The sequence below is a fragment of the Xyrauchen texanus genome, chromosome 36, assembly GCF_025860055.1.
Source record: "Xyrauchen texanus isolate HMW12.3.18 chromosome 36, RBS_HiC_50CHRs, whole genome shotgun sequence".
NCBI classification, from domain to species: domain Eukaryota; kingdom Metazoa; phylum Chordata; class Actinopteri; order Cypriniformes; family Catostomidae; genus Xyrauchen; species Xyrauchen texanus.
In genome coordinates, this window is record NC_068311.1 from 36421620 (window position 1) to 36565798 (window position 144179).

The 144179-nt window shown below is 42.8% G+C and overlaps 2 protein-coding genes and 1 pseudogene across 4 annotated transcripts in view; 1 reads left to right on the forward strand and 2 right to left on the reverse strand.

Annotated features, from left to right (window-relative positions):
• Window positions 1-2352, forward strand: part of LOC127629874 (homeobox protein meis3-A-like) — a 20876-nt gene extending 18524 nt beyond the window's left edge. For both annotated transcript variants that reach the window (XM_052107160.1, XM_052107159.1), the window contains one exon: window positions 1-2352. This exon is cut by the window's left edge and continues 1492 nt beyond it. The gene's annotated coding sequence lies outside the window, so the exon portion shown is untranslated.
• Window positions 2353-22856: 20504 nt separating this feature from the next.
• LOC127629871 (ras and Rab interactor 2-like) lies at window positions 22857-81056 on the reverse strand. 2 transcript variants are annotated; one of them, XM_052107152.1, is made up of 12 exons: window positions 80826-81056; window positions 77063-77214; window positions 76442-76601; window positions 56528-56636; window positions 49161-49233; window positions 40445-40533; window positions 40258-40358; window positions 34926-35154; window positions 33704-34315; window positions 31042-31359; window positions 24399-24530; window positions 22857-23966 (listed from the first exon to the last, which is right to left on the reverse strand). In XM_052107152.1, exons 2-12 carry the CDS (start codon window positions 77104-77106, stop codon window positions 23527-23529), a joined length of 2307 nt encoding a protein of 768 aa, XP_051963112.1. In that variant the 5' UTR covers window positions 77107-77214; window positions 80826-81056; the 3' UTR covers window positions 22857-23526. The 2 variants fall into 2 exon arrangements, with proteins under 2 accessions (XP_051963112.1, XP_051963113.1); XM_052107153.1 differs by lacking the exons at window positions 56528-56636; window positions 77063-77214; window positions 80826-81056 and having other exon boundaries at window positions 76442-76595.
• Window positions 81057-103347: 22291 nt separating this feature from the next.
• LOC127629725 (NAD-dependent protein deacetylase sirtuin-2-like) lies at window positions 103348-124765 on the reverse strand (annotated as a pseudogene).
• Between the last annotated feature and the right edge of the window lie 19414 nt (window positions 124766-144179).

Below are 144179 nucleotides of genomic sequence, written 5' to 3' on the forward strand. Positions count from 1 at the left end.
GAAAAATAATCATCGGGAAAATCTTCAGATTATCGATGCATAAAAAAGGCATTGATCCCAACCCTACTGTAATGAAAACAAAGTTTTATTTTGTACTTTTAAAATGTACTTCACATTTTAAATACATTCATTTGCATTGCAGTAATGAGAATGAGATCTTTTTGCATTAGAGGGGTTTTTAAATGCTTAATTTTCATGAAAATAATGCGACAGTGGTCTTAGCTTAATTTTCTTAATGCAATTTATTTTTTTATTTTTTTTTGTTCATTATTTCTTGGCAATTTGAGTGAGATTCACCCAGATGCACTGTACTGAATACATTGATCTACTAGTTTTAGCAGCAACATTGCTGCACTCAACTGTATATACACAAGTCTTCCTATGGCCTTAAGGGGCATGCTGACATCTCCCTGAATATAAAGTTAAGGCCTTCATCATAGCCTTTCTTGCCTTGACTCAGAAAACCCTCTTGAGAAGCATATACTGTACCTCCTTGGCCAGGACTCTCTCAAGAAGACCTGAAATAGTCTTCTGAGATGATTGATTGCACCAAATCATCATAACTTAACTTGGTGAAACCTCGTCATATTTCTCCCCAAAATCAAAAGCAATAAATCCATCTTAAAGAAAATTAATCCCGTTTCAGGACAATTAAGATTTCTTGCACTGTGACTTTTTCACAACAATTAAGAAAATTTTCCATCCTTATTCTCTTAAAATTCTCCATCCATCCATCCATCCATCGTCAACCGCTTATCCTGTGTACAGGGTCGCGGGGGGCTGGAGCCTATCCCAGCTAACATTGGGCGAAAGGCGGGGGACACCCTGGACAGGTCGCCAGTCCATCGCAGGGCTCTTAAAATTCTCATTTTACTCTAATGTGAAAACAATATACATTATTTAAATGATTATTATACATTATTTAAATGATTGATTAAAAAAATATAATGTATTATTATCATCTAATGAGAATAATAAAATGAGAAATTACAAAAAAACTAAAAATAAAAAATAACACATTCAGAAGCATTACAGTAATGAGAATTTAGGGGTGCGTGGTTGTCATTCAAATAATGTCATGATGTTGACATTTTTAAAGGTTCATTTTTTCCTCATTAAAAAAGTTTAACTCCTAAAGACACGAATTGTAATTTCATAATATATGTAGGACATCATGAGCACTCACATTAAAATGAAGACTGGAGTCAGTAAGCTGTTTTATTCTACATGGAGAGGCTCCACACATAGGGACAGCCATGTTAGAATCACATGACCAGCAGAATACTACTCGCTTAATCTCAGTAACCGTCCTGTTATTGGACACTTTCACTCATTGATTAAATTAATCATGGCTGACTGTGAATGTAACATTTCTACAATGACATCTGAAACTAAAACTTGATTTTAAATGAGGTTACTGAATGCACAAAAGTTACTGAGTGCACCTTTAATGGTCTGAAAGATAGGCTCAATTTTCTTTATACAAATGTAACTTTATTTCTTTTGATTTTGCATAATGATTTTGAGGTGAAATGTGACCCAGACATGTTTTCATAAGATTCACTGCTGAACTTTTGAACATGGTCAATAAAATGTAGAGATCTGATTTGTGGCATACTGCAGAGCGTCTTTACCAGATGTCTTTGTCTTCCTAGCTGAGGGTAATGCAAGTTTGAATTCAGTTCTTCTGTTCATAAGTCAGTCTCACTGTTAGCATTATGCATTATTTAATTTAAATGTTATGTTAAATATATTTTTGTATTTATCTGTGTCAGAGACTCGACTACTTCAAAACATTTAAGATACAATAATCTGAGTGCCGCATTTTGTGAATCTCTCAATTTGATAAAGAAGTGAATATGTTCTTCAGTTCTTTGAAGTTTATGAGAATGTTTATCTGCTGTGGTCCCGACAGGCACGTTTTTGCTTTGTTCTAAAGGACATGACTCACGATACCTTCAAGACTTACACAGTACCAGTGTATAAAAGAATGTCTGCTTGAATATCCTATGACATTTTTTTTCTATGCTATTTAGAGATTTGTTAGAAAGCAATGGACTTGATACCTTCAGCTCTTTTCTCTCATTCTCCTTTCTGCGTTTACAATGTACTACATGTTTGTTGATGATGTGTGTATGATAATGATATGATGATGTTACAGTTACGGTAATAATACGAAATCACTTTTTTGCACATGTGTTGATATTTTGTCTCTTGGGTGCTTTTACTGAAGGTGCCACATATAGCAACTATTAATTTAGATTGAAGCTGAAGGGTAATTTTTGAGCTACCGGCACTTCCAAATAGAATTGCAAATATAATGTCTGTTTTCAAACAAGTTTCCCTAAACACACCCCGTCTTCCATTAACCAACATGTACATATTTCTATCGCCAAACTCATGCCATTAGTTGAGCTAATGTTGCCATGTCGTGCTGGTTGGGATGCTCAAACATACTGATGAATGTTTTGAATGTGCCACAGAGTTATGCTTTTTTTTTATGGGTTTCAAACTACGAATGTTTGATTTATAGTAGACTGCATGTAAAGCTGGGACAGAAGAAAATATTTTAAGATGACAAACATTTTTTCTGGACATTTAAATATTTAACAATGAACCTAAACAAACAACAGACAGAATGCATATTAAAATTGTATTTTTTTTAAAGCCAAGGATGTTCTGTATTAAGCCCATAAAAAAGTCAAGACATATAAAATTCACTTTAACAAAATGACATGCAGAAGGCATGGACCAATCAGCTGTGAGCTCGATCAGACTTCAGCAACGGTTCTTTAATTGTATTAAAGGAATGAAAAAGAGGCTGTGAGGGACTATTTGAATGTGAATTTCAAATTTGCACTTAAGAAAACCTGAATGGAAAAGCTTGATATGTGCATAAACTCAGCATAAATTATCTTAACCACCTGAGAACCCGCGTCCACATATGTGGACAATCCGTTTTGGCTTCACTTTAGGCTATGCATAATTTAATTTAATTTAAACTGACTGATCTCAGGTCAGGAGACTCTAGGAAGTCATTGAAGTGTTAAACTTTCAACGCAAGGGTCATGTGGCAAAACAACATGGCACTGATCTCAGCTGAGTTTGTCTTTTTGGGAGTAACGTCAACAAAACTACATCTGGTAAGAAACCTCATTAAGTTTTTATAATTAAACCTGTTTGAGTCAAAAGAGTAGAGTCTCTAGTTTCATCTGATGTGCCATTTTAAAAATGTAATCGATTAATTGCAAAACAGCACACTCTTAAACACACTGACCACATATGTGGACTTTTCCACAGGCACATTTTCCTTAAAATATTGTATATTCACTGTGCATTATCACATTGAGAATCAATGGATGCATCCAAACGCTGGAAGATGTTGCTTTCAGAGGTTGTATACAGAGGTTGGAGGAAAATAATGTGAATTTCTGAGACCAGTCCAGTCAGACAGCACACTGGAGGTTAAGTAATTCCCTAATTAGGGTGCAAGGGAGTATCTTATCGCTTTGCAGCCAAGGGCATTCACATCTAACATCTAGTTAAAAGTTCAGTTTCAGGCTGCAGATGATGTTTGGACCACTCAACATGTTTGGCAGACATGGGACAACGATAATCAATACATAGATTCACAATTTATAATGTAAAATTTTATTTTAACATGGTTGGCAGTGATAGGATGATTCTGGCTATTACTTTGAATCAAAAGTATTTACGCTAATTTCTCATGTAACATCTCAAAACATATAACAATCTACACACCTGGAAATATATTCAACAATTTGATAAAAATACAAAAAATCAGTGATCACAGCAGGATCAGTGTCCTGCTGTGATTCTGCAGAGGATGGCACCTTACAGGGACAACAATCATTCCAACGTGAACATTGGCCAACTTGAAAGACCCCGGTCCCAACTGCTGAGTAACCCGGAAAGGAGCGGACCAAAAGAAACTAAGCTTGTTACCTCGATGTGGGTGGCGAGTCCAGTTTATCATGACCTGTTGGTGTCTCTGCACAGATGCCCTAATTAGGGAAGTGCAACGATGTGTGGGACGGGGTCGGAATTTGGTAAGGAGTACGTCAAGCTTCTGTCCAAGCATGAGCAAAGCTGTTGACATGCCTGTAGTGGCATGTTGGGTGGCACGATAATGCAGAAGTGTCTGGGAGAGGGCAGAAATGAAAGGAAAGCCATGTGCCAGGTGTACACGTAGTTTAAGGGTTTGGTTGTATCGCTCAATGTCCCCATTGACCTGAGGATGATAGAATGCATATGTGTTGAACCCCTTTGGCAGTTAAGAAGGTCTCAAATTCTGCTGACAAAAACTGTGGCCCATTGTTAGTGGTCACTTCCTGGGGCACACCCCAACGGGCAAAGAGCAGCTCCAGAAAGTTCACTAAGGCACCAGCTGTCACCATGCCAATGGGGGCAACTTAAGGCCATTTGCAATGCAAGTCATACACAACTACCAAAAGCGCTGGTGGTGAGGCACATTGTGGAGTTCACAAAAGATATCCAGCTGAATGTGATCCCATGGTTTTGAAGGCCACTGAATTGGCTGCAATGGAGGAGCCGAAGGCCCGGTTTTCCCACTGACCAGGCATAATGCGCATTCCCACACCAAGGTCTCGATCTCCTTTTCAATTCTTGGCTACCACACCGTGTCATGACACCACTGTTTTCAGTTTGACAACACCCAGGTGGACCTCGTGAGCCATAGACAAACATGTCCACGAAGAGATGACGGAATTAATGCACGGCTTCCTCTGGCAATGCAAGAGTCTCCCCAGCAAGTTAATTCATGCCGCACTCTGAAAATTTTTTCAAACCCTTAAGGCACCTGGGTCGGCCATGCATTCTGTATGTAGTCCTTCAGAGTAGTCAGACGCATGTCAGAGGCTGACTCATGTTGTAGCTCTTCCAGAGAGACAGTTGCGGGGAATGTAGACAAGTTGTACCAGGTCCTCCTAAATGAGCAAAGGTTTGTTTGTGGGAACTGGTGTTGATTTAGAGTGAGACAGCAGGTCCACCACCACATTGTATTTTCCAGGTGTAAACTGCAGTTGGAAATTATACTGATGTAGTCTGTCTGCCAGATAGAGACGTAGCAGTTTATGATCTGTGCCAGTGGTGCACATCAATGAAGTGAGGGCCTGATGGTCTGTCCTGTGAGTGTAAAAGTATGGCCATACAGCAACGTGTGCCAGCGTTCACAAGTCCACAAGCATGTCAAGGCCTCGCTCTCTCCAACTGAATACTTTTGCTCTGTGGTGCTAAGAGCCAGAGATGTGAATGCTACTGGTTTCTCCATTCCATTATGCAGTTGTGAGAGGACTGCACCTAGAGATGTGACGAGGCATTACAGGACACCACTGTGGGGTTTGCTAGATTGAAGTGAGCTAGGACTGGTGCTGAAGTGAGCTGCTGTTTCAGTTGGTGAATGGCTCCTTGGCATTAATACGTCTAGCTCCATTGCATGTCTTTTTTTAGCAAGTTCCAAAGGGGGGTTGTAGTGGTAGAAAAATGGTATAAGAACCTCATGTAACACACAGTAATGTCCAGGAAAGACGCAGGCAAATTTAGGATGAATTCTTTGGACTGCAGAGGAGTAATTACAGAGGCTGTCATCCTGAAACCCACAAACTCAATGCAAGAAACTCCAAACACACATTTCTCAGTGTTCAAAATCAGATTGTGGTGGATAAGGGCTGTGCATACCTTGTTCTGTTGCTCATGGTGTTCTGTCCTCACCATGCACTACAATATAATTGAGGTACACTGCTACAACCCTCGCATCGCACCAAGACTGAATTCACGATTTTCTGTACGCAACTTGGTGCCGAACTCAAATCAAAAGGCACCAAGTGTACCTAAACATCCCTTTGTGTGTAATAAATGCAGTACGGTTCCTGCTGTCAGGATGCAGAGGCACCTGTAAGTAACCTTGGTGGAGATCAAGTTTAGGAAATACCTTGGCCCCATGGAAGAGAGTAGTGAGCTCTTCCGTCATTGGCAGGGGATACTGATCAGGCACAACAGCTTTGTTGACAGTGCACAAGTCGACACAGAGGCGTAGACTGCCTGTTCTCTTTTTTTGCCACCACAGTGTTCGAAATCCATATGGATGCATTAATGGCATTAATAACAACTGCCATTTCACTTCAACCATAATGTCATCACGTAAAGCCAGTTGTATCCTACAGAGCGGTTGGATCACTGGGGATATCTAGGATGAGCAAATTCTTGAGAGCAAAAGCAGACAAACAGCCCAGGACATTGAAGAGTGTGGATCAATGCTATTGCAACTCAAAAGTCCAAGAACATGAATTTTGGTTTGACCATAACTGCAGAGGCTGGTTGTTGGAGAGAAAAATGCCCTGTAAATGTCCTTATTGAGCAATGAAACTTTGGCCCCAGTGTCCAGTAGAAAAGGAATGCAGCAGTCCCCCAGCTGCATGGTGCACATGGAAAACCCTCCTTATTTGGGCCCTACCGTGTGAATCAGTGTCTGTAATGATGATCTGTTGCCTCCCCCAACAGGTGCTGGGTTGGAGCAGCACCACCTAGCAAAACGGTTACGTTTCCCACACTGGCTACATTTCTGTCCGTTAGCTGGGCAGTCAGTTAATGTGCCATGGAGATCCACAATTCCCACAGAAGTGTCACTGCAGTTTTATTGGAGGAGGTGCTTTGACTTGTTGAATGCTGCAGGTTCAACTGACACCAAGTAAAGCTAGTTCATACTGTTTACTAATGGGTTTACACCAGTAGTATACAGTACTACCAGTACTATTTTAGCTGCACACTTTGTTTCTGCCTCGACTTGAAGTGCAATATTCTCCAGTGTCAATGTATCAGGTTCGAGCAGGAGTTTCTCTCGCACCTACATGCTATTCGTTTTCTCAATCAGCTGGTCTCTTATTAACTCGTGTTGCATTTCCCTAAAGTTACATGGACGCAAGGCTCGGCAATTTCGCAACATACTGGCCTGCTTTCTAACTGGATTGCTAGCTTCTCTGTCTGAATATGAGCCGTATCAGAAGCCCAATTTGTTTGTGTAAAAAGTGCCACATCTGTGCTCTAACCAAATGAGTATATGAGTCTGTATTACCCAGTAATTTAAATATTCTCAGTCCTTCTCAGCAAGGCAGTGCAAACGAATTGTGTGTTTTCTGCTGTCTCCCTCTGCGTCCAAGCCGGTAGCCTCGAAACAGGTCTGGAAGGAGAGAATCCATCGGAGCAACTAGATCCCCAGCACGCAACAGAAATGGCTCAGGAGGGGGCAATGATATGATCGATGTCGTTGGCAGTAGGTCAGACATCCTCATTCACCAAATGTTATGTTTGTATTAATACACAGAGAGCGGGGTCAGAACAGTGGTTGCTGTTTTACTCTCACAACATCAACAACAAAACAGTTGCCATCATGTCCTTCTTTAGGACAATGCAGATGTTGGAGCAGAGTGATGTTTCTCTTAAACCAGAAGAAGACACAAGAGGCCGAGGATGAAGGGCTCCAAAGATTGGCATTTATTAGAGCTCAAGCAAGCACCGGTTGATATACAAATGAAGAGAGATCTGCAAAACAACAGCTGTACTTGTATTTTATACCCTCTTAATGTCATGAGATATGTCTGTTTGCACACACACACACACACAAACACACACACACAAATATTGGCGATTTGTCACACTTCATCCCCTCTTGCAGAAACACAAGTTTCCAAACTTCATAGATAATGAAAATGTTAATGTATGGAATGACAGCAAAGTAATAAGAAAACATTTATCAATATATTGATTATAGGTCTCACACAGAGCACAAAATATGGCAGATATTCTCACAAGTGAGAAGATTAAACATTAAGATAATGTGCATGAAATCTAGAATAGTTGCAACAGAGAGTATTTGAGCAGATTTGATTCCTTTTTTTTGTACACTAATAAAACAAAACAAAAATATCGCATGACATGGTCTTGCACGCTGATGTGTTCACATTAAACACTGACTGAAAAATCTAAACAAAGTAGTAGGTGGAGCTTCAGGCCACACCCATCGATGACGTGGAGCAATGGCAGCAAGGTGTTTAGCAGCCGGTTAGAAGTTTTCCTAAATGTTCGTCCAGTCGAGCTGTTCCAAACCACCAAAATTAATGCAAAAACACTTATTTTTCCCAGATTTTGTTCAAAATGATGTCATACCCATTCATTCTTTGATTACATATGAATTATATCTAGGCCTTAACACAATCCATTGGCAGCCCCACAGCACCAGCCATTTTAGGGCAATAGCGCCAGGGCGGCAGAAGTGAGGGCGGAGCTTTGACATTTGTTTTAAAATAATATTTTATTAATTGCAACATAAAACACACTTTACTGAGATATTATGTGCTTCTTATCTACCGAATGTGAATGTTTAAAAGCAGTTTCTGGGCAGGCTGCACCCACAGAAACAAAAGATAATTTACTCGTGTCCTGTGTAACAATCTGTTGGCAAGGCAAGAGAACTTGCATTTGACAACAGCAAGCAGCATTTAAACCATTTCAACTAAATAAAAACTGTCATGAGCCAACTGTATCTTGAATCCTAACATTTACAAAACATGTAAAAGTTACTTTGTACCAGTGGGGCTTTAACTTTTCTTGTAACCACCACAGATCTCTGCCAAAGTGTCTTACATGCATCACTGGATTTGTAGATCCATTTGCAACCCCCCTCATGCCAACAGAGCGCATGTGATAAATGCAGCCAGCAGCAGGGGTCAGAGTTCATTTAAGGGTTAACAAGAGAGGCCGATCTCCATGATCCCTTAAGGTCACCCAGATCCCTTGGTTTTAAAATCTTCATTTCTATTCCTGTACTTGTTTGGCATCAATTAGCTTTTATCCTCTTTTTTTTAATTATATTTTATTCTTTATTTCATCTCGAAATCTTGGATGATTTAAGCTTGATTAGACACATTGACTGTCTCCATATCTGATATTGAGTGTGGAATTTGTGTGGAAAGGGCTAAAATCTTTCTAATCAAATGTGGAGAATAGTCATATGTACATGCAAGCTTATGAATGGGGGTTATCACTGAAGAAATGACCATAGTGATGGAGGGATATTACAGTAAAGGAGGACAAAGGCTATGTTCATAATAGCATAATCACATACTATTCTTATTATTGTAGCTCTAGTTAGTATGCACAGTAGCACAATATGCATTGAATACCCAAATTACCTATTGCAATTTTTTATTTGTGCGGTATACAACAGAGCGTAAGGCATGGAATTCTGTATCCAATAGTATGATAAAATAATTATATATGAGTAGATTTTTTTTAACTTCTTTTTAACTTTTGACTAATATTATACTGCTTAAAATTATTTTTTGAATAAAATGTTGTGATCAGACTGCTAATTACTTAAAAAAAATTATAGTAGGCAATAGTATACATTGTGAAGTATTCAGTAAGAAATTCTTTAGCCAAACATGACATAGCCAAAGACTTGTGTTGCTTATCTTATGTTATCATGTGCATGTGTTTGTTTCAGCTAAGTGCAGTTTATAACATATTCTGGCGTACGTTTTTGCATTAGTGAGAAAATCACGTTTGGTTTGGAGCTTTTACATGCGTGTCTATATGCATATAAATGTGTGTGTTTGTAGCTTTGTGTGTGGGGGTAGTGGGCGGGCTGCTAGCGAACATTAATCATCCAATTACACACCTGTCAGAATGCAGAAAACAAGGGGTGCAGAGAGCCACAATAAAGAAACAGTCTCTGAAAATATGGCTAAAACTGTTGTAGCTTAATGAGAAACAGAAACTTCCAAATAATGTCTACACACAAAAACAGAAAACCTAAGCCTTACAAAAAAGTATTGTGGCAGAACAATGTTGGTATCTGTTGGTAACACCATGGCATTTTGAACATGTTTACAGTATATGCACAGCACACTGAAATTATGATAACTATTAAATTCCAGCTTATTTATAAAAACCGACAATGTAAGAAAATCATTAAAATCATGAAATTTGAAATATTTTTTTATCCCCTTTTCTCCCAATTTGAATGCTCAATTCCCACTACTTAGTAAGTCCGCATGGTGGCGCGGTTACTCACCTCAGTCCAGGTGGCGGAGGACAAGTGTCAGTTGCCTCCGCTTCTAAGACCTTCAATCTGCGCATCTTATCACGTGGGTTGTCGTGCATGACACCGTGGAGACTCGCAGCATGTGGAGGCTCATGCTACTCTCTGTGATCCATGCACAACTTACCATGCACCCCATTGAGAGTGATAACCACTAATTGTGACCACAAGGAGGTTACACCATGTGACTCTACCCTCCCTAATAACCGGGTGTAATACTATTCAATGGAAAGGAGGACAGGAAGCAGGTCTTCACCACAAGGTAAGCTTTTTAATGCCGTCGTAATTTATACAACTTATAATAACACACAATATGACACAAGCGCACTGGGTTAGCTTGTCGTCTCTCTCCCCTGGAGGCCATCTCGCTGCCTTTTTATGCCGCTCTGCCCGTGCTCACTGAAAGGTGTTAGACATAATTTAGCTCAGGTGTAAGCGCCCTTACCGCTTTTCTCTCCCGGACGGGCGCTTGACCACGCCCCCGCTGCCACATACCCCCACTGCCCGACTCAGGCCGGGGCATCATCCGGCCTGCCTACCACTCCCCCCCCATTTCTGGAGAGGAAGTCGGCGACAGCCATCTGCACCCCCGGTCTGTGGACCACCTTGAATTTAAAGGGCTGGAGAGCTAGATACCAACGGGTGATCCGGGCGTTAGTATCCTTCATGCGGTGAAGCCACTGCAGTGGGGCGTGATCCGAGCAGAGGGTGAAGGCCCGCCCCAGCAGGTAGTAACGGAGGGTGAGGACCGCCCACTTGATGGCCAAACACTCCTTCTCCACGGTGCTGTACTTAGTCTCCATTAAGGAGAGCTTACGGCTAATGTACAGCACCGGGCGCTCCTCCCCCTCCACCACCTGCGAGAGTACGGCCCCCAGCCCTCTGTCTGAAGCGTCCGTCTGTAATACAAAAGGGAGAGAGAAGTCAGGTGCATGAAGAAGCGGCCCCCCACAAAGTGCGGCTTTAATCTGCATAAACGCCTGTTGGCACTGCTCCGACCACTGGACCGGCTCTGGAGCCCCCTTTTTAGTGAGGTCAGTCAGCGGGCTGGTGACGTCCGAATAATTAGGCACAAACCTTCTATAATAGCCAGCCAGCCCCAGGAACTGCCTCACCCCCTTTTTGGTCTTGGGTCTAGGGCAAGTCGCAATCGCCGCGGTTTTGTCAATTTGGGGACGCACCTGGCCATGACCCAAGTGGAACCCCAGATACCGTACCTCCACACGCCCAATCGCGCACTTCTTAGGATTTGCTGTGAGCCCCGCCCTCCACAGCGATCTCAGGACGGCCTTCAGATGTTGCATGTGCCGCTGCCAGTCATTGCTATAAATGATGATATCATCTAGATAGGCAGCGGAGTACGTGGTGTGAGGTCTGAGGATCCGATCCATAAGATGCTGAAACGTGGCAGGTGCCCCAAACAAACCGAAAGGAAGCGTCACGAATTGGTGTAATCCAAACGGCGTAGTGAAGGCGGTTTTCTCATGGGACGTTGGTGTCAAGGGGATCTGCCAATAACCCTTCGTTAAATCCAAGGTCGAATAAAAACGAGCAGTACCTAACCGATCGAGCAGTTCATCAACACGGGGCATTGGGTACGCGTCAAATTTAGACACCGCGTTAACTTTTCTGTAATCCACACAGAATCGAACAGACCCATCGCTCTTCGGAAACAAGAACAACCGGGCTGGACCAGTCGCTGTGGGATTCCTCTATTACGCCCATATCGAGCATCGCATCTAATTCCTCCCGAACTACTTTCTATGTTCGGGTAAGCGATAGGGGCGATAGGGGTACCAGCACGCCCGGTTTGGTCTCGATGTGGTGCTGTATGATGTTTGTACAGCCCGGTAGAGGAGAAAACACGTCTGCAAATTCCTTTTGTAAATCAGAAACCTCTGTGAGTTGACGCGGTGAGAGGTGGTCTCCACAAGTAACCGGAGTGTTCCGATTGTGGGCTTTGTTTACCTCCAGTCCGAGCTCCGCCCTCTCCGGAACCACCGTGGCCAACGTCACAGAGGCCGCCTCCTCCCTCCACAATTTCAGGAGGTTGAGGTGATATATTTGCCGCGCGCCCCCTCTATCGGTACGTTTAACCTCATAATCGAGATCCCCAACTCGTCGTGTGACCACAAACGGTCCTTGCCACTTGGCGAGTAATTTAGAGCTCGACGTTGGGAGCAATAAAAGTACCTTATCTCCCGGTGCAAATTCCCGTAGCCGAGCACCCCTGTCATACAGCCGGCGTTGGCGTTCTTGAGCCTGGAGCAAATTCTCCTGTGTTAGTCGCCCCAGTGTGTGGAGTTTTGCTCTAAGATCAAGATCCTCCCAAGCTTCGCGGATGACGTCGAGGACCCCGCGTGGGCGTCGCCCGTACAGCAGCTCAAACGGGGAGAACCCTGTGGAGGCTTGCGGGACCTCTCGTACTGCAAACAACAGGGGGGTCTAGCCACTTATCCCAATTTCTAGTGTCATCGTGTACGAATTTACGAATCATGTTCTTGAGCGTTTTATTAAATCGTTCCACTAGGCCATCAGTCTGCGGATGGTAAACGCTAGTGCGAATCGACTTAATGCCCAAGAGCTCGTAAAGTTCGCGGAGTGTTCGTGACATAAAAGTCGTGCCTTGATCGGTGAGGATTTCTTTCGGAATCCCCACCCCGGAGATTATCTTGAAGAGTGCCCCTGCAACACTACGTGCGGAGATGTTGCTCAGAGGCACTGCTTCCGGATATCGCGTCGCGTAATCCACTAGGACTAACACGAAGCGATGCCCGCGTGATGTCCGTTCTAATTGTCCAACGAGGTCCATCCCAATTCTTTCGAAGGGGACCTCGATCAATGGTAGAGGGCGCAATGGCGCTTTTGGGGTGGCCGGTGGGTTTACCAGCTGACATTCACGGCACGCCGCACACCACCTGCGGACGTCACCGCCAATGCCCGGCCAATAGAAACGGGCTATTAGACGGAGAAGTGTTTTTCGTTCCCCTAGGTGACCGGCCATAGGATTATAGTGAGCCGCCTGGAAAACTATTTCCCGGCGGCTCCGTGGAATCAACAATTGGGTCACTTCCTCTTTTGTTTGAGCGTCCTGCGTCACTCTATATAGCCGATCTTTAATCATGGCAAAATACGGGTATGAAATGGCGATGTCCGGCCGAAGCTGTTGACCATCAATTACTCTCACTTGGTCAAGAGCATGTTTAAGGGTTTCGTCTCGCGACTGCTCTAGAGGGAAGTCCCCCTCAGGGAATTCCCTGAGAGGAGGGGTGGCCACCTCGCCCCTTCCCTCGTCATTCAGAGCAGCCGAGGACAGCCCCGGCTCCGCCTCCCCTGCCAGAGCATCGCACACCGCACACCTTTTATGCAGGACCCATCCGCGCAAATCCCCTCTAAAATATCTTCAAAACCTGGCCAATCAGTACCCAAGATTAGCGGATGAGTGAGGCGGGAACTAACCGCTGCCTCCACACTATGGTTTCTTCCCCTGAATTTAATCGCCAAAGTCACCATGGGATACTTGTGAACATCCCCATGCACACACCTCACCCTCACCAGTTTAGCTAAACCCAAAGCCCCGGGTTGAACCAAGCATTGATGGATGGTGGTCTGATTGCAGCCGGTATCCAGCAAAGCTTGGTAAATACCCCCCCGATCCTTACCGGAATCCGGTATGCTCCAGCCCGATTGGGGGCAGCCTGCGGGACGTTGGAGACCCGCACCACCGTCCCCACCTCCATCAGCGGACACTGATCCCGGAAGTGGTCCGGGTCTCCGCACCTCCAACAGGCCGGCCCAGGCGTTGCGGCCGCACTTGTGCTGGCGGGCGCCCCCACCTGAGGAGGAGAGCGCCTGAATGACGGGAAATGGGAGGGTACATTCTCCCAAGGCCGGGGAGCTGGTCTCTGGAACCCTCCACGCCTGCACGGGGCAGTAACGGGCCCTGGGGAGAGAACAGAAGGAGAGAACATAGGGGAGGGGGCGAGGGCAGGGGCAGACACAAGGGAAGGGGAAAGAGAGAGAGAAGAAGAAGAGGGCTCGTCCGCCCTCGGGATCGCCGCCAAGTGGTCCTCCGCCAGCCGAACAGCTTCCTCCAGCGACGCCGGGCGATGGCACTGGACCCACCCCGCCGTCTTCCGAGGCAGCCGTTAAAACTGTTCCAGTACCACCTGGTCGATTACTCCCTTGACGTCGCGGTCCCCCGCGAGCAGCCACCTCCGACAGGCGTCCCGGAGCCGTTGAGCGAACGCGAACGGGCGATCGGACGTTCCTAGTTTCATGCCCCGGAAGAGCTGGCGATTCTCTTCCGGGCTCCGACCGACCCGCTGCAGAATAGACCTCTTCAGATCGGTGTAGGCCAGGAGGTTCGTCTCCGGCAACTGCTGTGCCACAAGTTGAGCTTCCCCCGACAGGAGGGGAATCAGGCGGGCTGCCCACTGTTAGCGGGGCCAGCCCCAGATTTCTGCTGAACGCTCAAACAAATCGAGGAAGGCCTCAGGATCATCTGCTGCCCCCATCTTCTGTAGCATGGGGGGGGGCAGCGTAGCGCGGGTGTCCGGGGTCACGGTTGTGGCTGACACGTCCTCCTGGCTGAGGAGGCTCCGGATGGCGAGCCGGTCCTCTGCCTGAGCCCGCATGATTTTGAAAAACCGGCGATCTTGGTCCTGCCGGAGCTCAAGCAGGGATTGCTGGTGGCCTTGATGCAGCGTCGCGAGGGACTGGAGGACTTCTGCCAGCTGGGAGGACTCTATGGGGTGACCACTTTCCATGCTTCCTTTAAATTCCCGGGTTTCGGCACCAATGTAATACTATTCAATGGAAAGGAGGACAGGAAGCAGGTCTTCACCACAAGGTAAGCTTTTTAATGCCGTCGTAATTTATACAACTTATAATAACACACAATATGACACAAGCGCACTGGGTTAGCTTGTCGTCTCTCTCCCCTGGAGGCCATCTCGCTGCCTTTTTATGCCGCTCTCCCCGTGCTCACTGAAATTAGAGACAGGTGTTAGACATAATTTAGCTCAGGTGTAAGTGCCCTTACCGCTTTTCTCTCCCGGACAGGCGCTTGACCACGCCCCCGCTGCCACACCGGGCCAATTTGGTTGCTTAGGAGACCTGACTAGAGTCACTCTGCACACCCTGGATTTGAACTCACGGCTCCAGGGGTGGTAGTCAGCATCAATAACCGCTGAGATACCCAGACCCCCACATACACATGTGCATTAAAGGTGCTGTAACCACTTTTTGGCACCTTTTCTTTGACGCTTGACCACGCCCCCGCTGCCACACCGGCCAATTTGGTTGCTTAGGAGACCTGACTAGAGTCACTCTGCACACCCTGGATTTGAACTCACGGCTCCAGGGGTGGTAGTCAGCATCAATAACCGCTGAGATACCCAGACCCCCACATACACATGTGCATTAAAGGTGCTGTAACCACTTTTTGGCACCTTTTCTTTGACATTTTAAACACATTTTGTTCATGGAAAGGTATGCAAAAAAATTTCTTACTCCCTGAAATTTTTTTTTAATATTAAATAGTGTCATTAGATATCTCACCTGTCTCGGTGACACCAATAGACTCCGTGGGCCACTGTCTCTGATGCTTTCTGCTTGTCAATAATTTTTTTGCGTTCTCATAGTATTGCAGTTGCAGTAAATGATTGAGGCTTAAAGCCTTTTTAAGCCGAGTTGTCAGTTGAGGATGCTATTTTGATGCTGTATCTTTGGAGAGCAGGGTTTTGTAAAGGGGGCATGGCTAATCCAACGGGTAAACTTGTGGGAATTCTAGAATGGCTAAAATCGCTTAGAGCACTTTAAGTTATAAGTGTGTGTGCTCGGCTAATTGATAGATTTGTTAATTAGGTGTAAAATCTTTCTTTTTCTGTTTTCAAATATTTTTAAGTGAATTTTTTGTAATTATTGAAAAATAAATATAAATTTTATTTCAGAAATGCTGTTCAACTCTGCAATAAAATTTTCTATTTAAATGTATTATATTATATATGTTGGCATTTGAGGCAAAGCAATTATTTCAGAAGTGCAGGTGACAGAATGTTTAGCATAAGAAAATAAACATTTGACCACATAACCAAGTTTTCTCTTGTGTATTGTCTTTGATGTAATTGCATTTTGCATTAGTGTACTTGTATGAAACAAACAGTGTGTCCCACAAATTATAGAAATTCTGTTATTATCAAAAATGTATTGAATGTAAATGTATACAGTATATTGTGAGAAAGTTCGCACAGAGTATAGAAGTGTAAGCGCAAACAGAAGAAAACATTTTGTTTTAATGTTATCATAAACAGGTAGAATAAGATGACATCATTCTATTATTTATTTATTTATTATACAAAATGGCATCAAATGTTTTTCTGCACAATTTTTCCATTTCCCCTGGCATTGTTGTTCAATCATTCACAAGTTGCACCTAATGGGAAATACATGAAAAAATACATTTGATTATTTAATATTAGAGCATTATCAAATGAGTAAGAGTGCTGTGTGGCCCTATATCAGCATGGCTGTGATTTTACCATGGCCTCGTGCAGCAGGTAATCCTAGCCATGCAGATTTAAGGCCATACAGCATGACTTTTATACAACAGTTCAATGAACAACTAAATAAATAATCGAGGAACAACTAAGGACAAAAAAACTTAAAAAAAACACATGTTTATGGAATTACTTTCTTATACCACATTGCTAGTTCAATAAATGCACTCAAGCCTCTGTTACTAATTTCAAAACGTCACTTTAAACCTAGTAATGTTGGCTTGGGCTATTTCTTACAAGTGTGTGTGTGTGTGTGTGTGTGTGTGTGAGAGAGTGAGCGATTGAGCGTGTACAATTACCTGCATCTGTCTCAACTCCCAAGCAGAGATGAAAAGTATAGCTCTAGCTGCTTAACTCTATTCCTCAGCTGTAGTGTAGTCAGCTTGCTGAAGATAATGGAATTTTGATAAAATACATCTTATTTTCTCTGTGTAAAAATAGCCGTCCGAGCGGGTCCTCCCTGAATATTTTGTGGTTCTTTCCTCTGCCATTGAATGCTTACATCTCCTCCCAATGCGGAAACTGTGGTTGGTAAGAACCTTAAAAGGGGGTTTATCGAAAAACAGCAGCTGGCAGCAGGAAAGGCCTGCCAATGTTTATCAGAAGAGTAGAGGTGAATGCCAAACCACACACTTTTGCAATATTCTGCCCCATTTTTTTAGTGTAAGTAGTGCGAGTAGTATGTTTACACTTAAAATGCAACAAAAAGAAGAGTACTACGAGTACCCGGATGATGCACATATTCAACCTTCAAAACGGAGTGTATAATGTTGGACACTTTATTTACTCAGCGCTCACAGTTTGCTGCACATAGCGGAAGGGGTAGAATTAGCTGGCTGCAGTCAACAGGTTCAGTTTACCTTTTTGCAAACAGTTTCAGCAATATTAGGTGCTTTTATTAAAAAGGAGGAAGAAACTACTTCACCTCAAGCATGCAAGTGATTGGCTGCAGCCAACACAAGAAATCCTACTTGGAGACTTAGTAGCTGCCTAAATCTTACTCGCAGTTTGCTTGTACCGGTATTTGAAAATACAATATAAATGAAAAAATTGAAAGATGATTTTACTTTGCAGGGCACTCTGGTGGCTAGTGGGCACTAAGCTGCCGCTTGGCTTATAGCTAGAAATGGCACTGTGTGTGTGAAAGAGAGGGAGAAATCCAGGCAGATTGTTAATGATCCATCCGTTGGATTTATGTAGAGAATAATTGGTTTGAAAGTGTTGGGGAGCATTTTACTACTGGTGCTTCTATTTATCTCCATCAGCAGAAACTTCATTAGAGCTTACAATCCTTACAGAGCTGACAATCAAAGCATTGCAAATGAGACATGATCCAATGTGTGTCTGTGTGTAAGAAAGAAACTGTCCCTAGCATTTAAATGCCTCAGGCTTTACACCATCTGTGTATTAGACAAAAGCAAAGGCCAGATATCTAATTTATGCTCTGTGTTGGTTAATGTCACTTCCACTACGCATGATGCACTGCATGTGGAAAAAGTGCATAATCATGCATGTTTAACCACAAAGTGTATACTATTGTTGATTACACTCCATAAGTTTTGCAAAGCCTGATGATTAATGTTATCCTGGCATGATTTGTGACTGTTCCAAAAAGCATCTTGTGTACTTCAATTGAAACAATTAAATCCGACCTTTTGTACAAAAGGGGTCAGATGGTCAATGTAACAAATTAGCTGATTCGATAAGTGACCCAGAAATAATGCAGAATCACATTAAATGTTTCAAAATCCCCCCAAAATATTTCCAGGTTTTAATGAAATTTTTAATTCCAGTTTTTCAATGTGGTCTCAGTCTTTTGTATGTAACTGTACATTTGCTTCTAAAATATGACTTTGCATTTTGATTTTTCCACAGAGGAGTGAAGGGAAAATAGATTCTAACTTAAAAAATATATCGTATTCAAATGGAGACTAAACGCCATATGTCTTAATACCAGTGTTGGGCGTAATCTGATTACAAGTAATATATTACTGTAATCTAATTTCTTTTAAAGTAAATAAAATATGTAACACTTTATTTTCAAGTATTGTAATCAGATTATTTTTAATGTCTTTCAATTTAGGTAATTAGTACTTAAAAGTATACTGATAAGCAAAAACATTATGACCATCTGCCTAATATGCTGTTGGTCCTCCGCATGGCACCAAAATAGTACTGACCCGCCATGGACTCTTCAAGGCCCCAGAAGGTGTCCTGTGATGTCTAGCACCAATACATTTGCAGCAGATCCTTCAAGTCCAGTAATTTGTGAGGCGGAGCTGCCATGGATTGAACTTGTTGGTCCAGCACATCCCACAGATGCGCAATCGGATTGAGATCTGGGGAATTTGGAGGCCAGGACAACACTTTGAACTCATCATCATGCTCCTCAAACCATTCCCGAACAATGTGTGCAATGTGGTACCATGTGTTGTGACACGTTCTTCCTGTAACCATCTGTAACTGGTTCGTTCAGTCATGTAAAAGAGAAGTCGGGAGCCAACTTAGATATTAAATAGATACAGACGTGTCACTCTTCTCTCTCATCTGTGGACTCGGTTGCCTTTTTATCTCCCCTGTCACTCACTGCGAACATAGAACATGTAATTAGCAATAATTTGCACCAGATGGAGATCCTTACAGCTTCCTCTCTCCCTCAGACAATCGCTCGATCATGTCCACACCTCCACACACACCCACGTCCGACTCAGGCCCGACTCCGGCCTACCCCACCCCCCTCCTTTCTAGAGAGGAAATCTGTGACAGCCATATGCGCCCCCGGCCTGTGGATCACCTCGGACTTAAGTGGCTGGAGTGCCAGACACCAACAGGTGATCCAGGCGTTGACATCCTTCATGCGGTGGAACCATTGGAGCATGGCATGGTCTGAACAGAGGGTAAATGCCCGTCACAACAGTACAGCCCCCTGTCCGATTCGTCCATCTGCAAAACAAAAGGGAGAGAGAAGTCAGGTGAATGTAGAAGCGTCCCGCCACATAGTTCAGCTTTCACCTGCTTAAAAGCCTACTGACACAGCTCTGTCCACCAGCACGGATCAGGTCTGGTGCCCCCTTTAATAAGATCAGTTAGTGGGCTGGTGACGGCCGAATAGTTAGGCAAACCTACGATAATAGCCAGCCAGCCCCAGGAACTGTCCCACCTAATTTTTGGTCTTAGGACTCGGGCAGGCTGCAATTGCTGCGCTCCCATCAATTTGGGGCCGCACCTGCCCATGACCCACTTGGAAGCCCAGATACCATCCTTCCACTTGTCCAATTGCACACTACTTGGGGATTGCCATCTCAACGACTTCAGGACAGCCCTCAGATGCTGCAAATGCAGCTGTCAATCAATACTGTAAATTATGATATCATCCAGATAGGCAGCGGCATAAGCAGAGTGCGGTCTATGGATTCTATCCGAGAGCCACTGAAACATGCTTCTGGATGTCGCATTGCATAGTCCATCAGAACCAACACAAAGTGATGCTGTGTGCCGTCCGCTCTAATGATCCGATGAGGTCCATGGCAATTCTTTCGAAGGGGGATATCAATCAATGGAAGCCGGTGCAATGGCTCTCTTGGGTTGGCCGGCAGATTCACCAGCTAACATTCATGGCATGCCGCACATCACCTATGGACATCCTGCATTACCAGGCCAATAGAAATGGGCCATTAGACAGCTCAGTGTTTTTTCCTGCCCTAAGTGACCGGATTATAATTAGCTGTCTGGAATAACATTTCCTGACGGCTCTTTGGTATTAAGAATTGGGTTGTATCCTCCTTTGTCTGAGTGTCCTGCGTCACTTGATACAACCAATATTTGATAATTGAAAAAGTGCACTGTCTGGCTGGAGGCATTGATTATCAATCACTTTCACTTGGTCAAAGGCATGCTTAAGGGTCTCCTCTTGCATCTGCTCCAGAGGGAAATCCCCTGCAAGGACTCCTCTAAGGGCTGGGGAAGCTGAGACTTCCCCCTCCCTTACATCATCCTGATGTGGAGCTGAAGTAAACTGCCCAGTCTCCGCCTCTTCAGCCAGTGACTCACAAACCACACATCGAGAGACTTTGTCACATGGGTGAGGCGGGGACTAACCGCAACCTCGACATTATGCTTTTGTCCCCGAAATTGAATAATGACCATCACTAACAAGTAATCTTGAATATACCCATGCACACACCTTACCTTCACCCACTGGCTTGAATCCAAAGCCTAGGATTGAACCAAGCCTTGGTGAATGGAGGTTTGACTACAACCTGAATCCACCAAGGCTTGATTTGTACCCCCCTTTGTACTCACAGGTACCTGGTATGTCCCCAATTGACTGGGGGCAGCCTGTGGTGGCCTGTAGTGGGTCGGGTACCCGGATCAATGCCTCTACCTCCATCACCGGGCATTAGTCCTGATAATGTCCCGGTTCTCCGCAGCTCCAACAGACTGCCCCAAGTTTTACGCCCGGACCGGTGGCAGTGGATTCACCATCCTGGGAAGAAGTACGGAGAGAGACAAGGCTTAATTGGCGTTTGAGAAAAAGTTGGTTGGTTTGGTTCTGGTTTGGAAAAGGGTGAAAGGAAGGAGGAGTGGGGGGGGGAGAGAGGTCCCCCGATGCACCACCATATTTTTTCAGAAAACTGGACAGCATCCTCCAGCGATGCCAGACTGTGCCACTGGACCCACTCTGCTGTCTCCTTTGGCAGCTGGGTGACGAACCACTGAAGAATCACGATGTTGATGGCATCATCTGCATCTCCCTCCTCCTCAGCCAGTAACCACCGCCAGCAGGCGTTGCAGAATTGCTTTGCGAAAGCAAACGGGTGGCTGACCTTCCTCAGCATCAGTGTGCATAAATGCTGGTGGTGCTGTTCCAGGCTGTAGCTGACCTGTTGCAGGCTGGCTTTCTTCAAAATGGTTTAATCCAGAATGTTGGCAACTGGGAGTTGTTGTGTTGAGCTTCCCTGGACAGCAGTGGTAACAGATGGACCGCCCACTCAAGCATGGCCACTTCAGGGCTAATTAACATAAAAGATTGCTTTTCAGCTTACAAGCACCAACTAAAATATTAACTAGACACAGCCAGAACTCGGGCACCAGTCACTCTTCTCTCTCGTCTGTGGACTCGGTTGACTTCTTATATACCCTGTCTCTCACTGCGAACACAGAACATGTAATTAGCAATAATTCGCCCCAGATGGAGATTCTTACCACTTCCTCTCTCCCTCAAATTATTGCTCGACCTTGCCCCTACCTCCACACCATCATTACAATTTTCTGTATGTGCCACATTAGACCTTCTGTCGGTTCGAACTAGACAGGAAAGACTTCGTTGCCCTCACATCGATAAGCCTTGGGCCCCCAGCACCCTGTTGCCTGTTTGTGCTTTGTCCCTCCTCGGACCACTGTTGGTAGGTACTCACCACTGCTGACCTGGGAGCACCCCACAAGCCTTGCCATTTCAGAGATGCTCTGACCCAGTCATCTGGCTATAACAATTTGGTCCTTGCCAAAGTCACTCAGGTCTTTACTCTTGCATTCAACAAGTTGACTACAAGAACTAATTGTTTGCTTACCATGTAATCTACCCAGACCTTGACACGTGGCCTTGTTAGGAGATTGTGGCAGGGTGGAGGGCGGGGCTGGGTCGTGATCCTAGCACCCGGTCCCGTATTAGGCTAATCAAGCCTCCGAGGTATAAAGGTCGCCTGCAGGGTGTCGTGCGGGAGAGAGAGATCATTAGCGGACATGTCCGTCGTGTGTGTTTATGTTGTCTTTTAAGTTTCTCATTAAAATATTATTTATATTGAAAAGCCGGTTCTCGCCTCCTCCTTTCCATTGAATACTTTAAAGAGATGATCAACATTATTCGTCTCGCCTGTGAGTGATCATAATGTTTTGGCTCATCAGTGTATACACGTTTCTAAATTAAAAAAAAATGTATATTACATAAAAAATACGACTTTGTATGTTTTCTGTGACATCTGAAGGGTGTGTTACAATTAAGGAGGAAATATAGACATTATTTTTATTTTTTTAATTAGTAAAAGTTATTAGTAAATTCAATTAAATAGTAATATGATTACTTTTTGAATTGAGTAATTTGGGCTTGTAGCATGTATAAAAATGCATTACTCTGAATAAACAAGCACTTTAAGCATGTATTAACAATGTTTTTATGTGGTTCATTTACATATATACTGCAAGTTAATTTAAACAGTTTGTTTGTGCTGTGAGGCAGTTTAAATAAAGCAAGTGAATTATTACATGCAATCCTCTAATTGTAATCTTTCACATGATATATTAAGTCTAAGCTGACTAATGTGTACAGAAAGTGCAAGCCAGAGCTATCTGTTCAATAAACAGACGAGAGGTGATGCAAGAAATCAAAATATACTGTCTGAAAAGAAAAAAAAACTCCAGCATTTAAATGACAATACAATGTGAATATAAATAATAATAATAATAATAATTTAAAAATTGACCTTTTCCAAAACAAGCTACAACAACAGTATGAGAACCCTTTTGTTAAACAAAACCTTTGATGTCCTTGTTAATAAATGTATAGAAAAACATGTTCAGTAGTTCTTACTAGTGGCTACAATGAAAATGACAGAGGCTGTATAGTACACATTAATTATGGCAGATTACTCTGTGCCTTTGTGTGCCTTAAATTAAATCAGTTTTTTAAACACTAATGTTAGTATGCAAGACATTTTTAAATGTTTAAGGAATGCAAAACTCCTTTGCCAGCTTCACTTGTAATTAAGTCCAGACCAGAGAGAGGTAAGTTCTTTGATACTGTTTGCTAATTCTCTCAGATTGCAGATATTTTCAGTCGTCTTCTTTCCAGATCACCCCAGCACCTCTTCCATCATCATCTGTTTTAGGATTGGTGAGGTACAATGTCTCTAGTAATTGTATTTGTTCCTCATCTGAGCTGCCTTCTTCTTCCTCCTTTACAACCTCTAAATCTTCATCTAAACACTGCAGTGTTTCCTGCACACTAGAGGCGACTGGTGTGCCGGAATTTGTGCTCTCATTCAAAGATTTCTCTTCCTGTGATCCGGCACAGTCTGCCGCTGTTGGCCCACGCCTCCGTATGGTCCTGCGATTTTTGCTGCCCCGTGATTGGTTACAGTGGAGAGTGCGTCTGCGATGCCATTGGCTGAGAGACTTCTGTGCTTCTGCACTGAGTTGTCGCTTTGCTAGACGAGGCCTGAAACTGCTGATGTAAAAAAGGGCAGCGTAGAGAGATGTAAGGTAGTACCCACCTGAGAGAGATAGATAGAAAGAGAGAGAGAGAGAGAGAAAGAGAGAAAGGAATTCATTTTAAAGTTGCCATGAAAACAATGTGAGAGTTATGTGGCCATGTGTGTTAGCTTTGAGATCATATACTGTATATGCTAGTGTACTCCTAAAATTCACTTCAGCAGACCTGAGCATTTAAAATGAGTCTCTCACTTCCTGGAAAGCAAATTTTTGGATTTCAGAAATGTACTTCTAAAAAGCTCTGGAATGCATCATTAGAGATCCAAGCACCAAAGAGGCTGAAACCATATTGTATTATCCCCTAAAAGTGTCTAAGGTGTCAGAGACCGTAAATTGCACAGATCCCAAACCTGGTAGTATGGTTCCAACTCTACAATCATATGGGCTAGAATCAAAATTATTTGTCATATGGATTATGTGTCTGTACTCCCTACCCTCTCCTTGTAGTTGTGTGGGGTCCAGCAGCTCCATCATGTAGTCAGTGTCAATCTGCAGTGTAGCTACATCACTACGCAGCAATACCCACGTCAGGCACGGCAGGAAATCGTCTGCCCCGAAAACCACACCTGGCATAAAGCAATCAACCGAGTCAAATCTACTTTCTGGTACACATATAAACAATGACAAGGTGCAAATTAAAATGTGGTAAAGGCAATACTTTTTTTAAATGACTTGAATGCTTGTGACAAATGACCAAATATGAACACCTACACCTACTTTATAACGCATGACTTGATTAGACTGCTAAATGTTATGACATTTTCATTCAAAATTGGATGACAAATACAAAATAAACATATTTATTTCCAAAATGATATCTGCTCTTCTAGGGTAGGTCATGTGACAATAATGTAACATAGACTCCAGTCAACAAATAAAATTATTCTGATCGCAAACGATTGATTATTTTGAGAAACAAAACAATACTTATATACTTTTTAACTAAAAATTTTCGCTTCCGTATATCTCTGTGACGTGCGCTCATGAGAGGTATGACGTAAGCTCGTTGGTATTAAGGTCACGTGTCACGTGGAGGAGGCAGGAAGCATGTAATTGTTTACTATAGAAACTTGCACAGATCACAGACCAAGTGCCGTTCACAAACCAAACTGTCAAAAACAAAACTAATACAAAAATAATTTCCAAATAATAATAATAATAATAATAAAAAAACAATATAAACAATGACGCGCTTCCTGAATCCTCCTCCACGTGACACGTGACCTTACCAACGATCATTTAGTCATTCATTAAATAGGGAGCAAGGGAGCATCCTATAGATTTCTATGCAGCTAAGTGCAGTCAATCCTAAAATTTGACCAAAATTTCAGTTAAAGGCTGCAAATGATGTTTGTACCACTCAACATGTTCGGCAGACATGGGACAACGATAATCAATACATAGATTCAGAATTGTATAATGCTACATTTTATTTTAACATGGTTGGCAGTGATTGGATGATGCTGGACATTATTTGGAATAATAATTATTTATTTAGCTTTACAGAAAATCACCTGTAATGTCTGTAATGTCTCAAAATCATGAATAACCAACACTTCTGGAAACATAATAAACAATTTGATGAAAATTATCAGACTTTAAAGAGCTTAGTGTTATTTAGAATTTCACAAAGTAGTCTCGCTGTCAACATACTATATATGGACTTTATTGTTTAGGAAATGTATTTGCAGTTTTTTGCTTGTTTGTTAGGTGAAAATCAAGGAAATATGCACACAGCAGTCACGAAAGGTTCTCAGGAGGTTAAAGGGGTCATGAAACGATGAAGCAAAATTTCCTTGATCTTTTGACATATAAGCGGTCATTCTACTATGAAAACTTACTGTAAGTTTGAGAACTCAAACTTTCTCCTCAATAGAAAAAGAGCCTTTTTTAAACCAAGCAGCAAAAATGGCACGTTTGGAATTTGTGGATTTTGTGACATCACAAGCACCAATACATCAGCAAAAGACTGCCTCTATGTAACATTTACCTTGTCTCGTTTTGCCCTTACCTCTTCTTTGCCCATTTTGTCCCTTTTGGTCTTCCGTAAGTTTTACTTTCGTCCCTTATTTAACTCCACAGTCCCCTTGTTAGCGTTCATGTTCTCTGTTATTAGTTTCACCTGCACCCGCCCCCTCTGGCTCTGGCTCTCGCGCTCGTTCACAATCACCAGAGTATTAGTTTCACCCGCACTCGTTCTAATCACTAGATTATTAGTCTCACCTGCACTGTTCGCTTTCCCCTATATATACGCTGCCCTTTCGCTTCACTCTTGTTGGTTATTGTTTAGTTTACCCCTTCGCTTTGCCAGCTCTAGTGTTCCCCTAGCTTCCCCTGTCTTTTCCTCTCGCTTGTCTCGTCTCGTTGTGTACTGATTTCCCGGCTTCGACCTAACGCTCCCCTTGACTACTCTTCTGTGGATTTGCCCCTTTGACATGCTCTGATTCCCCGGCTTCGACCTAATGCTCCCCTTGACTACTCTTCTGTGGATTTGCCCCTTTGACATGCTCTGATTCCCCAGCTTCGACCTAACGCGCCCCTTGACTACTTTTCACTGGATTTGCCCTTTTGTACTGTTGCCTGCTTTTGTTTAATAAAGCAGTTTTTACCCCGACATTGTGACTGTCTCGTCTTGTGTGTGCATTACACTCTACAGCAAGACATCAAAACCCACTTTTACAACATTGCACCATTGACCCCGCCCACTGGTTCTCAGTCAGACAAGTGCAGAGGAGATAGATGGGCCTCATCTGTCACGGGAGATTCCTCTACACCAAAAGGGACTTACACAAGACACCTTTCTAAATGTATTTCTACATAAACATGCACTAGACGAACTGCTTTGACCGATATCATGCATCTCGTGCCACTTTTAAAAGGCGCAGTGTCAAGTTAAAGTACTCTTAAAAGTACTCTTAAAATGAGACCCCCTTCTGCAGCTTGCTTTTTGGCTCCCATTGGTGCTATTTTCTATTGGTGGTCTATGTAAACATGCACTGGAAAAAAGTAAATGAAGGCTGACAGTTTCTGATCACATCAGTGTGTTCAGAAGATTTTTGCATGGATTGTATGTGTTTTCATCTCATATCAGCGTGGATTGCTTGTGAACCAATCACAGTATGATTCAATCTTTGCAAAGGAACTGTTATTGAAGGATGGGGTAGGTAAAACACTACTGAACTTGACTGCAAAACCATAAGTAGCCAGTTACATTCACAAATGTTTCTAATATCATGGCTTTTGATAGTTTAAGTTCTGCTGTCCTTGAGTGAACAGTTTCATACATAGATTAAATGTGTTTGGTGTGCGCTGTGTGTGAACCCTGATATTTATTTCTGTTTTATTGTGGAATTATATTTCTATATGGCTGTACTCGAAGGGGTGCACAATGTTAGCCAGTCATAACAATGGGTACATTTGTGTCGGGTGAGCAAGAGACAGACACAGTGGGTGTGGCATCAGGCCTCAGAGAGGCATTAGATTAAAATAATAACAACAGAAAAAGGGGGAATTAAGTGTCCAAAGGGGAAAGTGTCCAAAAACAAAGGGGAATCTGGTGTCCTCGCAGTGAATATGGCTATGTGAAAGAATGGGTAGAGATGAGAGGGTAAGGTCCGCTTCTCTCGAGCGGTGTGGCTTCGCTGGTCCTCGGCATGTGAGGGGAATAGTGGCCATGGATCCTGCCCGTCGGCCGTGACACATGCTCCAATAGGTGACTTTTCCCCATTTGGTTTAGATGTGTAGCTGTGGGACTGGATGGCGGGCCGCTATTCCCCTCACACACCAAAGCCCAGGGAAACCACGCAGCTTGAGAGAAGCCATCACCCCACGCGCCCCAAAACCCACGAGGGGAACGTGTGCGGCCGCTGGACCCTGCTCACCTTCACCTGGACCTTACCCTCTCATCACTTCCCTTCCTTCACATAGCCCTTCACTGAGAGGATGCCAGATTCTCAGTGGACCTCAGGGAAGATAAATTCTATTAAAAAAAATAAAAAAAGAGTATGTCATGACCCCTTAAAATATTAATTGACAATGTATTATTAAAAATAAGTTGTGTCTTGAAGCTGTGGACCCAGGTTATGCATCAACCTTGTTAGCATCATATTTTGCCCCTTTAAAATAATAAACTATTCTATAAATTTCATGTAAACTTTCATAATGACATCATAAAACATTCAAGATGTGAACTTTTCAAGGACTCAAGTTATAGTTTTGTAATTCTTTATCTTATGTTTTGTTTTACCTTAATTTGAACAGTAAACAATATTTGTAGAAATAGCATAATTCAATTATCTTAATGTTGTAGCATGTTGAAGTTTCAAGACCTTAAGGGTTGTCAAATTAAACTATAAAACTGTTAACCCTGTTAGGTTTCATAATTATGGCATAATTATTTCCAAACATATATTACAATTTTCAAGTCACTCGTTCAATTAATGTTCAATCTTTGTTCCGCAAGTGTGACATTTGTGTGTGTAAGAACGGGGAAAAAAGGACAGGTACTTTAAGTAGATCTTGTGACTTTTATGAGCACGTCTTGAACACTGAAAATTTGTTTTGTGTTTCACATTTTCTTTTGTTAGTCAGTCTAGAGGTATTGGGGTAAAGATAGTGGGCGGTTTTTGTTTAGTTTTGTTCTTTGATTTCTCACGTCCCTTATTCTCCTTTGTCTATCTATTGTGTAAATATTGTAAATACTTCCAACTTTCACTTATTGCACTTTACTCACTGTTCACTGCAGCTACCATTGTATGTAAATTAACCACTATGTTTTCGCTTATAACTCTATTGTCTTGGTCTTTCCTGTACCCAGTACTCATAGCAATAATGTATTATTAATGTTACACAATTTATACCCCTTGTCATTTTGGGGTTTATAACATTAAAGAAATACTTCAGCCAAAAATTTTAATTCTCTCATGATTTATTTACTTTTAAGCCATAACTTACCTTCTTCAGCAGGACTAAAGTGAATATTTTAATCACATTTCAGCTCTGTATGCCCATACAATGCAAGTTAACAGGTGCCATTAGACTGCTGGCTATTTGATGGTCCAAACGGCATATTTAGGCAACATAAAATTAATCCACATGACTACAGTCGATCAATTAATGTCTTCTGAAGCAAACCGATAGGTTGGTGTAAGAAACAACTTGATGATTTTAAATCATTTCTTCCTGCCAGCACTTTAATGTTGTTTGAAATGACTTAACTCTCATCTGACGTTCCTTCCTCTGTTCAAAGCGCTTGCTTCCAACTTCTCACGTGAACACGCCATTGTGCTTACGTCACCAAGGGGTCGACTGCTGGCAGGAAGCGTTTGAAAGTTAATTAAGTTTTAATTATTTTTTTATTTTATACATGAACCTATCGATTTGCTTCAGAAGACATTAACTGGTCAGCTGGAGTCTTTTGGATCATCAAATAGCCAGCAGTCTAATGGCACCAGTTTACTTGCATTGCATGGACATATAGAGATGAAATGTTCTTATAAAAATCTTCACTTCGGTTCTGCTGAAGAAGAAAAGGCATACACATCTGAGATGGTAAGTAAATCATGATAGGATTTACATTTTTGGGTGAACTAGCCCTTTAATGGGATCCAGGATCATTGCAAATTTTTAAGGAGATATAAACTGTTGTCTGGTGCTGTTGGAAGACTGACCATTAGCGTGGACGTCATCGTTTTGTCATTGGCATTGCTGGCTCAGAGAGGCTTGATGCTGTGTGGGTAGTGTTTTTGATGTATTTGTTAAATAATTAACAAAGATACAAAAGTACAAATATTTGGGAAAGTATGCATTACAAAGAAGGAGAGATTAACACTTAGAAATAATAAAAACTAATTACAAAGCAGATCAATCAAATGCAGTATACATACAGTGGCCACATCCTCACAAATAAGTTTTTTTGGAAAGGCATTAATCTTTCCATGTTTATACCTCTCATCCACACTAGGGCCACATCCTCAATAATATGTTTTCTTCGAAATTGCCTTGATTATGCTGTTGACTTCTCTCATCTACACTAAAACGCCAATTTCCTCCACCGAAAATGGAACGCTCTACAGTCCCACATACTTGGAAAAAAAATTGGTACCATTAATATGACTTGAAGCTTCTGTTGTAACAGCTTCACTGTCACATGAGTCCCAGTGTCATCTTTCTGTATATGCCTGTCATATTTAACCTGAATACCAGGGGGTGCTCCAGAGTTAATGAGCTGCCAGTCAGCCTATAAAAGGGGAAGAGAAGAAGCATTAGGTAGGAAGTCAGACTCTATGCACATGGAGAAACGCTTCACACACATATAAATAAAAAAAAAAAAAAATAAAATAAATAAATAAATAAATAATTAAAAAAAGCCTATTTGAGCATAAGAAAAAACAAGTTCCTCAAAACAGGGCATTAGCATGAGACCGCAATGGTGAGACAAGCTGTGTCTCATTTCGAAGGCTGCGTGCTTTGAAGGCTGCAGTATACGAAGTGTCCTCCTTTAAACAAGCCTTGTTTAAATGAGATGGCTTTCCTTGGACAAATGGAAACAGAACTTATCATGGTTGCTATGACAGCAAGCCCCTATTTAACAAGCATGATCGCTTTGAGTGAGAATGGAACAAAGTCCATTGTTTTGACAAATGTTGTTCATTTCCATTGAAGCAAAGAATTATGGGTTGTGAGTGCCCACAGAAGATACACCTCATGCATCCTCTGAATTCACATTCGAAGTGTCCTATTCGCTTTTCTAAAACGAGACAACCTCGATGACGTATGCGGCCGATAATTGCGACCTCCGGAGGAGGCAGCCTACGAAATGAGACGCAGCCAAAGTTTCTCCATGTGCATAGAGTCTGACATCATACCTAATGCTTCTCTTCCCCTTTTATAGGCTGACTGGTGGCTCATTAACTCTGGAGCACCCCCTGGCGTTCAGATAAAATATGACAAAAAGAGGCCACTGGGACTCATGTGAGAGTCAAACTGTTACACTGTGTTTGTTTTTATGTTAAAAAAGAGCGTTGTACACACATCGGCAGTGAGGGAGGGTTGGGACCGTGTTTGTTCTTCACTCACCAGGTTTAGCATTAGCATTAATGCTATGGTAGATATTCTTGCAGACTTTAAGCAGGGTGTAAACTTTTTTACTGGGTGAGTAGGTCTCATGAATCATGGTCCAGCGCTGCTGGATCTTCTCCATCATGATAGCATCAGGTACCCCGGCACCTGCTGCACCCTCCAGTTCCTCTAGGCTGCGCTTCTCCAGCATACTCTTGTTGGCCTCCAAACGCTGCAGAGTGCCATCATCCCTGCGTGCTGTCTTTAGATGCACGTACAGATGAGCGTAAACTGGCTTCAGAGCTACTTTATGTAGGGCAAACTCCAACATAGCATCTGAGGGCAGGGAGATAAAAGGATTTGTGAATAAATCTGGTTTTGTTAGAGGAGAGAATCTATGAAAGAGATTTCATAGAGAACTGTTACTGTAAAAGATACTTTCAGAAAAGTTTTTAAATGAATGCTAAATATTGGTTGTGGCTTGTTGTGTTTTCCCTGTTCACTACTCCTAAAAAGTAACTAATTCTGTTACATTGTTACTTTTTATTTGCTTTTTTAAATGTTCACTTTTTTTTGTTAAAAAGCAGCTTTACAGGAAACCATGTAGTAATACAAGCCATGTATTAATTGAGTGAACTGTGCAGATTTTTTTGTAAGGCAATGTTTAAAATGAAAGGATACTGATTGAACTTATGCTATTTTGCCTACTTTAAAGATCTAGTGTACGTGTTAAATGATTTGTACAAAAATACAGGACAAGTCACGTCCAGTATTGATTCCATAGGGGTTGCAGCACTTTATATTCCAATATATGATGATCCCATTTTATACAGGACGGATGGCAACCCTATGTGGCAGTTACAATCCTTAGACCTCAAGGGGGTGATAGTTACTGTTAAATGCCATTGGCATTAAACTAGATGCGGACTACTAGCTACAACCATGTTGACAGTTTAACTAACTTTAACGAAGGCTGATTTCCACTTCAAAATGTTATCCCCATACCTCGCTAAATTCCCTCCATCTCATGGACTCAGATGTACGTCATTGCTTTCGTTGCACTAGTGCCCACTACTGGTGGAACTCATGCAATGGGTTAAACTGGAACACCCTAAGCCCTTTATTACCTGCAGCACGTTGAAGACTGATGTCATTTTGTGGAATAATATAGTGATTTTGCACCTGAGAAGACAACGTTTTTGGAGATTCAGGTAAAGTTTAGTTGTAATTTCAGAGGCTAATGTATAAATCTTGTCTGTTAAGAATTTTGTTTTGAATTGGAATTAATTGTTAGAAAGGATTTATCAAGTTAAAAAAAAAATGAAAATGGTAGCATTACAATGAACATATAGGCTATGGCTGTGTAACAGTCAGTTTAAGGTAAAGTATTAAGGTATTATGCTGTTAAATACCAATATAGCTTTTCTAAAATGCTTAATTCTATCTGGTAACTTCACTTCAATCATGCATTAGAATTGTGTGGGGTGGGGAGGTTTAAGCATGATCTGTGCTTTGAAGTCACAATCAAGTTACATTGTGATTTATGTGATTTATTTAATCTGTGTAGGATCGGTCAATCGCCCAAAATCGAGGGTTTGAGGGTCTGTCAACAGAAACTTCCCTCGGCCACTTAACAAAGTGGAACAGACTTCCAAAATGGCGGCAGGGATACCTCCGAGAGGAAGTGCTTAGGGAAGCTAGTGAATGTTTAAAGTGAAGTGGAACACAGCCCAACTTGATTAGCAAGATTCTCTTCAAATTGTTGCCTTCCCAGTTGACCTGAAAGATTTTTATTTTATTTTTTTTCAATATTTTTTTGTGGACTAATATTTGTGCCCACAGAGTTCTTTTCTTAAGTGCATTAAAAAGTCATGTTTACGTTTACAATTTTGAAACAAGATTTTTGGCATGTTTGACATGACAAAGCTCAGGTTCACTGTGACTTTGTTATGGGGAAGGAGAGTTTTTTTTTAAGTGTGACAATTGTAATACAAAAACTGTATTGAATATAGTAATTGCCTTTTACTTATAAATATATTTAATAGAAAACACACTTATTTGAAAAAGAACTCTGAAAGAAGGCATTCTGGTGAAGTTGTGTAAATATGGTGGAGTAGGGTGTTCGAATACTCCATATTCATAAAAGAGTAGGTGAAACTTTTCTTGATGACCTCATACATCCACAGAGATTCTGAAGTGTCCATTAATGCCACCAGAGCTGAGACGTAATAATCAAAATGCTGATTTAAAAAAAATAAAAACGGTGGAGATCCGGGTGGGGTTTATTTCAACTGTAAGTGCTATATATACTTAGAAATTGTTCCTTGTGGTTAAATTGAGCTTGTTTATCAAAACCAAAGTAAAATATTTTCACATTTGTTGTTATTATGTCATGTGTTGGGTCACTAGACAATGACCACATTCCCAAATTAAGTATGTACAGGAATGTATTCTTACTACTCAACTGCATACCTGAAGAATGTACTTTTTACTGACCGAGATGTACGTACTTCATGAAATGCAGTGCATTCTCTGACAGTATGCGATTTCTGACATAGCTCTGGTGTAGGTAAGCGACATGTTAATTTACTTGTTACTTCCAAAAAAGTAATGTGAATATATAATGTGTGTTACATGTAATGCAACATTGGGGGCAACATTGTGTATCACCAGGTCATACCAAGTTCAAAATCAGGTGTGTCTCCGAGGCTGTCTGTGATGCTTTGGATCTCTGGGTAATCAAATAGGGTTTCCCTTAGAGCAGTAAGAGATGAACGCACTTCTTGTAGCATCTCAGTGCAGGTCATCCCAGGAGTGGTCCCACCTTCAAGAGTTTGCTCTACAAATGCCCTGACAGCCTCTGCAAAAGCCCCACCCTTACGTTCTGTCATCTCATGAACACGTTTACTCAGTCGTCGCTGTGGTGACACAAGACCACCCAGAGCATGACCCACTGCCGAGAGCCGGTTCTTCACCTTATCTGCCAAAGGTAGACGTGGCAGGTGTTGGGATGGGGAAGGGCTCATGGCTGGTTCAGGCTCCTCCTCTATACTACTAACTGACAGAGAGTCCAGCTCTAAGCAGGGTGGGTGAAGCATAGAGGTAGGAGGTGGTGTGTTCAGCCATATCTTGTCCTCTATCCATGACACACGATGTGGTGACTGAAGAAGAGGGCTGTGGATGGAGTCTGCACTTGCCCTTTTGAGGGGGTCTTGTTGGCTAGGACCACTTCCTCTGCGAAGCACAACTCCACCTGGGGAAGCTGGAGACCCGGTACTCTCCTCAAATGATCCTTTGAGAAGAAACAAAGAGATTACCTAACATTACATGGCCATTAGTATATGGACACCCAAAATCTACAACCATTTAATTTCTAAACTAAAGGCATTAATAGGGAAGTGGTCCTCCCATTGCTGCTATAGCAGCTTCCACTCTTCTGGAAAGGCTTTCCACTAGATGATAGAAAATGGCTGCAGGGATTTTCTCCCATTCAGATTCAAGAGCATCACTGAGGTCGGGCACTGATGTTGTTGGTTAATAGGGCATAGCTAGCAGCAGGTGATCTAATTCATCCCCAAGGTGTTCAATGGGGCTTTGTAAGCCATTTTATTGGTGGCATCCTATAACAGTGCCACATTGAAAGTCACTGTGTTATTTGTACAACCCATTCTACTGAGAACGTTTGTCTAAGGAGATTGCATAGCTTTATGCTTTATCTTATAGATCTGTCAATAATGGGTGTAGGTGAAATAGGCAAATCCAATACTTAGAAGAAGGTTCCCAAATACATTTTACAATTACAATGGGCTCATCTTTATTTGTAGACCTTTCAAAGCATACATAAATGTTAGACCCTCGAAATCACACATAACCAAAAGAACAAAAAAACTCATAACCACTACCTCTGTCACGGCCAATACTTCTGGAGTTCTCCTCGTCTAGGGAGGCTGGCCTCTGTTTTAGTCCCCTCCCATCCCATGCTCTAGTGGTGCTTAATCGCCTCTCCCGCCTCAAACTGATGGGACGATTTGCAAGATGTTGGCTGGTTGAAGAATGAGTCAGCCAATCATCACCATGCTCAAGCAGGTACAAAGGATTGATGAAGCACAGTGCACCACTGGTGGCTGTAAGCTACCGACAAACAGAATTAATAAGAAAATTACATTTCCCATGGATGACTCTAACCATACAGAATATAACCACTAGAGGCAATTATTGGGATCCAAGCAAATTTGAATAGTGCAGAAAATGACTACAGTGTAAGAATACATCCTATGGATATAGTTGTTTTAGTGGTAAATGTCAACTTCCTTGACTGCAATTGCACAGGTATGATGACTTGGGTTATACTTCCCCCTAGCACTATAAATTGATGGTGGACGTTGAACTCAAGTTGAACTCACAATATGCTGGTCAACACATCATTATGGGCCACACCCAAACTCCTTATTAAGTCCTTTATTGTCAGGTGTGTCTCCAGATGATATACCCAAAATTGTACGTGAATCGGACAAACTACGAGGAGTTTAAATAACATAGGATTTGCACATTTCTAAATACTAATCTTTATTGGCACTCTCAAGGCCTGTTCACACTGCCAGCGACATCGTGCAACATCCCATTAATTTTCAAAGGAAGCAGAGCGACTTCTGGCGACACGAGTTGCTGTGACCTTTGGCGACAGAGATCATCGTGGCGAGCGACAAGGCAAAGTTGAGAAAATGTCAACTTTTTACAAATGACGGCAACTTTTGCAAGCGACTACCAATGAGAGTAAAGACAGTGGGGCTCACGTCATCCATCTCCACTTATCTTGCAATAAGTGTTATTGCAAGATACTGGAGTCGAGAGCAGGCAAGACAGAGAAGTTAAAAGTTTATGTGAGCAATTTCACTGTTCTATATCAACTGTGTCTACATTCTGAGTGAGTTTGATTTATACATTGATAAATCGTTTATCTTTTTCATGATATGATTCATTGAGCACTCCTGCAAGTTATATAAAAACACTCTCCCCTGTTAAATGTTCATTTTTAGAAGCAACTGATTCCTAGTCAAATTAAAAAGATATCTTAGTATTACTGGCAGTATAATCTGTAATCAGAATTTCCAAAGCTTCTATGGCCAGATGTTCAGTCCACCAATAACATTAAAGTGACAGCAGTGGGAACGCCCACCAGTGACATATATTTTAGTGTCTAGCAACACCAAGCGACAATATAGTTTGTCCTTTATACTTGTGGTGCAGAGCTTCTTGTCGACACCCAACACATACTGTATACACCAAAAAAGTAAACCAGATAAATTATTGGCTACTGAAATTTGAGTGGCTGTTGGCAGTCATTTTTGTTTATTTGTCCCATTGATAATTTTAGAATATGTTAGCACTTGCAACAAAGATAATACCCATAATTTTTATAAGATAATGCCCATTTTTTACTTCCTAGATCAAGTGTTCATTATTTAATTTTTTTTTATCACCCCTTATTGGCAAGCATCCTCACCATGTCTAATGTTTACCAACGTCATTGAATTTGGACTTTGCATTCAGAAGCTATAGGTCCATTAGACTTTGCAGCTTAACTGCTTGAACCCCTAATAATTAAGTAGATGTACTTAAAGGATTAGTTCATCCAAAAATGAAAATCCAGTCATTGTTTACTCACCCCTGAGTTGTTATTACCCCTATTTGAAAGCATTCGAAGAGGTTTAGTGAGAAACAAACCGACATCTTCTGTATTATTTCATGAAAATATTCACTGACCGCTGATCTTTTATGCGTGTTCATGATAGGGCATGTGAGCAACAGTTCACATAGCCCCCTTACGACATTAGGGCATTTAAGCAAAAACTAATTTTGTTTATCTAAAAACAGGTCAGCCACAGTGACAGCGAGAACAGAACACAACACAGCTGCACACAAAACAGAGAACACTTACTAAACATGTCTGAAGAGTTTGTATTTGAATAATAGTTTCTATGACCAGCCATTTTTTTTTTTTTAACGAAGTACTCAGAAATCAAACAGACACATAGAGGATACAGGCAGCCACAGCCACACCATGTACTAAACTGATGGTAAACGACATGCAATAAAAGTAATATTTTTGTCCTAACCAGCAGTGACAAGAGACGGTACATTCTATGGATCGCTTGCTTCTATTTTTGGCATTGTGTGGGTAACTAAGTCCACTGTGAACTGGCACTGGTCCAAAAAAAAAATTATAAAATAAATACAAATAAGGCTGGGTATAGAAACATAAATTATTGAAATACAAACTCTTCAGACACGTTTAGTAAGTTATGTTCCCTGTTTTGTGTGCAGCTGTGTTGTGTTCTGTTCTCGCTGTCGCTGTGACAGACCAGTTTTTATATAAACAAAATGAGGTGTTTTTTTGGGTGGGGACATGGGGTTATGCATTTTATTGGACAAAAAATGTATACGCTGCTAATCAAGTGAGTCTCAGTCATCAATATGTTTGGTCTATTTTCCATGAACAGAAAGATTTTAAATGTGTATATCTGCTTAAAGTTTTTTTGTCAAGTTTTAGAAGATCTGTTTAAGCGTTCTATGTTATAAGCCTGCATCATGTTACTTTAAAATAAAACTGGGATTTCAAAGTTGTATTATTAACATTTTCATGAGTATGGTCTAAATTCACCCACAGTAGGCCTATGTTATTTCTCAATGTGACTGGGAAATGTGTGGTTCACATCTCGCACTAAAGGGAGGCAGAGTGTAAACGAGTAGTTGATTGAATTCTTGATTTCTTTTCATTAAATAAAAAAATAAAATAAAAAATAACAATAATAAATTATAATATATATAAATGCTATATAAATATGAGCAAATGGGTTATCTCTACTGTAAAATATTTCTTTTATTTCTTTATTTTAAATATGTCAATAAAAAGAAATGGACAAATAATAGCAGTATGGTAACATCTCAGTGCACTGTTTGACACCTCAGACATTTTGTTTGTGTGTCACCTAATGTAAACAAAAATGGCTGCATGCATAGGATTATCGTAACCACATTTATAGATGTCTAGACTTGGAGTATATTTTTGTCTGTTTTATAAAACAAATGTATTGTGTACTTGACCAACTGTTCAAGTCGTGTTTGTGTGAGTTATGAATAATTCGCGCACATCCTCCAAATGTAAACAAACATTCATGCAACGGACATTTCCGTTACTGATGTGTTGATTGTGCGTTATAATGATACCTTTGTGACCATTTGGATGTATAAAATAAATGTATTTGCTTGAAAAGTCTGTTAGAGTAGCGGTTTGTGTGAATGACAAGTGTAACGGTATGTAAATAAGTTAATGTTAAATTACTGCATAAATGGGGACAGAGCCATCTACCTGCCCAACGATGCCACGTAAGGAGTGGAATCCACAGCAGAGTTAATGAGACATGCTGTGGGTAAGTTGTATGCTTTGAGTGGTCAGAGATTTATTTGTATGAATTGTTTAAAATACATAAGTCATTGCCCTCCTATTAAGCATTTTTGTAATGAACATGTTAAGAAACTGTCGACATTAGTTTGGCATTGAATGCATGGTTTTATATTCATGGTATGGTAATTAATATATTCATTTAGCTCTGTTCTTACAAGGCTTTATTATGATGTATTTGTGTAGGACCGATTCATTCTCTGCACCACAATACCCATTTCCACCATTTATTCTTCATTGTACAGGTAATGTTATAAAGTGTTTTAACATATCTAAATACTGAATTGCCATGTTGCCATTGTAATTGATGCTAATGCAGTTTACCACTAGATGGGGATATGTCTACTACAATTGCCTTTTAGTTATTTAACTTCCTGTTTGTATTGAAGCTGCTAAGAAGACTTGATCAAAATGGATTAGGTGTGTGAGCACAGAAAGTATTTTTAACCAAGAGTTGACGGTGTGAGTCTACAGCACTCCTTTACTACATGAAAATGCTAGTGATGTGTTTTTCTGTCACTGTAAATGTTCGTTTTTATCACACCAGCAGAGGTCAATTATACCTGACAGATCACGTTTGGACAGCTTTGATACACTGCACGAAAGGCTTTTTCATGATACAAGCATTTCATTGTTATATGTATATTCTGCTTAATTTTTACGTTGTTAATTTGTGTTAAAATGTGTAGTTGATATGAAATTTCCAACAGTTACAGCTTGTATTATTTACACATGCAAGTTTTTATTTTTTTGGAAAATTACAATTGTACTTTTTAAAAATAATTTGTCACCCTAAAATTTTTTAGAGGCTTAAATTGTATTTAAATGGTTGTAAACGGAATTTAAAATAAAACGTTTGTGTGTGTATTAATGTAGTTGCGCCCCTCCCCCTGTACTGGTTTAACCCTCAAAAAAATCTGCTTACCTAAACTATCACGTGATGGGTGAATGACATGAAAATATAGTTAGAGGTGTCGTAAAGATATATTTTTAATGGCTTTTTGTTGTCTCTTGGAGTTCAATGAGCACAGAGGCACATCAGTACGTTCACAGCTTAAAGGTATGATCTTGTGTATTTATGAATGAAGTACTCTTGTTTTAAAATCTCCTGGCTCCGCTTCCAGTTGTTATGACATCCACTGAACACTTTACAATACTCATGATAGCGTTTGACAACTCTATAGCCTGTAAATCCACTTTGCTAGCTAATTACACTTTGACATCAACACCATACTGTATATAGAATGCTTGTTTCTCTGACGTGTAAGGTGAATATTTAAGGAATATTCCTTATTACTGTCCAGGGACATGATTTAGTTATTTTTTTAATATAATTAATCGTACTGAAGTAACACGTTAAATCGACAGCCCTAATAATTATTCATATATTTATATAGTCTGGAAATCCTCATATGCTGTGTGTATAATAGCATGTTTATGGGTAATTCATACTAAAAATGAAATGCATTATTAAAATATATAATTAAAAAACACACTTACGGTAGTTCTATGAATTTATTTGAATTTCATTCCGTTTCAATTTACCTATGCAGATTCAAATTACAATTCTGCATCCTGTTTGCTACCTCAATTCAAATTCAATTCAAATTTAGGATCGGAGTTGAAATTTAAAAGGCATTCTTAATAAATTATGAATGGAGCACAAGCCTGTAAATTAATTATGTAATGGCTGTTGAACAAAAATGTATAAAAAATAAATAAATATGGGACAAGTAAAGCAAAGACAACATACATCAGAAGGTTTGTATCACCTGTATAGTGCACATGACAGTTTCTTTAATTTCCTCTGCACCTGGTGTACCTTGAGTCATCCTGTTGACCACTGGATCTGAGGACGAACACAGCCAAGCTTCTGAAAGACACACATAAACCCTTGAGCATGATAGTTGTATTAACAGCATGGATCAGAGAATGGTGAATGACAGGGCAGGTACTGACTTGGACCAGGTGGAGGGACGAGATTGTCTGGTAAACTGTTAAGGGTGTAAACCCATGATGGAACCAGTAAACAGACAGGTAACACATCCCTGAGAGAAAGTTGGGTAGAGTCAGATAATAAAGTAATGACATCAAATTAATCTGAAACCCAACATATTGGGTAACGCATAACACAGTGAAAAAAAATATTAAAATGCAACTTAATACCTAGTACATTGGAGTACCACAAAAGTACCTCTTCCTCTTCTGCTTAAACATCTTGCTCATTCTATAATTTAGGGTATATTCAATGTCCATTGATGGTAATTCTATATTTTCTAACCATTTTCTTCAGAAATATCCCATTTTATCCATTAAGGGAAATTATGTTATAATATCACACAAATATTTTATGCTCCCCTTATTAATCATGATCATGATTGTGCCACTGATGGCCACCTCGGTGTGGAGCGCTCCTATTCTTTTGTTGTTTTTGTTTGTTTGTCCTGTGTTTAGTAATCTTTTTCGAATCAGTTTTACTAGGGACGAACTGCCGAACATTTGGCAGTATATACCAGAAAATTCCTTTCCCATGTTTTGGAATATTCGGATACTTTGCTGGACAGACAGGTCCAGGCGCAGCTTGGCAGTTCAAGAGATGCAGGCGAGGGAGACTAGCAGGCGTGCTTGTCAGGCTCTATCAGCGTGGCTTTTGAACAGCGCTGTTGAGCATTCATCTTGTGAATCTCCACTCTCTGCCTAACAAAGCTGACAAAGTACTCACACGTACAAACAAGGACTTTTCAACCACTGCTGCCTTTGTACTTTACAGAGACCTGGCTGAGTGAAGCCATTCCGGACACCGCATTACATCTGCCGTGCTTTCAGCTGTTCAGAGCGGATTGCATCGCGGATTTAACGGGTAAAACGAGAGGCGGTGGACCATGCTTTTTCACCAATAAAAATTGGTGTACAGATGTAACAACATTAAAGAAGATGTGCTGTCCTAATTTGGAAGCACTCTTTATTAACTGTCAGCCTTTCTACTCGCCACGGGAGTTTACCTCTTTTATTCTGGTGAGTGTTTACATCGCGCCAAACGCATGTGTTAATGCAGCACTGCAACAGCTGGCTGATCAGATCACAGACACAGAACAACAATACCCGGACTCAGATATTGTTATGCTTGGGGGATTTTAACAAAGCAAACATTACCCGTGAACTGCCCAAATAATTACATGCTGTAGAAGATTCAACAATAAGGAAGCGGGAAGTGGGGTGGCAGTCCAAGTAAAACAAGCTTTAATTGTTTTTCCCAGTCTAACATACAGTCTTTGGCTTCTCAGCTTCACAGCAGTGCATTTACTCTTAGGCTTCACAAAAAGGTGTATACTTTAGCTATAGTCATAAGAGACAACATAAACTCATAAATAGTTAAGGTTAACGGCTCTGCAGCATTTAGCTTCACGATCAGGCAGGTCTGTGTGACTGGGTTTCTCTCTCCCTCACTAGCGTTCTTCGTGTCCTTTTAAAGCCCATCCTCGTTGTCACTGTAACAAGACACAGGTGTTACATATCATTAATGACCAGGTGATGGCCCTTACCGCTTCTTCTCTCCCCAGTGACAGACACATGACCAACCAGAGACAGAAATATATTGTTGCTACACAACAATAAAGGATTAATATTGCTCTGTCCCTAGAACAGCATTGGGACTCTCTGATCACTGTCTGGTTCATCTTCTTCCAACATACAGACAGAAATTAAAATCTGCTAAGCCTGTAGTAAAGACTGTGCTAATGACCCTGCATCAGTGTGGCATGCAACAACTTAGGAACTGCAGGAATCCTGCCACCAACCCTTTGGTGGACCAACAATTGGCTGACGACCTGAATTCTAATTCTTGAAGAGACCTTCTACTGTAGATTTGAAAGGCCCAATCTCACAACCCATAACCACTCTTACCTTCACTTCACACAAACAACAACAACACCTCTTGCAACCTCCCTCCTCCCCCCTCCTGCTACTGACCCTTTCTAGATCCCCTTCAATTTCCTTATCAAGCAAACAGGTTTGTGGAGAATGCAGTCAACATGGGATTGCATCATATCCTGCAACATCTGGACAGACCAGGGACATATGCAAGGATTCTTTTTGTGGACTTCAGTTCGGCTTTCAACACCATCATCCCAACTATACCAGACTACTCCAGACTAAATTACACCAACTCTCTGTTCCCACATCTATCTGTCAGTGGATTACCAGCTTTCTGACGGACAGGCAGCAGCTTGTGAGACAGGAGAAATTCACTTCCAGCACCTGTACAATCAGCACTGGTGCCCCCCAGGGATGTGTGCTCTCCCCACTACTCTTCTCCCTCGACACCACTGATTGCATCGCCAAGGACCCCTCTGTCAAGCTCCTGAAGTTTGCAGACGACACCACTGTCAATGGCCTCATCCGAGATGATGATGAGTCTGCATACAGAAGGGAGATTAAACAGCTGGCTGTCTTGTGCAGTCAAAACAACCTGGAGCTGAACATGCTCAAAATGTTGGAGATGACTGTAGACTTTAGGAGGAACACCCCAACACTGACCCAGTCATTCAGGTTCCTGGGCACTACCATCTCACAGGACCTGGACTCCATTGTGAAAAAGGCCCAGCAGATGTTGTACCTCCTTCATCAGCTGAGGAAATTCAACCTGCCACAGTCTCTGCTGATACAGTTCTACTTAGCAGTCATTGAGTCTGTCCTCTGCACTTCAATAACTGTCTGGTTTGGTTCAGCTAAGAAATCAAATATCAGAAGACTACAAAGGACAGTTTGGACTTCGGATTATTGGTTGCCCCCTGCCCCCCTTCAAGAACTATACACTTCCAGAGTGAGGAAAAAGGCTGGAAAAATCACTCTGGACCTCACTCACTTGTCCACTGCCTTTTTGAACTGTTGCCTTCTGGCCGATGCTTCAGAGCTCTGAACACCAGAAACATCAGGCATAGGAACAGTTTTTTCCCTCAGGCTATCCATCTCATGAACAGTTAAAATTGCCGCATTGAGCTATAATTATGTGCAATTTACAGTCTAATCTTTTTTTATACATATACAACACATTCAACCTCTTCTGCCATTACATTACCTTACACTGTATATTACATATTTGTATTTAGATTTGCACCATGTATGTGTGTATGTATATATATATGTGTGTGTGTGTGTGTGTATATATACATATATATGTACATATATATATACATATATATATATATATATATATATATATATATATATATATATATATATATATATACACATACATACATACATACATACACACACACACACACACACACACACATATATATACATACACACACACACACACACACACACACACACTTCCAGTCAAAGTTTTTAAACACTTGACTGAAATGTTTCTCATGATCTTAAAAATGTTTTGATCTGAAGGTGTATGTTTAAATGTTTGAAATTAGTTTTGTAGACAAAAATATAATTGTGCCACTATATTAATTTATTTCATTACAAAACTAAAATGTAATAAAAAATAAATAAAATGGATGACTTGGACCAAACAATAAAGAAAAGAAGCCAATAAGTGCCCAACATAAATGGGAACTCCTTCAATACGGTTTAAAAATCATCCCAAGATGATACCTCAAGAAGTTGGTTGAGAAAATGTCAAGAGTAAATGTCTGCAAATTGTAGGCAACGGGTGACTACTTTGAAGATGCTAAAATATAACACAGTTTTGATTTATTTTTTAGTCACAACATAATTTCCATAGTTCCATTTATGCTATTCCATAGTTTTGATGACTTTACTATTATTCTAAAATGTGGAGAAAAAAATAAATTTCAAAACTTTTGACCAGTAGTGTATATATATTGTATATATACATATATATTGTTGTATTGTGTATTCTATATATACTTTAATTTCTATTTTATTTGTATTTATTTATTTATTTTTATAAAATAGTCTTGTTGCTGTTTTGTATTGTTGTGCACTGGAAACTTGTCACCAAGAAAAATTCCTTGTTTTGGAAGTGAGTGGGTCTTCAGTTCAAAATAATGAATTAACATTTTTAAAGTCAATATAATATATATGTTCCTCTGTGGGGACATTTTGAACACACAATGGTGTGTCCTTTCATTTTCTTCAATATTTTAACTACAATAGCATATTTTCAAGGAGTATTGACTGTCAACTATGTTATGGTTTGCAATATTTTTATGATTTTAACTAAAATATATATAAAATTTTTAGGTTAACCTGATCAAGACATTTATATGTGGTTTGCCAGGGAAGGCGTACCACTTAAATTATGAGTCAAAATGGAGGAACGTCAACGATGTTACATGTCAACTAAGTACCCTATAGGGTCAACTCTTGGGTAACATAGTTAATGTGACCCTACTGTGTCCACTGATGATAATGAATTATTTTCCATTGATCCTAATTTAAGCCTGTATGTGTCAGAGGACAGTGAGGATGTGTGTGCCCTCTTGCATGTGTGTACGTGTGTACGTGCGTGCATGCATGTGAATCATGATGATAAGGGATTAAGGGACATTTAATCAATTTGCCAAAATTAACTAGATATTGTTTTGCAAGTTAAAACAAATCTTCTTATGTAAATGGTGTCATTGTATTTTGTGAAAAAAGCAGGATATTGCTTTTTAAACTATGACCCTTTCACTGCCAACTGTGTTACAGTAGACTTTTTTTTACATTGCAAATAACAAGAATGCTGCTTCTGATATCCTTCAAAGTATATTTTACATCCACAAAGGTTGAGTTTTGCATATCATCTCTTAAAACTTAAAAATGATATTTAAGGTAGATTTATGATTAAAAATGTTTCTATCAAGGCCGGAGGGCCTCCGACCAGTAGGGGGCCTCCAAGACCCAACTGTGTGGCCTCATCCTTTTTTAAAAAATGTTTTTATTTAAACTTAAATTAAAATAAAATTAATTAATGAGTGTGTGTTTGTGTATGTGTGTTAATAATTTATTTGCACACAAAAAAGTATCATGATCAGTTTTTTGGCTGTGTCTGATGATGACAATGAGTCAGGTTACCGCGAAAACTGTTGATAGCGACAAGACCGGCGGTAGAAAGAGAATTGAGGACATCGAAAAAACAAACAACATGGATTAAAAAATGGCGGTGACGGGTAGGTTAATGTACATCAGTTTGACTGCCTCAAAATGTAATTCTATCTATTACTTTTCCCCTTATTAAAAACCCTGATTATTATAGATGCCCGGATCGACATTTTAAATCATGTAACGTTATTGTATTAATGTTGACTTCGTTTTTATGACCAGACGCGGTCTAGGCTTATCAATGCATAATATGTGGGAGTTATTCTCTAGTTCAGGGTACTTTCACGTAATATTTCACATACTGTTTTAAAAGTAGCCTATATCTTTCGTCTTTTTCTGTCAGGGGTTAAAGGGTTCAAAACAGTGTTACAATGAATGTAAACTTTAATACAGTGAAAAAGACAATCTATTAGCATAACATAACATGTAACATGTATATAACAATTTCCAACACTCTTTTGAATGTCCATGTACTAAAATAAAATATTTGATGCCATAGTGTACCTTCATTTAATATTACTATTAATTTGAATGGCCATGGAAAATGAAGCAATGTGAAAACAATTTTACCTGGTCAGAAAAAGTAGTCCGTTAATTAACCTGATGAACTTTCACCTTTTGCTGGACCAATATGCTTCATTGAGCGAATGTGTGCTTCTAAATCACTTGCATCTTAATTTGCATCTGACACATAAGTGCCATCTTTTCATGTCATACATTCTGCTTATACGGATCTCGACCTGGACGAAAGCACAGGAATTTTTTGTGCAAATCTTCTGTAAATTTGCACTTTTCTTTGGGCATTGTTTCCACTCAGGTGTCATTTGCTGCTAATGTAAAGCAACTGTTTACAGTGTTGCCAACTATTTTCAATGGAAAGTAGCTAAAGCCTGCTCGAAAAGTAGCTAAATGTCGCCAGATGACGTCATGCGTCATTAGCATATTAATGACGTAATCGCGTCGTATTTGCATTCTGCCTAATTTGTCGGTACTGTAGCCTACTTCAGTTTATAATAACGGTTATCTCCCCTAAACCGTGCTCATACTGTTTTTATATAAGTATATAGCCGAAAAACGGTCAAATTAAATGTTTTGAATTAAAACAAAGGAGAAGGCAGCTGATATGTGATCACTGATTGGTTCCTGCTAACACAGCGTGCACATGCGCAGCTCATTCATGTCTATGTCCGCTGGCGTGCAGTCAACGGAATGTGCTGCTCCTCTCAGCCGCTCACTGAACAGAGCAGATGCAGCGGGGAAGTAAGACCTCACGCTTGCAGTACTGGCGATATTTGGAATTTGGAAAGTTGCTAAGGTTTGTCCAAAAAGTCGCTAGATTTGTCGCTAGTCGCTTTTTTGAAAAAATGTCGCTAAAGGGGTCTGAAAAGTCGCTAAAAATAGCGACAAAGTCGCTAAGTTGGCAACAATGACTGTTTAATGCCGAACACAAAAGCACTTCGTGCGTTCGCGGAGAGATTGACAGGCAGGAATTTGGCCAACAGTTGCTGCAAGCCTCTTATAATTGACCAATTGCTGTGCGAGAAGGCGGGACTTACAAAGAGGGGTTAAAGTAATGCAAACATGCGCACACTCACAATAAAGTATTAGACCAGATGCACATCATAATGCAACTACAGCCGAATCCCGGAAATTTGCGCAAATTTAGAAATCCCGGCCGGATGCATTTTTAAGGTCCGAAAAAGAGGACATGTCCGGGAAAAAGAGGACGTATTTTTACGTACACCCTAAAATTGTGGTCACTGTGGGAAGCTAGTTCGATTTTGACAGACTGTACAAACATGACTGTAGTTATTCTTAGTTATGTTATTAGGCTGTGTTTTCATAGATTTTAATCTGCTTTATTGCAATAAATTCGGTTGATTTTGTTATGTGATAGTTTCCATTTTATCTTTTGGTTTATAGATATTTATAGATCTCCCTTGCTGTCACAGTTAACATCACAAGAAATGGAGTTGGAGAAAGTGGTTTTGTTTTAAACTAAAGAAAAACCCACAGCTTCCTTTTACTGTTTCTAAAAATTAAGATGCTGTGTGAGCCTCCAAGATTTTGTGCCCAGGGGCCTCTGCTTTCTAAATCCGTGCCTGTCTGTCACTAGTGACCATTCTGAAAATATCAAATGAATATCTGCAAAAACATAAAATTCTTAAAATTATTTAAAAATAATTACTGCACATATGGCAGATAGACAAAATAACCCTTAATTATGTCTGTCACTTGAAGTGTATCATTTAATCAGTGACTTTAATGGCATGCAGTTTGTTGTAACATAGTTGACAAACTCACTAGGGAAAACATTGTTTCGCTTATAATATCAATAAGGTGTTTAAGGCATAAGCTTTGCAACTAGTAGATTTGTTACATTGAAGAAATATATGAACTAAAACCAATAGTTAACAAAAAAAGCTAACGCTTTCCAACCCGTTGCGGTGGCTGGCCAGGAATATCTGACTCGGCAACACGATTCAGTTTGCCAGGCGCCCGCCCCGGTTCAGCGGCATCCGCTTCAATTCGGTGCAGGGTGAGAACGGCGCCACCCTGCGTGCGGAGATCGTGATCCTTATTTGCAAGGGCACGATAGAGCCTATCTCTCCAGCCGAGATGGGGAAAGGGTTCTACAGCCCTTACTTCATCGTGCCAAAGAAAGAATGTGCTGTTGTGGCAGGCAACGCTCAGCGGAGAGTGGATGCACAAAAGTTGCATTGCTGCTCTTTTTATACTCGTATGTCCGATATAGAGAATTCACCAATTCTCATTGGCCATTTCTCAAAGAATGGGAGGTGTTCGGGCTCTCAAGAGTAACTCCTAGTGTCACTACATCGATACAATGTCTCGTTCCCTCCATCAGTGAATGGAGGTTATGAAAGTAACCATTACGTTTTTGTACTTTTTTGTTGACATGTAATGTACCCCCAATTATAGAATGAGCCATCTAAGTTTTTCCACTGTTGCCTTTGGCTAACTCACTGGGGGGTTTGTAAGGCACTATTCTGCATAAAGCTGCTTTTGGAAAACATGTATTGTGAAAAGCACTTTACAAATAAATGTAATTGAATAGGTTTACTATGTAAATTGTATGGTACATGCATATGGTTATGGTAATTAATGTACGTAAAGGGTTAACGTACTATCAATCATAATTATTGCCAAATAAACCCCTTTAGAGTGATCAGGACAGTCTTGTATCATACTGAAGGGGTTTATTTTGTGATAATGACTGGCTAACTGTTATCCCTCTTACTACTGACTTCTCACTAAATAAATAAATAGACACAAAATATTGATTTGAGACCATGGATTAATATAAGATGAGAGACATTTATGACAGTAGTACATTTATGGAGGAAATAACTTGCCTGGGACAATTATACAGTCATCATACAAAAATATTTGACAGTTAAATGTGATTCTACAGACATAATAAGTAATCTAGAGAGTTGTGTAATAAAACAAAATATGTAATGCCATCACTGTATTGTACTGTAGCTGTTTTGTAAGCAAAACAATGAAATATAAAAGTGGTCCTATTATCTGTAAAACAGATGTGGTAATTATCAGTAGCAGGTGAATAAAAAGAACTCATGCTTGCCTGCTCAGAGTGTAGAAATTCAGCAGTTGAAAGAGATCTGGGAACACCAGGTGAGATGCTATCAGCCGAACAGCTGTGAAATAAAGAAGAGAAGTCAACTAGTGAGTCAGACCAACCCTGCGAGTAATACAGAGAAACTAGTCATGAACTTAAAAAACACACATGTAATGAGGAAACAGGAAGGCTGGGGGGTTCATGGTGTGAATTTGACCAGTGCACTTTAGTGCATGCACAAACAGAGAACAAACATCTGTGCAGAGATTATTGACATTGTGGAGAGGAAGTTTTGCTGAATCATAAAGCAACTCTTGCCATGCAATGACAGCTAACAGTGACCACATCTGTCAAGTTTCAAAAAGGACGAGAAGCACTATAGTATTATCATGCAAGTCCATATGACATGTGTGCTATGTTTTCTGAAGCCATATGATGACACAAATTTTTGTTATTGACTGACAATTGTCCTGTGCACCAAAGTTTATGTCTTCAATTAAAAAATGGTGCGCCAACATCATTGATGGCATAAGGGCATTGGTTCTTGCATGTGCAGTGTAAAGGGGGTTTAGATGGGCAAGGAGAAGGCGAGAACCGGCTTGCCAATATAAATAATATTTAATTAAATAAAAAGACACACACAAACACATACAGGGCAGCTGCCCGTAATTCTATCTCTCTATCCCACTGCAGTCTCCAGTCGACCTCTATCCCTCTCTGAGGAATCACGACCCGGCCCGCCCTCCGCCCTGCCACAACCACTAAGTACAGCAAAACTCATAATGTTTATCATTTATAACACATTTTCATATAAACAACCATCAAGTATTTACTCTGATTTAAGTCTCACGAGCCTTAAACTCTGAGGGTGTTTTTAAAGATTTACTGTTTCAGTGGAATACCCAAAATAAAAAAACGTTTAAATCGAGAAAAAGTGTTTGGTATAATTGTAGAGAAACTTTCACATTTGTTAATGATAAAGAGTAGATCACGATACATTCTGTAGCAGAAACTGCTGAAGAATCACAAAAAAAACAAAAAAACAACTTGAGCATAAAATTTACTTTTCTGATTTGACATTATAACTCAGGGTGAAAATAAGGTGGTTTCGAAAATCTGCTTTTCTTTTGTTTCCAATCATACAAACTGTAACTGAGTAATATTTTATGATGATATGACAAAGCAGTCAACAGTGCTGGGCAAACTACTTAAAAAATTTAGCAAGCTAAGCTACCAACTACAGAAAAATTGTTAAGCTAAGCGAAAAGCTACACTTCAGAGAAAGTAGCAAGTTACACTACAAGCTATATATACATCAAAAGTAGCTTGCTACATTTAAGCTACTTCATATTTTTTCAAATAAATGCACAGAGCATACTATCATAGACAAAGCATCTAAAAGACTTGGGCAAGGCTAGGCAAGTTTATTTATATAGCACATTTAATACACAGTGGGAATTCAAAGTGCTTTACATAAAAATTATAATGAAAACACAATATACATAAACAATTTCATAAAATAAGAATAAAAATGAATACAATACACATTAAAAAAAGTTGAAATTATTAAAATGAATAAAAAAGATTTGCGAAAATGTCCATGATTCGGCTTTAGTTGCATTATGATGTGCATCTGGTCTAATACTTAATTGTGTGTGCACGCATATTTGCATTGCTTTAACCCCTCTTTGTAAGTCCCGCCTTCTCGCACACAAATTAGTCAATTTATAAGAGGCTTGTAGCAACTATTGGCCAAATTCCTGCCTGTCAATCTCTCCGCAAACCCGCAAAACATTGTTGTGTTCGGCATCAAACAGTTGCTTGACAGTAGAAGCAAATGACACCTGAGTGGAAACAATGCCCAGACAGAAATGCAAATTTACAGAAGATTTGTATAAAAAATTCCCATGCTTTCATCCAGGTCGATATCCGTGGGAAGCAGAATGTATAACATGTAAAGCTGGCACTTATGTGTCAGTTGCAAATTAAGATGCAAGTGATTTAAAAGCACACATTAGCTTAGCGAAGCATAAAGCGTCACTGAAACGTGAAAGTTTATTGGGTAAATTAACTGACTACTTTTTGCGACCAGTTAAAATTGTTATCACATTGATTCATTTTCCATTGCCATTAAAAATAATATTAATAGTAAATTAAGATACACTCATGGCATCAAATATGGCATCAAATATTTTATTTTAGTACATGGACATTCAAAAGAATGTTGGAAATTTGTATTTATTTATACATATTTATATTATGCTAACAGAGTCTCCTTTTTCACTGTATTAAAGTTTGGATTCATGTTTTGAACCCTATTTAAAAAACTGTGCTCTTTTTGGAAAACCAGAATATGGTCACCCTAGTGAACCATTGGTATTTCTACCTGACTTGATCCTAATGACTTAACTTGACTTGGGTACTTCTTCAACAATTAAACAAAATGGCGCCAGTGTGTGTGACTAGCCATCTGTTACCTGGTGTGTTTGTTCGCTTGCCCATCCTGTTTGTGTCTTTTCTGGTCCAGGAAATCTCTGCTGTTTTGGTTTATTACCGCTCTATGCTCATACACATCAGAAACACTGTTGATGTGTTGCTTAAGCAAGAACTTAAAGGACCATTAACCTGCCTTCCTCCAGTCCTGTCCAGTGTGCCATCGTGTCGGCGCCATCTTCCTTGCCTTTACCACGAAAATAAAACTTCGAAGAAGACAGGGAAAACAAGGCAGGATCTCCGTCAAACTCAACTAACTTACATGAAATTGCTTATAAAAGTTCTGTAAAATCATCAATAAATCTGGAAGAGTAATTTGGAGGCCTATAAATAATTATAAATAGAATGCGTGGAGCACCTTTTAGTACAATATTTAAATACTCAAATGACAAGTAATCACCTAGTGACACTTGCTTGCATTGCAAGACATCTTTAAACAGAGCAGCTATTCCTCCACCTCTCCTAACAGCTCTGCTGATACTCATAAAAGTAAAATTGGGAGGGGCTGATTCATTGAGGACTGTTGTACTGCAACTGCTTTCTAACCAAGTTTCATTTAGAAACATAAAATCCAGGTTATTTGTGGTTATGAGATCACTGAATAAATATGTGTTGTTTTAAAGTCAGTGGATGTTTCAAAGTGCTAATTTAACAATCTCAGACTAACATCTAAAAGGCAACAGATTAAAAAGATTTGCAGTACGTCTTGAGAAGGCCTTAGTCTTTCTATCACTTGACACAACAGATATAGAGAAAGCTACAAGCAGATTGGGTTCTCATTTGTTCTGTGAACATTGGTGAATGTTACTGCTACCATAGTGGGGACCCGGCTCATATAACCGAGTACTGTTAACAGTTGTTTGCTGTTCACCCACAGCAGATGTAGGATGGTATTTGGCCTTTTGTGCTCAGATAGGAGATAAAGGCAGGCCTACGGACAGTCATAAAGCCTAATAACACAACAACAAAGCCAAAATCAAACAAAGGGATCCAAAACAGACTACAGATCCCATCAAGCCTTGCTCACTTTACACCTAGGTGTGAAATTCTGAAGGATCGAACTCTCAACTCCTATTGGATGAAACGCACGACAGAGTGAGTCCCTCAACAATGATGTCATCGAGAGTATAAAACCCTGGAGATTTGTCCTAAGCTTGCTTCGATCGATCATATGCGGCACATCTAGTTGCAGCCCTGCTGCTCCCAGATGTAGCCTTGTTGTCCAAGGAAGTAACATACGGAACTGAACTTTGTCCATCTCGCTGGACGGAGATTCTCCGCATTCCACTGGGCACGTTAATGGATCGAAGGAGACCCCTTTTCTCACCCTTTTTACCTGCAGAAGTGAAGACAGAAGATTCTTCAACTGAGTCGACTTCGCTGATTTCTCTGGCAACCCGCCGAGAATCAGCCACTGTACCACCTGCCGACAGAGCAAGGAATTGGCCTCCTGTCAACTCCCGAGCTTTGAGGAACCGAGTTGGAGTCAAATGACTGAACACACATTCTACCCGCATTCTCAAGCGACTCAAGTAAGAGGTTTACGTCTGGGCAGAGATAGATTACTATAGTGTGTTTATTCTTGTGTATCAAGGTTATTGCTTGAACATTTTACAGACCACTGAGTCCGCTCATTGCTGATAATAATACTCATGATATTACTGTAACTTTCTGTTACCACAAATGAGATTTGATGTGTTGTCGGACGACCACGTTGGGCTGTTTGTGCATTTCTGCCATCCCGGTTGAGACCACCACACTGAGTTTATACATTAAAGAACCAACGACCGCAGCAGACGGATTACGAGATGCTCACCGCGTCTCTGATAAAACTAACGGTTGCCATCTCTCCCACGATCGCTAAACCGGCTTCGGTGCTATTACCCTGGTCTCTCTCTTTCGTACTAACCACACACACAACCCCTCACAAACATACCCGCACACACATTTGGCAAACAGATAACTTGGCAATAGAGCTCAGCTTTGTCCCTAAGTTATCGTACCAGTGGTATGTGTTAAGTATGTAGATGCCATTAACCAGTCTCTCTGGCATATTTGTGGTCACATTGTTTGGCCGGAAACCTCACATCACACACACACACACACACACACACACACACACACAATGATGCTACATCATTTCCGATGATGTTATCTGATCCAGGAAAGCTAACTTGTTTTCAGCAAGATGCCAGATGCTGTGTACATTGTGCTTTGTGGTATTTATCTAATGATCTATGCATCCGATTACCTTGTGTGTGGCTTGTTTGAAAGATAATCACCTCCTCTAAGTAATGATGCATGTGTATTATTAGTATATGTGTATATATGGGTGATATTTTATGCATTTTATTTTTCGTGAAGTTATAAGGGAAAACTCAGCATATGAGCAACACCTGTTCACATGAAACATAAATGTCAAAGATATATACTTATCTATTACTCGCTTTATTTTTGTCTGTGAGTTAAAAAATAGGCAGGAGTGTGTTCTACTCTTGGAGAGTTTTCCAACAACATAAGACACATTACTATTTGATGAGATTGCTGTTTTTACTGATTACAATAATATGTACAGTGCATAACTATTAATAAAATGGAACACTTCTGATTTGTCTGCAAATTTCAAAGCACTTTCAGTTTTGGTCATAATGTCAACATGCATTGAAAATTACAGCTTCTAAGCTTTAAAATGATAACTATTTTACAGTATGTTAGTCAAGACTAGTTTGATAATATTTTGGTAATTATATTTTTTCTTGCAGCCCCTGGCCCACCTGCAAGCCCATTCTAGCTAAAAGGGTTTTTTTATTACACATAACAATAACAATTCTTGGTTCATTTCTAGTCAGAAATTATTAAATGAATGACATGCAGTTCAGTAAGATATTCACTAAAAAGTACCGGTTGATAGGAGTTATTCAGGACCTATCACACATGTGAGTTTATTGGGGTCTTTTTTTTCCCACGAACATTGTAGAAGCAAGATACTGAAACAAAAGTCTCCATTTGATAAAAATAAAAGCACTCCATTAAATCCTTTAAGCTCGGGCTGTGAGAAAATATACTAACCGTCAAAATTTTGATAACTGCAGTCTTGACCAACACAAAATAGGTATTGTTTGAAAGCTTAGAAGCTCTACTTTCAAATGCATGTAGGCATTATAACCACAACTGTGCTTTGAAATCTGCAGACAAATCAGAAGTGTTCCTGTGGCAAGGACGAGGGCTTGTCCGGGCCGGGATGATGCATGCCCAGCCCCTAATCAAGCCGACGAGAGGGATAAAACATGGCCGGGTCGGAAGGATGGCCGCCATCAGCGAGGGGAGGAGGGGCTCACTGCCGACCACATGGAGTGGTAGAGCTGCTGCCAGGGGCGGAGGAGTTCCCTTCTAGCCACTGAAATGCGGAGGGGCATTCCGTCCACCAGGGGTCGGAGGACTGGCTCCTGTCCGCCTGGGGAGGAGCGGCTGTTGTCCACCAGAGAGTGGAGCACTGATCGAGGACCAAGCATCGGCGTGTCTGGGAACCGGCGAGTACATTTTTTGTCTCTCTCCCTCACACTGTCGCTCTGCATTGGCCTTTCCCTCTCTTTTTAAGTTGTTTTTCCCTCCCCTTGTCTCCCTCCCAGGTCGAGAAGGCGGGGAAGGCCTGTAATCAGTAAAAACATCAAACTCATCAAATAGCCATGTGTCATATGTTGTTGGAAAGATCTAGAATAGAATAAGAGTAGAATACAACCAGCCTATATGTTTTACTCACAGATAAAAATATAGCAAACAATAGCTAAATATATGTCTTTGACAATTATGTTGGTGTTGCTTTTATACTGCATTTTCGCTTATAACTTCATGAAAAATAAACAGAACATTAAATAGCGTAATTTAGAGGAGGAGATTATCTTTCAAACTAGCCCACACACAAGGTAATCGGATGCAAAGATCATTAGATAATCCACACAAAATACAATGTTACATTTGGCCACCAGGAGATGCGCCAGGTAAATAACACACCCTCAATGATGACATATAGAATAGAATAGAATAGAATCCTTTATTTTTGGAATCGAATAGAATCCTTTATTTTGGTCACACATTATACACACAGTTTTTTTTGCATATATACAGTGAAATGTATTAGTTTTCACATATCCCAGCTAAGCTGGGGTCAGAGTGCAGGGTCAGCCATGATACGGCGCCCCTGGAGCAGATAAGGTTAAGGGCCTTGCTCAAGGGCCCAACAGTGGCATCTTGGTGGTGCTGGGGCTTGAACCCCCAACCTTCTGGTCAGTAACCCTGAGCCTCAACCACTGAGCCACCACTGTTTTTATGTACAATAATAATGTTTTATTTGTTTGGAGAGGCAATATGTTGGACACATGGAGACGTTTTTGGAAACTGTTATCAATTATTTTTGAAATGCTATTACTTTTGATTGCTTTACCGTATCAACACAAAATGTTTGTCAGATAGAGTTGACATGACTAGGAACAAAACAAAAGCAGTTTTTCAGAGCCACCTTATTTACACCCAGATATATATATATATATAAAACAAATAAAAAAAGTGGAAAAAAATCTAATCATTTGAATCTAATGATTTTTCAGCAGTTTCTTAAGCTGAGAGTCTCAGAGTGTATCTATATCATTAAAAAAATTGAAAAGTTTTCTTTGAAAGGATACCAAACACTTAACTTTCTTTTATTGAGTTATAAGCCTTTAATTTTGGGTATGCCACTGAAACAGGAAATCTTTAAAAACACTCTAAGAGCTTAAAGGATTCATCTTATTGGTGTCTAAGAGAAACAAGTAGGATGTTAAAGAGATCTCATTTTGTTTGATTTCCTTACAGGCTAATATTATGATGAAATTGCTTTTCAGTACCTGCTCCAGTGGCAAAGATTGGGAAGTCTTTGACTGGCTCACCATCATCCTCAACAGACACGCACAGCAGCTGGTCTTCAGAGGAAGAACCCTGGACCACCAAGAAACTCTGTGTAAAGGCACATTTTGATTAGTTTGCTATGATGTGTGTAAAAATGAAAGTGTTAAGCGCATTGCAGATTAAAATATCATGAAGAGATGATGGGTCATTGTCATATTTTCTTAAATGCCATTACATCGGCATTTATTTGAGTGAGTTATACCACATAATTGACTTGAAGGAAATGCTCACTCTGTGGGTAAACACACACACCAGAGGAAGTCAGTGTGCATGACTGGCTGTGTGCCAATGACAAGCCAAAAATAGGTAGTGACAATAATAACAATTAAATGTAGCATATTAAAAACATGAATATCCAATGACAAATTCACAGAAGTTACCTTTGGGCAAATGCATTAACCAAAATTGTGTACCTTGTTTGAGGAATTTATTTGTTCACAATGAGCACAGAGGAAGTAGAGATAGTACTGAGACATTTGATAACTGATCTCACTAGTGATAGTAATGTTCATGGTAAAACAATATATATGGCATCTCACCCTATTTCTGTCATTGCTTGTAAAAGCCAAAAAAATATATTTTTTTTATATTTTTGCTCTGACTTTCTATCGTTGCTGAAACTTCTGTACAACATTGGTGAGATCCAAAGTACAACACTGGACATAATGATCAAGATTAAGATTATATCAGACAAATTGAAAACGTTTTTTCATCATTATTATTTAGAATACTGTTTATAATATATATTTTTTAAAAGAAACACTGAACAAGCTTCAGCATCTATACCAGCAAAATCACTGAACAAAGAAAATTCCACAATGCTAAATAACAGTAATTTTGAACCAACAAAAACAATTAAGAAGTCTGCATCCCCCATGGCAGCATAATCTACACATTCACAAACTGTAGAATCATTCTTACCTTCGATTATCATGGCCCTGTAAAACACTACATTCTGTTTATGGCCCTGTAAAACGCTACATTCTCTCTGTCTCTCTTTAACACTGACAGTCACTATCATCGTCATCTTTTCTACACTCTTCCCCATCTAACTCTACTTCTGTAATTGTCTGTGTCATCACAGCAGTTGTTATTTTGTGCAACACAGTTGAGAAATTACATTTATAGTTTAGGCTAGGGCTATTTTAACTGCTGAAATACAGTTTGGCTAAGTTTTTATTTACTGTAAAAACAGTTTTCACATTGTGAAAATGGCTCATGCATTTTTTCAACATATTGTTTTTCATTACAAATTACATTATCAACATAATGAACTATGAGGACAGGGCGGGAATCTTTTCTCTGAAATAATTTTGAGTTCCCTCACAATAGTTTTGTGTGCCCTCATATTCAATTTACTATGGTTTTACTTATATATTTTAACCTTGATATTCCTTGTAAAACCATAGATCTAATACAGGAAAACAAAAACTATGGCAATGAAAATCATAATTTTGTGGGTTTTTTATTTTATTTTACTACATGGTATTTGAAGTAAAAGTATAGTAACCACAAAATTAACAGTGGTTAATCTATAGTAAAACCATGGTAATTAAACAGATACAGAATACTGTATAAAAAATATGTTTCCAAATTATGGTTACTACAGTATTCAGTATTGGAAGCACTTTATTATAAGGTTATGCATTAGGTATCATTAACAAACTATTTTTTTTTTACTGTATTTAATATGGATATCAAGTTTAAAACATGGTTACTGTAGTTAAACCATCGTAAATTTATGCATGAAAATCTATCATTAGTTAAAGCAAATCTATTGCAATGGCACGCAAAACTTATTGCAAGGGAACCCAAATCTATTGCAATGGCATGCAAAACTAATTGCAAGGGAACCCAAATCTATTGCAATGGCACGCAAAACTTATTGCAAGGGAACCCAAATCTATTGCAATGGCACGCAAAACGTATTGCAAGGGAACCCAAATCTATTGCAATGGCACGCAAAACTAATTGCAAGGGAACCCAAATCTATTGCAATGGCACGCAAAACGTATTGCAAGGGAACCCAAATCTATTGCAATGGCACGCAAAACTTATTGCAAGGGAACCCAAATCTATTGCAATGGCACGCAAAACTTATTGCAAGGGAACCCAAATCTATTGCAATGGCACGCAAAACTTATTGCAAGGGAACCCAAATCTATTGCAATGGCACGCAAAACGAATTGCAAGGGAACCCAAATCTATTGCAATGGCACGCAAAACTTATTGCAAGGGAACCCAAATCTATTGCAATGGCACGCAAAACTTATTGCAAGGGAACCCAAATCTATTGCAATGGCACGCAAAACTTATTGCAAGGGAACCCAAATCTATTGCAATGGCACACAAAACGTATTGCAAGGGAACCCAAATCTATTGCAATGGCGCAAAACTTATTGCAAGGGAATCCAAATCTATTGCAATGGCACGCAAAACTTATTGCAAGGGAACCCAAATCTATTGCAATGGCACGCAAAACTTATTGCAAGGGAACCCAAATCTATTGCAATGGCATGCAAAACTAATTGCAAGGGAACCCAAATCTGTTGCAATGGCACGCAAAACTTATTGCAAGGGAACCCAAATCTATTGCAATGGCACGCAAAACGTATTGCAAGGGAACCCAAATCTATTGCAATGGCACGCAAAACTTATTGCAAGGGAACCCAAATCTATTGCAATGGCACGCAAAACTTATTGCAAGGGAACCCAAATCTATTGCAATGGCACGTAAAACTTATTGCAAGGGAACCCAAATCTATTGCAATGGCACGTAAAACTAATTGCAAGGGAACCCAAATCTATTGCAATGGCACGTAAAACTTATTGCAAGGGAACCCAAATCTATTGCAATGGCACGTAAAACTTATTGCAAGGGAACCCAAATCTATTGCAATGGCACGCAAAACGTATTGCAAGGGAACCCAAATCTATTGCAATGGCACGCAAAACGTATTGCAAGGGAACCCAAATCTATTGCAATGGCACGCAAAACGTATTGCAAGGGAACCCAAATCTATTGCAATGGCACGCAAAACTTATTGCAAGGGAACCCAAATCTATTGCAATGGCACGCAAAACTTATTGCAAGGGAACCCAAATCTATTGCAATGGCACGCAAAACTTATTGCAAGGGAACCCAAATCTATTGCAATGGCACGCAAAACTTATTGCAAGGGAACACAAATCTATTGCAATGGCACGCAAAACATCTAGGTTACGTATGTAACCTCCATTCCCTGATGGAGGGAACGAGACGTTGTGTCAGAGAAGCGACACTAGGGGTCTCTCTTGAGCGCCGATATTCACCTCTGGACTATGAAAAAAAGGCCAATGAGATTTGGCAACCAGTATTTGCATGTCCCGCCCCCGGACATACGGGTATTTAAGCGTCGCAAATACGGGAGTTCATTCAGGATTTTTCTGAGGAGCCGGAAATGGTCCGGCCACAACAGTGGCTCGGCTCAGCGACGTGGCAGGGGAGACTCAACGCCTCGTTCCTCCATCAGGGGAACGGAGGTTACATACGTAACCTAGACGTTCTCCTTCTGTCGCTCTCTCCACGCTGTGTCAGAGAAGCGACACTAGGGGTCCACTTATAAAAGTGCCATGCGCTGAGCCGTGTACGTGAACTGCTGATACAGGAGCGAGCAGGTATTCTTACGTGCAGGACGACCAACTGTATCAGGATGCACGTACCCTTCCCCAATGCCCCATTTAAGCCATCAGGATTCCTTATCGTTACCCTGGAGGGGGGAACAAGGTGCTGGCCACCAACCTGGGAACGGGCCAAGCCTGGCTGGGCCTCTTTTCTCTCGATGTTTCTCGCATAGAGCAACTAAGGCCGGGGCCCTTACACGCATTGAGGGAAGGGGGTCTTAGCCCTTCTCCAGGGCGGAGAAGACCCTGCGGAGGCCACGCCTACCCGAGAGGGGAGGCAAGTTTAAGTGGCAAAACCATCAGAGGCCTGCTTAGGGCCTATGTGGAAAAGTCGGTGCGGTGGTGGATCCAGCCTCATAGAGGGGGGAACATACAGCACGGCAGCCGAGGCAGCCATGACTGCCTAAGGGAAACACGGGAGTCAGCTCGCCAGAGGGGACAGAACCGTGGTGTTACACACAGGGGGAGTCCGAAGGAGGCCTTACCTGTGGAGCACCTATACCAGTACAGGGTAGCTTGCGGTACCCGCAGTGGTTTGGGTCAGCGAGTTCCTCCGCTGAACTGCGACCCACAAGGGCTAGGGAGGAATCGACCAGTGTCCCAAACCTGAGATCTCCTGGGAATGAAGGCGCACTGTTTCCCCTGGTTAGGGGGAAGGGCACTAGGTGCAAGTGAGTCACCCGGTCAGATCGTGGGCGTGCCACCGAGTTCTACGGGCTCGGTACCTGAGAAAACACAGGACGATACTGACTCATCCCGGAGATTGTAGAATCTCGCAAAAGTGTTAGGTGTTGCCCAGCCCGCTGCTCTACAAATGTCTGCTAGGGCAGTGCCCCTAGCCAGTGCCCATGAGGACGCAACACTCCTGGTGGAGTGAGCTCGGACCCGCAAGGGGGGGCACGGCCTGGGTGTGAAATGGTGTCGACAACACAGTAGGCGAGTCTCTGCTTGGAGACAACTTTCCCTTTCTGCTGTCCCCCAAAGCAGACGAAGAGCTGCTCAGAGCGTCTGGTGCTCTGTGTGTGGTCCAGATAAATACGTAAAGCACGTACTGGACACAGCAGTGAAAGGGCTGGGTCTGCCTCCTCCCGGGGCAGCGCTTGCAGGTTCTCCACCTGATCCCTGAAGGGCGTGGTAGGAACCTTGGGCACATAGCCCGGTCGCGGTCTTAGGATCATGAAAGTATCTGCCGGACCGAACTCCAGGCAAGCGTCGCTAACAGAGAACGCATGCAGGTCCCCGACCCTCTTGATGGAAGCGAGCGCGATCAGCAGGGCAGTCTTGAGAGAGAGGGCCCTGAGTCCAGCTTAGTCAAGCGGCTCGAAGGGGGGTCTCTGGAGTCCCGTAAGGATGACCGAGAGATCCCAGGAGGGGAACAGGTTAGGCCGGGAGGGAGTTATCCTCCAGGCACCTTTTAGGAAACTGACGATTAAGTCGTGCTTACCAAGAGACTTGCCATCTATCGTAGTCGTGGTGGGTCAGCGAGTAGGGCGACATACACCTTGAGGGTGGAGGGGACAGCCTCCTCTCCAGCCTCTCCTGAAGAAACATGAGCACTGACCTAACTGCGCGACTTCTGCGGTCTTCGCCTCGGAAGAACACTAGTCCGCTAACAGACGCCACTTTAGAGCGTGAGATGCCTGGTAGAGGGGCTCTGGCTTGATTGATTGTATCTATGACAGTCAGTGGTAGGTCGGCTAGATCTTCCGCGATCCCATCCAAGGGCCAGACGTGGAGGTTCCAGAGGGCTGGGTGCGGGTGCCAGAGCGTGCCCCGGCCCCTGAGAAAGAAGGCCCTTCCTCAGGGAATTCGCCAGGGAGGGGCTGTCGTGAGGAGCGTGAGGTCCGCAAACCAAGTCCGGGTAGGCCAGTAAGGGGCTACCAGAATGACTTGCTCCTCGTCCTCCCTGACCTTGCATAGCACCTGTGCAAGAAGGCTCACTGGGGGAATGCGTACTTGCGCAGCCCTCAAGAGGCCAGCTGTGTGCCAACGCGTCTGCCCCGAGGGGAGCCTCTGTCCGGGCATACCAGTGCGGGCAGTGGGAGGTTTCTTGGGAGGCAAACAGGTCTACCTGAGCCTTGCCGAACCGGTCCCAAATCAGCTGGACTGACTGGGGGTGGAGCCTCCACTCTCCACCAGGCAAGCTTTGTCTTGACAGCGCGTCCGCTATCACATTGAGGTTGCCGGGGATGTGAGTGGCGTGCAGTGACTCCAGTCGCTGCTGACTCCAAAGGAGGAGACGACGGGTGAGCTGTGACAAGTGGAGGGAGCGTACTCCGCCTTGGCGGTTTATGTAGGCTACGACCGTGGTGCTGTCTGTCCTGACTAGGACGTGTTTGTTCCGAATTAACAGAAGAAACTTCTGCAGGGCCAGAAAAACAGCCAGCAGCTCTAGGCAGTTGATGTGCCAGCGCAGTGGGCCTCGGTTCCACCGGCCTGCGGGGGGCTGCCCCATCCCAATTTGGAGGCGTCGGTTGTGACCAGAATGCATCGGGACACCTGCTGCAAGGGTACTTCTGCCCTTAGGAAGCAGAGGTCTGTCCAGGGTTTGAAGGTTTGGCGGCAGGCAGAGGTAACATTTATGTTGTGCGTGCCGCGGCGCCATGCTCGTCTCGGGACTCGAGCCCGAAGCCAGTGCTGAAGTGGTCTCATATGCATCAACCCCAGCGGCGTGGCCGCCGCGGAGGATGCCATATGCCCCAGGAGCTGTTGGAAACGTTTTAGCGGGACCACGGCGCCTGGCTTGAAGGAAGCGAGGCATTTCAGCACTGACTGAGAATGCTCGTTGGAGAGACGTGCTGTCATTGGGACTGAGTCTAACTCCAGACCGAGAAAAGAGATGCTCTGGACTGGGGAGAGCTTGCTCTTTTCCCAGTTGACCTGAAACCCCAAACGGCTGAGGTGGCTGAGCACCTGGTCTCTGTGTGCACATAGTAACTCTCGGGAGTGGGCCAGTATGAGCCAGTCGTCGAGGTAATTGAGTATGCGTATGCCGGCTTCTCGGAGCGGGGCAAGAGCTGCCTCTGCGACATTCGTGAAGACGCGGGGGGACAGAGACAGGCCGAAGGGGAGGACTTTGAACTGATACGCCTGGCCGTCAAACGCGAACCTTAGGAAGGGGCGGTGTCGAAGGCGAATTGAGACGTGGAAGTACGCGTCTTTCAGGTCTACCGCTGCGAACCAATCTAGATGCCGGACGCCAGATAGAATTTGTTTCTGGGTGAGCATTTTGAACGGGAGTTTGGACAAGGTCCGATTGAGAACTCGCAGGTCCAAGATTGGTCGTAAGCTGCCGCCTTTCTTGGGTACAATGAAGTAAGGGCTGTAGAAACCCTTCATTTCGGTTGGAGGGACAGGCTCTATCACGTCCTTTAATAAGAGGGAGGCGATTTCTTCGCGCAGGGAGAGGGCATGTTGGCCGTGTACTGCGGAAAAATGTATGCCCACGAAGGGGGGCGGAGACCTGGCAAACTGAATTACGCAACCGAGTTGAATGGTCCGGTGCAGCCAGTGTGACGGGTTGGGCAGTGAAAGCCACGCCTCTAAACTCCGTGCTAGGGGCACCAAGGGGACGGGTTTTTTGGACGTACCCGGAGGGGCTTCGCAGCGGTGCGGAATAGGTAACGCGGCCGGGAGGCAACGTGGCGCCCCGAGGCTCTAGTGCTGAGAATAAATTCAACCGAGGAACAGTCGTGGTGCTGAAGGCGGGACACCGCGTCCATGGAGCCGGGACTGTTGAGGCCTGAAAGCAGAGTGCCGTGGAGAACGGCATTTGCGGGCCATGTGCCCCAGAGACAAAGGAAATAGCTCTTTTATTGAGAATTTGGGTACCGCAGCCCGTGTTAGGGGGTGCGGCAAATGAAAAAACAAAGGATTCTCCTCCCGCCCTCCACCGGGGACGGAGCGGTCTTACCACCTCCAGAGCTAATGTCTTGGGCTCTGGGTGCGTTGTCTCAGGAGCTCTGGGAGCCTTCCGGGTCCTCGAGGGGGTCTGTGAGACAGGGGCGTGCGCTTCCCTGCTCGGACGCTGGGGCTGAGAGCTGGGCCCGGGTTGAGGCGGAGCAGGAGCTTGCCTTCTGGTCACGGGAGGACGCCTCGGCGAGCAGACGGGGCATGGGCCGTGGCGGCAGGCTTGCGGCGAGGCATGATGTGAGAGATGGCCTCCGTCTGCTTCTTCACCATGGAGAACTGCTGGGCAAAGTCCTCGACGGTGTCGCCGAAGAGGCCGAACTGGGAGACAGGGGCGTTGAGGAAGCGAGTCTTGTCAGCTTCACGCATCTCGACCATGTTCAGCCACAGTTGATGTTCCTGGACCACTAGCGTGGCCATCGCCTGCCTGAGCGCTTGCGCTGTGACCTTCGTCGCTCTCAGGGCGAGGTCGGTCGCTGAGCGCAGTTCCTGCAGCGTGTCAGGATCAGGGCCACCCCCTGTGCGAACCAATCTAGATGCCGGACGCCAGATAGAATTTGTTTCTGGGTGAGCATTTTGAACGGGAGTTTGGACAAGGTCCGATTGAGAACTCGCAGGTCCAAGATTGGTCGTAAGCTGCCGCCTTTCTTGGGTACAATGAAGTAAGGGCTGTAGAAACCCTTCATTTCGGTTGGAGGGACAGGCTCTATCACGTCCTTTAATAAGAGGGAGGCGATTTCTTCGCGCAGGGAGAGGGCATGTTGGCCGTGTACTGCGGAAAAATGTATGCCCACGAAGGGGGGCGGAGACCTGGCAAACTGAATTACGCAACCGAGTTGAATGGTCCGGTGCAGCCAGTGTGACGGGTTGGGCAGTGAAAGCCACGCCTCTAAACTCCGTGCTAGGGGCACCAAGGGGACGGGTTTTTTGGACGTACCCGGAGGGGCTTCGCAGCGGTGCGGAATAGGTAACGCGGCGTCGGGAGGCAACGTGGCGTCCCGAGGCTCTAGTGCTGAGAATAAATTCAACCGAGGAACAGTCGTGGTGCTGAAGGCGGGGACACCGCGTCCATGGAGCCGGGACTGTTGAGGCCTGAAAGCAGAGTGCCGTGAGAACGGCATTTGCGGGCCATGTGCCCCAGAGACAAAGGAAATAGCTCTTTTATTGAGAATTTGGGTACCGCAGCCCGTGTTAGGGGTGCGGCAAATGAAAAACAAAGGATTCTCCTCCCGCCCTCCACCGGGACGGAGCGGTCTTACCACCTCCAGAGCTAATGTCTTGGGCTCTGGGTGCGTTGTCTCAGGAGCCTGGGAGCCTTCCGGTCCTCGAGGGGGTCTGTGAGACAGGGGCGTGCGCTTCCTCTGCTCGACGCTGGGGCTGAGAGCTGGGCCCGGGTTGAGGCGGAGCAGGAGCTTGCCTTCTGGTCACGGGAGGACGCCTCGGCGAGCAGACGGGCATGGGCCGTGGCGGCAGGCTTGCGGCGCAGGCATGATGTGAGAGATGGCCTCCGCCTGCTTCTTCACCATGGAGAACTGCTGGGCAAAGTCCTCGACGGTGTCGCCGAAGAGGCCGAACTGGGAGACAGGGGCGTTGAGGAAGCGAGTCTTGTCAGCTTCACGCATCTCGACCATGTTCAGCCACAGTTGATGTTCCTGGACCACTAGCGTGGCCATCGCCTGCCTGAGCGCTTGCGCTGTGACCTTCGTCGCTCTCAGGGCGAGGTCGGTCGCTGAGCGCAGTTCCTGCAGCGTGTCAGGATCAGGGCCACCCCCTGTGCCTTGGCTTGGTGGACCTGCAGGAGAGCCATGGCATGCAGGGCGGAAGCGGCGCTTCCGGTGGCGCTGTAGGCCTTCGCTGTCAGCGAGGAGGTTGCTCTACAGGTCCGGGAAGGGAGTACAGGGCGACCTCGCCAGGTGGTAGGGGTACAGGGGCATAGATGGATCGCAACCGCCCTATCCACCTGGGGAATCGCCTCGTACCCATGGCGCGCTCCGCCATCGAGGGTGGCGAGGGCGGACGAGCCTGTGGCGATGTGACGAGTGGAGAGGGGTGCTCTCCACGAAGACATCAGCTCGTCATATACTTCCGGGAAAAATGGGACCGGGGGGGCGAGGCTGTGAGCGGTGCCCAGACCCCAGGAACCAGTCGTCGAGCCGTGATGGTTGTGGGGAGGATGGAGGGTTCCAATCCAAGCCCACGCTGTCGGCTGCCTGGGAAAGCATGTCCGTCATCTGTGCTGCCGGCCTCAGCCTGGGCGCAGGCCCAAAGCCGCAGCCCAGGGGAGTCCTCAGCATCAGATAACCCGCCCCGATGCCGCGGCGAAGCTCATCGGCTTCCATCGCAAGAGGGTCGGCCGACTGGCTGTGAGGCGAGTCACCGCTACCTCGAAAGCACGGGCGGAATCAACGAGCGTGTCGGGCGCTGGTGGTCCGAGGGGCGCATCCGGCGAGCTGCACCGGCGGAGCTGCACCCGCTGCCATCCCCAAATCGCCTCCATCGCCAGCCGCATCGCCCTCAATCGCGTGGGAAGAAGGAGCGACACAGGGGGCGGCTGGAGTGGCTTGCTTACGGTTGTAAGCAAGCCGCGACCGCAACGTTGTCATGGTCATGTTCTCGCAGTGAGAACATGAACCATCCACAAACGCAGCCTTGGTGTGAGCCGTCGGAAGAGCACTCTACCGCATCCAGGAACAACACAGGGGCGGAAGGGCATCTTTATAAAGATGCGTCCTTAAAAGGACATTCAACGCCGCTGTGTTTTGCTCTTTTAAAGGAAATTACTCTTTTAAATAAAATCACTCTTTTAGGAAAAAACTTGTGAGAGTTTTTAAATCTGCACTGTTGATGCTCTAGGGCAGGAATGCACAGCCGTGCAAACAGGAGAAAGCCGCTGTTGTGCGCCGTAGAATCCAACAGCATGCAGCAGAGGGATAACAGGAACTCGGTGTGTACACGTAGCAGTTGCAGACACGACCATCGGCTCCGTAGAAATTTTCTGAATGAACTCCGTGATTTGCGCCGCTTAAATACCCGTGATGTCCGGGGCGGACATGCAAATACTGGTTGCCAACTCTCATTGGCCTTTTTTTCATAGTACAGAGGTGAATATCGGCGCTCAAGAGAGACCCCTAGTGTCGCTTCTCTGACACAACGTGGAGAGAGCGACAGAAGGGGAACTAATTGCAAGGGAACATAAATCTATTGCAATGGCACGCAAAATATATTGCAAGGGTACACAAATCTACTGCAATGGCATGCAAAACTTATTGCAAGGGAACCCAAAACTTATTGCAAGGGAACCCAAATCTATTGCAATGGCACGCAAAACGTATTGCAAGGGTACACAAATCTATTGCAATGGCATGCAAAACTTATTGCAAGGGAACCCAAATCTATTGCAATGGCATGCAAAACTTATTGCAGGGGTACACAAATCTATTGCAATGGCATGCAAAACTTATTGCAAGGGAACCCAAATCTATTGCAATGGCACGCAAATTGCAAGGGAAAACATATTGCAAGGGTACCAAAATCTTTTGCAGTGGCACGCAAAACGTATTGCAAGGGAACACAAATCTATTGCAATGGCACGCAAAACGTATTGCAATGGCACGCAAAACGTATTGCAATGGCACTCAAAACGTATTGCAAGGGAACACAAATCTATTGCACGGGAACCCAAATCTATTGCAATGGCACGAAAAACTTATTGCAAGGGTACCCAAATCTATTGCAATGGCATGCAAAACTAATTGCAAGGGAACCCAAATCTATTGCAATGGCACACAAAACTTATTGCAAGGGAACCCAAATCTATTGCAATGGTACGCAAAACTTATTGCAAGGGAACCCAAATCTATTGCAATGGCACGCAAAACTTATTGCATGGGAACCCAAATCTATTGTAATGGCACGCAAAACTTATTGCAAGGGAACCCAAATCTATTGCAATGGCGCGCAAAACATATTGCAAGGGTACACAAATCTATTGCAATGGCATGCAAAACTTATTGCAAGGGAACCCAAAACTTATTGCAAGGGTACCCAAATCTATTGCAATGGCACGCAAAATTAATTGCAAGGGAACACAAATCTATTGCAATGGCACGCAAAACGTATTGCAAGGGAACCCAAATCTATTGCAATGGCATGCAAAACTTATTGCAAGGGAACCCAAAACTTATTGCAAGGGTACCCAAATCTATTGTAATGGCACGCAAAATTAATTGCAAGGGAACCCAAATCTATTGCAATGGCACGCAAAACGTATTGCAAGGGAACCCAAATCTATTGCAATGGCACGCAAAACTTATTGCAAGGGTACCCAAATCTATTGCAATGGCACGCAAAACTAATTGCAAGGGAACCCAAATCTATTGCAATGGCACACAAAACGTATTGCAAGGGAACCCAAATCTATTGCAATGGCATGCAAAACTTATTGCAAGGGAACCCAAATCTATTGCAATGGCACGAAAACTTATTGCAAGGGAACCCAAATCTATTGCAATGGCACGCAAAATGAATTGCAAGGGAACCCAAATCTATTGCAATGTCACGCAAAACGTATTGCAAGGGTACACAAATCTATTGCAATGGCATGCAAAATGAATTGCAAGGGTACCCAAATCTATTGCAATGGTGTGCAAAACGTATTGCAATGGCATGCAAAACTTATTGCAAGGGTACCCAAATCTATTGCAATTGGCACCCAAAACTTATTGCAAGGGAACCAAAATCTATTGCAATGGCACGCAAATTGCAAGGGAAAATATATTGCAAGGGTACCAAAATCTATTGCAATGGCACGCAAAACGTATTGCAAGGGAACCCAAATCTATTGCAATGGCACGTAAAACGTATTGCAATGGCACTCGAAACGTATTGCAAGGGAACACAAATCTATTGCAATGGCACGCAAAACGTATTGCAATGGCATGCAAAACGTATTGCAATGGCACGCAAAATGTATTGCAAGGGAACCCAAATCTATTGCAATGGCACGCAAAACATATTGCAAGGGTACACAAATCTATTGCAATGGCACGCAAAACTTATTGCAAGGGTACCCAAATCTATTGCAATGGCACGCAAAACTTATTGCAAGGGAACACAAATCTATTGCAATGGCTCGCAAAACTTATTGCAAGGGTACCCAAATCTATTGCAGTGGCATGCAAAACTTATTGCAAGGGAACCCAAACCTATTGCAATAGCACGCAAAACTTATTGCAAGGGTACCCAAATCTATTGCAAAGGCTCACAAAACTTATTTTAAGGGAACCCAAATCTATTGCAATGGCACGCAAAACATATTGCAAGGGTACCAAAATCTATTGCAGTGGCACGCAAAACGTATTGCAAGGGAACACAAATCTATTGCACGGGAACCCAAATCTATTGCAATGGCACGAAAAACTTATTGCAAGGGTACCCAAATCTATTGCAATGGCATGCAAAACTTATTGCAAGGGAACCCAAATCTATTGCAATGGCACGCAAAACTTATTGCAAGGGAACCCAAATCTATTGCAATGGTACGCAAAACTTATTGCAAGGGAACCCAAATCTATTGCAATGGCACGCAAAACTTATTGCATGGGAACCCAAATCTATTGCAATGGCACGCAAAACTTATTGCAAGGGAACCCAAATCTATTGCAATGGCACGCAAAACATATTGCAAGGGTACACAAATCTATTGCAATGGCATGCAAAACTTATTGCAAGGGAACCCAAAACTTATTGCAAGGGTACCCAAATCTATTGCAATGGCACGCAAAATTAATTGCAAGGGAACACAAATCTATTGCAATGGCACGCAAAACGTATTGCAAGGGAACCCAAATCTATTGCAATGGCATGCAAAACTTATTGCAAGGGAACCCAAAACTTATTGCAAGGGTACCCAAATCTATTGCAATGGCACGCAAAATTAATTGCAAGGGAACCCAAATCTATTGCAATGGCACGCAAAACGTATTGCAAGGAACCCAAATCTATTGCAATGGCACGTAAAACTTATTGCAAGGGTACCCAAATCTATTGCAATGGCACGCAAAACTAATTGCAAGGAACCCAAATCTATTGCAATGGTACGCAAAACGTATTGCAAGGGAACCCAAATCTATTGCAATGGCATGCAAAACTTATTGCAAGGGAACCCAAATATATTGCAATGGCACGAAAACTTATTGCAAGGGAACCCAAATCTATTGCAATGGCACGCAAAATGAATTGCAAGGGAACCCAAATCTATTGCAATGTCACGCAAAACATATTGCAAGGGTACACAAATCTATTGCAATGGCACGAAAAACGTATTGCAAGGGTACCCAAATCTATTGCAATGGCATGCAAAATGAATTGCAAGGGTACCCAAATCTATTGCAATGGTGTGCAAAACTTATTGCAATGGCATGCAAAACTTATTGCAAGGGTACCCAAATCTATTGCAATTGGCACCCAAAACTTATTGCAAGGGAACCCAAATCTATTGCAATGGCACACAATACGTATTGCAAGGGTACCCAAATCAATTGCAATGTCACATAAAACGTATTGCAAGGGTACCCAAATCTATTGCAATGTCACGCAAAACTTATTGCAAGGGTACCAAAATCTATTGCAATGTCACATAAAACGTATTGCAAAGGAACTCAAATCTATTGCAATGGCACGCAAATTGCAAGGAAAATATATTGCAAGGGTACCAAAATCTATTGCAATGGCACGCAAAACGTATTGCAAGGGAACCCAAATCTATTGCAATGGCACGCAAAAACGCATTGCAATGGCACTTCAAACGTATTGCAAGGGAACACAAATCTATTGCAATGGCACGCAAAACGTATTGCAATGGCATGCAAAACGTATTGCAATGGCATGCAAAACGTATTGCAATGGCACGCAAAATGTATTGCAAGGGAACCCAAATCTATTGCAATGGCACGCAAAACATATTGCAAGGGTACACAAATCTATTGCAATGGCACGCAAAACTTATTGCAAGGGTACCCAAATCTATTGCAATGGCACGCAAAATTAATTGCAAGGGAACACAAATCTATTGCAATGGCTCGCAAAACTTATTGCAAGGGAACCCAAATCTATTGCAATGGCATGCAAAACTTATTGCAAGGGAACCCAAAACTTATTGCAAGGGTACCCAAATCTATTGCAATGGCACGCAAAATTAATTGCAAGGGAACCCAAATCTATTGCAATGGCACGCAAAACGTATTGCAAGGGAACCCAAATCTATTGCAATGGCACGCAAAACTTATTGCAAGGGTACCCAAATCTATTGCAATGGCACGCAAAACTAATTGCAAGGGAACCCAAATCTATTGCAATGGTACGCAAAACGTATTGCAAGGGAACCCAAATCTATTGCAATGGCATGCAAAACTTATTGCAAGGGAACCCAAATCTATTGCAATGGCACGAAAACTTATTGCAAGGGAACCCAAATCTATTGCAATGGCACGCAAAATGAATTGCAAGGGAACCCAAATCTATTGCAATGTCACGCAAAACATATTGCAAGGGTACACAAATCTATTGCAATGGCACGAAAAACGTATTGCAAGGGTACCCAAATCTATTGCAATGGCATGCAAAATGAATTGCAAGGGTACCCAAATCTATTGCAATGGTGTGCAAAACTTATTGCAATGGCATGCAAAACTTATTGCAAGGGTACCCAAATCTATTGCAATTGGCACCCAAAACTTATTGCAAGGGAACCCAAATCTATTGCAATGGCACACAATACGTATTGCAAGGGTACCCAAATCAATTGCAATGTCACGCAAAACGTATTGCAAGGGTACCCAAATCTATTGCAATGTCACGCAAAACTTATTGCAAGGGTACCAAAATCTATTGCAATGTCACGCAAAACGTATTGCAAAGGAACCCAAATCTATTGCAATGGCACGCAAATTGCAAGGGAAAATATATTGCAAGGGTACCAAAATCTATTGCAATGGCACGCAAAACGTATTGCAAGGGAACCCAAATCTATTGCAATGGCACGCAAAACGTATTGCAATGGCACTCGAAACGTATTGCAAGGGAACACAAATCTATTGCAATGGCACGCAAAACGTATTGCAATGGCATGCAAAACGTATTGCAATGGCATGCAAAACGTATTGCAATGGCACGCAAAATGTATTGCAAGGGAACCCAAATCTATTGCAATGGCACGCAAAACATATTGCAAGGGTACACAAATCTATTGCAATGGCACGCAAAACTTATTGCAAGGGTACCCAAATCTATTGCAATGGCACGCAAAACTTATTGCAAGGGAACCCAAATCTATTGCAATGGCTCGCAAAACTTATTGCAAGGGTACCCAAATCTATTGCATTGGCATGCAAAACTTATTGCAAGGGAACCCAAACCTATTGCAATGGCACGCAAAACTTATTGCAAGGGTACCCAAATCTATTGCAATGGCTCACAAAACTTATTTTAAGGGAACCCAAATCTATTGCAATGGCACGCAAAACATATTTCAAGGGAACCCAAATCTATTGCAATGGCACGCAAAATTAATGCTATAGAGAATGTTTTACAGAGCATTTTGAGTGCTTCAATAGAAATAAGAAAATCTGACCTTTTGTACAAAGGAGCTAACATGGTTAATGTCACAAATGGGCTTATTTGATTAATGACCTTAAAAATACTGCAGAATCTGAAAAATTTCTTAGGGGTCTCCCGATACCATTTTTTGTAGACACAAGAGAGTACAAGACACTACAAGAATCAGTTCTTCCTTTTTGGTTCCCACCAACACCAATACTGATACTGAGACAGATACCTGTTTTTAGTTTAATTATTTCTATTTTTGTAGTTCATATATAATACTGTGAGACTGATGGTTTGAGGGCAGTGTTTCTTTTCATGAACAGAAGCATCTCTGCATGTTCGTTTAATTGTTTCTGAATTCTGTATTCAGCAGTTTAAATATATTTTATCATCAAAAGTGTGTCTAAATAAATGAATGAATTAAAACTTTGATCAAATGAAAATAGAAAAATACATTTTCAACATAACATTACATTATTGTTTTCATATTTAGTACTTTTATACAGATCCTCAGATCCACATCACAATTCAAAATACATAGGAGCTATTTTTGTCAAATAAAGTTCTGCACAACAGAGCATCACAGATGTGAGATAATATAATACAATTATTATACATTTATAATCAGAAGTAGATTTATTAGTTATTATTACAGTGAATATTACATAATTACACAGTAGTGATATTTTTCTGTCATCTTTTTAGGCATTTAAATGGAGCTTTTATTTTGGTGGAAAACCAAGTGAAGCCCTTCCAGTTTAAATGTTTTTGAAGACAGCTTCACACCTCAGGAAAAGCAGGTGCATGACCCAATGTGATTATCGATCTGCAAAAAGGTGATTTATTTAAATAAATATATAGTCTGTACATGCTGCACTCTTAAAGGTGAATATGTGCTCTGCTCTCTGTCATCTACTACACATACAGAGCATGCGTGATGATCATGATGTGGTGTTTTCAGTGTATGAGCAGCCAGCTTCACACTTTCACTTTGAAGTGCACAGCACATGCAGACTATATAATTATTTTATTAAATCGAAGCCCTTGCAATTTAATAATCACACTAGGATATATCTAAAATTATAATTTTTAACTTTTACGCAATGACATTTTTTACGTCAGACGGTATTGTTTTTTTTGGTATCGGAGCATTTTTAAGAGTATGTGAACTCAGAATCAGATCCTATTCAGGTACCCATATCGAGACATCACTAGTATCTTGGTAACACATTACAGTAACATTAAATGTTCTTTTTGTTAAGGGTTTACATAGGAGTTCATTAATGACTAATACAAATCCACAAATGCTTTATAAATAATTTATGTGATTATAACAATACCTATATAAGGGTTGACTTTCATGCAATACCTGCCAAATGGTTAAGCCATTATACTGCACATGCTATAAATGCTTAATAACACATTTTCAAAATTAGTAACCTTTAAAAATGTTATCCTGATATAAATAGACACATATGAGTTAGAAAACCTTTGTAAATAAAGTTAAGTATGGTTTAATGGCCATCAGGCTTTTTTTTATATGAAATATGCTGTGAATGAACAAACAGGGTTTTTGCAGATGACTGTAGGTAACAAGGACTAGGTAAATTGGGACACCATTTGGAGTAGCAGCATTCTTTTGACATTAATATTGCATAACTCCTGACACAAATTAAGACAAATACTGAAACTTGATATCTTTTTTTCATATCTTTTTAATGATGTATTAGTTTGTCAAGGTAATAACATTACATCTAATAGTCCATCAAAATGTGCAAAGCTTATTACAATCACTGCTTATGGCAGAGCTGACACCTAGCATTGCTACAGGCTATCCTCCTTGGTTTAGAAAAAAACATTTCAAGGGCCCTTCGGTAATTGCACTCTTTTACGAGTGGACCATTTATGCATATTTTCATAAATAACATTTATGACCTAAAAACAGTCAAATAGCAAATGTTTAGTTTAGCAACTTACATCTTATCTAGCACTTGACCGACCGTAAACTGAAGCGCGTCGAGTCGCTCTGCTAAAATTTGCGCTGTGAACATAAAGCCCGCCTACTTTGATGTGATTGGTCATCTCAAATATTCTGACATTGACGAGCAGTGACAGACCAATGAGGCTCAGATGAACACACTCACACACACACACACACACACACACACACGCTCGGCGCCGCTGCGGAAGAACGCGCTGATAACAAGACTGAAGCGAACACGAAGGCTTATCACATATTTAAAGATGGAAAGGGAGAAAACAGGACAGAGTAACACGGCGAATATCGTTCATATATATTTTTTTGACGACGTAGTTAAGGCGGCAGGCGTGTGTTGCTTAGGCGGCCGCCTTAGTTTCAAAGTGCTGCGGGAAACCCTGAGTCAGCCATTTGAGGTATCATTTGAAAGCTTAGAATCTGAACTTTTTAGGGATAACAATAGGTTCTGCATTTGTTACTTAAAATGACAAAATAAGGCCTTAAAACTTTAAAATTGAAAATTAGCGCCACCCTCCCTTGACATAGCACATAAATGGACAAATCATATATCAAACGAAAGCTCTCACTCTCAGGAATGCGACTGTAGTGTTGTCCTAATACCACAGTTTGAAATATTTTCAAAAGAATCACAAACTGAAATATGATTTCTGCAAGTCATCAAACACAAACGTCCCTTTTATGCTCCGATAACTGCTGCTGTAAGCCCAAAATAGCTAAAAACTTTATATGTGCTTTTACCTTAGAAAGAATTAGCCATTGTTTACTTGTTTGTGAGCTTGCATGGCTGAATAATCCAATGTTATTTCATAGATGTATAGAACAAAATATGCCATCCAGAAGGAAAAGAACGCAAAACAAATAATCATAAAAGATGTTTTCGACTATTTAGCTTTCTAATGACACCTAGAGTAAGCTTCTAGTCCACTCAGAGGCCAAGATATTAAACAACAATGGTAGTGCTTGAACTGAAAATTAGACTGAATGTCTATGGACGAGCACAATTTTGCGGACTAAAATGCATTAGAGCGCCACCTACATTTTAGATCTGTGTATTGTGATAGAGAATAATTAAAAATATATTTTTCTAGTGCTTTCTGCCACCTAGTGAAATAAAATGAGACTTTTCAAAGTGTGGTTGTGTGAACAAAACCATTATATGTTTAGAAATTCAGTAGAACATAAACATTTCTGTTTATAATAAGATAATAAACACACAATATTATGTGCATTTTTTATTTTATTTGGTTGGTTCTCTGAAAAATGAGACCAATTTTTTGCAGTTATTAATGGTGAGCTTTTAAATCTGAGTGTGAAAAATTGCGGGCGGCATCCCAAAAATCCACCAGGGTTTAAGGGGTAAAAATGCTCACTATTTGGCAAGTATTGCACTAAAGTTTTACTAATATTTCTTATTTAATTTACATCATAATATTTTTTTGTTTTAAAATTTTCAAATCCTAAAACTTTCTGGTTATTTCCAGGAATAGTTCATATTTTGAGTCACAGATTTCAATATGGTCTCAGAATTTTGGACCTCACTATATACTTTGAATATATAATATATACTTTGAAGTTCAGTGAGGAGTAACCTACTCTAACTACAATCACTGGCCTAATACAGTTGTGTATAATATACACTGTGCATTATTCAGTAACAGACAGAAAAATGTAAGACACCTACCCCAGCAGGTCTGCCCCATAGAGCGGCGTACGCCCCATGTCTATCCCAGGGGCTTGTGGGTGCCCAGGCATCCTGACACAAGCGTAAGCCTTGCAGCAGATTCAGAGTTTTTAACTTGCCTACGGAGACACCATTGGATACCGTGCTAGCAGAACTTTCTCTATAAGAAACACAAAGGGTATTTAAACTGGCTGTTTTTTGGGGCTTAGTAAAGTGTTAAGACACATAAGTCACACTTAAAATATGAACATAACAAAAGATAACAAAATGTGGCATCTGCAAACAAATGATGTTAGACCTTTTCTCAGAACTAAACTGGTTGACCAGAGAGTGTACAAATACTTTTTGTCTTTATTTTGAACAACAGAGCTGTTATATCATTTTAAACAAAACAAACTTATTTTTGTGAAATGTTAGCTTGAAAAGTGTGCTTGTGATATATTACCTATTGTCACACAATCCAATGACATTCATACAGTGCGACTTACGTGCCAGTTAATAAGGTCTCTAAAGATAAATGGTTACTGCACTCATTTGTGTTGTTCGAGTTACAATTACAAAATATTTAATCAAAAGATGAAAGAAATATCTACATTAGTTTGTATCCACGTTCTCTCTCACCTGATGCCACTGGTTTGGGACTCATCTTGTGATTCTCTCATCATGATTGGTCCAACAGAAGGGCCACCAGGCCAGTTCAGGAAATCTGATTGGACAGCCACGCAGGCATAATATCCTTCATTCTAGCTATGCTGTTGCAATCTTGTTGATGTCTGGAAATGAAGAAAGAGAGGAAATGAAGAAATGTTGTCTCCAAGCCCACATCCTTTCATTTGTATTGCTTTTTGTTCTAGTTTTGAAACTTTAAAAAAAAAATTTCTTCTCAAAATTAGAAGAGGAGTTTCAGCCATAATATGCAGCTTTAAAGGCCATGTGTTTATATGATTACATTTAATTAGGATGATATTCAAATAATTATCAATAATACTTGATGGAAGAATTGTTATTCTGACAATTATTAATAGTAAATGCCACTATTTATTAAACATTCAATCTGGTCTCATAGAATCATGTTACTATAACAAAATATTTGATAAATGTGTTTTATGTGGCTCTTTGTATGTATTAAGGTAGTTTCAGTAAAGCGAGACATCTTAACATTTGCATTACATACCAACTACATTTAGAAGCTTCTTCAAACATGATGTGCAATGGCTCAACTGATAAAAGGACTGGTCCAGCAGTGCACGCAAATCGTCTAGGTTACGGATGTAACCTCCATTCCCTGATGGAGGGAACGAGACGTTGTGTCGAAGAAGCAACACTAGGGGTCTCTCTTGAGAGCCTTTTGCATCTCTGATCTATGAGAAAAGGCCAATGAGAAATTGGCAGACAGAATTTGCATGTCCCACCCCCGGACATACAGGTATAAAGGGAGGGAAATGCATTGGTTTCATTCAGGATTTGTCTGAGGAGCCGACAATGAGGTTAGGCCGCAACAGTGGCTCGGTTCAGTGACGTGGCCGGGAGGACACAACGTCTCGTTCCCTCCATCAGGGAACGGAGGTTACATCCGTAACCTAGACATTCCCCGTCTGTCGCTCACTTCGACGTTGTGTCATGCGCTGAGCCGTGTACATGTACTGTTGACACAGGAGCGGGCAGGTATATTACATGCCAAAGCGACCAACTGTGCCAGGCTGCACGTACCCTTCCCCAACGCCCCATTAAATCGTCAAAGCCTTCTGGTTCTTTACCACCGACAGGGCCATCTTAACGCTATCATACACACTCGGGGAAGTTTTCTCCCAGTTTTCCTATTCTTTCAGGGGGGAAAGACCCTGCGGAAAATAGGCACGGGGGAAAGTTCACGTGGGAGCCCGTCCTGTGGAGCACCTATTCCAGTACAGGGTAAATTGAGTACCCACATTGGTCTTGGTCGGCGAATTCGTCCGCTGAATTCGAGACCCCCCGAGTTCGTGGGGTCTCCTGGGGAAAAGTCACACGGTATTACCTCAGCGGAGGGAAAGGGCGCTATGTGCAAGAGGTCCACCCGGTCAGTTTGTCAGCGTGTACCGAGTTCTACCGGCTCGGACCTGAGAAAACACGGGACGTAACCGACTCAACCCTGAGATTGTAAAATCTCGCAAAGGTATTGGGTGCTGCCCAACCCACTGCTCTGCATATGTCTGCTAGGGAGGTACCCCTGGCCAGTGCCCATGAGGACGCAACACATCTTGTCTTGGGTGTGATAGGCCAACGTAATGGCATCCACTACTCAGTGGGAAAGCCTTATGCCCCAGGCACCTCTGGAAATGTTTTAAGGGGACTGCTGTGCCCGGCCTGAACGCGGTGAGGCATTTCAGCACTGACTGCGTCTAACTGACTGAGTCTAACTCCATGCAGAGAAAAGAGATGCTCTGAACTGGGGTGAGCTTGCTCTTTTCCCAGTTGACCTGAAGCCCTAAACGGCTGAGGTGCCTGAGCACCTGGTCCCTGTGGGCGCATAGTAACTCTCGGGAGTGGGCCAGAATGAGCCAGTCATCGAGGTAGTTGAGAATGCGGATGTCTGCTTCCCTAAGCGGGGCAAGGGCTGCCTCTGTGACATTCGTGAAGACACGAGGGGACAGCAGGTGAGGGCCTTGTACTGATTTGCCTTGCCGTCGAACACGAACCGTAGAAAGGGTCAATGTTGAGGCAATATTGAGACGTGGAAGTATGCGTCTGTGGCAGGGTGGAGGGTTGGGCCGGGTCGTGATCCTACACACCCGGTCCCATATTAGGCTAATTAAGTCTCCGTGAGGGATAAAGGTCGACTGCAGAGGATCGTGCGGGAGAGAGAGATAGTTTACGGACATGTCCATCATGTGTGTGTTTATGTTGTCTTTTAAGTTTATCATTGAACTATTATTTATGTTGAAAGGCTGGTTATTTTCTTTTAGAGAAAATAACTCTTTTAGAGAAATAAATCTTTTAACTGCGCTGTCGAAGCGCCCAGGGGCAAAGCTGCACTGCCGAAGTGAGCGACGGACGGGGAACGACAAGTCAGCCAAAAGTGTCATTGAAGCACAAAAAAATTTGCTGGTTGCTTCAGTAATTGGGTTTTTCACCTCACATTTGAGGTAATTTAATTTTAATGTTGCCACAGTTACATCATTTGAATGAGGTCATGCTGTAAACATTGGTGACTTTTATCATATTTCTGTTGCCACTGTTTTATAAAAGCAATAATCCTCTTGTGTCTATGCATTACAGTCATTTTACCATGGTAAATAAATAAGAGAAATTGTGAAAAAAATTATGCGCTCAGTGATGTCACTCAATGGCAGGTTATGGTGACCACCTCACAAAAGTATAATTCAGAAGTTTTATAAATTATTCCATGAGATCATGATTATTATGATCTCAGCGCAGCGCAGCGCCCTCGCGACATTGGTAAAAACTAGTTTGTTTCTCTAAAAACAGGCCTCCAGAGCGATAGTGACAACAAAACACAACACAGCTGCACACAAAACAGAGAACATAACTTACTAAACATGTCTGATGAGTTTGTAGTCAAAGAATTTACTCAGCCTAGTTTTTGGACCGGTGCTAGTTCACAGCGGACAGAGTTACACGCACAATGCCGAAAATAGAAAACAAGCGATCAATAGAATGTACCATCGCTTGTCACTGCTGGTTAAGACAAAAACTCTGATTACCATAGAATATATCCCTTTTATTGCATGTCGTTTGCCATCAGTTTAGGACACAGTTTGACTGTGGCTGCCTGTAGCCTCCTCTGTTTCTGTTTGATTTCTGAGTACTCCGTTGAAAAAAGAAAATAAGGCTGGGCATAGAAATGCATCAATTCTTCAACTACAAACTCTTCAGACATGTTTGCATTCTTTTGAAGCTTGAAGAGGTGGTCACCATAAACTGCCATTGTATGACATCACTAAGCACAAATGTTTTTCACAATTTCTCTCTCCCTCTTTTTTTGAAAAAGAAAGTCATGTAGGTTTATAACAACACAGGGGTGAGTAAACAATGATTGAATTTTCATTTAATGTGAACTATCCCTTTAAGTTGATGATTAAGCTGATGATCCATGTTATTCCAGCATGATTTGAGAATGAGCATCTTGTGTGCTTCAATGGCAGGGAAAGGACAAAGTTAGTTAACATTATCAATGTAACAAATTTGCTTACCTAGAAAATCAGGCAGAATCTTAAAAAATGTCTTCTCTATTTTACATCACTACGTTTCTTTGATCCTAAAACTTTCAGTTTAATTTTGAGGTTTAAATAAAAATTTGAATCCCTTATTAATAATGTGGTCCTTCACATTTTGGACCAGAGTACACAATTGAAATGAGGGTAATAAAGGCTATAGATAAACTCACATGTGGTGAATCTTCAACATGGCTTCCTACATGAAGGAAAGACGCTGAAACATCTCAGAAAGTTGCTCCAAACACCTACAGCCCACTACATCTCTGTGTGGGACTTTTCAAACTCAATCCTCATTATGAATGGCTTTCTTGCATTCAGACACGTCACCTACAGTCAGAGTCAGTTTTACTCTTGTGATGTATTAAATGTTTAAGAAATTTCTGCCACACTAAAGTTTAGAGTATCCGTGTTAGGTGAGAAACTCTTTATGATGTTCTTTGTATCTGTCACACACCATGAGCTCCACCCACTTCATGATTGTGGTAAACCTCACACTGAAACGCTCTCAAATGAACAGTGATAGAAGTAGGCTGCCACTTACAGCAGAAATATTACAGCTGAATGAGTGTAACTTAACTTAACTTAACACCACAGCTCAGTTCATATCAGTTCCATTAAAGTCAAGCCAGCAGTTTGAGTGTCAAAAAATGAAATACTTTGGTTGTAGCTTAGAATATGAGGTATTTATGTAATATTTTAATGAGACTGTAAGTTAAGCTATTACTTAAGCTTGAGGGATGATGGTTATGAATTGTTCCTCTTTAAATTTCATTGTACAATATACAGTTGACCATGACAGATGATTCATTCCTGTTATGCAGTACATTTTCCCCATCATATATGTTTTAATATATTGGATAAAATATATAATTTTTTAAAGATGAGTTTTCTTTAATCACAATAAAGTGAATATAATGAGCAATTGCTGCCATTTTGCCATGTCTCTGCGTGCAATGCCACAGGGGCATTTCTATGATTTGAAAATATCAGAAGCTGAGGACTAGACATATGGGACTATTGGTAATGCCAGTTTGAAGGCCTACTATGGTATTTACATGATATTATAGGGTACATGCTCAAAAAAATAATGTTAATGTAGTGGTACTTTTTGGTACTTTATTTCCATGCGGGAGCCATCCGAATGATATAGAGTGAATTGCGAACCCATTTTGGAATCTCCAAATGCATATCTTGTGCTAAAATATAATATTAGGTTACAACAAGCCATCAAACTACACAGTAGGTGGCTATAGGCTGTTACTGGATCATGTTATTTATATTTTGTTCACCATATGGCAGCAATCTGCCTTCATTTATATCGCATTCTCATATTTACTTTATGTTTCAACTTATCCACCTATTTTTTCAGCGTAACTAAGGCACTAGCCTGCCATTGGGAGCAACTTGTGTCTTGCCTAAGGACACTTCGGCATGTGGAGTCATGTGGGCTGGGAATTGAACCGCCAACCCTGCAATTAGTGGCCGACCCGCTCTACCACCTGAGCCACAGTTATGAGCATTTATTACTATTTTCATAAAGACATTGGTTTGGTGTGCGTATAGTTTTATAATTTATCACATTTTGTCATTGTTTCATCACACACTGTTGCACAGCCAGAATAAATGAGAGATCAGGCACTGACACGGACAGTCATCCACGTCTTTTGACACACCTCCACAAATTTACACAATCTGCAGAGAGCAGAAAGGTGCTGGTAAAATGCTGCTTCAACTTTCTTTGCACCAAAACTTTATCTTGTTTCATCTTGACAAAATAATAAACACATTAGTCATTTTTTGTCAGAGAGCATTCTCTCTTTCTTAACGGTGCATAGTAAACAGACATGCAGATCATCATTCAGAAAGGCTTATGAAACATTGCCTTTGGAAATAAATAAAGACATCATGGTAGGTTATGCAGGTACATGTTCATGGAGGTTTACATGGAGACAAGAGACACTGCATCGCAATGATCTCGGTAATGTAAGAAGCAGATTTTATTATCGTCTCTTCAATACAACACTCAGTAACAAGTGAATGATTTACTTACACTTTTACTATAAATGCGGACGTTAGAAAAGTATCCGACATTCGGCTATTATGTTACTGTACATCCTGTGGTTGTGCGATAGTTTATAAGCACATATCACTAAATTATGGTATTATTATCCTTCTAGTCAGGGGTGGATTATGACTAGCAAGGGCCCTGGGGCCAATTTTCTTTAAAGGTAATCTGAGTAAACACAAACTACAGTTTTAAAATGATAATGTTATTGAAGCACAAGTATTTGCCCTTAGTTACTAAATCCCCAAATCTATAAAACTTTATTCATAATGAGGTTCAGCTGGACTAGACACACCCAGGCCTGATTACTGCCAATCCTGTTCAATTAAATCGACACCTAAATAGAACTTTTCAGCGCATGAAGTTGGCTAAAAGGCCTCACCCACTACAACACTATGCCAAGGATGAAAGAAATTCCAAAAATGATGAGGAAAAAGATGAATGAAATACATCAGTCTGTGAAGGGTTACAAAGCTATTTCAAAGGCTCTGGGACTCCAAAGAACCACAGTGAGAGCCATTATTTCCAAATGAAGAAAAATTTGCACAGTTGTGACCTTCCCAGAATTGGTCGACCTTCCAAAATTCCTTCAAGAGCACAGAGAAAAATCATCCAGGAAATCACAAAAAAAGACGAGGACAACATCCAAGGATCTGTAGGCTTCCCTCACATCAATAAAGGTCATTGTTCATGACTGCAGGCCTTTTCTGCATATCGCGGCACCGTTATGGGGTCTGTTCTGTATAACGCGTGGCTCATTTTAGCTTATCGTGGCCCATTCGGCCCGTTTTATGGCCAACACACTGGACCACTCGGTTCTCCTGATGGCCAGTCCACCCCTGATCGGCCCCAAAAAGCGTTGGCCCACTGGGAATATGCCAGATTACCAGTCCAGCCCTGGGCAGGACTAAATGCTCAAAATCCTCCAAGGCTGAACTAAAGCAGTTCTGCAAAGAAGAGAGGTCCAAAATTCCACCACAGCATTGTGAAAGACTGATCTCCAGTTATCGGAAGAGTTTGGATGCAGTTGTTGCTGCTGATTGCTTTCAAGCATCTATGTCATTTTTTAGGGGAAAGTGGTGGCTCAGCGGTTAAGGCTCTGGGTTACTGACCAAAAGATTGGGGGTTCAAGCCCCAGCACCGCCAAGATACCACTGTTGGGCCCTTGAGCAAGGCCCTTGACCCTATCTGCTCCACTGGCGCTGTTTCATGGCTGACCCTGTGCTCTGACCCCAGCTAGTTGGGATATGCGAAAACAAATGTATTTCATTGGCTCTGTACATGTACACTGCACAATGACAATAAAGTTGAATCTTAAACTACAACTACATAGAGACTGTATCACCTAGATATCTCATAGAGACTGTGTCTGTTCCACGAACTACGAAACACAATACCCTCAATAAATCATTTAGAAAACATTTTATTAAGGTCAAACTTGAACAAAACAAACAAATTAAAACTATACATCATATAAAAATAGGGCTACTAAACATTAGATCTCTTTCTACCAAAGCACTAATTGTCAATGAAATGATTACCGATCATAGATTGGATGCGCTCTCTTTGACTGAAACCTGGCTTAAACCGGATGAATATATTAGTTTAAATGAATCTACTCCCCCAGGTTATTGTTATAAACATGAGCCTCGTCTGAAGGGTCGAGGAGGAGGTGTTGCTACAATTTACAGTGAAGTTTTTGGTGTTACTCAGAGGACAGTATATAAATGTAAGTCTTTTGAACTAATAATGCTTAATGTGACACCGTCAAATACAAATATAAATAAAAAATCTCTGTCGTCCTTTACCCTTGCTACAGTGTATAGTTCACCCAGGCCTTATTCAGATTTCCTTAGTGAATTTGCAAATTTTTTATCAGCTCTTGTAGTTACTGTAGATAGAGCCTTAATTGTTGGTGACTTCAACATTCACATAGATAATGAAAATGATACATTGGGATTAGCGTTTATCGATATTCTCAACTCTCTTGGAGTCAGACAAAATGTAACAGGACCAACTCATCGCCATAATCATACGCTAGATTTAATTCTTTCATATGGAGTTATATGATATAATATAGAAATTCTGCAGCAGAGCGATGACATCTCGGATCATTACCTCGTCTCTTGCATGCTGCAATCAGCTAATGTTATTCAATCTACACCACACTATCGTTCAGGTAGAACTATTCTTTCGACCACTAAAGACAGCTTCACTAATACTCTTCCAGATCTATCTCAATATACTCAATAAACCCCAAAGCCCAGAAGAACTTGATGAAATAACAAAAAATTTAAATGCAGTCTTCTCTAGCACCCTTGATGTTGTCGCCCCACTTCGATTAAAGAAAATTAAAGAAATAAGCCCTGCACCATGGTACAATGATCACACTCATGCTCTCTAGAGAGCAGCTCGGAAAATGGAGCGCATGTGGAAAAATACAAAATTAGAAGTATTTCAGGGTGCATGGAAGGATAGTGTAGCTACAAACACGCACTCAAAGCTGCCAGGTCAGCATATTTTAGTAAACTCATAGAAAATAACCACAACAATCCTAGATGTTTATTCACTACTGTGGTTAAATTGGTTAGGAATAAAGCCTCAACCGAACCAGATATTACGTCACAGCTCAAGAGTAATGACTTCATGAATTTCTTTACAGATAAAATTGAAATAAACAGAAATAAAATTTGAATTATGCAATCATCTGTCATAGCACCTCAGAAAACAGTGTTGAATAATTTCCCTCATGTGCAACTTCAATCCTTCGCTATCATAGGTCATGAAGAGCTAACAAAACTTATCGAAACATCAAAAGCCACAACTTGTTTGTTAGATCCTATACCTACTAAGCTCTTAAAAGAGGTATCTCCTGTAATATCAGAACCTCTTCTTAATATCATTAACTCCTCGCTATGCTTAGGACATGTCCCAAGAAACTTTAAAATGGCAATTATCAAACCGCTAATTAAGAAGCCACAACTTGATCCTAGAGAACTTGCTAATTATAGACCGATTTCAAATCTCCCGTTTATGTCAAAAATACTAGAAAAGGTAGTATCCTCCCAAATATGTTCATTTCTACAGAGAAATAGTATATATGAAGAATTTCAATCAGGATTTAGGCCTCATCACAGTACAGAGACTGCACTTATCAGAGTTACAAATGACTTGCTCTTATCATCTGATCGCGGCTGCATTTCTCTTCTAGTGCTTTTAGATCTTGGTGTTGCATTCGACACGATAGATCACAACATTCTCTTGAATAGGCTGGAGAATTATGTTGGAATTTGTGGAGTGGCATTAGCATGGTTTAGGTCATATTTAGCAGACCGCTACCACTTTGTCTATGTAAATGAGGAATTGTCAAACCAAACAAAAGTAAAATATGGAGTGCCACAGGGATCAGTTTTAGGGCCTCTGCTTTTCTCCATGTATATGCTTCCCCTGGGAGATATTATCAGGAATCGTGGAATAAGTTTCCACTGCTATGCTGACGATACACAACTTTATATTTCTTCAAAACCTGATGAGATTTCACAATTCTCAAAATTAGCAGAGTGTATCAATGAAATAAAAGATTGGATGGCCAGAAATCTCCTTCTACTCAATTCTGACAAAACAGAGGTTCTAATTATTGGACCAAAAAACTCTAAAAATAAGCCACTAAAATATAATTTGACTCTAGATGGATGTACTGTTAGATCATTATAGCAGCTGTAGACAACGCAAAAACAAAAGTTGCAGCCGCGAGGGACTAAACACTGAGAGACTGAAAACACTGCGATGCGCAAAAACTCATTTCCACTCAACTGTCTGACTTCCAGAATTTATTTCACTTCAACACTTAAAAGTACAACTGGCACTGCAGTTACCACGTCATAAAGATTCCTGTGAAAGTGCGTGAGTGCGAGAGTGCGGTCAACAGAAAGTGTTCACTCCCAGGCTCACCCCCTCTCTCCGTCCAAACCAAAAAACACAACACAGGTGAACAGGTGAAGCAAACAAATAGACCACTGTAACTTCTGGCCAAACCCCGGTGGACACGCCCACCACCTACAATCTGAGTGCAGTGAAGTTCATGAATGAGACCATAAACCTAGAACACATGGGAGACTTACAGGTGGCTCCTACATTCCGGCCCCTAATTATTTTAACACAATAATTATACAGCTGCACATTATGTAGGAGATCAACAATATATATATTTTTTCAGGATAAGGCAGTCTGTTTGAAAGTGTCATGGTTAAAGTCAAAGTCTAAGAAGTTCAAAGGTCAGCTCATGGCTCCTCTGCTTCCTGTAGAAGGCAAATCTTGGTAATAGGCCTGTCCAAATAACTGGTCTTCTGTGACCCACACACACAAGACGAGACAGTCACAATGTCGGTGGGAAACTGCTTTTATTTACAGCAAAGCAGGCAAAAGTACAAACAAGGGCAAATCCAATGAGAGTGGTCAACGAGAGCGGGAGGTCGAAGCCGGGGAATCAGAATGGAACAAAGGGGCAAATCCGGAGAGAGTGGTCAACGAGAGCGGAGGTCGAGCCGGAAAACAGTTAACAACTAGGGCGCAGAACTAGACGGGACTAGCGGGATCAAAGACAGGGGAACTAGGGGGACACTCGAGCTGGCAAGCTAAGGGGTAACTATTCACAGGGGAGTTCGGAACTAGACGGGACTAGCGGGGGGGCAAAGACACGGGAAACTAAACACAATAACCAACCCGAATGAGACGGAAGGGCAGTGATATATATAGGGGCGAGTGCAGGTGTAAACAATGATGGGTGATCAGACGAGTACAGGTGAAACTAATGTGGTGACTGAGAGCGGGCTTGCAAGCCCGAGGAGGGAGACATGCTAACGAGCATGAGAGCTCGAGGGAGCAAAACGAGCGTGCAAGCTCGAGGGAGCAAAACGAGCGCGCGAGCTCGAGGGAGCAGAACGAGCGTGGAAGCTCGAGGAAGCAAAACGAGCGTGCAAGCTCGAGGGAGCAAAACGAGCGTGCGAGCTCGAGGGAGCAAAACGAGCGTGGAAGTTCGAGGGAGCAAAAGGAGCTTGCAAGCTCGAGGGGGCGAAACGAGCGTGGAAGCTCGAGGGGGCAGAGCGAGGGAGCGGGGTTCGTGACAGTACTCCCCCCTCTATAACGGACGGCTCCTGACGGCCGCGTTCGGTCGCGAGGAGCGCGACCTCTGGGAAGTGGTGCTGGACGATCCCAACAAACAAAAAACCCCTGAACAGAAAACCCACAAAACACATCAACAAAACTGAGGGCAGTCCAAGGGGCACAGAGGGAAATGAGACAGTCCATGGGGTCAATGGGCAGTTTCAAGGCAAGGTCAAGGGGAACATAGCGGACAGGCGGGTGGTCGGGAGATCTAGGGGGCAGCCATAGGGCAGAGGCTGGGTCAGGGGGTCTGGAAGGCGACTGGAGGACAGGGACTGGGTCTGGGGGTCTGGAAGGTGACCACCAGACAGGATTAGGGTCCAGAGGCCAGGGAAGAGGCCACAGGACAGGGAGAGGGTCAGGAAGTCCGGGCTGAGCCGTGAAAGGTGGAGCCGTCAGAGGCGGCACCGTAGGCGGCTCTGGAGGCGGGGTTCTGGAAGGCTCTGGAGGTGGAGCCGAAGGAGGCTTTAGGGGCGAAGGCCTGGAAGGCTCTGGAGGTGGAGCCAAGGGAGGCGGCGCCGTGGGGAGTTTCCGAGGCGACAGCCTGGCAGGCTCTGTAATCTCGGGGGGTAGAGCCGTAGGAGGCTCAAGGGGCGGAGTTCTAGAAAGCTCTGGAGTCTCTGGGAGCAGAGCCGTGGGAGGCTCGGGAGGTGGAGCCGTAGGAGGCTCTGGAGGGGGAGCCGTAGGAGGCTCGGGAGGCGGAGCCCCAGAAAGCTCTGGAGTCTCTGGGAGCAGAGCCGTGAGAGGCTCGGGAGGTGGAGCCGTAGGAGGCTCTGGGGGGGCTGTAGGAGGCTCGGGAGGCGGAGCCCTAGAAAGCTGTGGAGTCTTGAGGGGGGGAGACATGAAAGACTCGAGCGACGAAGCCCTGAGAGGCTTGAGAGGGGGAGGAGTCCTGAAAGACTCGAGGGATGGAGCCCTGAGAGGCCCGAGAGGAGGAGGAGCCCTGAGGGACCCGAGAGACGAAGCCCTGAGAGGCTTGAGAGGAGGAGGAGCTCTGGGAGACTCGAGAGACGACGCCCTGAGAGGCTTGAGGGGTGGAGCCATGAAAGACTCGAGGGACGGAGCCCTGAGAGGCTCGAGGGGGGGAGGAGCCCTGAAGGACTCGAGAGGAGAAGCCCTGAGAGGCTTGAGAGGGGGTGGAGCCCTGAGAGACTCGAGAGACGTAGCCCTGAGAGGCTTGAGGGGTGGAGCCATGAGAGGCTCGAGGGGAGGAGGAGCCCTGAAAGACTCAAGAGGAGAAGCCCTGAGAGGCTTGGAAGGAGGGGGAGCCCTGAAAGACTCGAGAGGAGAAGCCCTGGGAGGCTTGAGAGACAAAGCCCTGAGAGGCTTGGGGGGAGGAGGAGCCCTGAAAGACTCGAGAGGAGAAGCCCTGAGAGGCTTGGAAGGAGGGGGAGCCCTGAAAGACTCGAGAGGAGGAGCCCTGGGAGGCTTGAGAGGCGGAGCCCGGGGGGGCTCGAGGGGTAGAGCTCTGGGAGGCTCGAGAGGAGGAGCCCTGGGAGGCTCGAGTGGAGGAGCCTTGGGAGGCTCGTGAGGCGGAGGCCGCGAGGGCTCTGAGGGCCGAGCAGAGGCTGGCAGAGCCGTGGAAGACTCGGAGAGCGGAGCAGAGGCTGGCAGAGTCGTGGAAGACTCTGAGGGCGGAGCAGAGCCCGGCAGAGCCGTGGAAGACTCTGAGGGCGGAGTAGAGCCCGGCAGAGCCGTGGAAGACTCTGAGGGCGGAGCAGAGTCCGGAAGAGCCGTGGAAGACTCTGAGGGCGGAGCAGAGCCCGGCAGAGCCGTGGAAGACTCTGAGGGCGGAGCAGAGGTCGGCAGAGCCGTGGAAGACTCTGAGGGCGGAGCAGAGGTCGGTAGAGCCGTGGAAGTCCCTGTGGGCGGAGCAGAGCCTGGCAGAGCTGTGGAAGACTCTGAGGGAACCTCTGCGGTCTTGAGCACAAGACGAGACTGGGGAGAAGGGGCCCTCTTCCTTCTCTTACGTCTTCGGCCAACAGGGCACGTGGCCATGGGGGCGGTCGAGGCTACAGGCACTGGCTCTGGGGCGGTCGAGGCTACAGGTGCTGGCTCGCTGACCGTGGCAGACATGGGCGCTGGCTTGCCGGCCGTGGCAGGCATGGGCGCTGGCTCATTGGCCGTGGCAGACCTGGGCACTGGCTCGCTGTCTGTGGAAGGCATGGGCGTTGACTCGCTGGCCGTGCCAGGCTTCGAAACTGGGGCTGTGTCAGGTTTCGGGACTGGGGCCGAGTCAGGCTTCGGGACTGGAGCCGTGTCCGGCTTCGGGACTGGGGCCGTGACAGGCTTCGGGACTGGGGCCGTGACAGGCTTCGGGACTGGGGCCGTGTCAGGCTTCGGGACTAGGGCCCTGTCAGGCTTCGGGACTAGGGCCGTGTCAGGCTTCGGGACTGGGGCCGTGACAGGCTTCGGGACTAGGGCCGTGTCAGGCTTCGGGACTAGGGCCGTGTCAGGCTTCGGGACTAGGGCCATGTCAGGCTTCGGGACGGGGGCCGTGGTAGGCTTCGAGACGGGGGCCGTGGTGTGGAGTGCTGGTTCAGTGTCTGCCTCCCCCACAGTAAACGAGGAACCAGCGTACAGTAGGGCGAGGTCAATAAACTGAGCCAGGTTAAGGGAGCAGTGACCACCAGGCATGAATGATGAGGTTGGCTCATTCAGTCCACATTGAAAAATGTCTTTCAGAGCCACCTCATCAAAATTCACCTGGTACGCCAGGGCACAAAAATCCATAACATAAGCCTCCAAGGGTTGGCTCCCCTGGCGCAAAACCAAGAGTCTGGCTGCTGGCTCCATAATGTCAAGGACGGGGTTATGAGTTACACAACCACTGCCTTGCACGAAAAACCCTTGGTTAGCGTCCGAAGAGCCATAAAACCTCTCCGGGGATGGAGAGCATACGGCGCTCGCGGATGCGTGGAGAGCATCAACGGGCTCAGGGGCAGACACAGGTGAAACAGGGTGAAATATTTCAGACACAGTACATACCTGCTGCCCCTGGGCCGCGAGCGCTTGGTCATGTCTCCAAATCGTAGCTCCTCGCGCCAAATGCGACGTGCACATCCGCTCTAGTGAGCTGCGCGAATCCTCCGCGTGATGCATTGTGACTGTCTTCGGTGAGGTTGGTTATTCTGTGTCCAGCACACACACACACAAGACGAGACAGTCACAATGTCGGTGGGAAACTGCTTTTATTTACAGCAAAGCATTCAAAAGTACAAACAAGGGCAAATCCAATGAGAGTGGTCAATGAGAGCGGGAGGTCGAAGCCGGGGAATCAGAATGGAACAAAGGGGCAAATCCGGGAGAGAGTGGTCAACGAGAGCGAGAGGTCGAAGCCGGGAAAACAGTTAACAACTAGGGCGCAGAACTAGACGGGACTAGCGGGATCAAAGATAGGGGAACTAGGGGGACACTCGAGCTGGCAAGCTAAGGGGTAACTATTCACAGGGGAGTTCGGAACTAGACGGGACTAGCGGGGGGGGCAAAGACACGGGAAACTAAACACAATAACCAACCCGAGTGAGACGAAAGGGCAGTGATATATATAGGGGCGAGTGCAGGTGTAAACAATGATGGGTGATCAGACGAGTACAGGTGAAACTAATGTGGTGACTGAGAGCGGGCTTGCGAGCCCGAGGAGGGAGACCTGCTAACGAGCATGAGAGCTCGAGGGAGCAAAACGAGCATGCAAGCTCGAGGGAGCAAAACGAGCGTGCGAACTCGAGGGAGCAGAACGAGCGTGGAAGCTCGAGGGAGCAAAACGAGCGTGCAAGCTCGAGGGAGCAAAACGAGCGTGCGAGCTCGAGGGAGCAAAACGAGCGTGCGAGCTCGAGGGAGCAAAACGAGCATGGAAGTTCGAGGGAGCAAAACGAGCTTGCGAGCTCGAGGGGGCGGAACGAGCGTGGAAGCTCGAGGGGGCGGAGCGAGGGAGTGGGGTTCGTGACATCTTCGTCTTAATTCGCACTTGGCGAACAAGTCCTCTTCTGTCAGAGATAGTTTGCACAATCCTTCCTATAAGCCATGAGTTGCGAGGAGCTGAGTTGTCAACTATGAGTACAATAGCTCCAGTAAGGAAGTTGCGCTTGACACCAGACCACTTCTGACACTCCTGAAGAAGAGGCAAGTATTCCTTAATCCAACGTTTCCAAAACAAGTCAGATATGTACTGAACTTGTTTCCATCTGCGACGAGCGTAGATGTCCTCCTTTTTGAACTGACCTGGTGGCAAAGATGGCATGATTTTGAGCTGTAACAGATGGTTGGGGGTTAGTGGTTCCAAGTCATTGGGATCAGTGGATGCCTTGGTAATAGGACGGCTGTTAATAATAGCTTCTGCTTCACAGAAAACTGTGTGAAGACTTTCCTCATCAAGGGTCTGCAACTTCAGTGTGGAATTCAGGACCTTCCTCACAGACCTTATCAACCTTTCCCAAACCCCTCCATGATGTGATCCGGTGGGGGGATTGAAAACCCACTTAATTCCTTTCTGAAGGAGGGTGTTGTTGATTAGAGCAAGATTCCAACCTTCCATTGCCTCTCTCAATTCTCTCTCTGCACCGACAAAGTTGGTTCCATTGTCTGAGCGCAGTTCCGATACTTGTCCACGTCTTGCTGTAAAGCGTCGAAGAGCATTAATAAAGGAGTCTGTGTCCAAAGACGATGCAACTTCGATGTGGATCGCTCTTATGGAAAGGCATGTGAAGAGAACCCCATACCTCTTCAATGTACCCCTTCCTCGCTTAACTTCAAAAGGTCCGAAGTAGTCGTATAGTAGTAGAATGGAGGTTCATCTGGAAAAACTTTGTCCCGAGGTAAATCTGCCATCTGCTGTTGCCCTGGAGCTGCATGCAGTCATCGACAGACAATACATTTAGACAGGGTTTTCCTTATAGCCACACTAACCCCAGGGATCCAATATCTTTGGCGTAGGCTAGCTAGCATGTGGTTACGACCACTGTGTCCCACCTCTTGATGTATGTGCTTAAGAATTATGTCAGAAATGTGCAAATCTTTTGCCAATATGGCAGGATGCTTAGATTCTTCCGGCATAGCTGCTCTGCTAAGTCGTCCTCCAACTCTCAGAATACAATCTTCAAGTTTTGGGTTGAGCTTGTAAATGTGACTAGTCCTTTTCACACTTCCTCCCTTTTGCAAGCTGTTGAATTCTCCTGGAAACCTCCTTCTCTGACAAAATTTAATAATCTCCATCTCAGCTCTTCTGAGTTCCTCAACTGAAAGAAGACCACTGCCAGTCTGAGCCTTGATACTCTGCATCTCCTTTTCTATTTCTTTTCCCTGTTGGTCCTTATCCAAGCCAGAATGAGCAAGAGTCACGCTCAGTTGCTTCCTCTTCTGACTGAAGTACAGTAGTAGACTCTTCAGCTTAAGGATCCAACCAACCATCTTCTTCAGATGGATCCAAGAGGAGAAGTAATTAATCAAGCGAGTCACTGCATCAATCCTCTCTTCAGCCTGCACGGCATTCACAATCAAGCCCATCTTGACCTCAGGATCATCTGGCGGGATTCTCACAGAGCTATCAGGGTTTTCAGGCCACCCCTCTTCAGGTCCAACAAGGAACTGAGGTCCAGAAACCCATGTGTTATCTCTCAGGAGTGATGTCACCTTTACTCCCCTGGAGGCTAAATCAGCAGGATTGCTTGTGGTGATAACATATCTCCACTGAGATGGATTTGATACACTCAGTATCTTTGAAACCCGGTTGGCTACAAAGGTACAAAACCTTAAAGTTTCATTGCTGACGTACTTCAGTACGGAAGTACTATCAGTCCAAAAAATTGAGTCCTGAAGATGCATCTGCAGCTCCTTCCTCCACAGCTCATCCATTCGACCTGCAACCATGGCAGCCGTCAACTCCATACGAGGGATGGTGATTGGTTTTAATGGAGCCACTCTGGCTTTACCCATTATGAAAGCACAGTGAACTTGTCTGTCTATGTTGTTTAATAACAGGTAAGTCACTGTTCCATAGCCGCTCTCACATGCATCTGCAAAGTGATGTAACTGAGCAGAAATCACTTCCCCAAAATCCATTGGTTTTAGGCATCTGTCAACTTCAAACTTTTCAAGCTGCCAGAGCTCTTTCAGCCAACTTCTCCACTCCTGTGCGGACAAGTCTGGTATAATCTCATCCCAGCCAAGGTCCTTTCTGCACAAGTCTTGAAGGATCTTTTTGGCAGATAAGACCACAGGTGCCAATATTCCTAAGGGGTCATAGATTGAACTGACCGTGGAGAGGATCCCTCTTCTGGTTAAGCGTCGATCTTTAATGAGGACTTTGAACTTAAAAGTGTCGGACTGAACACACCACTGTACACCCAAAGCTCTTTCTACAGGAAGTGTGTCATTGTCCAAATCCAAATCCTTAACCTCTTTTGCTGTCTCTGTTGCAGGTATAGCTGCCAGCACTGCACGTCTGTTGCTGATCCACTTCATGAGTTGAAAGCCCCCTTTCGAACAAAGGGCACAAAGGTCTTGGTAGAGTGCTATCGCCTTCTCCTCAGAAGCCACTGATGTAAGGCAATCATCTACATAGAAATTGTGCAGGACTGTTTCGACTACTTTGGAGCTGAATTGTTCCTGATTATCTTCCGCACACTTTCTGAAAGCAAAGCTTGCACAACTTGGCAAAGATGTGGCTCAGAACAGATGCGCAACCATTCTGTGCTCCACTAGGCTCTGCCTATGGTCACCATCCGGCCACCAGAGAAACCTCAACAGATCTGAATCCTCAGCTGGTACTCTGACTTGGTGAAACATAGCCTCGATGTCTGCCATGAGTACAACAGGCTCCTTTCTGAATCTGGTCATGACTCCAATTAGCATGCTGGTAAGATCGGGTCCCTGTAGGAGCTGAACGTTCAAAGATGTTCCCTGGAATGTAGCTCCGCAGTCAAATACGAGCCTGATCTTTCCTTTCTTCGGGTGATATACACCATGGTGTGGTGTATACCATACTCTGCCGTCGTTCTGATCCAGATTCTTGGTTGGTACCTTCTCTGCATAGCCCTTGGAGATTATGTCATTCATAAATGCCGTGTAATCAGCATGAAATGGAGCATCCTTTTCAAACCTCCTTGTGAGGCTCATAGCACGCTGTTCGGCAACTCTTCTATTGTTTGGCATGTTTACATCCTTTTTTATTAAAGGTAAGCCAATACTATAATGGCCATCCACCAATTTAGCAGATTTTGTAACATACTCCATGAACTGACAGTCTTCTCTTGATAACCCCATCTGCTCATCCTGACTACATTCAGGAAAATCTACCTTTAGCTGCTGCTTCCACAGATTGTTGAGGTTTGCAATAGAGATCCTATTGACAGTGACATCTAGCTGTCCACAAATAGTTTCTCTACTCTCATCGCCTCTAAGAGGTCCATTTACAGTCCAGCCCAGCATCGTTTTGACTGCGTATGGGCCCCCCTCCTTGCTTCGAACGACTTGCCATGGCTCCAGTGCTCTGGGGACGTTGGTTCCAATCAGCAGGTCAATATCTGAATCAATCTCCCTTATCTGGACATGTTTCAGATGTGGCCATCGTTGGAGGTCTTTCTGGTGAGGAATGTTGCCTCGATGAACTGGCATGTTTTTCTGCGTGTAAATATCAGGTAGTTCACAAAAACAATCACTGTCTAATTCAGCCACTTCCAAATCTGAAACAATATGGCTTCCAACGACCTTCTCTTGACCCATAGTCCGAAGGAGAATACCAGTTCTTCGTCCCCTGACATTCAGCTTGTTCATCAGCCGCTCTGTGCAGAATGACGCTGAGCTCCCAGGATCCAGGAAGGCATAGGCAATCAACACCTTATGCCCTTTCCTAGGTTTCACTTGAACTGGAACTATGGAGAGTGTACAGTCTGGGTCACAGGCCCCAGTGAGACCACTGGATTGAACAGAGATCAGAGCACTGCCCACAGCGGTCTCAGATTCTCCTTTGGTTTGCACTAAATTAATTTTTTTCTCTTTTGGATAAATGTGGAGTACAGTAGGGTGCTTCAGACTGCATACTTTGCATGAGAGGCGCTTCCTACAGTCTCGGCTCATGTGCCCAATGCACAAACAGCCAAAACACACGCCATGTTCCTTTAAGAAAGTAATCTTCTCATTATTCACCCTCTTTTCCAACTGGCGGCACAGATCCAATGTGTGCTCACCTCCACAAAACATACAAGCCTTCATACCAGCTGATCTTCCCTCTTTTAAATTTGTTCCATATTCAACTTTCCTTTCCACTGTTTCCTTTCCACTTTCCACTGCAATGGTGGTAGCAAAGCTACTCCCCTTGGCTCTAGAATGAGGCTCAAACCTAGACTTCCTTGCGTCCTTGATTGCTGTTGTTGATGGTGTATCCTGTATATCCCCGAATAGCGGATCACTTGCGATCTTCACTTGTCTTTCAACGAAGCCGACAATATCTGTAAATGTGGCTCTCCAGCCACTCCTTTCCTGCAACTCACAAGCCACATTTCTCCATCTGTCCCTATGTTTGTAGGGCAACTTTTTTACGATGGTAAGCATAGTGGTAGGCATGTTCAACTCTTCCATATATTCAACATCTTCCATGGCGTTACAACACCCTCGTAGAAAAAGACTGTATGCCTGTAAAGATTTCACATCTTCAGATTTTATTGGTGTCCATGAAAGAGCCTTATCCATGTAGGCTGAAGTAATTTTCTCTGCATTACCAAAATGCTCTTGTAGCAAAGCCTTAGCCTTGGCATATCCTCTATCATGTGGCATATGTTGACAGCTTCTGACAAGCTCCCTTGGCTGCCCCCTGGTGTACTGTTCAAGGAAGTACAAGCAGTCTTTAGGATTGTCAGCCTTCTCTTCGATGCTGTGTTCAAAAGCCCTCTTGAAGGTGTGATATTGCAAAGGATCACCGTCAAAAACCTGAATGTCTCTTTTAGGCAGAAATGAAAGAGATTGTTGCTGAACCAATAAAGCAGTTATTTCATTTTGTTTATCCAAAACCGTAATCATTTGACTTTGATCACTGCTGCTTGTCACCAGTGTTGCTGATTGATGACTCCTGTGCTGAAACAGTGGACGTGATTGTCCTGTATCTTGATGTTCCGTGACTTCTGGACGTCCTGACGATGTGGGTTGAGGTTGTGGTGGTTGAATAACATTTTCCACTTGAGGTTTTGTACCCAAGAAATGTGGATTGGGCTTTCCAAGTATTGGGATATTCGTATCAGGCACGAATGCTTTTGCATCAGCACTAAGTGTTTTGCTTTTCCTTTGTCCCCTTTCTTGATAAGAATTCATGCCATTGGACTTCACAGATGGATGACTTGAAACACGAGAACCTCCTGAGCCTCTCAGCACATTCACTTTTGCCACTGATGCAGCTATTTCCACTTCAAGTTCAAACTCTTCCCGTTTTTTCCTTAGCTGCTCCTCTTGTTCTTCTAATGCATGTTTATCCTTTAACAGTCTTTGTATTGCAATGAGAGCAGCCATATCTGACTCGGCTTTAATGCGTGCTGATGATGTTGTTCAGGCACTGGACCTTGATCCAGCCGAGCTCTGCCTACTATTAGAACGTTTACTTCCTGTGTTTGACACACTATCACTTGGTTCAATTTCATCTTGTGTGACAGAGGTTTGAACATTTTGCCCAGAGTGATATGAAACATTAGACACATTTGTGACCGATCACGGAAAGTAGGGACACAAGTCGGTTTTGGGGCATTTTGAGTTATTCACAGATTCTGAAAGTGTAGTCTCCAAGCTTTCCAACGATTTGTAACACATGGAAATCTGACAATATTTGGAGAAGTTGTGGCCATTTGAAGGTAGGCACTCAAAAAAGCTAAAAGGGGAGAAAACGGCCTCAAAAGATTGTGCAGTTCTCACCTCTCTCTGCTGCTGGGAGTGACAATAGGGCTCATTTACATCTCATTTAGATAAGCCATACCCCTGTAAAGCTCCCCTGTAAACATGGACTAAACATGAGATAACGTGTACGTGTTCTTAGAATGAACAAAAAACGACAAACTTTGATGTTTATGGAAACTCACCCCATAAGAAACAGAAAAGTATTCTTGCAGATCTCGTTGCCTCCAATGAAATAAGTCGTTCGGGCACACTTTCTCTTTGTCGGGTCTTCTTTGTGGATGTAACCATCTCCGAAGTTTGCACTGTGCGTCTGTTTGCCTCTAAATGTCCAATAATTCGCATGACGCCAGTCCGATACATTCTTCCTCGTCTTCATCTTCGGCTCAGTTGTAGATTAGGGATATTATTCAGTCTTATCATGCCACTTTCATCGTCGCTCAGATCGTCTTCAGAATCAGTGAACGCTTGTTCATAAGCATCCGGCTTGTCGAAGAAGTACTTCAAAACATTTTCGTTGTAACGCCACGGTTCAGCTCGTCTGCGACATTCTTTGCGGCGTCCATCTTCATTGAATTTTGATATCAGATAGAGCCGGCTAGAGTGCTGCATAATAAGTAGCCACGCTGTTAGGGGCGGGGGCAAAAGCCGCGGCTATTCAGTACGGAAATACACACAGACAATGACACGCCCCTACTGCATGCTAGAATCTCCGAAAAACAAGCCGATTTCAACCTCAAAATGTACGCTTTTAAATATACCAATACTGTTATCTCAAACATGGAGAGGCTTCTTCATGATCTCAACTAACAGATTCTGCAAAAAAGCGGAAATCACCAATTTTGGAAAAAAACACTTGTTTCTCATTTTGCTCACAAGTTGTGCTGCCGACTTGTGTCACTGGTTTCCGTGACGGGTCACATTTTCATTATGAGGTTCGTCCAACTTTTGCATTGATTCCTTTTGTGATACAAATATGGGAGCATCATTTGTGACAACATGACCAATAGTACGGCTTGTTTGTCTCCCCATTTCAGAAAGCCATCCTTTTGCATCATCCATAAATCCATTATGGCATTTTAGTACCTTCACAAACCATTCATTTTGCTTTTGCTGTTCTTCTTCAGGAAGTATGGGAATCACAGACTCATGTAACATAGTAGTTTCATCCACCATTTGACTCATTTTCTCAAGATGAGATCGCACTTGTGGGGCATTATCATCCTTTTGCATGAGATCCTTTATTGTCTGTATTAGAGCTTGGATTTTATGAACCTTTTTTCTACGTTCCCTTTGTAGTGTTTCAATTTTATTCACCAAGGCCTTGGAAGTGAGTTTGATTTCTCTCTTTTGTTCATCCAACTCTGAACCATTGACATTTGATTTTTATCCACTTGTTGTCATTTCCCAATGTACCACAGATCTTCCAAGAATCCACCCCATTCAATCCATCAATCCATCCATCAATCAATCCATCCACCGCTGTATCATAAACCACATCCAAAGACCAACAATAAACAACACCAGCAAGCAACAATGCATCCCCTATGGACAAGCGGCAGTAACCTATTTACACTGTGTTCAAACTAACAACGTACACAGCACAAATTAACAAGTTACTACATACCGCTTCAGTTGCTGCGTTGATTCCCGCCGGGTCTTTATCCTCCGAGCGGTAATGAATGAGCCGCCATCCAATACAGCGGAGCGCCAAACATTTCCGTGTTTCCTCTGATATCCAAAGCGTTCCGTTGTGATCCGCGGAATCCGTGATGCTCAGCTCGTTTCCATAGAACAACACTCTGGTTTAAAGCGTTTCTGTTGACTAAATATAGCGGCTGTAGACAACACAAAAACAAAAGTTGCAGCCGCGAGGGACTAAACACTGAGAGACTGAAAACACTGCGACGCGCAAAAACTAATTTCCACTCAACTGTCTGACTTCCAGCATTTATTTCACTTCAACACTTAAAAGTACAAGTGTTGTACTTTTAAGTACAACACTTAAGAGTGCGGTCAACAGAAAGTGTTCGCTCCCAGGCTCACCCCCTCTCTCCGTCCAAACCAAAAAACACAACACAGGTGAACAGGTGAAGCAAACAAATAGACCACTGTTACTTCCGCCCAAACCCGGTGGACACGCCCACCACCTACAATCTGAGTGCAGTGAAGTTCATGAATGAGACCATAAACCTAGAACACATGGGAGACTTACAGGTGGCTGATGCCGAAAAACTAAATCATGCGTTCATGACCTCAAGTTAACTAAATTATTGTAATGCATTACTGGGAGGATGTCCAGCAAGATCAATAAATAAACTTCAATTGGTTCAAAATGCAGCAGCCAGAGTGCTGACGAGAACCAAGAAATATGATCATATTAGCCCCATTTTATCATCGTTACATTGGCTACCTGTTAAATTCCGTATTGATTTTAAAAATTCTGCCTTTCTTTGGTATGATGAAATAAGTCTAGAGGGACAGGCTAAGAATAGTCGTGATCTCCGCATGCAGGGTGATGATGTTCTCGCCTTGCACTGAAGCGAAGCGGACGCCGCTGAACTCTGTTGGACGCCTAGCGAACTGAATCACGTAGCCGAGTTGGATGGTCCTGGCCAGCCACTGCGACGGGTTGGAAAGCACTAGCCATGTGTCCAAGCTCCGGGCGTGGTGCACTAAAGGGACAATCGTGTCTGACCTGGAGGTGGGGCCTTGCGGCGTGGAGGAGCAGGTGACGCCGAGGAGCATTGCTTCGTCCCAAGGTGGCTGCTCTGAGGGGAAACTCGAAGTACTTACCTTGCTCTGCGTTTCTGGCATAGGGCAGGATAGAGACTGAGGAGGACCTCTCGGGTCATCTACGAGACTTGTCACAACCGGTTGGCCGTAGACATGGCACAGCCTGGTGCGAGAAGTCGGGTGGACCACGTTCGCGGAGTCCTGGCTGCAACCCAAGGAGTGAGGAAACCACTCTTTTTTTTGACAATTTGAGTACCGCAGCCCGTTGGGGTTGTGGAGAACAAAAAAAAGAAGGAAACAAAAGATTTACCTCCCGGCCCTCCACCGGGGGATGGCGTCTGGATACCAACTCCACAGTGGACGTCTCACTCCCTGGGTCGTTCATCTCAGGGGCACTTAGGAGCCTTCCGGGTCCTCGTGCCGGCCCATGAGACAGGGGGTGTCAGCTTTCTGTGGGGGGGCTCCACGCTGGGGCCGAAAGCTGGGTTCGGGCTGAGGCGGAGCAGTCTGGGCTTTCATCGCCCAGAGGGTGAGGTCGGTCACTGCAGCTTCTGCAGCACATCGTGATCAGGACTACCCACATGCAGTTATTTTAGTACCTTGGCCTGGTGTACCTGCAGGAGGAAAATAGCATGCAGGGCGGAGATGGCCTGTCTCTACATCGGCACTGTAGGCTTTTGTCGGCAGAGATGACGTAGTCCTACAGGCTCTCGAGGGGAGTGCCAGATGATCCCGCCAGATGGAAGCATTTTACGGGCACAGGTGCATCGCAACTGACTTTTCTACCTGAGGGACCTCCGTAAACCTGTGGACCACCCCGCCGTCGAGGGTAGTGCGAGTGGACGAACCCAGAAGTCTGTTTCGGGGCAGTGAAAGGTGCCCTCCATGACCTCATCATTTCGTCGTACACCTCCAGGAATAAAGGAGCCATGAGTGGCGCCCTGAAACCAGGAACCAATCATCAAGCCGTGAGTGCTCAGGGGAGGGTTCCAGTTCAACCTGATACCCGTGGTGGCCCAGGCAAGCATGGCGGTCAGCTCTGCGGCGGTCTGAAGGTGGCAGCCTAGCTGACCATGGCGATCAGCAGCCTGGTCAGCTAGGCTGCCACCTTCAGACCAGAAGGTGGCAGCCTAGTCGAGTCATCAGCATCCAACATCGCCAGTGCGCTCTCCCATGCAGCAACTGAAGACTCATCCTGCTTGCATATAAAGGTTAAACAAAGGTTAACCATATGTGGCAGTGCGGATGGTGGGGCTGGGTCATGATGCTGCACACCCGGCCCCTAATGGCTATTCAAGCCTCAGAGAGGGATAAAGGTCGACCGAGGACAGCAGTGCGAGAGAGAGAGATATACAGACAGCCGTCTGACACCTGTGTGTGTGTGTGTGTGTGTTTGTCTTTTTGATTGAGTTATATATCATCACCAAAAAGAAACACATCTAAACCTTCTGGCCAAACATACCATTGGAAGGTGCCATTTTTTAATACCATATATATTATATTATATATTATAAAAAATCGTGACTTTCTGAGTAACAATAACCAACATTTACTTGCTGTTGCTGTGCCCTAAATATGTGTAATGCATTTTGGCAACATTACACCACATACATACATTTGTTGTTTTATTTTTGTTCCTCATATCAGGTTACATTTGGCTCAAACTGATATAAAAATAATGTTGCAAAACCAGCTGTCAACTTCCTTTTACACAACTGAGACAAACGGCAGATATTTCAAACCAAAGATAAGCTTTCGAGACCAAATAAACAGTAAATGTATTATATTAGTTAATATTATGCATAGATGTTTAATAAATAAATTAAAATAAATATTAATCTTTTAAAAAAGATTAATCAACAAATGATTGCACAAAAAGGGAAATAAAGATTCAAAGCAGATCAGATATAAGCCTGTACAGTATACCATCATTAGCATTTACAAATGCTTATGAAATCAAACACAATCATGTTAGTGTATGTACATTGCCACATTAGACACAACAAGTCAGACCCTTGGCATTTATGCTTCAGATATATTTGTTATATGTAGGTTTAAAAGAGGCCTTCAATTTTTCACCCAGAAATGCTAATTCTGTCATTATTTACTCACAATTTTTTTGGCCAACATTGCTCCACACCTGCTTGACTTTCTTCTGTTACACATTTCAAGCACCCATTAATATCTTGACATCCGCCTTAGCTCTTCTAGGCATGATCATGAGAAAAGTTCAATTCACTGGCTCAATGCTCCAGTTGGAGCAGTTCCCGAGTTAACAGCTTACTTGGGGGAAAGATTATCATTCTTGGCTTGTTCCTTGCACAAAGCAATTGTACAGCTTTAGAAGACTTGTAATATAGCACACTAGTCATATGGACCACATTTATAGTGCTTTTGCTTTGTTTTTGCAGCTTGAAAGCTCAAGTCCCCTTCAATTGTAATGGAAAAGAGGCCAGTTTTATTATTTAAAATGTGTGTTCCATGGAAGACACAAGAAGGCAAGAAGGTCACATTTGTTGGGAATGAAATGAGGGTGAGTAAATAATGACAGAATTACATTTTCAGATAGCTATACTATAATTCAAACTTTAAGCTTTTCATAATCATATACCCAAGCGGAACACTCTGGTATACAGTAGCTTCTGCAAGAGTGTGTACTTTCTATCTGTCTCACGGTTCCTGTCTGGGCTCTGTGAGGTTTCTGTACTACTTATATAGTATCTATTGCTATTTCCTCAAACTGTTATAGTCAGAAGAAAGACACAACAGCTCAGAGGAACAGTACACTTGAAAAGCCCAGAGACAAGTATATTAGAGTACATAGATCTATTAGAACAGCCTCTGCATGCTCTGCAATGTTATTCTGTCTTGTCACTCTTCCCAGCCTCGGCCCCAGTGTCTTTAGAGCTCTGTCTTTCTTTTTGGCAATTTTGCTGTTTATCAAAGCTTGTTCACGCTTCACCAACTCCTCTAACTCTGCCTGAAACAAAAGGATGACATCTCATGCAATAAACATAGATCAAAACAAGACAAAACGGTGCTTGCCTGTGTAAAATTATGGCTGTATTTACTTTCCATCCCAGTTGTGAGGTGCGCCACATCTCTGAGAATGACTAAAATGAATAAACTCAACATTCTAAACCCCCAACTTATAACCTTATGTGTATAAACTTTCACATTTTCACAAACTTTTAAATCGAAAATGCATTCCTAACTATGCATTTGTGCCTAAAATTGTATTTAAAAAGGTGCTGAACTTCCAAGAAATAAGATTTCACCCCCAGTCATTAGTGGGATGCAGCCTCTCCAATATTAAGATTAAGGGTTAATAAATATAGTTTTTTCAGTAGCTGATTCTTTAACCATTTTCCTAACTCTAACACAACAATGCAAGAACACTCACCTGTAAGCTTTATCAGAGTCAAAATCCATTCCTCTTCCAAAACCAAATAACCCCATGCCAAATTCTGACTGTTGGAGAAACATGTGTTATTACACATATTCTTACAGTTCTACCAGTCCAGTTTTCTCCATATTGATAAGCAGCCTTGGACAGCTGTTTGATACTCTGTAGACCAGGGGTGCCCAATACGTCGATCGCGATCTACCAGTCGATCGCAAAGGCAATGCTGGTAGATCGCACAAAATGTAAATGTACTTTCGTTAAATTTTAATAAAAATAAATATAATGTCTTTCCTTCTTTTAGTTTCTGTCTGACTTGCACTTGACGAGTAAATATTGACCAAGTGAGGTTTTGTTTATTCAGTTGCCATGACAACTAGGTTTGAGCATACGTGCCTCCCAAGGAGTTCTGAGAACAGAGCGCAAAATTGCGATACTACTGCCCGGATTAGGCAAAACTGAATGGAATCAGACAGTTTTGCCTAATCCGGGCAGTGCCATTAAACCAAATTTTTTATTATTCTGGTTGCTATAAATACAGTATATTGACTTTAATTTACTTGACTTTAACATGTTGTAAAATAACCACAGTGTTTGGCTATTAGTAACGCACAATCTTGATTTTTATGTCTGTTTGAATATCTCTTATGTTCTTTACTGTCAGTTGTTGATTAAAAAAACAAATACACACAAAAAAACACATTAATATCAATCACATATAGCGCAGAACCAGCAAAGAAACAAATCAGCAACTCTCTTGTCTACGGCTTCTCATTTCTAAATCTGTCCCTTTAACTTATGTCCTTTCATTTGCGTCCTGTCAGCTCCCTCTTAGGATACAATAAAAAGGTGCAAGGAAGGAAATAAGGATGGAGGAATCCAAGTGAAATGTGTAAGTAAAATGAAATGTCTCGTCATTTCAGAGCATCGCATTTGCGCAGCTGCATTCCCTCTGAGCACTTGCCATTATGTTGTTCAAATTTCATTTAATTATATATTAAGAATAAATCCTAATAGCTCAAGATGCACTCTCGAAGTATGTGACAATTACAGTTTGTTAAAACAGCCTCCTCATAAAGCTTCTTTTGTCCTCTTTTTAATTCTATTTCATATAAACGTGCTAGATGAATATCTTTTTTTCCACATTTAGCTGTTTTTAGACAACTTTAAAGAACTTCTTGATAAAAACGAGTCTCGAGACACCTGTGTTCTGCCTTATTCAGTGCACTGCATCTTCCTTTTTTTAGCACAAGAGCTTGTTTGGTCTGAACTAGTGTCAGAAATTAACAAGAGCTTAGGGCAAAAATGCCACTGCAAGTGACAAAAAGGTGGGGGCAAAAAGGATTTGCCACTTATGATTTCAATTTCTTATTTGCAACATTGGATACTGTATATTTATTTTTCTATTCTAGACCTAATATATATATATATATATATATATATATATATATATATATATATATATATATATAATGTATTAAATGAAATTATTTGATGGTCATTTAAATTTATAGGTAAACGCTTATCTTATTATTCAGGTTGAACATGTATTTTGAGGAATTTATTAATTTGAAGTATTGAATAACACAATGATGTCATATTGCCATATTTTGTATGGTTATAAAATATGCCCTAACAATGCCCTCATAATGGTAAAAAAAACTACACCGGGGCAAATTTTGCCCCTTAATAGAAAAGTTAATTTCTGACACTAGTCTAAATAGCCTCTTTTAAAAATGCTTTAGCCAATAGTTACATAAATGCTATAGATAATATTAATAATTGTAATAATATTAATACAAATGCTTGTGAGAGAAAAAATTTGTGAGAAGTATTGAACGCTTTGGTGTTGTTTTGCAAAAATTTTTTTTAAATGTCTCTACAATAAGGGTAAGCTATTTAGATATTAGCTGCACTGTCATGAATGGAAATAGCCTGCCGAGATCATTCCAAACATGGCAGACAGTGGGATGACTTGCTAGAAAGGCTTTGGTTATGAATAACAGTCTGACACATTTCAGAATGCAACGATGCATGAAATTGAGCTTGCATTGCAAGATGCATCTGTGTTCATTTACTTGCATAGAGTATGTTTTGGCACTCAGACCATATGTTATAAGATCCATTTAATCAATGTTCAAATAAAGGAATATTACCATCCCAGAGTCCGATTACAAGAGGATGTTTACCGGGTCTTACGGAAGCAGAACACAAGGAAAGCACAAGAACCAGATGGTGTTTCAACCACTTGTCTAAAATCCTGTGCTGACCAGCTGGCCCCCATCTTCACACAGACCTTCAACAGATCACTGGAGTGGTGTGAAGTTCCCTGTTGTTTCAAATGCTCCACCGTCATCCCCTTCTCAAAGAAACCCAAAATCACAGGAATTAATGACTCCAGAACCCTTGCTCTGACATCTGTGGGCATGAAGACATTTTATAGACTGGTGTTTGCCCACCTGAAGGACATCACTGGACCCTTTCTGGATCCCCTGCAGTTTGCTTATCAAGAGAACAGGGCTGTGGATGAAGCAGTCAATATGGGACTGCATTATATCCTGCAACACAAAACAGTGGAGATGACAGTGGACTTTAGGAGGAACACCCCAGCATCGACCCTGCTCACCATTATGAACAGCACTGTGGCAGCAGTGGAGTCATTCAGGTTCCTGGGCACTACCATCTCACAGGACCTGAACTGGGAGACCCACCTAGTCTCAATTTTGAAAAAGGCCCAACAGAGGTTGTACTTCCTTTGCCAGCTGAGGACGTTCAACCTGCCACAGGTGCAGCGGATACAGTTCTACTCAGCAGTCATTGAGTCTGTCCTCTGCACTTCAATAGCTGACTGGTTTAGTTAAGCTACCAAGTCAGACATCAGAAGACTTCAAAGGATAGTTCAGACAGCTGAGAGGATTATTGGTGCTCCCCCATCCACCCTGCTAGAACTGTATACATACAGAATGATGAAAAGGGCTGGTAAAGTCAATCTCGACCCCATTCACCCAGCACACTTCTTTTTCGAACTGTTTCCCTCTGGCCGGTGCTACAGATCACTGAGCACCAGAACAGCCAGGCACAGGAACAGTTTTTCCCTCAGGCCATCCACCTCTGTTTTGGTACTCACCACTGCTGAACAGGAGCACCCCATAGGCCTTGCCGTTTCAAAGATGCTCTGACCCAGTCATCTAGCTATAACAATTTGGCCCTTGTCAAAGTCGCTCAGGTCTTTACTCCAGCCTATTTCTCCTGCATTCAACACGTTGACTACGAGAACTCCGATTCCTCGTTTATCATCTAATCTACCTTGACCTTGAAATGTGGCCTTGTTAGGAGATGATCAATGTTATATGCTTCACATGTGAGAGGTCATAATGTTTTGGCTTATCTGTGTATAAGAGGTAATTTTATTATTTAAAAATACTCTGTTTCAGAAATCAAATCTTCCATTCCAGTCAAGAGTATTTATTGCTTCCACTCTGCAAAAATTACTCTTTTTGAAATTGGCAACATTGTGACGTCACAGTGCAGTATAATTTGAATAGCCCCGCCTCCACAACTATATTGGACTCAACAGTAATGCCGGTGAGTAACAAATTTAATACAACTTTTTCTGTCTGTGTTTGTTTGATATACAAGGCATTGTATAGTGTTGTTTTATTGCAAAATAAACCATGATAAGGATTCCAATGCAGAGTGGATTTTGCTTATTACATGGTTACATACCAAAAAAATACATAATTGTTTATGAAATATTGATGTGAGATTAAATTATTTTATTATGCAAGAAGAACGTGTATCATTGAGTGCAATGGAAGACGAGTGTAGTACAAGCTAGTGGCTTCCATCTCATCTGTTTTGCCAAGACGTCTCGCATTTTGGCTGAAATTAATGCCAATTATCCCGTATTTAAGCAATAAAACAGTAGAGGACAATCCCCTTCCCTGGTCGACCAGTGAACATACCGTATTTCCCATTACACATGATGTGTATTGAAGCAGCCAAAATACAGAGGCAAACACCATGGTCAACCATACATTACTGCTGGATGCAGATTTATTAACCTTTCACATTCTCATTTTTTGTTAGTATTGACTATTTGCATAGTTTTCAGTTCCCCTTCTGTCGCTCTCTCCACGTTGTGTCAGAGAAGCGACACTAGGGGTCTCTCGAGCGCCGATATTCACCTCTAAACTATGAAAAAAGGCCAATGAGAGTTGGCAACCAGTATTTGCATGTCCCGCCCCCGGACATACGGGTATTTAAGCGGCGCAAATACGGGAGTTCATTCAGAAAAATTTCTTCGGAGCCGATGGTCGTGTCTGCAACTGCTGCGTGTACACACCGAGTTCCTGCTATCCTCTGCTGCATGCTGTTGGATCTTATGGTGCACAACAGCGGCTTTCTCCTGTTTGCACGGCTGTGCATTTCCTGCCCCTGAGCGCTTAGACAGTGCAGAATATTAAAGATCTTTTTCGAGTTCTTTTTTCTTAAAAGAGTGATTTTATTTTAAAAGAGTAATTTCCTCTAAAAGAGCAAAACACAGCGGCGTTGAACGTCCTTTTAAGGACGCGTCTTTTTCAAGATGCCCTTCCGCCCCTGTGTTGTTCCTGGATGCGGTAGAGTACTCTCCGCTTCCGATGGCCACAGGTGTTGTCTCGTGTGTCTGGGCAGCGATCACACCGAGGCTGCGTTTGTGGATGGTTCATGTTCTCATTGCGAGAACATGACAATGACAACGTTGCGGTGGCGGCTTGCTTACAACCGTAAGCAATCCACTCCAGCCGCCCCCCTCGTCGCTCCTTCTTCCCACGGGATTGAGTACGATGCAGCTGGCGATGGAGGCGATTCGGGGATGGCAGCGGGTGCAGCTCCGCTGGGTACGCCCCCTCGGACCACCCGCGCCCCGACACGCTCGTTGACTCCCGTACCCGCTCAAGGTGACGGCGACTCGCCTCACAGCCAGTCTGCCTACCCTCTTGCGATGGAAGCAGACGAGTTCGCCGCGACATCGGAGGGCGTGGGATCTGACGCCGAGGACTCCTCTGGGCTGCCGCCTTCGGGCTTGCACGCCCAGGAAGAGGCCGACGCGCAGATGTCCGATATGCTTTCCCGGGCAGCCAACAGCGTGGGCTTGGACTAGGAACCCTCCATCCTCCCCACAGCCATCACGGCTAGACGACTGGTTCTTGGGTGCTGGGCGCCGCTCACAGCCTCGCCCCCCCTCGGTTCCATTGTTCCCGGAGGTGCATGATGAGCTGACATCTTTGTGGAGAGCACCCCTCTCCACTCGTCGCACCGCCACCTGCTCATCCGCCTTCGCCACCCTCGACGGCGGAACGCGCTACGGATACACGGCGATCCCCCAGGTGGATAGAGCTGTTGCGCTCCATCTATGCCCCGGAAGCTCTACCACCTGGCGAGGTCGCCCTGTACTCCCTTCCCGGTCCTGTAGAGCAACATCCTCGCTCACCGCGAAGGCCTACAGCGCTACCGGACGCGCCGCTTCCGCCCTGCATGCCATGGCTCTCCTGCAGGTCCACCAAGCCAAGGCACTCCGAAACATGCACGGGGGTGGCCCTGATCCCGACACGCTGCAGGAACTGCGCTCAGCGACCGACCTCACCCTAAGAGCAACGAAGGTCACAGTGCAGGCGCTCGGGCAGGCGATGGTCACTTGTGGTCCAGGAACGTCAGCAATGGCTGAATTTGGTTGAGATGCATGAAACCGACAAGACTCGCTTTCTCAACGCCCCTGTCTCCCAGTTCGGCCTCTTCGGCGACACCGTTGAGGACTTTGCCCAGCAGTTCTCCCTGGTGAAGAAGCAGACGGAGGCCATCTCGCACATCATGCCTCGCCGCAAGCCTGCCGCCACGGCCCAGGCTCCATCTGCTCACCGAGGGCATCCTCCAGCGGCCACAAGACCTTCTGCTCCGCCTCAACCCGGGCCCAGCTCTCAGCTCCGGCGTCGAGCAAACCGCGGGAAGCGTACACCCCCTGTCTCACGGACCCCATCAAGGACCCGGAATGCTCCCAGGCGCTCCTGAGACACTGGACCCAGAGTGCGAGACGTTAGCTCCGGAGGTGATAAGACCGCTCCGTCCCCCGGTGGAGAATCTTTTGTTTTTTCATTTGCCGCACCCCTCAACAGGGGCTGCGGTACCCACATTCTCAATAAAATAACTATTTCCTTTACCTCTGGGTCACATGGCCTGCAAATGCCGTTCTCACGGCAATCTGCTTTCAGGCCTCAACAGTCCTGGCTCCCTGGATGCGGTGCACCCGCCCTCAGCCCCACGTCTGTTCCCCGGCGGGACGGTTCAGACGAGTCCAGAGGACGCCAATGTCGGACCTCCTCCTCAGTCAGGAACCCGCCCCCTGCCGGGTGCGCGGAGCAAGGTAAGTGCTTTGAGTTTGTTGTCAGCACCAGAGCGTCAGGGTGCCACGTTGCCCCCTGACGCCGCGTTACCTGTTCCGCACCGCTGCGAAGCCCCGCCGGGTACGTCCAAAAAACCCGTCCCCATGGTGCCCCTTGCACGGTGCTTAGAGGCATGGCTTTCACTGCCAAACCCGTCGCGATGGCTGCACCGGACCATTCGACTTGGTTACGCAATTCAGTTTGCCAGGTCTCCGCCCCCCCTTCGTGGGCGTTTGTTTCTCCGCAGTACACGACAGACACGTTCAGTCCCTGCGCAAAGAAATCGCCTCCCTTTTGATCAAGGACGCGATAGAGCCTGTCCCTCCAACCGAAACGAAGAAGGGTTTCTACAGCCCTTACTTCATTGTACCCAAGAAAGGCGGCGGCTTACGACCGATCTTGGACCTGTGAGTTTTCAATTGGACCTTGTCCAAACTCCCGTTCAAAATGCTCACCCAGAAGCAAATCCTATCTGGCGTCCGGCATCTAGATTGGTTCGCAGCGGTAGACCTGAAGGATGCGTACTTTCACGTCTCGATTCTCCCTCGACACCGACCCTTTCTGCGGTTCACGTTTGACGGCCAGGCGTATCAGTACAAAGTCCTCCCCTTCGGCCTGTCTCTGTCCCCTCGCGTCTTCACGAAGGTCGCAGAGGCAGCTTTGGCCCCGCTCCGAGGAGCGGGCATACGCATACTCAATTACCTCGACGATTGGCTCATTCTGGCCCCCTCGAAGGAATTACTATGCGCACACAGAGACCAGGTGCTCAAACACCTTGGCCGTTTAGGGTTTCAGGTCAACTGGGAAAAGAGCAAGCTCACCCCGGTCCAGAGCATCTCTTTTCTCGGTTTGGAGTTAGACTCAGTCTCAATGTCAGTCAGTGCTGGAATGCCTCGCTTCTTTCAAGCCAGGCGCCGTGGTCCCTTTAAAACATTTCCAACAGCTCCTGGGGCATATGGCATTCTCCAGAGACCCCCCTTCGAGCCGCTTGACTCAGTTGGACTCAGGGCCCTCTCTCTCAAGACCGCCCTGCTGATCGCGCTCGCTTCCATCAAGAGGGTCGGGGACCTGCATGCGTTCTCTGTTAGCGACGCTTGCCTGGAGTTCGGTCCGGCAGACACTTTCGTGATCTTAAGACCGCGACCGGGCTATGTGCCCAAGGTTCCTACCACACCCTTCAGGGATCAGGTGGTGAACCTGCAAGCGCTGCCCCGGGAGGAGGCAGACCCAGCCCTTTCACTGCTGTGTCCAGTACGTGCTTTACATATTTATCTGGACCGCACACAGAGCACTAGATGCTCTGAGCAGCTCTTCGTCTGCTTTGGGGGACAGCAGAAAGGGAACGCTGTCTCCAAGCAGAGACTCGCCCACTGGGTTGTCGATGCCATTTCCCTTGCTTATCACACCCAGGCCGTGCCCCCCCCTTGCGGGTCCGAGCTCACTCCACCAGGAGTGTTGCGTCCTCATGGGCACTGGCTAGGGGCACTGCCCTAGCAGACATCTGCAGAGCAGCGGGCTGGGCAACACCTAACACTTTTGCGAGATTCTATAATCTCCGAGTTGAGTCAGTATCGTCCTGTGTTTTCTCAGGTCCGAGCCCGTAGAACTCGGTAGCACGCTGACGATCTGACCGGGTGAACCGCTTGCGCCTAGCGCCCTTTCCCCCTAACCAAGGGAAAACAGTGCGCCTTCGTTCCCAGGAGATCCCATGTTTGGGACGCTGGTTGATTCCTCCCTAGCCCTCGTGGGTCGCAGTTCAGCGGAGGAACTTGCCGACCCAAGCCACTGCGGGTACCGCAAGCTACCCTGTACTGGTATAGGTGCTCCACAGGTAAGGCCTCCTGTTCGGACTCCCCCTGTGTGTAATGCCACAGTACTGTCCCCTCTTGAGCGGACCCCCGTGTTTCCCTTAGGCAGTCACAGCTGCCTCGGTCGCCGTTTTGTATGCTTCTCCCCTCTACGAGGCTGGATCTACCACCGCACCAACTTTTCCACTTAGGCCCTAAGCAGGCCTCTGATGTGTTTGCCACTAAAATTTGCCTCCCCTCCCGGGTAGGCGTGGCCTCCCTCAATGCGTGTAAGTGCCCCGGCCGTAGTTGCTCTATGCGAGAAACATAGAGAGAAAAGAGGCCCAGCCAGGCTGGCCCGTTCCCATGTTGGCGGCCATCACCTTGTTCCCCCCTCCAGGGTAACGATAAGGAGTCCGATGGCTTAAATGGGGCATTGGGGAAGGGTACGTGCAGCCTGATGCAGTTGGTTGTTTTGCACGTACGTTTACCTGCTCGCTCCTGCATCAGCAGTTCATGAACATGGCTCATCGCATGGCACTTTATAAGTGGACCCCTAGTGTCACTTCTCTGACACAACGTGGAGAGAGCGACAGAAGGGGAACGTCTAGGTTACGTATGTAACCTCCATTCCCCGATGGAGGGAACGAGACGTTGTGTCTCCCCTGCCACGTCGCTGAGCCGAGCCACTGTTGTAGCCGGACCATTTCCGGCTCCTCAGAAATATCCTGAATGAACTCCCGTATCTGCGCCACTTAAATACATTATGTCCGGGGGCGGGACATGCAAATACTGGTTGCCAACTCTCATTGGCCTTTTTTCATAGTTCAGAGGTGAATATCGGCGCTCAAGAGAGACCCCTAGTGTCGCTTCTCTGACACAACATCTCGTTCCCTCCATCGGGGAACGGAGGTTACATACGTAACCTAGACGTTTTACACTGGCGGCCAAAAGTCTGGAATATTGTACAGATTTTGCTCTTATGGAAAGAAATTGGTACTTTTATTCACCAAAGTGACATTCAAGTGATCACAATGTATAGTCAGGACATTACTGATGTAAAAAAAACAGCACCATCACTATTTGAAAAAAGTCCTTTTTGATCAAATCTAGACAGGCCCCATTTCTATCAGTCATCACTCTAACACCTTATCCTTGAGCAAGCATGCTAAATTGTTCATTTGGTACTAGAAAATTATTTGCCATTATATCACAAATAGCTGATATTTGGTTTGTTAAATGAAGCTTAAAATTGTCTTTGTGTTTGTTTTTGAGTTGCCACAGTGTGCAATAGTCTGGCATGTCTTAAGGTAAATATTAGGTCAAAAATGGCAAAAAAGAAACAGCTTTCTCTAGAAACTCAAACTGTTTTGAGGAATGAAGGCTATACAATGCTTGAAATTGCCAAAAACCTGAACATTTCATACAGAGGTGTACTCTACAGTCTTCAAAGACAAAGAACAATTGGCTCTATTAAGGACAGAAAGAGATGGGGAAGGCCAGATGTACAACTAAAAAGGAGGATAAGTACATCAGAGTCTCTAGTTTGAGAATTAGACGCCTCACATGTCCTCTGCTGACAGCTTCATTGAATTCTACCCGCTCAACACCAGTTTCATGTACAACAGTAAAGAGAAGACTCAGTGGTGCATGCCTTATTAGAAGAAATGCAAAGAATTTCATTGGAAAACAGATACTTGGAAAAGAGTGTTATGGATCTTAACCCCATTGAGCTTTTGTGGGATCAGCTAGACTGTAAGGTGCGTGAGAAGTGCCCAATAAGTGCTACAGGAAGCATGGGAAGCATGGGGGGAAATGTCACCTGAGTATCTGGACAAACTGACAGCTAGAATGTCAAGGATCTGCAAAGCGGTCATTGCTGCACGTGGACTTTTGGATGAGAAATCTTTGAAGTAGTTTAAGAAGTTCTGAATATTTTTTCAAATTGTAAAGGCAATTTTTCACGTTATTAATTTCATGACTATACATTGTGATCAGTTGAATGCCACTTTGGTGAATAAAAGTACCAATTTCTTTCCATAAGAGCAAAATCTGTGCATTATTCCAAACTTTTGGCCACAAGTGTATATAGCATTATTCTATCACAATATCAAGTTTGCTGATGACACAACTGTCCTTGGTCGCATAACAGATGGTGAGGAGTCTGCGTAGAGAGTGCAGGTTGCTGACCAGGCAGTCTGGTGTATAGATAACAACCTCTCTCTTAACATTACTAAGACCAAGGAGATGATTGTGGACTACAGAAAACATAAGGGAGGAGACCATTCAACAATGCACATTTTTAGGATGTCTGGTGTAAAAGGCTCTCTTGAGGTCATTCCATAGCATCTTAATTGGATTAAGGTCTAAGATCTGACTGGGCAACTCCAAAAGGTGGATTTACTTTTTTGAAGCCATTCGGTAGGATGGCTTCAGGGTCATTGTCTTGCTGCATCACCCAACTTCTGAGCTTCAGCTGGCGAACAGCCACCTTGACATTATCCAGTAGGACATCTTGATAAACTTGGGAATGAATTTTTCCCTTGATGACGGCAAGTAGCAAAGCATCCCCAAATCATGATGCTCCCTCCACCGTACTCCATTGTTGGGATAATGTTTTTATGTTGGTATGCAGCTCTCATTTTACGCCATACGTAGCGCTTCATGTTCTTCCCAAAAAATTCAACCTCAGTTTATCAGTCCACAAAATTGTTTCCAAGTAGCGTTGTTGAGTGTCAAGGTGGTCTTTGGCAAACATCAGGCGTGCATAAATTTTTGTTGGAAAGCAAAATCCTTTGTGGTGTCCTGCCATGGATCCCATGCCTATTTAATGTTTTCCGTATCATAGACTTATGAACAGAGATGTTAACAAGCTCCAATGATTCCTTCAAGTCTTTAGTTGTCGACCTAGGGTTCTTTTTACCTCATTGAGCATTCTATGGTGTGCCCTTTGAGTCATCTTGGCTGGATGGCCACTTCTAGGGAGAGCAGCCACAGTAATAAAATGTCTCCATTTATAGACAATTTGTCTAACTGTGGACAAAGGTATATCTATGCTCTTCAAGATAACTTTGTTACTTTTCCAGCTTGATGCAAAGCAAAAATCCTTGATCGTTGGACTTCTGAGTTCCCTTTTTTCCGATTAGAATGTGAATAATTTTTTGTGAGTGTGAATAGCAAATTACACATTTTTGAGAGATTTATAAGTCAAAGTTCCTCTAACCCACACCTCCAATCTTGTTTCATTAATTGAATGACAGGTTTGCCAACTCCTGACTTTAATTAGCTTTTGTTGACTAATCAACACTACACTGTGAACGTTTGAATGATGTATTCAATACGTACAAGAACAATAGAATCATTTGTGTGTTATTAGTTAAAACAGATGTGTTTGTTCATTATTGTAACTTAAATGAAGATCAAACCACATTTTAGGATACATTTGTACATAAATGCAGGTAAGTCCAAAGGGTTCACATACTTTTCTTGCCACTGTAAGTTGGTGTCTTCACTGCAATACTGTGACAAAAACTGCACATCAGTAACATTTATTTTTCAGCAGGCTAAAGATTTTCGGAATGCCACTGCATATTCAGATCATCTTTTACAGACGCACTATTGAGAGTATTTTGACAGGCTGTGTCACTGCCGGGTTTGGGAGCTGCTCCACACATGATCAGAAAATACAGCAGAAAGTAGAAATCAGCTCAACTCATCGTTGGCTGTGAGCTACCAAACCTACAGGACATTTATTCAGATAGATGCTTCCAAAAGGCCAGGTCTATCTAAGCGGATCCCATTCAACCATGTTACAGGCAAATGGTACAGAAGTATTTCATCCTGATCAAACAGACTTAAAAACAGTCTTTAAATGCAGGTAATAGGACTGCTAAACAATCAGTCTTTCTTAATCATTCTACACATAGTTATTTTTCTATTATTATTTAAATTGTATATCATATTTATACTATTTACATTGTATCTTTTCTTAACTTAAATGTTTTATTAAATGCTTAAATATTTTTTATTTAATTTTTTTAATCTGATTTGTGATTTTCTGCTTTCCTCTGCTCTGGAGCTTGCCGATAATGCATTTCATTACCTTTAATAACATTATAAGTGTTTTATTAATTATAACCTCAGGAAAAATAATCAAATGCATGACATGACCCCATTAAAGGGATATACAGCAGCCACACATATGTGCATCACAGTACAGCTTGCATATCTGAGAAGTTTCCTAATCGTCTACCTTAAACTGTCCTGGGTAGAGCTCTCTGGCCAGAGCAAAGAAGGGCTCAGGATTTTTCTGGAGAAAGAAGGAATGAAAAATACTTTACAATCAGGCTTGTGTCCTATTAGTGATAAACAATAATGCTGCAGTTTTTCTCCAGCAGCACAAGCACACCTTAAAATAGTCTATCTGAAAGATGGCCTCTGGGTAGGGCAGGTTGTACATCTGTAAATTGGCATAAAGATGAAATCTGGTATTCAAGCCACTAAATGAAGGAGAGATTCACTGTTAATGCTGAGACAATTATTAAATACCATGTATGGTCTATAGACGACTGGCAAGTATCATTCAAATTTTTAGGAATAGGGCCATAAGCAATTTTCGAGGACAAAGAACATGTGAAGAGAAGATGATCAAAAAAATAGGTCCTGTGGATTCTGTGGACAGTTTTGGTACCGAATTTCAACTGCTTTGATCACAGTTGCACAATTAGGATTTCCTTAAGTTATAGCATCACTTAGAATATTTTGTTGTATGTGTATTACATTTTGTTATGTTTGGAATTGCACTCACAAGATACTGGCCATTTAGTCAATGTGGGACACACCCAAAAACCTATTGGTTTACATCATCTGAATGACAAAATGAATCAAGTTTATTTTTGTAAGGCAGGGTGCCAATGTGTTTGCATTCAAAGGCAAAGAGCAAATGTATGATCTTTGAGAAAATCATCAAACTAACTTTCTCGTAATTAGCAACTCTTCCTGAGGCATCACACCCCACTGAGCGAAGACTGCAAATTCACACCTCATTGTTGCCCTTCCACATCTGTCCCATTCTCTCCTCTCTCCCCCTCACCCATTCAGCTCAGAATCACCTAAGATCTGTATGTAACAAAAGTCTATATCTGATGTATACAAATAATGTAACTAGTGTAACATGTTTGGAATCATTTAAAATGTCTCAGTGCATCTGGTATAGTGCTCTTATTCCCAGGTTTGTAAACTTAATGACAACAAAGTTATAAGGTCTTTGCCAAATGCTTTATAATTCTGGTCTGTCCCCATCCCTGCTTGTATGTTAATGAGGTATGTCCCCAGGACTTCCAAACCTAACCACTCCCAAAATCCCCTTTGTCCATGGTTTGGGTATTTAAGGAGGTGTGACACATTGCTCAGGGTTCTCTGTAATCAGACGATCCCAAACAGTTTACTGTTTGTAATTTATATCAGGTGATTGCAATTCGAATTTCTTATGTTTTGATAAAATGTCTAACTTTGACTTATCACTGTCTAATTGGAATGGATGAATTGATGTTACCTGGTCAATAAATTGTCAACATTTGATTTTATTCTGACTGACTCTGACATTGTGTTTCCCAAACAGATTAAACGATTAGTATGTTACCGCAAGTCTGCGTCAGATTAGTGATGACTAATATTTGGCATCGATTCAAGTGTACTTGGTTTGCAAAGACAAAAAGGGAACTTCCGTTTAGAACAGCAAACGCTGCCTGAACAATCTAAATTCGGGTGTGTATTACCTCTGTTTTAATTTGATGTTTCTCCAGATAAGTGTATCTGGGAAACCACGCATGGCCAATCCAAAGCTATTACAAGAGAAGTTATGTTGGTCAACTTACATCTGTAATAGTGGCCGTGACCTCTACTGAAGAAAACGTTAAGTTACATTCAAGTGTATGCAAATCCATGGGGGCTATACTGAAGTATCTTTGATTGTGTGAACTTGAACGTGACCGATCTCAGGTATATAGAGTTTTACCTCTGTTTGATGATCCAATACTGACCGCTTGTGATCGTGAGACCCGCGGTGTAGAGAAAAATACGCGAGGACCTCAAAGCGACATAGTTTCTTAATCTAAACGGGTAAAATATAGTTAAAGGAGTTAAAAGAATAATCAAACATTCGCTCACTTTTAATGATGCTCAGATATCATTAAAAACCTTTTTCATTATTGGAGTCAGATGAAATAACGAGGTAATACATAAGAGAAAATGTATTTCATTTAATATTGTTGTGTTGCGTAACAAGAAAGACAGTAATGCGCAGAGACCTTCACCCGTATTATTGGAGACTGCCATTGGACCGATAAACTTGTTTACATTTTGATAACTTTTTGTTAGGAGCATTGTCAGAGTATTGTGTATGTCACTTTAAAAAAAAAGCCTTATATGGATAAAAGAAGTAGAGAAAAAGGTGACTCTGAGCTCTGTTATATGTGAATGTTTCATTAATAAACTAAGTAAATAGTCATCGTCAGCCTCCTTCCTTGACATGGTGTCAGAAGTGGTGCCGTAAAGAGTGAACTACATGCCCGAAAATGCCACTGTTCAAGCTGCCAGACAACTTTACATTCGACAGGCCGGGAGAATGGCCTTCGTGGCGACAGCGTTTTGTGAGATACAGAACGGCTGCGAAGCTCACAGAAGAGGACGGGACCGTCCAAGTGAGTACATTAATTTACGCAATGGGAAATGAGGCGGAAAATATCTACAAATCATTTGTCTTCAATGAAAGAGAGAAAGAAGATGATTTCGAGACAGTGTTGAGAAAATATGATGACTACTTTGTACCGCAGACCAATGTTATTTACGAGAGGGCGCTGTTTCACCAGTGAACTCAAAGATCAGGGGAAAAAGCTGAGACATTTATTCGTGCACTGTACGAGTTGTCTGAAAACTGTGACTTTGGTGCTAACAGAAACGAGAACATCAGAGATAGACTAGTTGTAGGAATTAGAGACAAGGACCTGTCAAAAAGATTACAACTAATTAAAGACCTCACACTGAATGTTGCAGTACAAATGGTAAGACAAGCAGAGGAAGTTACTCACCAGGTCAGCCAGCAGGGGGATCCAACGTGCAGCGTGCAGGAGATCAGACGACCCAGACAGCGTACTGGTTACAGGTCGGAGCACAGCAGAGAAAGCCAACCGGGAAAAACAAGGAATGGTGAGGATAAATGTAGCCGATGCAGGAAAACAAAACATAAAGACAGAGAGAAATGCCCAGCTTTTGGAGCATTTGGAGCATTCCTTGAATGCAGGAGATATCACAAGAGAGGCCACTGGGAACGCATGTGCAAAACCAAATTAGTCCATGAAGTCATGAGGGAAGAGAGAGAATCTGACTCATTTTACCTTGGATCGGTACAGCAGCCTGGGAAAGGCAGCACAGAGACATGGACTGTTAATGCGTCGATTGGAAGTACACCCTTGGTATTTAAAATAGACACGGGGGCGGATGTGACAATAATAAGTGAACAGACATTCCAGAGCTTACAAAAGAAACATGAACTGTGCAAAGCAAATGTCATACTCAACAGTCCGGGAGGCCAGCTGAAATGCGTGGGTTAATTCAGAAGTAACATAAAGCATAAAGCGAAACAGTACGAACTGACCATATATGTCGTAAAGGGCCCAACAGTGAATAATCTTCTCAGTGGGAGAGCAGCTAAAGAAATGGGCTTGGTTAAACGAATAGAAGAGGTTAATACTAACAAGGGGGACCACGGAAGGCTAAACACGGAACCAGTTAAGATTCTACTCAGAGAAGGAGCAGAACCGTATGCTGTTAATACTGCCCATAGAGTACCACTGCCGCTGCTTCAGAAAGTGAAAGAAGAATTAGGAAGGATGGAGGCAAGTGGCGTGATAGAGAGGGTTACTCAACCGACAGACTGGTGCGCGCCTATGGTGCCCGTCATTAAACCTAACGGACAGGTGCGATTATGTGTTGATCTGAAAAGACTGAATGAAAAAATAAAAAGAGAACGATTCATGCTGCCGACAACAGATGAAATCCTCGCAAAACTCGCAGGAGCCAGAGTGTTTACGTCGCTAGACAGCAGCAGGTTAACAACATTCATCACACCATTTGCCAGGTATTGTTTTAAGAGACTTCCTTTTGGCATTAGCATTGCACCTGAGATTTTTGGATCTGGTCTGGAAGGAGTCCAAGTGTATATGGATGACGTCATTGTGTATGGAGCGTCGATGCAAGAACTCGACACACGGTTGAAGGAGGTAAAGGAAAAAATGGAACTTGCTGGTCTGAGATTAAATAAAGATAAATGCAAGATCAGGAAAAGTGAGTTGCAATTCCTGGGTCACGTCGTCGATGAGAACGGAGTCCGAGCGGACGCAGAGAAAGGAGTGCCTGTCGCATACTGCTCGCGTACCCTTACTAGTGCAGAACGTCATTATGCGCAGATAGAGAAAGAGTGCCTTGCGGGAGTCTGGCCGTGTGAACGCTTCAGTAAATATCTGAGTGGAATGGGGCAGTTTAAACTCGTTACAGACCACAAGCCGCTGGTACCTTTGATAAATTGTAAAGATCTGGACAATGTACCAATCAGATGCCAGAGACTTTTACTCAGATTGATGAGATTCAATGTGACAGCTGAATATGCACAAGGTAAAACACTCGTGGTAGCAGACACATTATCACGGAGTCCACAAAGCAGCACTATGGACAGTGACACAGAAGTGGATGTCAGCTGTTATGTTAATGCAATTGTGGAAAGCCTGCCTGCGTCAAAAGGGAGAATAAGTGCGATTAGTGATGCAACGCAACAAGATGGGAAACTGCAGAGAGTGAAGCACTTGATTAGAGTCGGATGGCCTGAACATATTCGCGAAGTACATCCATCAGTGAGAGACTTTCATGCATTCAGAAGCAAATTGTCTGAGATGGATGGCTTGCTTACAAGAGGTAACCGTATCATTCGAGTCTCTTCGAGGAGAAATTATTGAAAGAATTCATGAAGGACACATGGGGTTGACCAAATGTAGGGAAAGAGCACAGACATCTGTATGGTGGCCAGGACTATCTTCTCAGTTAAAACATAAAATTGAAGAACACAGAGAAAAGAACCTCTGAATCCAACTCCGTTACCAGAAAGACCATGGCAGCGCTTGGGGGTAGACTTGTGTGAGTACAAAGGGAAACACTATGTCGTACTCTCAGACTACTATTCTAGATTCTTAGAAATCTTACACTTGTCGAGCACCACAGAGGAACAAGTCGTAATCAAACTCAAAGCTGCATTTGCAAGATTCGGAATCCCGGAAGTTGTCGTGTCGGACAACAGACCACAATTTGCATGTGAAACATTCCGGTCATTTAGCTATGAGTATGATTTCGAGCACGTGACTTCAAGTCCACATCATCCATCGAGTAATGGTCATGCGGAACACGCAGTCCAGTCAGCAAAAGCAATCCTACGGCAAAAGGATCCGGTAATAGCGTTGCTGAGCTACCGAACAACACCAAATGCTTCGACGGGAGTGAGCCCGGCTGAACTTTTGATGGGACGGAGACTTAGGAACACGTTACCAACACTTGACAGCAACCTCGTTCCGAAGTGGCCGGATCAGAGACTGATACGGAGACGAGATAATGCTGCTAAGCAACAACATGCATTCTATTTTAATAGACGGCATGGAGTGAGAACTTGCCTTCGCTAAAGCCAGGAGATCTAGTCCTTGTCAAGTTGGATGGGGAGAAACAGTGGAAGACTCCAGCGACGGTCATGGGACAAAGTTCAACGAAGCGCTCTTACATGATGAGTAGCCCAGAAGGGGGAGTGAAAAGGCGTAATCGGTGTCACTTACAGCTTCAACGTTCTTCAGAGTGCAGTGATGATGCTGGAATAACAGAGCACTCAGAAACACGCGAGGAAGAGACTGTTAGAACAAATGACTCATTGCTCACACAGACTAATGAAGGATGGAAAGTCACAAGGTCGGGTAGAGTGAGTAAACCAGTTCAGAAACTGAATTTGTAATACTGTATGGTTACAAAATAGAATAAGAATTGAAGTTACTAAAGTGTTCTAATGTCAATGTTAGTGGTTGAAGTTCAGTAAAGAAAAGTAAATGTTAATAAAGGTGAGAAGCACTTATACTGTGTTGTGTAAGTCAGGTATACAGTTAAATTCTTTAATTTAAGGAATAAGTGGGTGTTTAAGAGAACATAAGTTGAATACTTAAAACATAACATTGTGTCAATAGATGTAGAGGTAATATACTATGTTTATAGTAATTTGGGATACCAGTTCTTCTGTTTACGAAAGGAAAGTTCTTCAAAGGGGGAGATGTCAGAGTATTGTGTATGTCACTTTAAAAGGAAGCCTTATATGGATAAAGGAAGTAGAGAAAAAGGAGACCTCGAGGTGAGAAGAACTGGTATACTTGGAGCTCTGTTATATGTGAATGTTTCATTAATAAACTAAGTAAATAGTCATCGTCAGCCTCCTTCCTTGACAAGCATCTCTAGATGACACATACAACATTTCATGCATATCAGACAAACAGCCTGGGAAAGAAAGTGGTAGAAAAGTTTTCCTGTGGAAATGGGGATATTCTAGCTTTAACGCTTCTAAAGTTATAAGCAAAAACATTAATAAGCTTAGTATAGTGCATCCTTGTGGTTATTCCTACAAAATTTGGCATAAAACCTAATTTTGCCAACCTGTACGTGGATGCAACATTTCACAATGATCGCCCGTTCAAATCGCAACTGGCACTTGAATCAAAGAAGATGCATGCCAAATTCCAACTTCCTTGATGAAACACAACTTCCTTGATGAAAAACTTCATGTCGAAGTTTACAAAATGTAATTAGGCTTGGATTTTGCCTTTAGAAGATATTGGTCGATAAGTGAAAATGGACCATGTCCAAACATTTTAATTGCTAGTAACTCTGAGGTTCACTGACGACTAATATGAAAGAACATTTACTTGCTTGTTGATATTCCAGCTCCAAGCATACATATAATGTTCTTGCCTGTTGACAAAGATAAACTCATCTAACATACAGAAGGCACACTATTAATTGGCAAAATATTAGTTGGAGTAAAAACATCCAAAGTACATAATCTAAAGTCTGAAAAGCCTACTCACATTTGCCACTCAGGATGTAGTGGGCGACCCCATCCAGGGTCAACTCATCCAACACTTTCTCCCCTGGACTCAAGCCAAGAGTCTGTGAGAAGAGACTGTGCAGGAAATCCACTAAATGATCTGCCATTAGTTGAAGGTGTGAAGCTATATGATTACTGTAAATGTTTATGAGCCATAGATGCATTTACATGTACTCTCAGTGTCTCCTGAAGCTTCTTTCTCATCACTGCTGTCGTCAGATTGACCCTGGAGAGATGAGATCAATAAATATTTATACAGTATGGCAAACCCTCAATACACAGCATAAGGTTTCTTGCTATAAATGAAGAAATATCAAAGCTGAACAGTTTACCTATATGTATAGTGCAAGGTTGACTAAAAGCCTAACATTTGGACATTTTTAGGCCGAAACCATGCCAGCAGGGCCGTAACCACAATATACATTGAGGGCAACCAATAATCAGGTATCGACAGATTGTCCCCCCCCCAATAATTGATATCCTTGTTGCTGTTCTGCTGCAGTTCATTATGCACCACTGTTTAATTGTCATTAAATTTTTGCAGGAATAATATAATGGTTTAAAAAGTTACATTTTGAGTGTGCGCAGTAGTCTAACACCACTCGTTAATGTTATTTGAGATCTTCACAACATTAAATGTTGTACAGACCTACAGTAGTTTCCAATGGTGCAAACTATTCACCATTTTGCAAAATTTGTCATTTTGAATTAAATTAATGTCACGTACAGTATGTGATTCATATATCAGTCATAATTTTAAATGTGAAAACAATAACGGAGCTGTTTTCAGCATATCAGGCTTAAGACAAAGAGTGAATGAGTGTCTATTGTAAAGGAATTGAATGAACATTGTTATCTGGTAAGCTTCTGAAGTAACAGCGTTTTCATCCTTTTCAGATTTGATCTAGAACATGGTAAGACCTGTGACTTCAATTGAGTTTTTAGGTATGGCAAGGACAGTGTCATATATTTTAAATTTTTAAAGACATGCTTACAGCCTTGCATGCCAGCAAAAAGCCAAAAAAATTATAAGAAATAGGTACAAAAGTACAAAAGTACAAGTACAAAAATACTTTCTATTGCTTAGGATCAAGTCCAAAAACTACAGTATTAAAAAATACGTCCAACAACGACAAAGGCACAAATATCATAAGCATACTATAAAAAACATGGTATTAAATTGGTACATGTCCAAAATCATGGTTTTACCATGATGGCCCAAGTCCAGTGGTACCTTTTCATTTGTGATGTCATGCACATGCCATGTTCATAGGCTGGTGGCCAAAAGTTTGGAATAATGTATTTTCCATAAGATTTTGCTCTTATGGATAGAAATTGGTACTTTTATTCACCAAAGTGGCATTCAAGAGATCACAGTGTATAGTCAGGACACTAATAACATGAAAAATCACTATAGCATTCCTACTATTACAAAAATAAATAAATGTTCAGAACTTCTTAAACTACTTCATCAAATAAATCCTCCATGTGCCGTAATGACCGCTTTGCAGATCCTTGGCATTCTAGCAGTCAGTTTGTCCAGATAAAGAGTAAATGATGAGAGAATTTTCATTTTTGTGTGAACTAACCCTTTAAGGGGTATGTGAAGGACAGGCCCATTCAACTGGTGGCGCACTGGCCAAATCTGTGAGTTTGTCAGTTGTCTTAGGGGCTGTTCACTCCGAATGTGTTTTGTGTCTGATGGTGCTGGTTTTCAATTGTTCTCCTATGTAAACTTATGCTAGATGGAAGTCGCAGGTCTCAATATCTTTTCAGTGTTTATGCAGGAGCGCCACGCTTTAGATGCTTTCAGATGTTGTGCTACAAATAATAATTATCCAGAATCTTGGCGAAATAGGAAGAGTAAATAACTAAAATCATACTGAAAAGCATTAATTTGGAGAAACAGAAAAGTTCTATTCATTAATTTGGTGAAGAAACATTTGAGTTTGAATCATCAACTGTTCGTCGCGAGCCTCAGGAACTGGGTTTCTTTGGCCAAACTGCTAATGCCAAGCATCAGTTGAAATGGTGTAAAGCATGCAACAAGTTGGACACTGGAGCAATGGAAACACGTTCTCTGGAGTGGTAAACCACCCTTCACCATCTCCCAATCTGATGGATGAATATTGGTTTGCCAGGTGCCAGGAGAACGCTACCTGCCAGCTGTAGAGTTTAGTGGTGGAGGAATAATAGTCTGGGGCTGAATTTCATGGTTTAGGTTAGGTTCCTTAATTCCAGTATAGACCAATCTTAATGTTGCATCGTACACTGACATATTAGAGAACTGTGTACTTCCAACTTTGTGGCAACATTCTGGAAAGGGCCCTTTCCAGTTCCAGCATGACCATTCCCTTGTGCACAAAGCAAGCTCAATAGAGAAATGGTTTACCGAGTCTGGTGTGGAAGAACTTGGCTGGCCTGCACAAAGCCCAGACCTGAACCTCATGGAACGCCTTTGGGATGAATTGGAACACAGACTTCGAGCCAGACATGATTGTCCATCAATGTCTGACCACACAGATGCTCTTTTGTCTGAATGGGAACAAATCCCAATAGCCATGTTCCAACATCTAGTGGAAAGCCTTCCCAGAAAATTGAAAGCTGTTATAGCAGCAAAGGGAGGGCTGATTCCTTACTAATGTCACATATAATTTTCCACAGCACACCTGACAATCTTTCATGGCACACTAGTGTGCCATGGCTCAGGTGTTGGGAAACACTGTTCTGTATTGTGTGTATTGTATACTTTACATTGTATATTATTATTTCTATATTGTGTTGTGTGGCTCTTTCATCTGTAAACTGAGCATTCAAAAGCCGTTTTACATAGAATACTGGCTTGCAATGTACTCTAAGAGAGCAGAATGAAGTTTTCCTCAGGCTGCCTGGGGGTCAGTTTGAAAAACCTTGACCAGAAGAGTAGCCTTTCGAAAGATATTAAGTCAATTGATTCAAAATTTACATAAAAAAAAAAACATTACCTTTGCAAGTCAGATTTCCACATCCACCTTCACCTGTGTCTCAGTCTTTAAACAGATCTAGTATCTGGTATTGTAGTGTTATGACATACTTTGGAGAAAATGTTTGCTAATATGGTAATCATTGGTATTTAGCTATTAAAAGATCATAGTAGACCATCTAAAACCATCCCTATACCACAGACGTCATGAAAGGAAACTTATATTTATATATATATATATATATATATATATATATATATATATATATATATATATATATATATATATATATATATATATATATTTGGTATTCAACATTATGCCGATTAAGCTTAAAATGTAATGAATATTCCTTTGAGCCACAATCTCACAGTCACAATTGAACAAAATCTAGTGCTACAAAAACATACCTTTGTGTTTGACAACTTGGTTTGCTGCATAATTTTAATTCTTTCCTGTCTTTATCCCCAGAAAGTTAGAGCAACTGGACATTTTCGGACTACCTCAGCTGCAGAGCCCAGGTCTGGTGCGGATTCTCGTGCAGGAAATGCTGCCACATTGCCGAGTCACTGGAGTAAGAACTGAATACAAGCAGGGTCTGATTCATCCAGACAGCCAAAAGCCAACAGAGGACTATAGTGAAGCTTCCACACATGCAAACGCTGGATGTATTTAAACTACAGTACTGCTGCTAATGGGGACTATATAAAGCTGTTTAAGGAAACCTCAATATCTCGGCTCAGGATGGTCCTAGCTCATTGCAACAAAAACTAATCTCTTGAGCACATTACAACATTGTAAAAGGATTAATGGAAAGGAGTATGCAAGAACCCTCTTGATGATATAAATAATAGTTTCATATAAAATTTAACCAAAAAGACAAACACACACACAGGTGTCAGACAGCTGTCTGTAAATCTCTCTCTCTCTCTCTCTCTCTCTCTCTCGCATTGCAGTTTCCAGTTGACCTTTATCCCTCTCTGAAACTCGATCAGCCTGATTAGGGGCCGGGTGTGCGTAATCACGACCCGGCCCCACGCTCCGCCCTGCCACAAACGTACATGTACATATATAAACATTTTGCACATTCTTGTTCCTTAGACTTAGAACTTAAATCCTAGTGTAATGCTCAAGTTTGCTCATAGTTCCACTTTTAGGGTCAATTTAATAGAAAGGGTTCGGTTTTATTAGGGGGTACCTAGGAAAGTATAGTGTGCATGCAGAACATTTCAGGTTTGAGGTTTCTCTTATTTATTTTTTTATTAAATAAAAAAGTGATTTTTTTTTTTAATTCCCCTCATTTTTGGGTTGAATATATCTGCTGGGGTCCAGATATGAAACTGAAATTGAAATAGTAGAAATCAATTTAAAAAAAAAATTGAAATTAAACATTTTGAGATTCCATTGGTAACAGAGCTAGGGCTGGTAGAATTCTGGGGAAAAGCCTACTTTATTCATGCATTTTGAGAAATTAACGGCTGTAATAAAAGCATAAACAAAAAATAAAAATTAGCAGTATTTTACAGTAATTATGTTTATGATTGACATACAATAGCTTATGCTTGTCAATTAGGTCTAAAATGTTACTACTTTTGATATTGGCAATGGTGAAGCATAATCTCTCACAGGGTTCTTCAAAAATTCATAAACAAAAGCGTTTAGTTTTAAGTAACATTAATGAACTGTATGTGGGTTTAAAAATCAGCACCCAGAATTAAAGGTTAAAATGGTCAAGCAACCTGTATTGGACCACTTGAGATGGACTGACCATACTGTGAATATCACTGCACCAATAGGGTAATGCAGAAGTGCCTTCCCAAAGTCTTGGTTCCTTAAGTATTTTTCTTCATAAAATCCTTCAAAAAGAGAGTTCTAAGCCATGAACCAAACCAAGTAGCTCCGAAGTGAATCCCAACATTCCAAACATTGAATTAAAGCAAAAAAGTATCTGAAAATTCCACAAAAGGTACAAGACTGTGTACTTAACATATTTAAAGTGGGAATGAACTACAATCCCTTGAAGCATTGCGAATGATGTAATCAAATTAAAAACTATGAAAAAATATAAAACAATCGATTTAAAGTTGTTGATTTTAAGTATAGAATTAGTATATTAAAGTATATTACAAATTATTCCAAAAGAATATATACAAATATATAAGCAAATACACAGATGAGCCAAAACATTACGACGACTCACAGGTGAAGCAAATAATGTTGATCATCTTCTAACAAGGCCACATGTCAAGGTCTGGGAAGATTAGATGGTAAACAAACAATCAGTTCTCGTAGTCAATGTGTTGAATGCAGGAGAAATGGGCAGAAGTAAGGATCTGAGCAAATTTGACAGGGGCCAAATTGTTATGGCCAGATGACAGGGTCAGAACATCTCTGAAACAGCAAGGTGTGTGGGGTGCTCCCAGTCAGCAGTGGTGAGTACAGTGGTCTGAGAAGGGACAAACGACAAACTGGCAACAGGGTGCTGGGCAACGAAGTCAATGCCATCTGGTCCAAACCAACAGAAGGTCTACTGTGGCACAAGTCACAGAAAATGGTAATGATGGTTACAGGAGGAATGTGTCACAACACAGAGTGCATTGCACCCTGCTGCGTATGGGGCTGCATTGATCGGTCAGAATGCCCATGATGACCCCTGTCTAGCGTCAAAAGCACCTACAGCCATGGCTAGTATTGGCAGTGACATAAATGTTGTGTTTCGTAAAGTTTTCTGCTTCAGTTGTTGTGGTGTTGATTCACATTGTTCTAGATTAATGTGCAGAGTGATCAGATAAATTTGAAATAATTGCAAAAAGCTTCATTGGCCAAAAAAAATATTTCACTATTTTTTGGCCCTGGCACAAAATGAAAAGCTAACATAATTTCACTAATAATATCATCAGCACCTGGGAAAGTGTGAATGAGTACTAGTCAGGTGAAATCACTCTATCATTCTGATTGGATTATAAGAGCAAACTGATTGCCATAAAAGGAGGGAAGAAGTGCTTCCGATCATTGTGTTCTTGTTAGCAATGGTTAACTCTAAAGAAAGACGTGCAGCCATCATCGCTTTGCATCAAAATGGCCTCACATGTCAGGAAACTGCTGCAAAGAATATTGCACCTGAAAGAACCATTTACTGGATCATCACGAACTTCAAGGAGAGAGGTTCAACTGTAGTGAAAAAGGCTTCAGGATGTCCCAGAGTGTCCATCAGGCGCCAGGACTTTCTCCTTCTGAGGAGTCAGCTACGGAATCGTGTCACCACCAGTGCGGAGCTTGCCCAATATTTGCAGCAGGTTGGTGTGAGTGCATCTGCATGCACAGTGAGGCAAAGACTTACACCAGGCCTGGAGTCAAGAAGGGCAGCAAAGAAGCCACTTCTCTCCAAGAAAAACATCAAGGACAGACTGAAATTCAGTCAATCCTCAAAAGGCAAGCTGCAAGCAGAAGCCCACAAATTGTGATCAACCCCGAGCACTAATAAGGCAAGAATGGATCGCCATCAGTCAGGATTTGTCCCAGAAGCTGATATCCAGCATGCCAGAACGAATTGCAGAGGTTATGAAGAACAAGGGCCAACACTGTATATATTGACTCTTTGCATTTATTGAGTGTTTTTGCCAATAAAAGCCTTTAAAACTTATGAAACGCTTATCATTGTTTTCCAGTATATCATAGAAACATGTGAAAAAATAATCTACAAATACTGAAGCAGCAAACTTTGCAAAACGCAAAATTTATGTCACTGCCAATACTTTTGGCCATAGCTGTACATTGGGCATGCGAGCGCTGGAACTGGACATTGGAGCAGTGGAAGAAGGTTGCCTGGTCCAATGAGTCCTATTTTCATTTACATCACATGAACAGCTGTGTACTTGTGCACCTGAGGAAGTGATGGTGCCAGGATGCACTGTGGTTAGACGACAAGCCGGTGGAGGGAGTGTAATGCGCTGAGCAATGTTCTGCTGGGAAACCTTGGGTCAGGTCATTCATGTGGATGTTAATTTGACATGTGCCACTTATCTAAACATCATTGCAGACCAGGTACACCCCTTCATGGCAATGGTATTCCTTGATGGCCTTGACCTCTTTCAGCAAGATAATGCGCCCTGCCACACTGCACACATTATTTGGGAATGGATTGAGGAACATCAAAAATCAAAACGAGTTCAAGGTGTTGTCCTGGCCTCCAAATTCCCCATATCACAATCCAATTGAACATCTGTGGGATATGCTACACCAACAAGTCCGATCAACGGCAGCTCCACCTCGCAACTTTCAGGACTTGAAGGATCTGCTGCTAATGTCTTGGTGCCAGATAACACAGGACACCTTCAGGGGTCTTGTAGAGTTCATGCCTCGGAGGGTTGGTGCTGTATTGGCTACACGTGGAGGAGCAACAACATGTGTAATGTATATGTATATATATATATATATATATATATATATATATATATATATATATATATATATATAAAAGGGCAGTCAATCGATTAACATTTTTAATCAAAGTAATTACATGGTGTCCCGATTAATCGCATATACAAATATTTGCTGAATGCCCCTCATATAACAATAATTCAATATATAATGATGAAATAATTATACTTAGTTATATATATATAAAATATATATATATATATATATATATATATGTAAAATATTCAGATAATTAAAATGCATTACATTCTTGTAGCAGAAGAGTTAATCATTGATAAGACAATACAAAAAGCAGCTTTAGAATACAATGTATTGTTTACAACCATATTATTGAACATAAGCCAATCATTGGCATCCGGTTCACAGCAATCCATTTCGTAAGTGAATTTGTCAATCAGTTTGAGATTTATTATGAGGGCTTGTTGAAGGGACCGTCAATGTACACCTGTATCAGACATGCTTGTGTAGTGTCTCGGGTGCATTGCGTCATAAACATACATTTTTAGGTCACTGTGTCATGTTAAATATACTTTAATACTCATCATGAGATCCCTTAGTTCGAATTAGTTTGAAACGTGTTTTGAACTCAAGAACGTAACGTGTTTTCTTCACTGTATAAACTGTGTGTTGCCACACAGCTGAAATTTCAATTACTGCCATCTGGAGTGAACAGGTGGTACTACAAGATTGCATTTCTCAGGAATCTTCCTTTTTATGGTCCGGGGGCATTGCGATTAATTTAATAAAAAGTTACGCAATTAATCGCACTGAATTAACGCATTAATATCGACAACCCTAATATATATATATATTCTGTACACTGACTGTACACTAACAGTCTAGCTGATCCCACAAAAGCTCAATATGGGGTTCAGATTGCCAGTCTATTGAATACTGTGGCAACTAAAAACAAACACAAAGACAATGTTAAGCTTCGTTTAACAAACAAAATAGCTTTCAACTGTGTTTACCCACTGACAAACAAATGATGAGTCTATAATTTTAATGGTAGGTTAATTTGAACAGCGAGAGACAGAATAACAACAAAAAAATCCAGAAAAACGCATGTCAAACCGTTATAAATTGAATTGCATTTTAATAAGGGAAATAAGTATTCGACCCCTCTGCAAAACATGACTTAGTACTTGGTGGCAAAACCCTTATCATTAAGGTTTCGAGGAATTGGGGCCTGTTTAGATTTGATAAAAATGACCCGCTTTTTACATTTGTGACATAGTGATGGTGCTGTTTTTACATCAGTAATGTCCTGACTATACATTGTGATCAGTTGAATGCCACTTTTGGTGAGTTAAAGTACCAATTTCCTTCCAAAACAGCAAAATCTGTCCATTATTCCAAACATTTGGCTGCCAGTCTCTCTCTCTCTCTCTCTCTCTCTCTCTCTCTCTCTATATATGCATTTACTGTATATACATATGAATGTATATGCTTACAAATTAACAATACTTTTACACCATTTATTCATCTTGGTTAATGTTAATTTAAACTTATAATAATACATTTTAATCAAAAGTTGTATATGTTAACATTAGTTAATGCTCTATGAACTATACTAGCAATGAACAATTGTATTTTTATTAACTAGCATTAACAAAGATTAATAAATGCTGTAAAAAATATATTGTTTATTGTTATTTCATTACATCTAATGCATTAACTAATGTTAACGAATATAACCTTATTGTAAACTGTTACCATATACAAATATACTGTATAAGCAGTTTGAGGGTGTATGGAGGCCGATTCAATTGCATCATTCACAGTGCATCATGGGAGTGAGCGGTCACTGTAGAGCTCTTTTGGCACATGCGCAGTACCAATCGTGTTTCCGGTACGGATCGAGTAGTGACTTGTTTACCGTAATTATATGATTGGTGGAGCGTCTGTATTCAGGATCATGGATTGTGTAGTTCGTCACCAGGAATTACATGGTTACAATTTTTTTTTTGTATTAAATAAAGACTAAATAATGCAGACTGATGGCTTTAATAGAACTATATAGATTATATATAACAATCTAGGAGTTCATGGTAGATCTGTCTATAAAGGTTTAGAAGTTATTGTTAAAAAATCAATTCACATATGGAAAACATTTATGGGATTTTTATTTACGGAACCCAACTTTTGCGCTCTATTGTGAATATAATAACAGCTAAAGAGGTTGCTACGTTGATTGACTGTTGTCTAACCAATTTGTTATATATAAAAAAATACAGACCCAGACCCATTAACAATCTGGATATATGATATAAACAATTTACTTGAACTTACAACCAAGAAGGTTGCCATCTTTGTTCTTTTTCTATGGCGGCTGTGGAGGGACAAACTTCTTCTTGTTTAATGTTTAAACTTAACTCCTAAGGAGCATTATCGCCACCTACTGTACTGGATAGCAAATTAACCTTGGGTGATAAGTCTGAAGTTTAAAACTGTTTCCTCTTCCTTCCTACCAATGGACCATTGACTAACTATCTATATCATCCCACACACATCACCAGTATTTATAGTACCTGCAACAGAAGTTTCATTGAGTTTCATCCGGCGCTGCGTGTTCAGCTCCTCCGTCCACACTCAGCCCCCATGGCGGGTTCAACTTTACAGACATATTATATTCTAAAACCCAAAACCTGAATCATATATAAACGCAATTAGTGCTCTATATATCTGTCTGTTCAATAAACCTTTTCCTAGAATATCCTCATTCTATCCTCTCCATTTTCCAAATGACTGAATAATACACCCTGAAAAATATTATACTTACTACAAATAAATAAAACATGACATACATTTTCAGATACACCTGTTATGCTTGAGTAACGAGGCAGACGAGGAGATGTGGATCCAAACGCAGTCTGAACTTTATTGCGTGAACCAAACAGGAAAACACAAGGAACAACCCACGATGGGGAAATGAAACAAAGTAGTAAATTAAACACGACGTAAGCAAACAGGGGACTCGAGGAGGAAACACACACCAGGTTGACATCAAACGACGATCGACAAAGACTGAACAAAGACACGGGGTATAAATACACAAACAAGGGAAAAAGGGGCCAATGAACGAACAGAACTCAAACAAGATAATAAGGTGATTAACAGAAGCAAACGGCAAACTAATGAGGGCAGGTGAAAACAATGACAGGGAACACGAACGCTAACAGAGGACTATGGGAGTTACATAAGGGACTAAAGTGAAAACTAAGAAGTGCAAAAGTGACAAGATGGAAAACAAGAGGGCAACAGTGAAACAAGACAGGGTAACCATAACAGAGCCCCCTAAAAGGATCGGCTTCCAGACGATCCTTAACGACAAACAACAAAAGACAAAAATCCACAAGAACAACATGAGGGCACCAGGGGCAAACAGACAGTACAAGTGGGCACATGGGCAGACAGGCAGACCAGGGGGGGTACACTGGGCAGGCAGGAAGTCCGGGGGGCACAGAGGGCAAGACAGGCAGGTCCGGGAGGTGCCAGGGGCAGATAGGAAGTCCGGAGGGGAAATGAGTCAGTCCACGAGGGCACGAACGAAGGTGAGACAGTCCACAGGGGCACAAGTGGAGATGAGGGTTAGGGGCCCAGGGAGGTATCGACCGGGCAGGGACAGGTTTTGATGGTCTGGGAGCGGGCCATCGGGCAAGGACCGGTTTGGGGAGCCTGGGAGGAGGCCACTGGACAGGGACTGGGTCAGGAGGGGGAACTCAGGACGGGAACAGGGTCAGGGGGCCTGGGTGGAGGCCACAGGACTGGGGCTGGGTCAGGAGGTCTGGGGGGGAAGCCACAGGACAGGGACTGGATCAGGGGGCCTGGGAAGAGGCCACAGGACGGGAGCAGGGTCAGAAGCCCTGGGAGGTGGCCACAAGACAGGGACCGAGTCAGGAGGCCTGGGAGGAGGCCACAGGATAGAGGCCGGCTTTGGTGGCCTGGGAGGTGGTCGTGGGCCAAGGGCTGGTTCAGGGGACCCGGGAGGTGACCACGGAACAGAGGCTGGTTTTGGTGGCCTAGGAGATGGAGTGGCCACAGGGGAGGCCGGCGGCGCTGCGTGAGGCGGAGCCAAGGAGGACCTCTGAGGCGGAGCCGAGGGAGGTGATGGCTCAGAAGGCCCAGAAGGCGGGGCTGAGGGATGCTCAGGAGGTGGAGCTGAAAGAGGCTCAGGAGGCGGACCCGGGGTAGGCGGCACCGTGGGAGGCTTTAGGAGCGGAGACCAGGAAGACTCTGGAGGCAGAGACGTAGGAGGCTCTGAGGGTGAAGCCGTCGAAGGCTTGAGTGGCTCGAGAGGCGGGGCCGGAGGAAGCTCGGGAGGCAGAGCCATAGGAGGATCGGGAGGCTCTGAGGGCGGAGCTGTCGAAGGCTTGAGTGGCTCGAGCGGCGGAGCCATAGGAGGCTCGGCGGGCGGTGCCGTCGAAGGCTTGAGTGGATCGAGAGGCGGAGCCATAGGAGGCTCTGGAGGCGGAGCCGCAGGAGGCCCCGGGGGCGGAGCTGCAGGAGGCTCGAGAGGCGGAGCTGCAGGAGGCTCGAGAGGCTCTGGGGGCAGAGCCGTCGAAGGCTTGAGTGGATCGGGAGGCGGAGCCGTAGGAGGCTCGAGAGGCTTGAGGGGCGGAGCCCTGGCAGGCTCGAGAGGCTTGAGGGGCGGAGCCCTGGCAGGCTCGAGAGGCTTGAGGGGTGGAGCCCTGGCAGGCTCGAGAGGCGGAGCTCTGGGAAGCTCAGGGGGCGGAGCCCTGGAAGACTCGAGGGGCGGAGCCCTGGTAGGCTCGAGAGGGTTGAGAGGCGGAGCCCTGGTAGGCTCGTGAGGCTTGAGAGGCGGAGCTCTGGGAAGCTCGGAGGGCGGAGCTCTGGAAAGCTTGGGAGGCTTGAGAGGCGGAGCCCTGGAAGGCTCGAGGGGCTTGAGGGGCGGAGCCCTGGTAGGCTCGAGGGGCTTGAGTGGCGGAGCCCTAGAAGGCCCGAGAGGCGGAGCTCTGGGAAGCTCGGAGGGCGGAGCTCTGGGAAGCTTGGGAGGCTTGAGAGGCGGAGCCCTGGAAGGCTCGAGGGGCGGAGCCCTGGAAGGCTCGAGGGGCGGAGCCCTGGAAGGCTCGAGGGGCGGAGCCCTGGAAGGCTCGAGGGGCGGAGCCCTGGAAGGCTCGGGAAACTCGGACGGCGGAGCTCTGGAAAGCTCGGGAGGAGGAGCCCTGGAAGACTCGAGAGGTGCTGGCTCTTGGACGATCGAGGCTTCTGGTGCTGGCTCTTGGACGGTCACGGCTACTGGCACTGGCTCGTGGACGGTCGAGGCTACAGGCACTGGGACGGTCGAGGCTACAGGCGCTGGGACGGTCGAGGCTACAGGCGCTGGGACGGTCGAGGCTACAGGCGCTGGGACGGTCGAGGCTACAGGCGCTGGGACGGTCGAGGCTACAGGCGCTGGGACGGTCGAGGCTACAGGCGCTGGGACGGTCGAGGCTACAGGCGCTGGGACGGTCGAGGCTACAGGCGCTGGCTCACTGACGTCTGAGGCTAACGGCACTGGCTCACTGACGTCTGAGGCTAACGGCACTGGCTCACTGACGTCTGAGGCTACTGGCTCTGGCTGGGTTACCGTGGTATGTGCCGGCTTAGGTTCGCCGGGCGCTGAGGGCGGAGTCAAGGGGGGTTTAGGGCATGGGGCTGCGGCAGGAGCGCAGAGACCACTCCCTTTCTCCTCTTCCTCCGGGCTGATGCGACTGGGGAGGCTGGGATGCTGTTCCTGGTCAGCGTGGGTTCAGGCTCGCTGGCCGTGGTTGACGACGACTCAGGCTTGCTGATGGTAGAGGCCGTAGGCGCTGGTTCGCTCACTGTGACATACGTGGCCGCTGGCTCGCTCACTGTGACATGCGTGGCCGCTGGCTCGCTCACTGTGACAGGCGTGGCCGCTGGCTCGCTCACTGTGACAGGCGTGGCCGCTGGCTCGCTCACTGTGACAGGCGTGGCCGCTGGCTCGCAGACCGGGGCAGGCGTGGGCTCTGGCTTGCAGACCGGGGCAGGTGTGACAGGGGGAGCCCCGGACAGCTGAAGGGTCTCCACAGTGGGTGGAGGGGTAGGGTCCTCCTCCACGACGCCCACGGTGAGCTGTGAGCCGCAAACTAGTAGGGTCGCCTCCAGGAAGTCGCAGAGCGTCCAGCCGTGCGTTGCCTGTGGCAACCGCTCCCTCAGCGCCGCGTTCAGATTGCCCCTAAAGAAGGCCACCAAGGCTGAGTCCGGGAAGTCTGAGACACTCGACAGGTTCAGGAAATCGTGGATGTGGTCTTCAATGGGGCGGTCCTCTTGCTTTAAGCAGAGCAGATGGTAGTGCGCACGTTGGACTGCTGGATCCATGGGTGGTCGATCGTTCTGTTATGCTTGAGTAACGAGGCAGACGAGGAGATGCGGATCCAAACGCAGTCTGAACTTTATTGCGTGAACCAAACAGGAAAACACAAAGGAACAACCCACGATGGGGAAATGAAACATAAAGTAGTAAATTAAACACGACGTAAGCAAACAGGGGACTCGAGGAGGAAACACACACCAGGTTGACATCAAACGACGATCGACAAAGACTGAACAAAGACACGGGGTATAAATACACAAACAAGGGAAAAAGGGGCCAATGAACGAACAGAACTCAAACAAGATAATAAGGTGATTAACAGAAGCAAACGGCAAACTAATGAGGGCAGGTGAAAACAATGACAGGGAACACGAACGCTAACAGAGGACTATGGAGTTACATAAGGGACTAAAGTGAAAACTAAGAAGTGCAAAAGTGACAAGATGGAAAACAAGAGGGCAACAGTGAAACAAGACAGGGTAACCATAACAACACCACACACATCACATAATCCATTCTCATGTAACCCCATAATTGCCAGTGTTGAGTTTAACCCTGTATGTCCCAGTCTTAACCTAGACAGCAATACCTCTTCTTTCCTATTTCCTCCCTGACAGTTTATCCTCCCTACTGTCTGTGTGATACTATAACACCATCTCCCTTTGCTACTACTATCCCATCTAATTTGCCACTTATTCATTAACTTTCTCTTTAAAATCGATTTTGCCTCCTTTTTCCCCATAGGTACTCTAACATCCACCTCCCTCTTGTCTATTGCTTTTTTTGCTAGTTTATCAGCAACTTCATTACCAGATACCCCAACATGTGCTGGTACCCAACAAAAATACACTCCAACCTCTTTCAGTCTGTATAATGATACATATACTTCCATTAATAAATCTTCTCTGTCTGATCTTGCATGTACTATACTACTTAAAACTGAAGAAGAATCTGAACATATTACTACTTTATTTGGTCTGACTTGTTCAACCAACTGTAGTCCTATTATTATAGCTGTTAACTCTGCAGTGTACACGGACATCTCATCAGTCAACCTCAAACTAATCTGTTTTTTAAAATGTGGAATATATACTCCTAATCCAACCTTTTGACTGATAGGTTCCTTTGAACCATCTGTAAATATTTGTAACACTGAATACAATGTGTTATTTAAAAAAGCATTAATCTCATTTCCAATGTACTCCTCTTTGGACTTGTTTAGTAAACTCAAATCTACAAGCGGTTCAGGGACTTTCCATGGTGGAGTATTGGGACAGAAGATCCTATTGTCCATGCAACATTCCTTGGCCCATACTCTGCTCTTCCATCCAAAACTGTGTCCTCCATCATATGAGTATTCCCAGCACTCCTCCAATACTTTGCGAGTAAGGTGATTATTTGCTGATTGTTGAAGATTTACCCAGTATGTAATTGCCAGTTTTTCCCTTCTAATATCTAGAGGCATCTCTCCCATTTCTACTCCAATTGCATCCACAGGGGATGTTTTAACTGCTCCACAACATATTCTTAATGCTTTGGATTGAATTATATCTAATTTCTTCAGTAAAGACTTGGATGCCGAACCATACACAATACATCCATAATCAAAGCAAGAACGAATCAATGCTTGATACATGCACAACAATGCACTACGGCTAGCTCCCCAGTTGTGACTAGCAACCGTACGCATGCAATTTAAGATTTTTTTACACTTTGACTCAATTTTACTGATATGACAATTCCATGTTAATTTTCCATCAAACCATAATCCAAGATATTTAAAAGCAGGTACTCTTTCCAATGTTTGATCATACAACTTCAGATCTAAATGTTCATTCCTCCTGTTCTTTGTGAATAGCATATATTGTGTTTTTGAGACTGAAAACTTTAGTTACATTTAAGGGTACTGCAGAAATAACGCCACGTTTCTTCACATCTATTCCAGCACAACTTATTTTACCACCAGCTAGTGTTTTCAGTTTTAGAATCTTTGCTTTCTGATTTTCATCCTTACACTTAATCAAGACTCTTCCATTGCTCAGACATGTTGCCCCTTTCACTGATCCCACTTCTTTTTCTATCGCTTTTGATAGTTTAACAGGATGCATGTATTGCTCTGCTTGTTTGACAAATGTGACCATAACTTTTATTTCCTTTTCCTCACTGTTTCTCATCATCCTTTGCCCTGAATCCCTGGTTTTACTTGTACATAGTTTCTCATATTCAGACTCATCACCCATGTTAATTCCTTTTTTTCTTTTATTATATCGCACTTCTTGGAACTTCATATCTTGATTACCATCATCCGAAGAATCATCCATTATGTCCACCTACTTCAACTCAAGAACCGTCCCTAATTTGTCCTTTTAGAATCTATTAATTTGTCCTGACGTTCCTCCGCCGCTGCTTCAACGCTCTCTGCTGCAACACGCGTGTACCGTCGTTAGCACCAACTGTCACTCCTCCGCTCACCTCCACCCGGAGGGACAAACCGCACTGTTGCTGGGGTTTAAGTAGGTTTGAAAAGAAATATATATAGGCCCTATATATATATATATATATATATGAGAGAGAGAGAGAGAGAGAGAGAGAGAGAGAGAGAGAGAGAGAGAGAGAGAGAGAGAGATTAAGTGGATATATTGAAATCTTATATATAGTTCGTTAAAATAAACGTTCCCCGTTATTCATCATGGCTGGCAGCAGGGGGCGCGTAGACATTACAGAATGACATAAACGGATGTAACGAGCACATACAGGAGGTGAAATAAATAATATGACACTTAGGGCGTGTCACTATTCGATCCGTACTGACAGGGTGTTTTCCAAACTGAATTTTTGCACCCTTGCACGGCACTGCGTGAAGGGGACGCCACTCATTCATACAATAGCGCCATTATCCCTTCAGAGTGAGAATGAGTAAAATTTAAGGATTATCACTTTCGATTGGAATTAGCCCCTAATTATAATCCCTTCCCTTTAGATGACGCTTCCCTGGAAAGCCACCAGTTTCAATGATCAGAGGTGGAGGTATTGTTCAACCTACAGAATGCTTCAAATCTTCTCAAAGCTTTGATGATTTTTAATAAATGGGCAAATTGTGGAATGTGCTTGACATAATCCTGGTTCTTGAAAACAGTCTGGAGAATAGGGAATCACACATCATGTTTTCAGTAGCCTATAGTGTGCATCAGGTGATGTAAAACAGACCCATATATATTGGCCATTATACATGCATGAAGGACAATCATCATACCATGTAACATCCATAAGCTGGCGGGTATCCATTATAGATTCACAATAACAACTAAAAAGATATGTTGTATTGGCTTCGTCACCGATCAGCCACAACATTAAAACCACCTGCCTAATATTGTGTAGGTCCCCCTCGTGCCGCCAAAACAGCGCCAACCCGCATCTCAGAATAGCATTCTTAGATGCTATTCTTCTCACCACAATTGTTCAGAGTGGTTATCTGAGATACGAAGTTTGGTTGTGACATTCTGGATTTTAAACTAATTTAAGCAGACAAAAAAAAAAAAAAAATCCAACGTCCTGTCGCTTATTGGTTGAAAAATGTCAACATTTTCAGAATTTGACATTATAACCACTTCATTCTGCTTTCTAAAGACTACAAATAAGACTTCAAATTTCAGTTGTATTTAAAATGATTATTCTTCAGGTTTACACGTAACATTATTCTAATTGTGGGTAGAAAAAGTTGCATCTTTAAATAAAGTTAAATGCAAAGGCAATATTTTTCAGATAAAATGTAATTAATTTATTTTGGTTTTAGCTCCATGACTATGTAAAATAATAGATTATCCTACTAAAATGCATGTGACATCAAATAAACAAAATTTTAGAGGTAATCCAAAAGTAATCCGATTAGATTACCTAAAAACGGTCATCTACGAGATACGTAACTGATTACAATTTTAGTCATGTAATTTATAATCAGTACCAGATTATAATCCTAAGTATCCACACAGCACTGGACAGAGCACAACATGATAGCCCTTTTAAGACCCATGGGGCCAACTACTGCAATACCTGGACTGTGGCTCCTTCAGTTTGAGCACAGAAAACACTATGACAGGCAAGCAGAAGGTTATGACAGATGAAGACATTGCAATCCCCATGAGTTCAGTTGTGCCACAGCTCTGACACACCACTCTCATCAAGAAACAATTACGATTATTATTATTAGGTACTTAATAAGTTTTAAACATTCAGCTTTTAATTTATGCACTGCTACCTGGACTCACTAAATTGATTTTAATAAAGAGGATACATTGTGAAATGAGTATATCATTATATATAACACTATATCATTAACACTGTGCTGCATATACTTTATATAATGGAGTAATAAAGTAATAAAACAAATCAATATAGACTATAGCAAAATAGGGAAAGTATGTATGGCATATACAGTATAAATAAACAAAAGCATGACATAAACTCTAAAAATGTAATTAAAAGATCAGGCTACCACAGTTTGTGTGTTTGTTTTTTTACTCTTCATAGTTTTTCTTTAAAGCGGTGTTAGAGAACAAACATCTATTTTTGACTGTGGTATATATTTATGCATAATCTGCATAATTAAAAAAATAAAAAAATGGATGAAACCCAGCCAACAATGCAGCATTTGCAGCAAGTGCCACCTATTTGTTCATGGCTGTTATTAATTCATGCACACATTTGAATATGCAAGCAGATCTTTAGATCTCCATGTGAAATGCCAGGGATTATTCTACTTTATGATTTTACTGTACAACTGCAGATGTTTTGCCCCAAACTATTTACAACCCAGGATTATCCTAAACATTAATACGTGCAAATGCTTTGTATTTCCAACAGTAAATAGTCAATACATTTGTACTTATTGTTAAAATGTTTTTTTTTTTTTGTTTGTTTTTTTTTGGTCATTAGCATAAAATACATGGTAAATACGTTGAACATTAAAATATGGAGGTTTTCTCATCACAAAAATAGGTTGGCCATTAATATTTAGTTTTGGGTTTTCTACATTGTGTACTTCTGTAATATGTAAAAAATAAATTAATAAATATAGTCTTATAATATATATGTATAAATAGTTTAACTTCATTCACATCGTCTATTACAAATGTAGATGTGTTTAATTCCACATAAAGTTTTAGTTCCATAATAAATCATGCTACATAAAGAACAATTTTAATTGTTTAAGATGTTCACACAAAGGCTGTAGGTTATAATCCAGGTCGGGGCATTCCACAAACTGAAGAGATACTTATCTCACTCCTGCCCTTGAACAAGGCACTATGGTTCCTCACTGAGAAATGTTCCTGTCATTTTTTTCATGGCAATTTGAGGCTTTGATACACTCACGGCGAAGTGCTTGTTTGTTCTTCACTCAGAGCTAGAAAGAAGGATTAAACAACTGATCAATGGTATAAGAGCCATTCCACCGAATGGGTGACATTTCTGTCCCCAGGACATTATATGTATAAAAATGCACGAAAATTAACTCTAAAATCCATTTTATTATTAAGCAAAGTGTCCCGCACATTAAGCTAAATGCAAATGTACAATTTTAATTAAAAACATTAATAAAACCTACCTAGAACACTACAAATATTGCATTTGTTGCATGTCCCCACTCGCTATGTCTATATTTTACCATGAAATATAATGATTAAAATCCTTCAGAAATCTTATTTCTTTTGCATTGTTGTGTGACTTTATATCCAATCTATGCTTTTATTAAAAATAAAATCCTGAGAAAACAATATTTTAGCTAATATTTTAAATAAAATAAACATTTTAGTCATGTCCCCAGGTTTTCACTCAGTCCTGTTACGCTAACACATTCCCCCGTCTAAAAAAATTGGAACAATCCACAAGACACATTTTCAACAGGAAGTTGCATCATCTAGATCTTCTGAAGGTAATGGGAAGACAAAAAGTAAGTCCTCTCATTTTATTTTCTGTATATTTGATGATATTGCAGATATTTCCGAGAAGGTCAATCTCAACATACTGTCCTGTTACCTAAATTATTTGTAAGATGTTATTAATTTATTTTTAAGATACAAATTTTTGGTAAATCACTAGAATTTCTATGCTATGTGGCTATATTTCATGTGTTTGCTAATTCTATGCTAAAAAGTCCTGTTACCTTCAGTCCTGTTACTCATACAGTACAAACTGAGTAACAGTAACAGGAGTGAGTAGCATCCTCCGGTGTATTGATTTATTAGTGTAAGTATTAGTTTATGTAATACAATTTACTTGATTTCTTAAAATGTTACAGTTACCGTTACTTAAGTTGTAGACGTATAAGTTTTACAATGTGAATACCATGCTTACAGGGAGCCAATCCACCACTAAGTGCTGCAGAAAGGCAACGACTCTATTGTGCCCGACGCGATGCAGACCCAGAGAGGAGACAGAAATATTTAGAGAAGGAAGGTGAAAACTACAGGAAGGACCTTGAGTCAGGCAGGAAGAAACTAATCAATGACCTCAGTCAGAGAGAAAAGGGCAGACGTCGCAGAAAGTGGAGGGAGAATTATCATAGCATCAAGGACAGGAAAGAAGCCCTCCAACACCTTGTCACCCCTCCACACAGCCCCCAGTTATCACCAGAGCAAGCTGTACATCCACAACCAAGCACTTCCAGGTCTAATTCCAGCCACGGGAAGGGTGCCCCGGAAGGTGTGGGAGGGGCCCTGAAGAGGAGGGCTGACAATCTAGTCAGCCAAGGAAGAGATATTCCGGATGCTGCAGAGCTGTTTGCTGTGTTGAAAGAGACAAACACAAAAATCCAGTTGTTTTTTGTCAGCGAGGAAGCAGTTGATAGTGCAGTTTCAGAGATGCCCAATGATGTGCCACCAGTTTCGTCCATTATGAGGATCCATCAGGTAGTGTCCCTAGCCCATGGAGAATTGATATACAGGGATGTCAGCTGCTTGTGCACGACAACACAAAATCTGAACTGTCGGTGCTTGAATGCAAAGCATTTCAAGTTTAGCAATCAGCAGACAGCTCCCATGGCCCCCACAGAGACAGAAGTTCATTGGCAAAGTCTTGACGTTGTTGGCAAATGGTGTGTGCTGAAGTACGATGGTGATCTTTTCCCTGGTGTCATCACTGATACAAGTGAAACACATGGGGT

Excerpts from the sequence above, each read along its gene's own strand:
- LOC127629871 (XM_052107152.1), bottom strand. The coding sequence starts at position 77,106 with ATGATGAGAGAATCACAAGATGAGTCCCAAACCAGTGGCATCAG. Across the intron at positions 56,637-76,441 it reads TATGGGGCAGACCTGCTGGG|AGTTTCTTGGTGGTCCAGGG; the intron begins GTAGGTGTCTTA and ends GCCTTTACACAG. Across the intron at positions 35,155-40,257 it reads CTGTCATGTGCACTATACAG|CTTACAGCCACCAGTGGTGC; the intron begins GTGATACAAACC and ends GTTTGTCGGTAG.